At 38.0% G+C, this 144179-nt stretch overlaps 2 protein-coding genes across 5 annotated transcripts; both read left to right on the top strand.

Moving 5' to 3' along the window:
* The first annotated feature begins 30728 nt into the window (after window positions 1–30728).
* shf (Src homology 2 domain containing F) lies at window positions 30729–133837 on the top strand. Of its 4 annotated transcripts, none has more exons than XM_005805541.2 (7): window positions 30729–31514; window positions 48490–48622; window positions 100849–101067; window positions 113266–113409; window positions 122864–123038; window positions 123136–123255; window positions 130779–133837. In XM_005805541.2, the coding sequence occupies exons 1-7, from the start codon at window positions 31080–31082 to the stop codon at window positions 130963–130965; spliced, it is 1413 nt and encodes a 470-aa protein (XP_005805598.1). In that variant the 5' UTR covers window positions 30729–31079; the 3' UTR covers window positions 130966–133837. The 4 variants fall into 4 exon arrangements, with proteins under 4 accessions (XP_005805598.1, XP_005805597.1, XP_023188033.1 ...); XM_005805540.2 differs by having other exon boundaries at window positions 113263–113409; XM_023332265.1 differs by lacking the exon at window positions 113266–113409 and adding an exon at window positions 101842–101943.
* A 5037-nt stretch (window positions 133838–138874) lies between these two features.
* slc25a44 (solute carrier family 25 member 44) lies at window positions 138875–142945 on the top strand. The gene is made up of 4 exons (XM_005805539.3): window positions 138875–139037; window positions 140102–140769; window positions 140945–141072; window positions 141469–142945. The coding sequence occupies exons 2-4, from the start codon at window positions 140142–140144 to the stop codon at window positions 141658–141660; spliced, it is 948 nt and encodes a 315-aa protein (XP_005805596.1). The 5' UTR covers window positions 138875–139037; window positions 140102–140141; the 3' UTR covers window positions 141661–142945.
* The last annotated feature ends 1234 nt before the right edge of the window (window positions 142946–144179 follow it).

The following is a 144179-nucleotide window of genomic DNA, read 5'->3' as shown; positions in this document are numbered from 1 at the left end:
CTGAGCTCTCAGAAACATTGACCTCAATCAAAGCAAGAACTTGATCCACTGGCCAAGCACTCTGTAACCCTCCAGAAGCAGTTTAAATCATTAGTGGGGGGAATTTGTGGCATGTATGGATATCTGAGTGACCACGGATGTTTACTCTACATTTCCATTTCTCCTCCAGTGGTTTTCAGATTGTTACTTTTTACTTTCAGATGCACCAAGGTTATTTATTTTACTCCTTCCCTGAAACGCCGTGTCATCCTTCAAGAGAATGACAAAGTCTGCTGACGCTGGAGTTATTCTCAAATGCTTTCCACCAAAGCGATGATATACAGGAAGGTGATCATCAGTGACATGCTTATCTCGTTCCAGGTTCGATTACGCTCGTAATGTTTCCTATCTCCATTAAGTGTATTTGATTCCCCGCTGAAGGCGAGTTAGCTGGCAGGACGGAGATGCGACAGCCGCACCAGGGCCAAGAGGGCAGCTTGCGCAAGCATCACTCCGGCTGATGTGCCTGGAAACGGATGAAAAGTGGCAACGCTTATACAATTAGAGAGAAGACTTAGTCAGACCTCATTTCTGGAAGAGGTTTGAGCCGCAGCCCTCAGAGAATATTATTAATTCACTACCCTTGCTCGCTCTGCTGAGATATTGGGGTTATATGGCAGTAAATGACAAAATGACATCCTAAGAGGAGGTTGGAAGCACTTGATTAAAAGAATGAAATTTCCCATGGGTCAAAAGGGAGTTATCTGGAAAGTTTAGGTTAATCTTAATTTTTACGCTAAAGCCTTTCTCAGAAGATTCACAACCAGGTGATGGGATGGAGTGATAGAGCCAGCAACCTCAGGTAGCAACTTATCAACAAACTTAGCAATGGTTTCTTGTGATAGTGTTGATGTTTAACACATGTTAATTAATATTGCATGGAATCCCACTTTCAGTTGTCTTTTTTTGCTCAAATCAGCTAAAATTGACTAATTAGCTGTAAGCATTGCACTGCTCTCAGGAGTTCCTCAATTTCTGCAGACTCACTCCAATACGACATCCTCATGTGGAAAATTTAGTTCAACATGCATAGAAAATCTATTAGCCTTTATCTAATTGCCTGAAAATGTGGTTGAAAGGTGAAAAGACATCCACTTAAAGACGTTTATTGATTACTATGAAGGGTGGTTGAGGTTGGTCATGTTGACTTTCAACATCTTTTCTTTGGCTTGAACATTTGGCCTTTTCTAGGTAAAGTGTCCAGTTTTCAGTGTAATTTTATTCCTTAAAATAGGACAGTCTTAAATAGCCATAAAAAGATGAATACCCAAAGAGATCTGTACAGCAGGTACTGTAAGGTAATTATTACAGATAACACTTTCACAAAAAATACTTCAAAGAATCCAAATCATCCCTTAAACTCTGTAGAGCTTTTCCAACCTAGACTGATCAATTCACACTTTAGTAATCAACCATGGCTTCATACTTGAACGTGTTGTTTTTTATTCCATCTTCTACTCCCTTTTAAAGGTCACATCTTGATGAAGCTGTCAGCAGCATATCACCTTCAAAATGGAAGAAATAAAAAATGATTTCAGAAAAAAAAGAAAGTGATCTTTAGGGGCTAAAGGCCAGCTTCCACAGACGTTTACGGATTTCTTCATTTTATGCTGCAGACAACTCAAAGTTATCTCTGCCTCTGCCTTGATAGAATAACAGCAAATATTACTGGCTGCAGTATCAATGGCATCTGGAAGGCTGAGCTGAATATCTGACTTGTTTGTGCCATATTTTTCTTCAATTCAGGTAAAAAGCTAATCATATTATTTGAAAGACATTTATTTAAATTAAGTTGAGATATGGTTTAAAAGAGAAAAAAATATTCCCTTAATATGAATAAATTGTGCTGCAATAATATTTATCATAATTTTATTCAATGCATGTTCTTTTTTTGGAAATAAACAGGAATGCATAATTAGAGAGCAGATCATTACTTTGTTGAATTCTTTTTGATTTGCATAACATATCCAGTTTTCAGCATAGCTAAATGACAGGCAGTCAATAGTTCCTGGTATAACAGATTTAGTTTAGCTACATGCAAGTCAACTTTAGTAAACATCCATCATAGACGTCAGGATCAATGTGGCCTGAGTCCCAAAAATGTAGGAAGTTTTCTGTTATCCATCTTCTGAAATATGATCCTTTTGACTCGTTTAGAATCGATTCTTATACACCTCAAGCAACAAGTTTGTTGCTTGAGGTTTGTTGCTAGTCTCAGTTGATGAATGAGGAGAAAAAGTAAAAAGAAGAAATAGATTTTTTGTCAGATTGAATTAAGCAGTTCCAGAACCTCCAATTAACCATTTTTCACATGTCAATTTACATCACAAAGGCTGTGACGTTTTGGGACGGCGCCTTCAGAAGAAAAACAAGACTGAAAGGGAGAAAAAGAGGAGAAAGAAGACAGGGGTTAAAAAGGAGGATAGGGGAAATGGGTTTGACCTGAAAGAGACATTGGATAAATGTCAGGAAGGAAATGGCATGAAGACAGATACCAACATAAAAAGGGAATTGGGAGGAAAGAGAAGGTCACGGGTGAAATAGATAGGAAAAAGTACAACTGACAAAATGATTGATTCTGGTATTTCTTTAAGTTGTGTTGTCCAAGTTTTTCACAAACAACTTTGGATTCTTCAGCAACTATTCAGTTTGATATATTGGAAATCAATGATAAAACGGCAAAACTTGTGTAACTCTTTAGTAAGTCCAATGACTCCAAACCACTTTACTCTACATTCAGTCATTCACCCAATCATACACACATTCATGCACTGAAGCCACATGTCACAGCTACCCCCAGACTGAGAGAAGAGAGGCAGTGTTTCAATAGGCTCCACCAGACCATCACCAGCAGGTAGGGTGGGGAAGGGCCTGGGGGCCCGGGCCTCTCATTCTTTATTCTTCAGTAATCAACCCTGCATCCCTCACCCTTCATACCTCATCCCCATGTTCCTCACTCACTGTGTTTTTATATGAGCAAACAACCTTTAGAACGTGGATTGAGAGGGGGAGAGGTGCAACTTTTGCTTGGTGCAAATGGAGTTAAAAGAGAGACATTTTGAATGTTTCATGTTGCTGTTGGCTAATAGACTTCCTCTCTTTTGAATTTCAATATTTTGTGAAATACTTTAAATGCAATAACTTATAAATTATTCTGCATTGAGTCTCTCGGAGTATTTGGTCCAAAAATGGTGGTTTAGAGGAATGAATCAGAAGGCTGTATCCTAGCATTAGATATAGTTGAAGAGGCTCTGTGTTTAAAAGTAAAGTTTTCTATATAAGGACAACACATTTTGTGTTTATGTGATTGACTTGAGCAGGATTAATTTTGGCCATTTTTAACCAAATTTAAAAATCATTAAAACAAATTTTTCATTGAAGATGATTTCCACAAAATGCTTTGCAGAATTATTCTTGTGCTTCAATTGTTTTCACATTTTGTGACATTGCGTCCATAAAGATGAATAGTTTTTGATGAGATTTCATGTATAATAACCTTATAAAAACCTTTTTTTAACTCTAATCTAAAAGTATGACAGACTTTTTGTCAGCTGTCTACGTTCTGATACTCCCAAAATAAAATCCATTGGAAAGCATGTTGCAAAACTTGAGACATTTCAAGAAAGGATGGTTAACCTTAACTGACAGAAATGCCAAGAAGACAGCCAGTAGTGTGCACTCCATAAATCTCCATAGGTAACAGTGACAAAAAAAGCTATTGTTGAAAAATTTTTCATCCTTTTCCTTTCATTTCACAATTTTTCACTTTCCCTTGATTTATCACATAATATTGCAGTTAAAAAGTAAAAGTTTGGTTCTAACGTGAAGAAATAACTACGGGTTGAAATAACCGTGTAAATAAATACAATTCTCTGAAGCAACCATGTCCCACCCTGTAATCTGTGAGCTTCCAGAGCGAGGTCTCTTCACTAGGAAAGAAAAAAAGGTAGGAGTTCAGCATGGACTTCTGCAGTGGGACACGCAAGATTAAGTGTAGCCCACTCAGAGGAAATATGGGGAAAGTGTCGCTCTCTCCCTGAACTCAAGCTCAGCTCATATCTTTCACAGCAGCCAGCTCTCCCGCGGTCAGTCTGGTGAAATTGATTGCCCTGCTTGCACTATATGAGCAACAGTCACTTTGGGATTTACTTTGCTGTAAGGAACATCAACCCACTCCACCCTCGATTCCAAATTGATTATAAAACTGCTTTCTGCTGACACTGACACATCTGTGGCTTGGAGCACACATGTATGTGAGAGTGAGTGTGTGTTATCTTTAGAGAGGGTGCAACACAGATTAGAAAGGACTGCAAGATGGTGGCAGGTACACTTGAAATTGCAGTAACATTAACTTTACATGCTAATACATTGTAATGGCATTGAATGGGGAAATTCTATGAAATAATTATCTTTAGTCTTTGTGTTCACAATTTCTTCACTATTGAATGATTTCCACACTGAGAGATGGTCTCTTAGCAACGGTAAATTCACAACCTACTTTGCTACTGCTGAAAATCTAGTCTGCACAGATGGATTCAAGGTACAATAACTTTGGCATTATATAAAAGAAGATACGTTTGTTTGACAAATTATTTAAAAATGTTGCAACCTCTGATTTGCCTTTCAACAACCAACACAATGCATTTAAATCAAGTGGGAGCATTTTGCTTCAACTGCAACAGAGATATACTGTATGTAGGTAGGCAGCACATCCAATAAAATATGGCTGCATACAATTATTATGTATTGATCTATATGATTTTATAGACTTCCATAGTCACATAATGTTACATCATGATATAATTACAAATCCTATAAAAATAATTAGATCAGAAAATTGAAAGAGTGACTCTTTAAAATATGATAACATTTTGGCCAGTATTATATATTTCATTCAGGTATAGAAAATAGAGCTTAAACATGAAGACAATTGTTATTTTTGATTCTTGATTAAAGGGCAATTCAACATGGTAAAAATATCATGTGGAAATGATAATAAAAAAAAATAATAATCTGCTTTATATTAATCAAATCAATGTTCAAGTTCATTTTACCAGGAAATATTTGAGTAACATTAAAATATTTCTGCAAAGGCACAGCAGAAAACCTAAATGTCTACATCTTTGATAATAGTCTAGACAAAAAGCACCAAGAGGAGCTTTTGGGATGAAAGCGCTTCATTATAAATTCAATATGTTTTGTTTCAAGCTCCCAATTATCAAATCCGTGGAAATGCTGACACAGCATGATGGCCAGACACTGAAGTATTAGTTTCATCAGACCACAAGAGATGCCTCCCAAAAATTATCGTCTTTCTCCCTGTGTGGATTTACAAACTACAATATGGCTTGTTCTGCTGCTTTTACAGTAAAGACCTGTTCCTCACTGAGGATTCTTTCAGTTCAGGTTAATACTTTCGCTGGACATTTCAATGGTTCTTATAGATGTAATTGTATGAACAAATGAATGCGATACTTTCAGGCATCTGAAAATCATATTAAACTTGTGGAGGTTTGTAAACGTACTAATTTAACTTCTACCTCTCAGTTTTTTGGCCTTTAGCAAATAGAGTTTTTTGAATGACTTTTACCCAAGATTTCTAAAAATCTGGTTAAATGTGTTTGTATTAAATATTTTTGCACATATTCTGAATAAACCAAAATTATCTCTACATTAAAGAAGAATGCATCATCTATCAGATTCTGGGGAGTTTACAAGATCAAGCACACATAGCAGCGAAGTCCTCTGGCTATTTAGCCGAGTATTATTTGAATAATTTGAAAAACCTCAGCAGCTCTTCACCTCCAGCACATTCCAGGTGGAACAATTCTCCTTCCTGTTTTCCCAGCTCTTCCTTTGCCATCTTGCCTCCAGCTCTATCACCTTTCCCAAGGATTCTGGTTCATGATCCTCCTGACAATGATGCTTTTTGACTTTCATCTGGCTTGCCTCCATAATATAATTTTCAAATAAGATTTTAAAAATCATATTAGTGAAGAAACAGCATGATGAAAGAAAATGTTATTTGCAATTTTCTGTAGCCAAATGTTTGCTTTCTTTCCTGTAAAAACAAATTTCCCCTTACATGAGATTTGTGTTGTGCTGTGTTTACTTCTGTTCATTTTCATGCTCTCCACTTACTTTACCCCAAGAATCTAGTAGGCTTAAACATATTCCAGGCAGCAACAAAACTATCCAAGGGCACAAGTTGGAAAATGTTTCGTATAATGGCAGCTGGAGAATCCAGACGGAGAAAGGAGGAGAGAGGAGGGGTGTCTGTGGAGAAGGTCACACTATAAAAAGATGTCTCCTTGCATTTAGACCCTGTTCTGCCCAGAATATTACAGGCTCAACAATTCAAGTAATTCACAGGGAGCCCTTTATTCACACAGCCTTAGATGAGCAGCACAAAGGAAGTAAGAGCTGAGCTGCACCTCTGTATTGATGGCTCAACTTAGTCGGCCTAAAACCAATTCAGACACAAAGACATTTTCTGAATGTTTTTCAGGTTAAAAAATAGTTGACTTTATTTGCTGTTATTTCTTTATTACTATACTTTCTAAAGCATACAGAATTAAAATGGAAGCTTTTTATTTAAGCTATAATTAAAACTGATATTGGAAGCAGTGGAGGTATAATGGTGGGCAGCAAATTTGAAGGTCCCTAGGAAATGTGTGACTCTTCTTATATGTTTATGTAGATGAATCAGAGTTGCACATGGAACTATTTCATCTTTTCCAAGATTAAAATTGCAGGTGCTCCTCTCTTGTTTATTTATTTAGGCTTCTGAGGCCAGATGGACAAAGCCTACTCACTTCAAGTGTATGCACAAAGACAGAAATCTGTATATTGCTTGCTTTCACCAGATTTATAAGCAGTGCACGTATGATTCCACTTTAAGTCTTAAACATAGTATGCATTCACCTGCTTGAGCTTGTCTTCCACTCCCATATTAAGGCATGGATTGATGCAGACACTCCCTCTGAGGTATTTGCACCATAAAACCCCCTCCTCTCTCTACACCTCAACCTAAAAGTTCAGATAAATAAAATAAACACACAGAAAAAGAGAATATAAACTGATATTGCCCTTGAAGAATTTCTGAAGGGTTCTAGTTTCTGCAGAGCAGCAGCTGTTATAGTCTGTCGTCACACAGGCTTTAGTTATGTGTACCTAAAACAGTCGTCTTGCAATCGGAAGGTTGTTGGTTTGATTCCAGCGTCCTTCTGTCATGTGTTGATGTGGAACTGAGCAAGATACTTAATCCAAAATTGTCTACCAATCGGTGCATAAATGTGTGTTTGTGAAAGCGGCTCTACTGCAAAGTTTTTTGACTGGTCAAAATGACCAAAAAAGTACGGAGCCCCTAAGGGGACATGGAGAGAAAAAAAAAGGAAAGAAATCCCAACTTATTATCTCGAGATCCCGACTTATTATCTCGAGATCCCGACTTATTATCTCGAGATCCCGAGATCCCGACTTATTATCTCGAGATCCCGACTTATTATCTCGAGATCCCGACTTATTATCTCGAGATCCCGACTTATTATCTCGAGATCCCGACTTATTATCCCGACTTATTATCTCGAGATCCCGACTTATTATCTCGAGATCCCGACATTTCTGAAAAATCGCGAGTTACTTTTTTTGGGGGGAAAGGCATGTTTTTATGCGGTAAAGTGGGGGAGTGTGTCTACATTGATTATGGAGGACGACTTATATCATTTTCTGCGGTCCAGAGATGTCCCAGAGGAGGATATCATGCACATGCAATTTAGCGTACATCCATCGGTAACCGTGAAGCTGTCCAGAGGACTGTAGCTGGTTATTAATGAATTCTACCAAAACTGCCAAGTCGGAAAAGGACTTGCGCCGAATGAGTCCCCGCGCTCTGAAAACTCTCTTCAGATGTCTCTCACTAATACTAAATCCATGTCTGCTGTCAAGCGCTGATTTAATGTGTTTATACTCAAGCCCAAGCTCGAAATAAAAATCTATATATCTACCCCCACAGATCTACATAACGACTGTGATTAGGTCGTTATGTACTGATGTCGGGATCTCGAGATAATAAGTCGGGATAATAAGTCGGGATCTCGAGATAATAAGTCGGGATCTCGAGATAATAAGTCGGGATCTCGAGATAATAAGTCGGGATTTCTTTCCTTTTTTTTCTCTCCATGTCCCCTTAGGGGCTCCGTAAAAAAGTGCCATAAAAACTCAATTTACTATTATTCATAGCACCAACAGTTAAAGATGAGGGTTTTATAAAAGATTAAGCTGGAATAATATTCTCTTGCAGCTGCTGTGACATTGTCACTACTTCATTTTATGGTAACAAACATGCAATCCTTTTTCCCATTAAAAAATACTATAGTAAGCTAATAAGACACCAGAATGTTTATATGTGTAGTATAAAGAAATTAATGAACTGCATGCAATCTGACTCCTTATTGTTATCTGAGCTCAGAAAAAAATGTTTGCACAGTGTTTTATGTCTGATCCCTATAAACAATAAAGACTGTAAAGGTATTCAAATTCTATGTTTTATGTTACAATCACAAATAACCAAAACCACAATGTATTTCATTGTGATGTTATATGATAGACCAACACAAAGAAGCACATAATGCTGGAGTAGAAGAAAATCTATATGTTTTTGTGAGTATATAAAAATGACCTTTTCTCTGATAACCGTAAATACAAAATAACACAACTTATTCTCCACCATAAAAAGTAAATAGATTATTAATAAATAATAGTAAATAATGCCATGGTGGTGGCAGCATCATGCTGCAGGGATGTTTTTATTCAGCATGGATGGGAAAGCCAGGCAAAGCTGATGGGAAGATGGATTGAGTTAAATCAGAGCTGAGAGAAAATGTGTTGCATGTTCTTTCTTCAACAGGATAATCATATCAAATATACAGCTAGGGTTACAATAAGAAGGGTAAAATTAAAAGACAGTAATGTGTTAAACTCTCTCAGTTAATGTTCAGTCTTGAATGTGTGGCAAGACTTGAAAACCTTTGTTCACATAAGCTCCTCATCCAATCCTCCCTATGCTGAGATATAATTTAAAGAAGAATGGGAAAAAAACCTCTAGATATCTATAGCTGGAAGAAACCCCAAGAGATATGCAGCTCAAATTGCAGCATATGTATTTTTCAAAGGCTGACAAAAGTGAGTGGGTTCCTTTTAATTTTTTTATAAGAGCACAATAAAATAAAAAATAAGTTTTGGACTGTAAGCTAAAGAGCTTTAAGGAATGAATACTAATGCAAGGCACTCCAAGTGTTTCCATGATGGCAGATAAGAAATCTGCCATCAGCATACAAACTGCTTCTGTAAAAACACAGGATGCAAGAGATTTCTGCCCAGGAAACCCAAACTGTCCTCAGGTTCCTAGGATCAAAAGGAAATGGACATTTAGCTCCAACCACCCATATATGGTTTTTTTATAGAGTTGTTTAACAAGAGGTCACTGTTCTTATGATACATCATGCTGAGCCAACGTTAGCCTTTTCACACCGAGTAACATTTTGTCTTTAAATGCAGGGATGATGAAATGTTAATTCAAATGAGTTGATGGCAATCTTCCATCTGGCTCAATCTTTAGGAGGCACTTCTTGCTTTTACCTTCAATCAGTATCCAAAGCATCCTAGAACAGCTGTACACTATGTAGGTCCTGGGATTAGCATCCTAAAGAAGATTTTTTTATTTACAGGCAGTTGGGCCAAGTCAGTCAGGACAACTCCTGAATGAGGACCAATACAAGCAGTCAGGAGTTGGCAGGTAAAGAATTGTCAGAGGAGATATCTTCCACTGGCTGTAGCAGACCAGATGGTCTAACAATTTAAAATCCTAGAGCACATAATAACAAAGAAAGAGTTGGGAACAGATGACACACAAAAAGGGAATTTTTTGAAAGCATTCCTATTCAGAAATGCTGCCAGTAGAGAAAAACTAAAACTAAAAATGTCTAATTCTCACTCCATGGAGGATTTTTTACATATTCGTAAAGACATTGTTCCAGGTTTACAAGATGTGGCCATCATCAATGCGCTAAAGAGATTGTATACTGTATTTGACATTAAGATATCAGTAGTGAAAAAGGACTATCAAAGTCTTTCACTTACCACATTTTTAATTTTTAATTCAGGATTATGACCTATTTCCTCTTTTCTGTCTAGACGTTTTGCAAATGCCAGCAACTACACTTTCTCTTATTGGCTATACTGCAGACTTTATAGCTGTAAATCTCATTTTGCTGGTCCTATACAGAAAGAAGGGAACATCTGAGAAAATGGGGCTCATGGGGGATCTGTCGAGACCACTTAACTCTCATTCTGTGTCTTGGTAATTACACCTGAAATTGGGGGAGCCAAGAACACCCGCAGCCCTGCAGTATCCAATTTCTCTGCAGGTCCTTCATGTGCATGCACACACACACGCTGACACACCCCTACACAGTACACAGTACAGATGAAATGAACTGACTATTACACACAAACACATGGACACACACCCCCACACACATAAAATCCAGTAGACCTATTTTTTCATTACATCTCGTCTTCTTTCCTGTTTGCCGTCCCTTTCACCGCCAGCTCTTGTTTCCTATTTCTTCTGGCCAGCTTTGTATCTATTAGGTGTGACATTTCATTCGACTTTTTAATCACCTTTCTTTTCTCTGTCCTTCTGGAGCCAAATAACTTCACAGATCACGGTCATAAACACATACATTCCATGTCAAGATCTCCAGATGGAGCCTAAATACAGTTTGATGATGTTCCAGCTCATACAGTGGGGGAAAAAGTACTTAATACATTTTTTTTCTTCTCAGTAAGTTTATTTTTAATGAGCCTGTTGACATAAAGTTCTGCCAATAATTCTACACATACAACAAAAGCAAAACAAATGTTCATGAATTAAGTTTTGTGGAATAAAATGGTGTGATAAACATAAGAAATACTGAATATATTAAAAAAGATGCAACAAGACAAAGACCCCAAAAATAGATGGAGTCTGTCAATATTTAGAAAGGAATCTTCTTCCCTATCAGTGGAAATTAATATATGCGGTTTTACTCTGACATGGTGCTATGAAAAATGTTTCTCATTATCATTATATGAAATGAGAAGCAAAGAGTTCTTTTTAAAGATCTACACAACCTTTTTATTGCAAGTCATCCTGGTGGCAGTGGAAATATTTATGAACTTTAAATGGTCCAGAGAGATCTGGCCGTGATGGGGCCAACTTAAAGAAAATTATAATTTTACCCTAAGCCTGCTATGACTAGGTGTTCCTAGCAATCTATCTTACACAGATATATTTTTTAGAGGTTATTAAACGTCAGAGACTGGTTGTAGAGAGCCTCAGATAGACCTGAAATTAGGAGATACAATTTTTGATATTAAAAAAAATAAACAATAACAGTCAAATGCCATGAACTCTATACATTCTCACTATACCAGAATGGCCCAGTCATTCAACTCTATTCCAACTGAAAATCATAGAATAAAGTTACTTCAATATTTGGAAGCAGATTGTGTAGAAGAAAAGGACAAACTTACATGTGTAAAGTAAGTCTTGAACTTATCATCTACAAATCAAATCATTTTTAACCCTTTGATGCACAACATGGACATGGACAACAGCCTTTCTTTTCTTCTGCACATAGCTCACCATGGTCATGTTGCCATGGAATCCAAATTCCGAGCTATGAAGCTCCCATGATTTGGATGGCTTCATGATAGATGGTATGTCAGGCTTGTTCTGGCTAAGAGTCCCAACGATGGTCAGTTTGTTCTTGAGGAGCTTCTCAGCCAGAGGGACACTGGTGAAAAAGTTGTCCATTGTCCATGTAGAATTACAAAAGCTGTGCTTGTTCATAACTTAAGAAAGAAAAAATAAAAATGATGATTTGTGGTAAACAAAAACAAGATATTTACTGCATATCTGGAAAAGTAAATGATAAAATTAATTTATTTCAAAAGTATATCATAGAAACACTCAACCATACATGAAGTAACCTGGAAAATGAATACGGGTCGTTTTTGACCCATTTTGTGCATTAGAAGGGTAGTGATACAAAAAGGGTTTTTGTTCAAAAAGTAAGGAAGGAAAAAATTAATTAAGGATGTATGATGATCAAAAACAAGTTAATTGAGGAATACCTTGAATACTGAATGATGAAATTAATTTATTGCAAAGATATAGAAGATAAAAACTCAGCCGGGTCACTTTTGACCCATGTTTTGCATCAAAGGGTTAAATATGTTTCAGTAAATGTGTTCAATATTTTTCCCTTGTGTCATTGTTTGTAACTTTATTACGCGTAACGTAACTTAGGGACTTTTTTATTTTGAGTCTGTGAATGTGTGGATTATTTTGGTTGTCATCGACATCTGGTATGAATTTAATAGCCAATATCAACAAAAACTATATGGGTTATGCATTTTTCTACAACCAGTTGAGAATGAGTTCATCTTTCATTTGCTGAGCCGTCACCTCGTAACCTGGGTCACAAATATCTGTATCATGACAGGCGTTTCATCCCATCAAATGCTGCGTTCTTGGAATTTAGCTGCCATGATGGAGAAAAACAAACATGGATGTATTTTTTTTTTCTAGGGAAACACTGCTGGTGATGTGACAGCAAGTCAAATATATGCATTCAAAGTCTCAATCTTACTGTGGCCCCAACCAGGGACACCCACAGGCGCTCATGCGAGCAACTGCCATGTTGTATCGGCTGAAATCACTCTTATCTCACTCTGGAGAATGTCTTTGGCTGTCCTTGGAGAGGAGCAGTCAGGGATGAAGGGAGGCGGTCCGCGAACGGTGGAGAGCGAAGAGAGGAGTTGGAGAGGTTGGACTCCAGGCATTTGTATTCCTCACTGCTAGTCTGTGACGATCCTGGAAAAGTGAGAAAGGCAAGAAGAGCAAAACACAAGCACAGCGGGGATGTTGGCAACGCCATGGCAAAATCAATGCTTAGATGACTTCACTGGCTGGTGCAGATGAACTGAGATGTATTTCTGATTTAAACTTGCATGAAGTAAATATTTTTAGGCTGGAGTTCATACGAATGATTGCATGAGATTAGATTTATGTGTAAATATATAAGTGAAACATAACCATAACTTAAGTGATAAACTCCAGATACAAATACAAACACAAGCAAGAACCAAAACACAAACAGCTCTGAATCATCACAAAATTAATATCTCAATATCAATATTTTCAGTAAGTAAAGTATGAAGTATTTCAAAATGTTCTGAATTCAGAGCACAGTGGTCTAACACCAGCTGAGGACACGGCTCCTAAAAAAATGTGACTAACTGTGGAAACTTCACACTGAACAGAAAGCAGCATAGATTCTCTGTGTCTCTTCTTTCTTCCTCCAGATTTTGGGATCTTGATAATCCACATAATCTTTTTAACATTATTTATTTCCATGTTGCTCACCTTTCTACCACACTTTTCCTTCCACTAAACTTTTCATGTATTTGGATACACCACTCTAAACAGCCAGCTTCTTTCAAAATCCATTTCTGGGATTTACTCTCCTGGATAGTGAAGGCTATAATATAACATTTCTGTATATAAAATGCTAACAATCAATTAGCTGTAAATCATAACTCGCAGAAATAAATCTTTGAAATACATCCTTTAGTGTAAATACATGCTACAAAAACAACCGTTTGAATTGAATTCTCACGTATTGGAGTGCTTTCATTTAAAAAAGTTGAACTGACGTAAAACGGAAATCCTTTTGACATTCAGTTTTGTCTTTTGTGCCAATCACACACAGTTCAGAATGTTTATAAAGTGAATTTGAGCAGTGTGAATAAAATGTTGACGGAACTGCAAACAGACATCACTGGATCTCTTCTCTGGTCAATAAACTCCTCGCAAAATTCAAGCCAGTGTTCGATTTATGTGTCATCGCACTTAGCTGATGATCTCAACCGGAATGACTCAAAAATCTATACGTCAGTAGGCAAAAGCTGTACTTGATTAAGTTCATAAAAATGGTGGCTTGACCCTAGGCAAGTTGGGTTTTTTAGTGGCTTGAAACATAAGCAGGTGCTTGTCAGTAAGTGATGGACAAAATGCGACCCTAAAAATGAGCCGCAGAGGGTGTAAACGATCTCAGGGAAACATTATTGATCCTGCTGCTAAGTGGCTCAAAAAGCATCTCTAATGTCATTTTGTCATTAGAATACATAATGGCTTTTTCTGAGCTTGCGCTTTTTAACCATACAAGTGTGCATAGTTGGACGCAGACACTCTGTGGAGACACACTGGTTGCTTAAATTATTAACTGGGAGTAATGGGAATTTAACTCTCAACTGGGATCAAGTGTGGAACTGTCACTGTGACTGATAGAAGGTATTGATTGGGAAATTAGCTATATCACCATCTAAAATCTAATATTAATCATTTCTATGACTGTTTAAATATTCTTCTAAAATTTTGCTTAAATGTGTTTTTTCTCTTTTGTCTGCTTTGATCTTGCAATTTTAATAGATTAACAAAAGAACATAATCCATCATTTTTTGTTGTAATTTTAACTAGAAGGTGTAGCTGTTTTTTTTTCCTTTGTGTACTTGCAGTGACTTAGAGGTTGTGATTTGATTTTAATTTTATTAATTGTTGTTCTATTCCTGTCTGGATCGAGGGATTTGTAGGAATGCAGCCTCACTATTCCTCAGTGATTTATTTAGTCATGCATTGTGTTTTCCTTATTGAATAACTTGTTGCCAAATTGTTTTGCACAGCCTTCCTGTGGGAGAGGAGCTGGAACACACAACGTTACACTCACTGGTTCTGCTTTGTCATTTGCTGTGATCTTAAAAAACAAAAGGCGGCACAGAAGTTATGGCACTGCAGCATCTGTTTACTTAGGCATTTTAGTTGATTGGCTAATATTTTTGCCAAATTTTTCACTATGTGCTTTGTAAAAGAAGGAATGCATATCACCTTTCGCAAGGGCTGAAAGGTGATCAGTTTTATGTTGAAGTAATGTTTCTCTTACTTGAGTACAAGTTTTGGGTACTTTACCCACCTCTTCATATTTGTGAAGTTCATCAAAAGGTTACCCAGGAAAGCCATACAAATGTGAGATTCACAACATCCAAGTGGGATAAATGTAATGCAAGACCTAGACAGTTTAATGCACAAATTACATAAATATGTAAATATGTACATACATATGTAATTTGTGCATTAAAATAAAATGATGTATCATTTAACCCTAACCCTTCATTTTATTTATATATGTATCAGTGCCCCAAGTTCTGTTTGTGTTTTATGTTTCATTATAATGAAAAATGTTAAATAAAGAGTATAAAATTTTTTTTAAAAAATACACAAATTACATATTTATTCTTTTTTAGTACATCACTCATGTTCAAAATCATAATTTGTTGCAGTTGAACCACATTTTTACATAAATTCATATAAATATACTCACTTTGTGTTCTGCACCTTCTGCACCTTTGTGTGCAGAACACAAAGGTGTCTCTGTTTTCAAGGACAGAGACGTCTTGCAAAAGCTCACCATTAAGCTGATACATAACTAAGAAAAACACTTGAAACATGTGTTATCCTGCTAATTTAATAACGCTGTTGTTTCCTCTGATGCGTCTCCTCACAGCACACCTAACTATAGAGCACCATCTGTGTTGGGTATCTTCACCTGCAGGAAAACCACATTAGCATTAAGTGGACGTAAATTTGATACATCTGCCAAAACCGTATTCATTTGCTTCTTGAACGAGGGTTTGTAGTTGTCAGTCAGCTATACTGTCTCCCACTGGGTGCCAGTGGAAATTGCCCTTCTGAATTTGCATACGCCGGTTTGCATGTGTGCATGTCAATGAAGTCGGCGGATCAGAAGCCCGGCGGCCTGTCTTGCAGATGCCTTGACCTCTGTGATGCTTTGTCAGAGGTCTGATCAGACCAGGGCAGAAAGGTGAGGTCAGGCGTCAAAAGCGGGGTATTAGCATGGAAAGTTGCTCTCGCACATACAGATATCTTCACATATAAAATATTACACATTATCAGAGAGAGCAGAGAGGTTGAGCGTTGTCCAAGTCTCTGCCTCCTGGAACCATTTTATTTAATGAGTCCTCCACCGAAAATGACTCAGCCTGTAAAATAGTTTACGGTTGAGGCCCCTCAATATAAGTCACAGTTTATCCTTTGATATCATTTACTTTAATTAAATATATTGTTACTAGACAGCTCCCTGGAGGTAATATTTTATCTCCTGGTATTAATCATGTTCATTCAGATGGGACATGACTTGTATCTTTATGAAGGGATGATAAATTTAGTCTCTTCAGAGGGGGGAATAATCTTTTGATTGCTTTCATGTTCCATGTTTTATGCTGATTTGCTTAGAGAAACCTAAATAGTCTTTTTTGAAGGTGAGGTACCTATAAAAATGACAAACCCTCTAGAACACAATAAAATTGTCAGAACTTTCCTGCGGCAGATTGCTGTGAACACAAGGATATTTTTAGGAGACAAAGTTCAGTTTCTCTCAGTTTGCCTGGTAACCCGTTACATTGGTCTATAAGGATACTGGCTGTTCTCTCAGGGGAGGGACTGTCACAGTGGGCTTTCTGTCCTGAAAATAAGATAAAATATGAGCCAGACTTCACATAGACCTCAACTTCTATATGGGCAAAATGACTATTTTTGCTCATAATACAGCTGGACAGAATTGAATATCAGTTCATTATAAAGCCTTCTATGATGAGATAAATAGTTTATCACATATGACTGCATGCAAATCACTCCACTCTGTTGGAAGAACATTTAGTTCCACCCCAAAGCCATTTTCTTTTGATTTGGAAGAAAAGGGGGCCGATCACTATTCCTTTTAAACAAGTTAGGATACGTCTATGAGCTATGCAAAAAAAAAAAATTGCACAATCATTCTCAGATGAGATTTAACTTGCTCTCTTTTGAGTATTTTGAGCTTGTTTCAGAATGATCTATTTTAAGGCTCTGTTACTTTTATGCAAATAAGCTGTTGCTGACCGAACCAGAATCGCATTTTATACATGTAAAAATAGCTGGAAACAGATGCAAATTTCTACAACCATACATCTCTGACCAAGAAGCAGAAGATGAGGTGGGAGCTCTGCTTGCATTGCTTGGTAAGGGGCAGTGCACGCACATTGAGATTTTATAATTGGGAGCTTTTTGAAACTGCTCCTTTATTCCCAGAAAGAGTTCAGTGGGATTCGTCCCATTGAATTGTTTTACTCCAGTTGAATTTTAACCTGGCCAATCAGCACATAAGGAAGAGGAGGATTTGTGAGTGATGATGTTTATTTAATACTTTGTTTTAAAATTGTAGTCTGTTGTTTGGGTCTGAAAGCAGATGATTTGAAACTTTGTGATTTGTTCTGAGCACAATCTGCAGTACCTTTGGATACCGCAGATTAAGACTAATTCTAGATTTCTTTTTTTTTTTATAGTGCCATGATTCAGAATGAAAATTTGTTTTTTAAAAGGAGCTTATACAAGGAAAAATGTTATAAATGAACCTCATGAAGATGGCTGCTTCCATATTTTTGAGTTAGTTACATCAGTGCAACTAAATGCATTTTAACGGTTTGTCTCATAGTTCTATTCCACCACTTAAATATATATTTTACAGTTACATTGATTTAAATTCACAGTGACAATAGCTGAGAACTAGCCGAACCGTTTCCAGCACCGAATCAAAATTATGTGAGAAATTCACAGATAGTTTCTGAATTTAAGAACTTGAACATAGAATTCCACACAAGCATTTCATAGCTTTGATGTCAGCTCTAATATGCAAAAACAATCAGTCTTAGAACTGGTTTGATTATGTGAAGTGATATAATTGTGGTTTTAACCTGCATTGATCAGCATTGTGTGCAAAGTGTCACGATTTCAACCTAACAGACTGAGAATTACAGCTACTCGGGGACAAAAGTGAGCAAGAGAATAGGATATAAGACAACCGCCTGCAGCTCTTCAGCTTTCACAGCACATAAAGATACACCCAATAAACTCCTGCTACTTATTACTAGGTGGCTGTTTCCCAGAGAAAACAAGCTGTGGTTTCTATGTGGAAAATGTGTCTTCTGTGCGCTTCATCGTCAGGTTAACAAACACATGGACTTAATCAGCTGACAGTTGTGTAAATAAACTGCTTGTACAAAGTGAATATTTTAATGGATATCTTAGAATCAATCCCTCCTCCCCCAGAAATAAACTTCAATCTTTACAAGCTTTTCTCCAGTTTAACTCACAAACAGTGAAAAAAGATGTTTGGGTTTGCTGCATAGTCTCACATTATTTCCTCCTGAGCTGCAGGTACAAATGCAAAGTGAACGTTTTTAGATTTTTTAAAAATTATTATTACAACCACAAAATTAAATTGTAGCACATAACTGTGAACAATTATTTTTTTCTTTCTCTTTCTTATCTAAGCCGGTGTGTTTCACTTCCAGCTCATCTTATTGTCCAGGTGAAGACCAAAATTTCTGTAGCCAATTCTTAGCAAAACATGCAATTCTGTTTTATTTGAATCCTCATTGTGTCCTTGTAAGTGCGTTAGACTGGTGCATCTTCTGTTTCTCCCACTAACATGCATGCATCGGCAGTGCCACCTCTACAAAAAGCCTCAAATAATGTTTCAAGAACTGTTGTTTTATCATAAAAAAAATGTTTAGAAGAAAAATATGAGAAGGTTTTATAGAAATCTGTTTCTTGTTTGTATTTTCTCCTTATTTGTCTCCCTTCTTTCCTGTGTTGCTGATCTTCTCCAAGGACAGTACTGCCTGTGCTGTTGTTGCTTTGAAGTAACTTACTAGGATATGAATGTGTTTCCATTGTGTGAGTAGAGAAAAATGTTACTGCATTTTCACACAATCTTTACACAAAATAACATACAAAGAAGATAAAGTTGAGTTGTGCAATCATATACACTCCGCCAGTCGAGATAGACAAGCTGATTGGACAGTGATGTCTCTTCAGTTCACTTCTACTAGCTCCACAGAAGATTTCACTCCCACTGAGAACAATGAAATTGAAGTTAACAGACCAATCACATACAGGATTGGGGTAAATATGTGATCTGACTCATAGCTTTCATATTACCTCAGCAATGAGGTCAGCTGACATTGTTTCCAAATTCATTCAGCAATCTGGAATCAAAATCATGTACAGTGATTAAAATGAATATATCAGAGTATTTGCACTTTAAATCTGATATAATTATCCATCAATATTTAAATTAGAATAAAATATTTAATATATCAAATTGCGATATGAGGGTGTGAGATATTGCAATCACAAAAGATTGTTTGGAAACATGCATGCAAACAATGTATTTTGAATATATTAACTTATAGCTGAACTGAAAGCATTGTTTTACCCTTAAGTACTCTCCTTTTTAGCAGTTGGAAGGCCCAGAGACAGAAAGTTTTAAATAGTCTGGTAGTTGTGGTAAATCTATAAGAATAGATCTGATGAATAAATGCCACCACAACAAATTCCAACATCTTTTATGCCATATTAAAAGGCACAACCACATACAACACCTAGCAGATGAATTATTAACACACAGGAAACATGAACATATTTTTATTGTCAGTTGTGTCAAGTGTACTTAAGCAAAAAGTATGCTTCCAGTCATAATCACATGGGCGTTGCCTTTGCATATCTGTGAGCCGGCAAAACTAAGTGTCATATTTTCTCACAAAGCAGATAAATAAATTGTCAATTTAAACTGGAATGGAAAAAAGGAAAGGAGCAAATGATCTAATTTTAGACTTTATTCTGCCTTTTTTGATGCAGGAAACTAGATTGGTTTTTTTTCTTCCCTTTTCCAGCAGCAACATGTTAAACAGTTGGATGTTTTTTGTTGACAGGCTCAGCGCTCAAACTGTCATCTTTATCCACTCACTGAACCGAAGCATCATAGGAAATCTGCTCTGTTTTGTTCGGGTCAATGACTTGACACAGGTCAGTGCAGCTGGATAGCAGGGTTGGATGTCACCTCCTCCCATCCAAAAATAATATGCTAATAAGACATTTGTAAGCTGATGCCAAGGATGAGCAGGAGAGAATTTTCTCAGAAGATTCTCTTTTTTATGAGTGCTGAATATCATTTTGACAGTTCCTAGAAAGATGTTGAACTTTCCTTATTTTTACTCGCACTCCTCAGTAAAAGATTCTACTTCTTTTATGATGTCTTTGTTTACACTTGAAAGTCTTTACAGACTCCCACCCAAAAGAAAGTGATGTGAATATTGCAGCCTAATTGAGCAAGACTGCGGAAATCTCTTCTCTGTTGTTCATTCCACAAGATAAAGAGTTTACCTCATGCCATGTGTGTAATGAGGCTGTGGTAATAGCTGCCAGTGGCAAGTCACCCTCCACAGGACTGCCTGGACATCCTCCTGTCTCCCACACTACTCGTCCTACATCCATCATCTTCAGCGTGTAATCGTCCTTCTGAAAACACAACCACTATAAAGTCCCCAGGATTCACATCAGCAAACTCAGGAGGAAATTATTTATCATTCATAGCTTCATGACTGTCAGATCCAGGCAGTCTCTCACCTGTATTTTTTCAAGGGACGTCTCAGAAGTCTTTTGGCCTCACACTCTCTCTCATTCTATTTTTCCTCCCTCAAAACATAAAACGAGGATGAGAAGCCCATTGTCTCGTGATGATTTCCCTCGGGAGAAGCCCATTGAGTGCTACTCAGCTGTGTCTAATTTGTCTGGGAAGGTGTTGGAGAGGTACTCAACACTGCTGGGTGTTCATGTTTTGTGGCATGTGAAATGTGGCGCCGGATTCCCTTAGCAACACATTGTTTTTGGATATAAAGAGTGAGGAGTTTACATATCTCAGTGCAAGACAAAGGCAGAGCAGTGGTGGTTATAATCACCCTGAAGGATAAGTAAATGCTATTGTACACCTCTAAAGAGAATATTATGACTCCCTGCACCTGTAGGGATTTGGTTTGCCTTCAAGAGAATTCATTGAAGTAAAAAAGGTAAACAGCCACATTGAATCTGTTGAATCAATATGCAATTACAAGACAAACAAGTTATTGATACCCCTGAAGTTTCTGGGGAGCAAATGAACCATAACATTAAAACACAAGGTAGAGATCAATGGATAAAGTCACTTCTGTGTGTTTAAAAATTGTGTCACATGGCCTTAACTTAAATCCAGCAATAAGTAGCATTTTATTCATCTTAAATACTATCTTTATTTTGAGGAGGTATTAATTGGACTAACTTTTGATTTATTGAGAATTTATAGACACTCTGGCTCATTTTTAATTAGAGAAATGTCTGCATGCAGTTTACTGCCCTCACCACACACCCTGAAAAACAGCAGTGCTGCACTCTGTGAATCACTTTGGGATTTAATTATCAAACAGGCCCATCAATGAACACTCTTAGTCTATAACTGCTTCCTGCCAGCTTCCATCCATGTGCTGTGAGAGCAAGGCAGGATGCATTCGCTTGCCTTCGAGCTGTGCATTTTAAATAGGGCAACATCGGGTTTGGAAGATACGAGTCAAGACATGATTGAGGGCACGTCCGTCACTGGATTTGGCTCTGACAAGTCATGGAAGCTTCAATCAGCCAGTTATTGGTTTTGATGCAGCTTTGCCAGTCACTACTGCTGATGCATGTACAATGCTTTCAGTACTGGTGGAACATTTTTCACATCTTACAACCACAAATTTCAGCATATTTAATAGGGATTTTATGTAATAGACTTACACCAAATGATGCATAATTGTGAAGTGGACAGTAATGGATAAGTGGTTGTTAGAATGTTTTACAAAGCAAAATTTATTAATCAGATTAGCAGCAAAAAGACAGATAAAATCTATAAAAGAGCTGCTGAAATCCACAGTTTAGGTTGGAGACTCTGTAGACAGGCGATATATTTATTGTATGCTACACAAATCTGGTCTTCATGGAAGTGTGGCAGTACAAAATCCATTTGAACAAAGCTTACTCATCAGTTGGAATGGTCCGGTGAAAGTCCAGACCTGAATCCAATTGAGAATGTGTTGCAGGATTTGAGTGATGCCACAATCTCTGAACACATGAATAGGGGCTCTGGCATTGATGCAAGATCAAAGTTAGGCACAAATGTTTGTGTGTTACAACCCAAAGGAATTGTCTCTTCACATTTGAACAGAAAATATGCCACGTACTGTCTACAACTATGTCAACCTCTCTGCAGCTAAGCTATTAAGTGAAATTCCTCTGTACACCCAGAGCCTCAGTGCATATCACCATCCATCACAGGGCTTGCCCTAATATTCTGCCATGAGACCAGCTTTTAAGATTGTGAAGTTCTCCTTATCACACACTAGACACAGTTTACCTGCTCTGCTGGAGACTTTCTTTGTCAGTCAGAGAAAACATTCAAAATTAAAATTAAAATGAAAAAGAAAATGAGGGTGTCTGCAGTGGGGGGGTATCCAATCACCATAACCTCCAGCAAGGCAATCAATATGAGTTTAACTGTTGGCAATTCTCACTTTGGTAATTATGCTTTGGAATAATGAAATCGTATTCAAGGAGAGGCATGACTGACATAATAATCACTCTGCTGCGGCTCCAGCCACGAGGAAAATATGTAAAAATACTGCATTTTTAAAATTAAAATGAAAGAGTTCATGTTCTTATTTTAGAGCGACAACAAAACTCAAAATTTTGAGTTTCTGTTATAGGACTTTGACTAACCCTATCGTCAGTACCGCAGTGGGACACAGCAGTAATATTGGGACAAAAAAGGAGAGAAGAGCAGTAAATTTTCATCCGTCAGAGGCCATTGACTGTTTCACACTGACTGAGGAAGCAGACTCGTGAACCATTCCGCTCTGATTCATCACAGTCACACACAATGCACTCACAAGCCTAAACGACCGCTATTATGCAGCGACAATAGTGAGAGTCATCCTCAAGAATATGACTCATAGGCAGCATTTGAAGAATAGTTTTTGCTCTACCACAGATGCAGAGTTTTGTTCATGTAAGTTATGTATTTAGGAGAACAGAAGCTAGAAATATGTTGTTTGGATTTTTCACCCCCTCACTGTCCTTTCATAGTCTTCCTAAACACCATGGATCACTAAGAATAAATTCTAAATGCTCCGTTTCATTTGAAGCAAGGCTTCACAGCATCTTATGCATTCCAAGTACACACTTGGATTCCACTTAATAGGCAGTAAATCCTCATTTTGCATGGTGTGACAGCAAGGGTTCTATCAAACTGGGTGACATACTTAGCAGGGTTCAAAAGGTAACATGTCGACTGGAGTGCTTTTCTTGGCAGCAAATGTGATGCATCCAGTAGAGTGACAGAAGAATCAACAAACCAAGACTGGCAGGATTTTGGGGGGATTTAATCACATATTTTCTAAATAATTCAGAAAGCTGCAACAAATATTTTCAGACAGTATGTAAAAACATGAAAACTACAAGGAGACAGTGTCCACCTCACTCACACCCCTCTAACAGCATTGCATCATGTTTAAATAGTTGTGTTGACCTTTGCTTTAAAAAAAAGAGGAAGAAGAAGAAGCTCATGTATCTTTAAATTCTGCCTTCTTTTGAGGAAGTTTAAGAAATAACTTTTGCAAAGAAGTTTGGAAGTAGAATGGTTTGTGCTATGTGTGGTTTGAACTATTTTTAATTTGGCTTGGTGTTTCTTTTATACGTAGTATCATTAGTACCAAAAACAATGAACAGGACCATCATGGCCCAGTATAGCATTTCTATTTTCTTTTTTTGCTTTGTATAATAAATAAGCAATGGTAGTGGTATGTATCTCATCTCTTATTTGACCTTGTTTTCCTTCAGTCAAGAAATGTTTAAATGTTTTTTTATGCATTTTCCACCTTGTTTTTATTATTTATGTTGAAAATGCCTGCAGATTGATAGCAAAGGGGAAACAAACTCAAATTTCTTAATTGTGTGCACAAACATGGCAAGTAAAGCTGATTCTGACTCTGTCTTGACATTTTATGTTTTTTTTATTATTTATGTGTGGTCAATTGCCAATGCCTAAAGTCAGGCTTCATTTGTTCTTTTAACGTACATATAATTCAAAATAATACTGACCTTATTTTTGTATATGCCCCATATAAATATACATTTTATTTTGTTATAAATTAGATTAGATCTTCTATGTTTCCAAGCTGATCCAAACTTTTACCTGAGCACTGTAGTATTGTATCTCCTGCAGATAAAGTGACTTTCATATTTTATTGAAGCATTACATCAGTCATTTATATTCTATATAAAACATTCAGGACCAAGTAAGGAGTATTGGAAATGATTTACATGGCACTGCAATAAAGTCCTTATTGATACTGCTATACAGCTTTATTAACCTAACATTGTGGTAATGCAACTTTTATATAGATATATTAGCTGTAGATTTATAAAAGCTACTGAGCAGTGTTTTTCTAACACTGGTTATTTTTCATTATTTGGGAATCTACACATCTACATATTCAGCATAAAACACAAACTTTTAGCCATCAAAACAAAAACTGTTGCTGTGGTGCAGCCATTTGTGTCTTTCTTTGCATATTATTGACCTGAGTTATTTCAAAGTAAATTCTTCAAACAGTTTCTCTGTGCTGATTTAGAGTTGTTGCTCAAATAATATTTGGTGTCAATTATGGTACTTCTGTCAGGATCTGTAACCATGACAACAGGAAAGCTGTTTCAAAAAGACTTTTGCAAAGTCGACGTTATGCCCGAAATATGACCCCAAACCGGAACCAACTGCAAAAGAGATATGCTGGATGTAGAGCAGGAGTCCAAATCGAAATTTAGGAAAGGACATAAAAAAAATCCTCTCCTTGATGTAACTGGGGTATGTTGGATCATTGGTATGTAAAGTGAGAATTGTACCTTTTGTATACCAGTCAGGAATGCAGCGTTCTGTCATTATTATGTTTTTTAGAAAAACAGGGAGACAAGAACAGATAACAAAAACAGCTGTGTGAACCTGGAGAGTTTATGAAGACTTGATGTCTCAGCACCACATACAATCAGCTGCTTATGTATCTGCAAGGAGTTTAGCAGTCTTTTGTTTTGATGCTGCGTGAGAGTTTGCTATCAGTTGCTACTACCCATCTTTGGAAATTTCAGGGCTTTCTCTCTCTCCTTACAACACCTCCCCCCTTCAAACAGAATGTATGTCATTACCTGGTACAAGAATTTTAAAACATTTGGTGATCCTAATAAAGTTTTTATTCATTACACCACTCAGCGGACACAGTATAGTATTTAATTCAGGCTACTGCAGTTCACTCCTGGGGTGAGTAGCCTATTTAAAACAACCAGAGGTGACATCCATTCTATTTCAAGATGAGATACGGAATGAAGTGGCCTCCAGCCTGCACTTTGAGTGACATATATTGGAAAGTAAGCAAATTTGCATAGTCAGACAGAATACATGGGACGTATTGTCACTCATACACGCATGAACAGCTTTCCCCAAAGAAATATTACACACTGCTCCAAAGCATCCTGTGTGCTTTGTTTATCTATTTTCTGCAGTGTCAAACCCTTTGAAGCTTTCACATTTTGTCACATTACAACCACAAACGTCACTGTTGGGTTAGTCATATTAACAACATCACATGGCACAGGCAGGAAATGGGTTGTGGCTTTAAACAAATAAAACTGGAAAAGTGTGGTATGCATATCTATTCAACCCCCTTCACTTCTTCACTCCTAAATGAGTCCACTTCAAAAACTGCTTTCAAACGGCACCTAATAAGTAAACAAAGTGTAATTTAATTGACATAAAAATAGCTGTTCCGTGAATCCTTAAGTAGTGCCTTACAGAACATTAATGAATAAACAGCATCGTAAAAATCCAGAAACAGATGACTATTCAATCCACTTTGACTGCTAAGTGTCTAGGAACCATTATCACATGTAAACATCCAATGAGACTCTGCTGCAGGACTTTAAAATGTTAATTCACTAACGTGTCCCATCCAACCTGACTGTGGCGTTGAAAAATGGGCACAAATCTTAGTTTGACTAATGGAGCTGAATACCAATGCCTCCCAGACGTTTCAGATTTATCTCTAAAGACACTTTTAAAAAACTTTTTTTTTTCTTTTAAATATGCACTTCCTTGTCTTAATCTATCACATTAGTATCCCATTAAAATAAATAGAAAGTTATGGCTAGAATAAGACAAAATGTGGAAAAGTTTGAGAGGTATGATTCCTATAAGATAAAGCACATGCATTTCCTCTCTTTGCTTCAGTGATGATCTTGAACTTATTTTGTCTTTTGCGTCAGCAGAGTTGGGCAGTTTTGTATTAATCCACATCAGTCCTGCTAAGTATCTTTGGATATTTTACTGCATTAATAGACCAGATGAGAAAGGCTAGAAAATAATGATTATCCATGACTTAAGTGAACTGTTAGTTTTTAATTTCGGGATTGTGTCTGCAGTATCTAATTAGTTGACTTGACTCATGTTCTTATTGTGTTCACTTGTAGGGAGCTTCACTTCAGTTCAAGAGTTCTCTGCTGTCTAGTTGAGCAATTAAATATTGATTCCTTTGGAAGAAGATCTTTGTGATTCAGCCGTTGACAGATAGGAGGCTGTTACATTGTCAACCAAATGCTTCCTCAGCCTGGGGAATCAAACCATAAATTTAGCTGCATGAGTGACAGTGATGGGAAAAAAAATCTCAGAATTAAAGTTCATTTTTCAGGCTTTTACTTTGGCAGGAAGACAGCTGTTTAAATCACATGGACACATTTCCATGTTAAATAAATTATGATATCTAGAGTCCACAAAGTCAGATTTACAGCATATTTTTTCACTGCAATGCGGGTGGAAATTGTTGTGATGTCAAGTTGTATTTATCTGCATTCATTAATCTATTAAAATATTATCAAATCAACACATTTCTCACATGCTTGAGCAAACATTAGTATAGCAATCAGCATGCTTACATAATCAATGTCTTGCAAGAGAGGTCCTACGAAAAAGTTTTAATTTAAATGTCTAGTTATAGTGATATTTCAGTTTGGCATACAAAATTGGTATTATAGGTGTTTTAATTTTTTTTTTCCATTTTTAAGGTCTTATTTAATATGTTAGACTGTTTTTAATCCACCTGAGGTAACTATTTTTTAGCTGTTAATTAAGCTGTTGGTATTTTTTTAACACAAGAATTTTGTAAATACAGACATTCTGAGACGAACTGTCATGCCAAAAATGTTACAAAGACAGGATGTTGTAATTGTGAAGTCACATCTTAACTTGTTGTAAAATACAAATAAAAATATATCTATAATGCCTTATGATATGGATCATAGATAAATTCAAACACATTTGTCTTGTTCTATTCTCGCTTACTCTGACAGTATCACGAGCTACAGAGGAATCATTCTTCCACTCAACTATCTTGAAGGGGAAAATTTACTTGTCAAATGTCTTGAACGGGCTTGACAGTTGTTTGAGTTGTAAGCAGAAGCTGCTGAATGCATTTATATTTACTTACAGTCAAAATAAACCATCATCCAGGCACAGCTAAGTTGTTCTATTGTTGTAAATAGAAAGTTAGATCTTGTCGTGTTACAAAAACTAACTTCAAAATATTGAATTAGTTTGACCAACACAAAGTAAAACATTAACGGAAAGGAAAATGATACATAATTAAAAAAATGTTCCAGCTCAATAACTGAAAAGGTGTGCTCATCCTTATCATTGTTTTCGCTGTAACTGCAGCTGCAATTATTTTTTATATCTTTACCAGATTTTCATTTCTACAAATCAACAGGGCACTTCTTATTACAGTAACTGCTTAATTTTTTTTAAAACTTTTTAATGAATTTTTAGATTGTTTTGTAAAGAAACCCTGTACTTACACTGAAATTAAATCACTCACAGGAAGCTTCTGTTGGCAATTTAGGTGACTTCTGAAGACAGTTGTATTTCAACTGAATTTTATTTAGATATAGAAGAATAACGGTGGGCTAGCCCAAACTTATGCCAGTCTTTTTTAGTTTTATTCACAAAGAATATTTAAAACGATGCATCCTTTCCTTTCTATACCACAGTTGTGTACTTCTTTTGTTGTCAATTTCTGCAAGGTACAGTATTAGCTGCTACTTAGTGTTCATAGTGTACTCTGCAGCTGGCAGCATACAAAGGAAAGAGAATGCAGATAGTTTTCTGTTCACAATAGAAGAAAGAAAATAAAAAACTGTGGGTGTTTAATGAAACACACCTATTGTATATGATGATCATGATTCAGCTCCTGCATGCCTACAGACATTTTTCAACTAGCTCAGGGTGTTTGAGTTGATAGACTGCTAACACCTCTGGTGCATTTTAGGTGTGACAAGTTCAGGAGAATCCCTACGCAGAAATTTCTCCCAACTAACAAATGCTTGCTGCGTGGGTTTTGAAAGGCTGCACTTGTTGCCTATAAGGTGCTAGATTAAAGGATTTGCATTTTAAAGGGTATCAGCCATGGCAGCTAGAGGGAACAGGTGAACACAATTGTGGCAGCTCAACAAAAGATAGGGAATTTGTGTCATGCGAAGTGACATACATGACACACTTGCTTCACCCAACCAGAGATCCTCTACAGTGTGAGACTCATTTATAGCACATCAAATAAGGGTGAAAGCACATTGGGATGAGGAACATGAAAGGCAATTTTTTGTTTCTATCAACTGCTTTATTTCTGAGATACTGGTGAATAAAATATGTTGTTGTGCTTAAAAAATAAAAGTACATCGGTAAAGTTTTTGTTTCAACCCAAAGTGCAGCAGTTTAATACACCACTGAAATAAATAAATAAATAAATAATAGATTTTGTGTTGATCTTCAGAGCATGGAGTTGTTTCTCTCCAGGGCCAGCCATGACTAAACTCTGATCTGTGTACTGTGACTTGCTCAAGGCTGTCTGTGGTGATATTAAAAAGAAGTATTGCTTCATAAAACCCTGCTGAGCTACAACCGTGACTCCTGTTAAAGCAGACTGTTGCTCCAGTTTGTCTCTGGGAGAAGAGGTGTGATTTTTTTTTCATTCATTGCCCATTGTTAAGACAATTAGTGTCAAGCAAATGAACCAATGGTCATATCCACTAAAAGTATTGAAAGACACCTTGGAGAACAATGTTTACTGAAGCTGGTGTTTTAAACAATTTGCCTCATCTATTTGCATAATGGCCTTTGTGAGGACTGCACCCAATGTTAATACAGACTTCAGCATCCTCTCCACTCATCATTTGCAATGCAATTTGCAATTAAAACATGCTGCTGTGGCCATCTGGACATAAGAGCACTGAGAATAAGCAAAGGACACTTTACCCTTGAGTCCTATTGAAGGTAAACGTATGAGGAGGTGAGGAAAGAGGCATTTAAATACTTGCTGGCATTACCTGTGTGAATATAAAAGGTAGACTATATTTCTAGAAAAAATTGCCTTTTTACCTTTTATCTCAAACTAGGCTGAAGCCCATTTCAAAGTGCCTTCTCCATCCCATAGATTTAACTTTTGGCTCAAAGCTTATCTTTTCAGCACTCCCAGACAAAGCCCTTAAAAGAACTACCCCAGCCATTTACTCTTTGCTTTGCATTTAATATCAAAATTACTTCACGATCAGAGCATCTGTGCTTTCTATGTTTCTATCTTCTCAAACCTCACAGTTGAAGGCCATTCAGACTGAGTAGTCTGGGGTTGCTTTCCAGTATAAAGGGATCTTGCTTTTCACTGGGAATGGTGAAAAGTTAATGACTTGTTATGATCGGTTGGGTTTTACTTGTGAATTTTTTTTTTTACCAGTACACATAATGAAATAAATCTGACAACTCTGGTTTATAACTAGGCTCAAACTGGAATGTATGAAATTTACTTCAAATATTTCTGTATAATCAGACTGAAATTACTACATATTTATGTGTATAAATAGGATTTTGTTTTGCAAAGTGCCTTGAGACAATGTTTATTGTGAATCTGCACGATGTAAATAAACTGAATTGAACTGAATATTTGAGCTATATTTATTGTGTCCAAATGCAATATACTGAAATACTTGAACTTTTCTGTGGTTTTAAACTAATGAAATATTGAGATTTGCAAGTACAGCTTTTTTTCCTCATTTGTTACATTTTTAAGAGCTAGAAAGTCAATTCACTTTGTCCCTTTCCAATTTTCAGAAAAAAACCATTTGCACACCAAAACAAAGTAGGATAGAGGAATGCATATCATTGGATATTGTGCCATTATTTATATTTTTGAATAAAAAACAGCTCCTTATTCAATGCAATTTAATTCAAATTCTGAAATATTTTATTGATCCCAAATGGATATTAAATTATCTTTCATTCCAAGTGTCTCTGAAAAAAATATTTACTGTTAAAGACTAGAAAGTTGTACCTCCTTGGTTTTCTCTCACTTCAGAAAAGCATTCGGGACGCCCAACTCTTTCAGAAGGTATTGTTAAGGGAGCAAGTGGTAAAATGAGATTTCAACTGATAAATCTGAGCATGCTGCTGTGACTGTGTTTAATGTCCACAGCGAGCAAGCGCAGTTTCCAAAGTCCGGTAGGTGGCAGTGAGTGTTCTCAGGTATGGAGGAGAGGAGGACAGGTTGTGTGAGACGTGTGTTCCTCTTGCACAAGCGCCCCCGTGTTGCGTAGTCTGGGAAAACTGACGTGGTTCGGAGCCGAGCGGTCAGGGCGACAGCTGCGTGTGTGTGCGAGTGTGACAGTGACAGAGTTGCGGCGGGGCAGATCAGAAAAGTCCCCGTGGCTGCTCTCCGCCGGCGCCCGCGCACTCTTTCCTCGGTCCGCCACAAGACTGGCGACACGCTCTGAACCTGGTCGGCTGGCCGCGCGTGACCCGAGGACCCCCTACTTTATCCGGGCTGCGCTGGCGGAAACGGTGAAGCTGAAACTACATTCATTGACTTCAGAGCGATGAACTGGCAGTATGGCCAAGTGGTTCAAGGAGCACCTAGGATTCAAAACTACCAAAGCACCCCCTCCGGCGCCACCAAAACCGGACTACAGACACTGTCACACCGGTGTGCCCGGAGCGCCTGGCTTCCAGCAAACTGGCACCGGGGCTACTTTTCAGAGTCCAGCTCAGCCGGACATCCTCGCTGCTTACAAACTACAAAAGGAGTTGGACTTCGAGGACCCGTACACTACGGGTGGAAATATTTCTTTCGGTTCGAGCTTGAACACTGTGGTCCCGTCGGATAACAAATTTGTGTCGCCGAAGCACCGACTTATTAAGGTGGAAACTATCGAAAAGAGCAGCCCAGCTCCGGGCGGGGGCGTCACAGTCACCCAAGCCGTAGCTGTGGGGAGCGTTAAGTCTCCTACTTCTTCACCTCCTTTGGAACAAGACAACAAGGAAAAGGTGGGGGAAGTTTGGTTGCAGCAACTTTTTATTAATAATATTTTACCTTTTTTGTCGATATAGTTAGAAGAAAAAAACAAGCCTTATTTTCTCTGTCCAAAGTAGGCTATTATTTTCATAAAACGGGTGCCTGTCTCTTTATTAAAAAGAAAACGTGGTGTGTTTTAGAGGCACTTGCCCAACTCCTGTTAGAAATTACAACTGGCAGAACTTGTTATCACAGCCACACAGCAGCATGAGTTGCGCCATCAGCCCCGGTCTAATATCCAACCTGCCCTGCAGGGAGTGCTGTCATATATTACACAACTCTACAGCTATACATTTGATGCAAGAAAAAAAAGCTGAATTTCTCTACGTTTTGAAACCGAATAATCTGAAAACATCACAACTGCATCTAAATCCCCCAAATTTCAGTCCGGGTTCATCAGTCAATTTGGGTCCACCAAGATGATCTCTTGTGCTTTGAGAAGAGTTTGTAAATGTTAGGTTATATGACTTTAATTTGATCCTCTTTATGTGCACAGTGCTTTGAAGCATCTCAAATCCTTCACCAAACCCCTCACTAACTATTCAAACTTGCCCACAGCAAGGTGGAAACAGGGAGAAGGTATGCAAGCTATGCCTTGGAGCACAGCTGTCATCTCTGGATTCTCAGGAATCCATGTTCTAGGTTCAAGTCTTGAAGGCTGCAGAGATGTTTGGCGTCAGCGAGCTTCATGATTTGCTGAATTACTGATAGTAATCCATCTGAGGAATGCTTTTCTGTGTTTGTATTGCTTATCAGCAGAGATAAAAGCACATCCCTGTGAATATACACACCCGGCAGCCCTCAGATCATGCTTCAGTCACGACTGAGTGCTGAAATGTTTTGTGGTCCCCCTCGCTTTCACCTTCACGTTACTTCCTCCTCTGTGTTTGTTTTGCTTTTGCACTTGTCTTGTGACATGTGGCAACTTTACAGTTGGTTTTCGTTCAGTGCTTTTATTTATATTTCACAATGTCTGCAGGCTGTTGTAAGGATGTTGTATTAAGGAAGACTGAGATTTTCACTTCCCCAACAGTGGTTTGATGACACATTGAGATAAAAGCGAGGAATTATAGGTTGCAAACCTATAATGCAAATGAAAGCCTAAAGGAATCATTCAAACAAAACAAGGGTTTTGTTTTCACACACTGCCACCCACATAGTTTTACTTTTCAATTTCAACATGCACATGTTTAATTTTAACATAGTCAAACGTTATCAAAACATACTTTTATTTTTCACTTAAACTGCTCAGGCCGATGAACGAGATGATGGTTGTCTCATGTTAACTAGCGCTTTCTGAAGTCAGGGATTCTGATGTGTTGGCACTTCGAATGTGTCTCATCATGAGCGCATATGGCTGACACTGACAGGCAGTTGATGAAATAGTATGGGCTTGATGTCATGATGTTATGGCCAAGCTAAACCAGTACTGACAGCTGGTGGGGTTTGGGTATGTATGGGGAGAAGGAAGGTTGGATAAATATGGTGCCCTTGCAGATAAATATACCTTATTACAAAACTATAGGCAAAATATATAAACCACCCCTTTAAGTTATCAAATTCAGGTACCTACTGTTACCAACAACTTTAACTCTAAGATTTGTGAATTTGTGTGTGTTGTTGTAATCATATGCTGATTCAGTAGCTCCAGATCTCTAAACCTTGTTTGGTCTTTAGATTTCCTCATGAATCATGTGTAGAAGTCTTTATAGAATGAATCGCCTTACATTGCCTAATGCAAAGCAGAGTGTCAGATGCAGCTGGATGCTGTCATTGGACTCTAAAGCAATGATAATATGATGTAGTGATAATCAAATAGATGAGTCGGGTTCAACCGTATTTGTTTGATTGCATTTTGTCATGTTTAAAGTTTGGTGGAGGAGACACTGTGTGCTATGTTTTCACACAGTTCCAGTGAAAAATTGGCATTGGTTTGTTTAGACTGTTGTGATAAAGCTGCATATGGACCAAAAAACTGGACTTTGTCTGCTGTGAGAACATAAACTAAAAGCAAAGCCTGAGATGATAAGACAGATTTTGTCTTATCATCGGTGACTGACCTCAAACATGCTTTCCTATAGAAACTGTCAAATATTTATTTAAAATTGGGGACAACTTTCACAGATGTATTGAGCTTAAAAAGGGTGGGATAGTTGCATAAAGTCTATGTATCAAGACAGGCTGTCATATCATTTCAAATGTGTCTCTGAGTATGTGTGTAAGTACTTTGGTGGAATAGTGCATGTTTATTTTTCATGGTCCAGGGTGGAAACTCAGGTGAAACACATATACTAGATAAATCTGTGTTCCTTCATAGCTGCACAACCTTAACTTTTTTATGGATTACGTTGTGTGGGAGCTGACTGTTTTCTCTCCCACTCTGCTAGTGAAGGTAATTGTTTGTAAATCTATTCTAGAGAAACTCTTTAGCTGAGAATAAATTAAAAACATGAGAATAAAGAATCATACTCCTTCCTTTACACATGTTCCAACAATCTATGTAGGAGGAGGAGGTGTTTGCCGTGTTTTATTTCCTGTTCTCTAATTCTTCAGATTGGTGTTAAAGGGCTGAAAATATTTAGTGTTCCCATTCTGCCTAATGTTAAATTACTTTTCACGGTGCCTTTTACAGCTATTGTTAATTTTAGGGATGCACTGATTAGTTGTCTCTTGACCAATATTGATGTCTTTTTTTCTCCAAGGTCTGAGCTGCAAATTCAGCTTTATTGTTATTGGAGGTTGAAGACATAAATAAAAAAAAATGAGGAATTTTCTAGTTTTAAACCTATGCATTAAGTAATGAAAAAAAATGTGATCTTTATGTTTTCACATCAGTGAACTTTGGCTTTTAGTTTGGTGCATCTCTGGTTATTTCTAGATGGATTCTGGCACAACTTCTCACAAATAGCCATGCGTGCCTGCTCATAAATGTACCTGTCCATCTTCTGACTGAAAAGGCTTAACACTGACTTCTGACTGAGCAGAGAGCACATGAGTGTCTTAACAGCACTGCTCGGCTGCATTGATGTTTTAATTACTTGACTCATGAATGCTAATTATATCACTGCTTACCTAATGCCTGAAGTGCCAATCGCAGCATCAAGGGAATTTTCTGAGTCCATTTCTATTCAGCAGACTCCAGAAGAAAGAAAAGCTAGATAAAGAACTAAAATCAAACACTAAAGCTCTGATTATTTTCTTTTTTTTTTTTTTTAGATTTTTATGAGTCCAGTTCTCGCTTTCCTTTCTCTGTAAAACTTTGATGCACATTGCCTTCACTCACAGTTTAGAGTTTACAGGAAAGTGTGATTTGTTTTGTTTTTAATTATGCCGAGCCCTTCATGGTAGAGTTAGCTGAAAGAGATGATCAATTATCATCCTGCCTGGAAACTAATTAAAGGCCTCATCTCCCAGCTCATCGCTCCACTCAGCGCTAAACTAACTCCTCTCAAGGACGCCCCAAAGTGATGATGGGCTCTGTTCGACAAATGTGTAAACATGCAGTTGGGTGAAGCTGACTGACAGGCTGCTGCTTCCCCGTGAAACACCTCACGCTATCGTTGCTATCTGTTTGTTCACCTGGGAAAGTTGTGTTTGGCAACCTCCAATGCTCACAGCTCTACCAGCTTGTAGATTTATCTATGTGGAAACGTGTTGGACCGGACTCTTTGAGGGTCGATTATGATGATTACAACGCATCAGATAGTACTGCCTGTTAAAAACTTGTCTACAAGGCAAAAAGTAAGTCTTGGGTCAAACTATAACTAATTATATTGTGTTGCATTTATCACTACAGAGGCAAAAACAAAACTTCTATTCTCAATTGGATTAAGTTTTTGAAAATGTGTAATATATATACTGTATATATTTCATGCTTATTGCGTGCTCAGAAAATCAATTCTGCAGCCCAATCAATATGAATGCATATTAATATGTCTGAAGAGAAGCTCTTCAATTAGAAAGGTTTAAACATTGTTGTTACTCAGTTGCAAAATATACAGATGTCTTTGATGGATGCTTTTCCTCAACATAAAAATGTACATTAAAATATTACTCAAATTATTTGTAGTTTTATGTTTCTATAAAAGATTTTTTTCAGATGAATAAGCAAATATAAAAAGTATTGATCACTTTGAGTGCACCAGAATGTGAAGTAGTTTACTACTAAATGTACCATCCACCAACTTCCAATTACCAGGAGCAGACTGAGCATGCTTGACAGATTCCACTGCCTTCTGAGCTTGGCTAAACTGCTCAGCATCATTTCCTCTCATCCCGAATGCTTTACTCTGCTTTTCAGCCTTGTTATGTGAGACATCAGTGGATTTTTATGAGTGTATCCCACCGGCACTTATCTTTTTCACAGATAGGAGACACATCCAGCACAAACGTCAATATTACCTGGCTCTGTGAAAGCCCTTCTCTTTCACTGTCCTTCTTTTTCTGTTGTCTTAACACAACAGCTCAAAATATCAGTCTCTTTGAGATTCATTCACCTAGATACAGCATTCAAACCATTGAACTTTTTCATGTTTTGTCATGTTGCAACCACAAACTTCAATGTGTTTTATTTGGAATTTATATGATGGGCCAATGCAAAGCAGCGCATAATAGTAGAGTGGAAGGAAATTGGATATAATAGCCTGGAAAGTATGACGTGCACATTCAGCACCCCTGGAGTCAAGAAGTCGTTGTAACCACCTTCCCCTGCAAATACAGATGTAAGGTTTTTGCAGTATGTCTCCACAAGCTTTTTGCATCTACACACATTACTTCAGGTTCAGCAGGAGTAGATTGAGAGCCAGTGAAGATATGTTTTAAGTTTTGTCACAGGTTGTCATTTGGATTCAGGTCTAGACATTGACTGCACCATTCTAACTCTGGGATGTTTCTCTCTAACCATTGTTGCTCTGGCTATATGTTTGGGCCATTGCTCTGGTGGAAGGTAAACCTCTAGCAGTTCAGCAGATGATCCATCATGAATTTTGTGTTTTTCTATCAATTAAAATATTAATAAAATCTCTTTAAGTTTTAGATTGTAACTTGAAAAAAATGTAGAAAAGTTCAGGGGCTGAAAATGCATTTTTGCAAGTCACAAAACCTTTATTTGACTGGACAGGCTGAATTGTGTCACAGCCCATCACAACCCTCCTTCATTTTCCCAAACAGTTTTAACAACAATCAAAGCATGTTGAATTAGGCAAAACCGATTAAGTAAAACCCTGTGGAAATGTATAGCAGCAGCTGAAGTGGAAAAATAATGTTTTTAAGCAATTTCCAATGCTTTGACAGCTTTAAGCCAAGGTTCAAGTAATCAACAGATTTGTGTGAAAGCTGTGTTGTGCATGTTTTTGGACCTTGCAGCTGTTGTTTTTCATAATCAGCATTAGACTCACATCTTTAAGCAAGAAAGTAATTATTTGATTAATTATCACTTGTGAGAGTAACTGTGGGTTGCTATGGCTACCATACCTCAGTATTTTCCCATTTAGACAGTGTTATTGTCATGAAATGAAGTATTAATTACATCTTGACTCTTGAGACATTAAAGAATGCAGAGTATTTTCTGAAGTATCCTGATTCTAAGACGTTCTTTAAAATTAATCTTGATTAATTTTCATGACAAGCATATCATATGTTAAAGTTCTTCTTTTTCCTTGCTTTTATTGATAGAAGAGCATTTCTATGCATTACTTACTTGAACACGAAGGGGATTTTGAAGTCAAGGAAATGATAAAGCTCAACCATGCAGCTTCTTGCTTACAGATTTTATATCTGTCAATGGAAAATATATACGGCAGAACTTTTTCTTTTTACTAAGATGTCATTTTGGTATCCTATTACATTAGCATCTTGGCAGTGTAATCCTATGCAGTAAATGAGGATAATAACCAGTTATGGTTTAGATTTTACTACCAACCACCTCAAGTGGAGCAAAGTTACAGCGCTGGGAAAAGATGGCCTTTAGCCATTGTTTGCTTATTTTCTTTCCTCTCTCCATCTGCAAGCCTTCTTTCCAGTTTAAAGAGTCCCAGTGGAGTCTGCTTGTGTTTGTGTTGCTCAATTTTCTTTTTCTAACTTTGGGCCTGAACATCAGTCACATGACTCCACCAGGTCACAATTAGCCCTCAGACTGGTGCTGCAGCTCTGGCCGCTGGGGAGTTGTAGACACATGGCTCTGTTTTGTTTAATGACAGTGTGTGCAGCTGAGTGTAGAGCGAGGGAGCCCTGGTCTGCAGGCAGGTCGTCTCCCACAGATTAAAGAGAAATGCATATGCTTTCCTGCCATATGAGACCCAAGGAACAGATATGCAAGAAGTCTAAAGCTTCTTTTTGCAAAAAAAAAAGAAAAAAACTAAACTCACTGAGTTGTAAATGAATGGTTCTGTTTACATCAGAAGACGCTGTGACGTTGAGGTCATGCAGATAGTGGGTGGTTTGCTATTCGCCTTCTGATTAACTACAGGTCGTTGTTTTTGTGACACACTGTAGGAGGCGGTCAGACTTCTGTGTTCTGGCCTGTGGTCTGAATGCCCACAGAGAAGTCAACCACCTCCTGGGCTTCACAGCAGGACTGGGATTAACTGGATATGAGTGGATGTGAATAACAAGTTATTAATCCCCTCCCTGTGCTTTTTTCCCACACATCATAATTCTTTTATTTTAGATTTTATTGTTTTATGTTATCAGAAGATGCTGATATTTTAGTATGGGAAGAGCCTGCAAACCACTGTCTTGTTGTTTGGTATTATTTGGTATCTCTAGGATTAAGGAAGTGCTCCTTTCCTGACAGGAAGTGTTTACAGCTTGGTGACATTCCCTTCTTTAGCTTGACAAGTCTGTGCTTGCCCCTTTGTGTAGGCCGGATTTTCAGGTTGATGCTTGAATGCTGAAATAAAAGCAAAGTTAATTCTCCCTGCTGTTTTGACTTGACATGTCCGGCTATAAGAGACAGTTGCAGTTGGCGACACTCTGAGAACTTGTCCATCATAATGCTTTCTGTATCTTCACTTAACTTTTGTTATTCTGTCCAGAGAGGTGAGAGGTCAGCCACGTAGCAATGGCAGCCCTGTGGGGCTCCACCCTGTTCTTGCACATTTGCGGCGATCCCACTGGATCGTTGGCAGAGAGGTTATCCAAGGCTTCAGAGTCACAGCCGTCCTCTCATAGCATCACAAAACCTCCAGCTTTGGTTACGGACAAACTGTGGCTTCTTTTCCTCCGTCCTCTGTGAAGAGAGACCAAAATCAAAGCTTTGCTCCCAGGAGACCTCACCACATTGTTTCATGCAGTTCTGCTGTCCTAATCTTGTCAGTTTTTATGTTATGGAAGATAAACGGTTGTGTTGTTTGTGGTGGTACACTGTTATGTAAGAATGAAATGGGAGTGAATTGCACGTCAACAGTCCATACTTGGAGTCAAAAATATTTATCCCTTTCTAAAGATGGTAAGGATTTATCAATGAAAGCTTTTTTTTCAAATAGCAAGAGGCTTTGGATTCCTTTCTCATGAGTTGAGTGAAGGATAAAATCAACTCTGAAAATGCATAACGTAGTATTTGTTTACAACACTAAGTATTGTTTAGCCTGGCCATTGCTTTCCTATGCAATTCTGCTCGATTGTCACCTCCCTTCACTGCTACATCTGGGCTTTCTCCCATTGAAGTGGAGTTCTGCATGAGAATTTCAACCGGGCCAGTCAGCGAACAGAAGGAGAAGGTCTGAATAATGATGTCAATGTTCTGGGCCGTCTTATCATTGCAGTCTGCCTGTAGTTTTAGCAGTTTCAGTGGTGGAAATGAAGGAAGCCATTGACACTGTGTTTACCACGCTTCCAAATATTGAATTAACATTAACGGTCATCTCGTTTGGCTCGGCACTTCTCTCTTCGTAGTGGAGGATGATTCTCTACAGTACACACAATTTCTGGTAAGCTTCATAGCGTTGAATTGGTGCATTACAAATGTTAGCGATTGGGTAAAATGTAAAACTTTTACCCAATCAGAGTAGCATTTGAGAAACAAATGCTACTCAAGGAAGCATTTGTTTCTCAATAGCCGGAGGTCCAGACCCTCTGTACAAAGCAAAGCATAAAACAAGAAGCTGGTTTGTACCAGGCTAGATATTGTTAAGATATACACAGTTATTACTTTCTAGTTTTCTGACATCTCTTATGGCCTAAAGTAAAATTTAATGAAACTTTTGGGGAGTCAATAATAATGTTTAATTTTTCTTCAGTTGTGATTCATAGACTCTCAATGGTCATTTTACTAGTTACACTTGTAACACAAAGAGCGAACAATCAGGCAATTAATTCACAGCAACCAGTGAGTGCCTTCAGCTGTCTAGATGTAGTAAAGATGAATTGTTGAACCTCACAACCCAGAATCAGAATGAGGAAGAAAGGAAACTTAAGTGACTTTGAACATGGTTGTTGGTACCAGACAGGCTGATTTATGCATGGAAACTGATGATCTGCCAGGGATTTCACACACAATCAGCTCTTGGGTTTCTATAGAATAGACTGAAAAAGAAAAGTTGTCCAGTGAGCTGCAGTTGTGTAGATGAAAATACCTTGTTAATATCAGAGAAAAATGGGTAGGTTGTTTTCAGAGTGATTTAAAAAAAGTAATTAAATTAAACTCAAAATGCAGAATGGCATTTTTGAATGCACAAATATCAAATGTTGAAACAAATGGACTTCAGAAAAAGAACATCACACCTGGTGTCACTCCTCTCAGCTAAGAACAGGACACAGCACCTATAATTTGGCACTGGCTCAGTAAATTTGGACAGAGTTGAACTGGGAAATTGTTGCCTGGTTGAATGAGTCTTGATTTCAGATGGTAGGGTCAGAATCTGGCACAAAGAATTTAAAAACATTGTCCCATCATGGCAATGTCTTTTTAAGTTAGTGATGGGTGTGAATATTTTTGATTGATGTATGTTATCATGCAGTTTTGTTTTATATATATATATATATATAACATCTTTTTATCATGACTTTGACCAAAATGAAGACTGAAATTGGTGCAGTAACACTAAGAACAAATCACTCGTGTACACGTAAAGAGGATTACTATATTTTATAAAATTCCAACATTCCACCGTGACACCTGAATTATTTTCAACTCTTGAGCCGCACCACTAACTGTATGTAGAAAACACTGCCAATAAATCTATCACACCAGGACGGGGACAGAGAAAGGAAATTGGATTTTGCCAAGCATGTCGTCAAGTACTTAATCTTGAATATCTGTCGCATATTAAGAGGACCTTCATAGTGTGCAACCCATGGGCTCCTCTTTTCTCTCCACTGGAGGTCTTAAGTGGCAATGCGGATTTCGTTTCTATGAATGAGGTCCGCTGGGACAAGTTGAGGTGCTTTTTGTGCTTCGCTGCCTTGGGTGCTTTAACAAAAGATGCATTCGTTCTTCAGGAGACATGAGCAGGCAGAATAGGAATTTATCAAGAGGGAGGGTGCACATTTAGCATTTTTAAAAGTGTAAAAGTCAAAGTTGCATATTGCATATTTTTGCTAGAAGTAAAGGAGAGGGGAGTGTAGCTTAGCTAACTGTTTGTTTGAGGCACTCTAATTTGGACATTTTCTGACTTTGCTCAAGTACCCTGGGTATAGTTTTATTTGTGGTGTGACTATTTTTTCTGTATTTCAGGTTAAAACAAGAAAAGAATTTGTCAGGAATTTCCTAGCTGACATTGATTTCATATTTCTTTTTAGATTATTTCTACAAGATCACAAGTATGTGTATACGGTAATTCGATTGCACTGTCTAATTGAACTTACAATGCAATGAATAAATAACCTGCTGCATTTTTTTTGTTCCAGTCATTAGGAAAAATACTCTGATTCTATCAAAATTGTATATCAGAGAATCAGACTTTGAAGAAAAGCATAACTCTGCGTTTGAATGGAAACGCCTAATTGGTGATCTCAATATTTGTTTTGTTGGGTGTAATTAATAGTGCAGTGCAATGATTGCATCTTGTGAGACTGTGACATCCAACGATTCTCCTGGAGAAATTGTGGGATAGACAGACTTTTCTTCAGGCTTTTGAAATGATGAGACAATGAAATGGCATTTACTGATTTAATGATGAGACAATGAAATGGCATTTACTGATTTAAAGTGAATTTGTACAGAGATTAGTTGGTAGCAGTTTTCTAACAAAAAATTGTGAAACCATTAGTAGATGGGGAACTCTGGTCAATGCTGAACTGCTTTTTAACTTAGCCTGTTTGACTAAGTTGATTTTAGTAAGAACATGTAATGGATTGTGTGCTACATATACACCAGTTTACCTGGGAAAATGTGCAGCAGAATGATTTCATTAATAAGAACAGAAGAGGGAAGACAGCTGTCATGCTAACAATAGAAAATGACAGCCAATTGCTATTTTTAACCTTCTGAAAGCCTCCCTTAACTTCCTGAGTTTCTGGAAGGTTTCAGCGGCGTGTGGGTTCACGAGTCTTAATTCGAACTGATTGAAACACTGAGTACTCACAACTAACACAAGCCATTTTATTCTGTCAATAATTACATTTACATGTTTTTAGAAGTGTATATTGACTCAGCAGCCCCACATGAAACTAAAGGCTCCTTAATTGCTTTAAATTGCACAGTGGTTGTACTTATAGTAGTGTAGCATGCTTCAACTCCTTTATTTCACACTAGACTAATTTCTGCATACACACACACAGACAGGCTACAGTGTGGGGATTTGTATCAGTAGTTATCACAGCATCTTGAAGTATTCCCGTGCCAACTGCGATCAACATGAGCCTAAACACTCTAAAGAACCTGGTTCACCCTGGTGGCTTGTGAATGCTGCTTCATCTGGAAAAGGGTAGAGATTAGAAGAACCAACATTTTATGTGGTGTGAGTCTGAAAAGGAGACGGGGATGCAGTAAATAAGGTGATACCCGCAGTGCAGATGTCTCAGAGAGGGACATGTGCAAAACTGATGGTAGAGCACATTGATGTGTGAAAAGAAGTTTTCAGTGTTACTTAAATTACATACACTTAAGGTGTGGAGAAGCCTTTAGTTTGGTTCATATAAAATTCTTGTTTTTTGTTTATTCAGTGTTGAGTCAACAGAGAAACAGAGTTGCACCATACTGTTTTCATCTCCACATGATGGACTGAATGGTGACTTCTGAAATATTAAAAGCTCAGATTATGGTATAACATAACCTTGTTAAATTTCTTATAAAATTTATCCCTAACCTGTCTGCTGCTGTTGTTGCCTTTTTGTTTGCAATGAGGTTTGTTCATTAATGTTCTCTAATAAACTTCTCAGGCTTTCACAGAACATCTGGATCAAATTACATGTAGAGGTTGACTCTATTTAGTTATTATAGGACTTATAAGGGTGGCTGGTTGCACTGGATTTCATTTAAGTGTATCAGATTAAAGCTGCTAAATACAAAAACATTCCAGTCTTCACATTTTTATAAAAAAAATTGTTTGAAATGTTTTGTCATTTTCATTGTACTTAATTATGTGCTACTTTTTGCTGGTTTATAACTTAATATAACTTAAATTATAAACTGAATTAGTTCACTGAAGTTGTGATTTCAAATGTAAAAAGTGGAAGGGGAATGGATACTTTTGCAGAGGACTGTAGACAGAATATTGGCCTATTCTTGCAGTGGTCCTCACCAGAGGCTTTCAATTCACTGCAAAGCAACGCCTCTACAGCAAATATATTAATTTGATTAGTTACCTCTCTAGACTCCTAAGTAGGCCTTTACAGGAGCCACATCACTCTTTGTGTCTCCCAGAGAGCCCGGAATGCTCTCGTGGCAACTGTGTTTCTCAGGAAAACATTTCAATAAAGTTTCATTAATGTCAAAGCTGTATTGTGGGAAATGCACTCCTGCATTGCCTCTCCCCAAGAGGCAAAGCCAGTTTTCCATCTGCCTAATCTGTGTGGGAGATGCAGAAGCCAGCAGGGCTCAGTCCTCACAAGGGGTCCTGAATGAATTGTAACCAGATTTGTGCTTGCTTCTTACAAACATGAAGCCATCTTAGTTTTGGAAACAGTGTTATGTCTACATAGAAGCTTTGAGCATTCTCATCTTAAATAAAGGGCCTTGAGGGTGTGTTTCTTGCCAGTATGTTCTTTTAAGAAAATGGCAAAGTTATCTCAGCATGACTGCACACACTGCATTCATCCTGTACATCCTGACAAGCAGAGAATAGAGGAGCCATCAATGAGGCACATTGGACTTTTGTCCCTCAACCCAACAGGCGTAAACATACTTCATACATGTCAGTCTGTTCTGCGACTGTGTTCTGCTGAAAAAAATAGCATCTCCTCACCCATTGTCTCCTCTCCCCTCTCTTCCTATCTCCTCTGCAATAGCTGTCTTTCCTCACAATGGAGGCATGCTTTCCTTTTGTGTCACACTGAAGAACAAAAGAGCAACAGCAACAACAAAAGAGCAATAGCAACAACAAAAAAAGCTTTTGAAATGCCATAATGCAATTGAGCTGCTAAGCACTGAGGTGTATTAGGTTATCAGTGACTAAAATCCCTTGTGGCGTGAGGCATAAATCACACACGTCAGTCCTTTTTCTTTCCCTCCCTTCTCTTTCTACAGCCTGCTGACTTTTCGCTCAGTCTCAAAGGGTTTTCAACCTTGACTAGACCCTGATGCAGCCAATTCTTACAGGACTAGTCATGACATTGAGACCATGATCTGATTGTATTTATCTATCAAAAGAAAAGCTCTATACTTTTAATTTTCCCTGTTGTTTAGAAGAGTTTGGGTTTGCTGGGTTTGGAGTAAAATCATAAGCATACTTTCTATTTTAATAGTTTTTTATTGATTATTGTGGTTAATTTGACCACACTGGATATGTTAGTCAAGAAGCAGCAGACCACTTTCTGTTTAAAATCCACAAAAAAAAAATCAATCTCTGTACTCAAATTTCATCTAATGTGGTTTATGAAATTTTTCTTCTTTTTGTCCTTGATTATCTGATGAGCTCTCTGAACCCATTATGCATTAAGGGTGCAGCAGGAGAACTGGTGCTCACATTTTCACCGCTTCTAATGGAGGACCTGCACTGAATAAAAGTGTAATCCTAGAAGCTCTTGTGTCATATGAACAGTGAGCTAAAGTGGCAGGTGCCTGCCACAGTCTCCCTCCTTTGTTAATGCTCTTCCCTCTGTTCCCACCGATTTGAGGTCAGGGAACCGCAGTGCTTTTCAAGAAGTCTTTCTTTTTTTTTTTCACCACTTGCTTTGTGATCCGCCTGAGCCACGGCAGGTATAAGTCAAAGTCAGCCAGGATCTGAGCTACCAAATCCAGTAATTAAGTGGGCCCTTTCTCTCTTCATCTTGCGGACTAGCGAAGGACCCAGCTGCCACAGGGATATGCCCTAAGCCTGTCAGGTGTCTTTATGAGATTCATGTGGACTTACATCACAGCTTAGCAAAGTTCTGATATATGGAGGCAGCACAGTGCTGACAGGGAGAATTTTACTTTCATGACAAGTGTGGCTTGGCTGCAGTCCTGACACACCCTGGCATGCCACAAGGCAGATGGTGTTCCCCCAGGCACTGCTGGCATTCTCTAACACCCCTCTCCTCACAAGCCAATACTTCTCCTTCTGTTGAGGAGTCATCACTGTGGTGGGACAGGAAGGAGTCATTGGAACAATTTAGAAATATTAAGCGCCTCCTTTACGTACAGGGCTGCAGGCGATAGTTGTGCTTAAGTAGAGTTGTACCTAAAATCTTCAGGATTTAAAACCAGGACTAACAGAGACCAATGTTAATTTTGTGTAGTACTTTTGTCTTCGACTGCATTGAATCTGTTGGTGTATCGCTATCAGGAGTTTTCATCACTCGCCCTGGATGTTTCCTAGATTATGTCAACAGGAAAGGCAAAACGGTGATGTCATCCTTTTGGAGTGCATAACTCAATAAGTTATTTCCATTATTTCCTGAAGCATGTCCAAACATACACTGGTCCGTGGCAAAGGTGCAGTAAGGTGGTTGAGTTCAAGGAATGAGTGCTGTTAAAAATTAATATGGGAAAATATTCAGCTAGATCTGATGATATAATTTACACACAGGGAAATCTGCCAGTGTAAATTAATAAAAGCAAGACTTTTTTTAGGTCATAATTGTGTAAAATGGACTTGAGCTACTTTATTTGAGGGCTGTGAACTATGTTAAGCTTTAAAAGGCAATTTCTTTCAATTAGCGGTTTGTGTGTACTGGTTCTAGTTTCTTGTTTTAGTATTCTTCACAGAAATTTGTGATTTTTGTCTTGATAGGCATTGTATAAATAAATGCTTAATTACTTAATTATTCCAATGTGTACACTCCAAAGATTCATCAAATATAATTTTTTGGACTTCTGTAAAACTTTGAGTTTGGGCACAAATCCATATTGGCAATCTGATGTCTTTAAGAGTCATAATACAAGAAGATATAACAATTGCATTCAAAATATATTTTTCTAGCCCCCCTGCTGTCTGGAAGTAAATAGTCATTATTTACCTTTATCAGAAGCAGAGTGGTTGCTTGTTTGAGAGAACAGTCACTGTAGTAGTAGTAGGCTTTTGATAGTCTGAAAAAATAGTGTATTCACATTTTCATATGTCTTTACCATCCAGTCTTATTCCTGGCATCAAAATTATGACTGGGAATGTCAGACATTTTGAGTTTATTATCCCATATGGCTTTCCTTATAAAATATACTGAAAGTTGCAAGTGTGAACCACTATCAAACCAGCAGCACATAGTTCTGCCCAACCTCTGCATCTAAACCTGATTGTTTATTGTTTGCTTCTTGGAAATAGCTCTACAATGTTAGGATATCCCAGTTGTACAATGACTTGCAATTTGAACGCACTCAACTCATACGTGATGTCATTCCTAGATTCATGCTCCCTCTTCAGAGAGAAATTGTATGCACCTCAAAAAGTGTCTGGAGATTATAATTTCTAACCTCAACTGTGTTGCTATTCCTGCAATTTCTATGACAGATGGAAGCTGAGAGCTCAAATGGATAAAGAAAATAACTTTGCTGTACTGTTTTAGCCTTCCTGCTATCTGCTGAAACTCTGATTCTATCTCAACCTGAATAAACTGCAGACATGTATAAACAAAGATATCAGACATTCGAGTTTCTGACTAATCCATCGGTCAGCAATCCTTGCTGATCAAGCTAAAATGCTATTATTTTAGTTAGCAGCTAAATTGTTAGTTCACTTCTGTTATAATGGATAGTTTTATGGTAAAGCACTGTGTAGGGGATATAAGAATCAAGATCCGACAGCTAGTGTCCATTTCTCTTTATCTTTGAAATAATTACTGCCATATTTGATTAGATATAACAGGATATGATTATTATTGGTTGAGGTTTCTTGCAATAAGCTGCCGGATCATAGTGACAAGTGTACCAGAAATGCATAATTACTCGGTTTTCTTGGGCTGTGAAGATTTTTCTTATCTGACCGACTGGATTTAATCAAACGTGAGTAAAATATGTTTATTTTATGCAGATCAAAACAAATGCGGAAAATGTTTGATTTTCCCTGCGCTTGAATAAGAAGTAAAACATTCTAGACACCCGTAATTATGCTGTGGCAGAAAAGTGATTTTTATTTTCCCCTCTGAACTGATGGAGAGGGAAACAGATTTAACACACAGTTGCTGCTAAGAACACATCCACTGTACCGACCTCCTCTGTTATTGCTTAATCCGTGTATAGTTGAGATGATCAGTGCAGAAACATACCTGCCAGGACTACTTTGTCACTAAGCGGCTTATAGAATATCCCCCAGTGAACTTTCTGACATTTAACTCTTGGAAATTTTTCAACATGTGTCTTTAGCTAAGAGTCATTACAAAGTCTGTAATTTGGAATGACTTTCTCAGTTACAACTTTATTGACATGGTTTAGTTGGGTGGCCTCCATATGCAGGCTGGTGGTTGGCTGTTTGGGAGTGTGTTTTTTATTTCGCAACTTTGGATATAGGCTCGAAGGAAATCTGGCTTTGTGGAGGAGCTGCTTGGTGGGCACAACGCTCGGCCCTCTTTCTGTCCTCCCTTCTCTGCCTCATCCAACAGATGACTGAGGAGCTTGTTTGTAATGAAACCAAATCCCTTCCTGTTATGCATGAGTCATTGGGTGTAGTGCCAGTCATTTTTATTGTCTCACACTTGTTTTGTCATTTTCTTATTTTGTGCAGTGGTTTTAACCCTTAGAATGTTTTTACATGCTTTCAAACTGAATAAAATTTTTGGCATTTTAAATTTTTCCATGTTTGGTCTTGATTGGAACTGAGAGAACATTCTTTTCTCTATAAGACGTCCAAACTGCTGCTAGCCCTCATTAAAACCAGTGGCTAAGACCACAAAAGGTACAGCTATGACTTTGAAATGGCATATTGTTCCTCTCAAATGAAACTAACATTTCAAGAAAACAAATGTCCCCCTAAGGCACCATTGTCATGGACCTACTCCATTCCCCAAAGCTTTGACTTGTATTTCTGGGTCTCAGGACGTCCACTTAATTGCTATCCATTGCACAAAAAACTCAGCAAAAGAGCAGGACTGCAATTAGCTGTGGCTCACTGCAAGCTTGGCATAAATCTGCCATAATGTTTCTCTTATGAAAGTTGAGCAGTTGTGGTCTTCTGTCTTCCACGTATAAAATGTAGTCCTGTCACTGGGATATTGTATAATTAGGCAGACCAGCAGTAGCGGAGAGCGTGATTTGAGGCTATAAGCTGAGGCATTGTGGCTTTGTGCTGAGGCATACAGAGGTTCACTATTATTTATGCATTTCTCCCTTTATTTTCTGGCTCGTCTCAGTGGATGTCACCAGTTTCCGTCTTGAGCCAGAGCTGTCCCTCTCTGACGCTTGTCCTAATCTTACTTTTCTTTCTTTGTCTCACACAGCTGATTATCCTCGAAGACTACGCTGACCCTTTCGATGCAGAGCAGGCCGGTGGTGCTCAGACCACAACTGAAAAAGTTGCAACTGAAAACGATGGTTACATGGAGCCATATGAGGCTCAGAAGATGATGGCAGGTGAAGATCGACTTTGATCATTTCCATTTCAAGCTCTGTGGTCTCTCAGCTCTGTGTCACTTAAGTACAGTTTTTTTATGCTGTGCCTTCATATTGTGCCATGTAGTGAAAAAGATGTGTCCCCCTTCAAATGTCTTCTTTTTTTGATTTTTTGTCACATTTGCATTTCAGATCATCAAACAATTTAAAAAACAATCTATTCAAACCACCTTATGTAAAATATTTAGAAAGATCACTTGCAGTGGGTGGTTTTTGAGTATTAAAAAGTGGCACACCATTTCAAACTTTATTCAAGCCACTCAAAAGCCTTAATTTTTGCTTTAAATGTTGTTCTGGCTTATTTTGTGATCACGTTTGAGTCCAAGATGCACTCTTGGAGTAATATTGGTGGACTGACCTCTCTTTGAAGGTTCACTACTGTTCCATGTTTTGTCCATTTGTGGGTAGTGGTTCTCACTGTGATTTGCTAGAGTCTCAAAATTTTTGGTGGCATTGAAAGAGATTCCAGACTGATAAATATCAGAGAGTTATACTTTTTTGCAGCACTATTTGTGTAAAACTGATTATTATTCACTGTGAATTGGTTATGTGAATTAATGCAAAAGCTCAGATGGCTCCATGTCATTTTACATGACAGGTGTAGCAGTGCAGGAAGGAGTTGTGTGTCACAAGCCATGTTGGAACATTTTCAAAGGCAGGAACTTTAAGAGTTTAACTTATGCATCCTGTTTTAATCTGATCAGAGGAATGTGTGCACTTGCTGAGATTTCCAGGAAGTCTCTCTTTCTTCGATAACAATAGCTTTATACTAACATAAGAATTTAGCTAAACCACATTCCCCACTGTGGATGAGTGTGACACTGACAAAGAACAAGAAAATGCAGAAAGAGAAGAAAAATGTGCAGCAAATCAAAAATGGACCTGATGTTTTCCTCTCATAAGCAATAAGCAGTCAGGAATGTTACAAAAGATCCTGGCATGAATGTCAGACGTTAGGTTGGTCGCAATTTACCACAAGATATCAAATATATCAAAGTTTGTGTGTTTACTGACATAGTCATAACATATAACAGTAACCTTTTACCATAGCACTGATCTTGCTGCAAACAGAAACCTTTTGGCGATCCTCAGCAATTTTCTTTTTAATGGGCCTACAGACAATCTAATGTTTTCATCTGTCTCAGTGGTTTGACCTCTGGCCGAATCACTGCCTCAGCACAAGTACAAAAACAGGATTTATTGCTGCTCTTAGAATGAGGAAGCTGTAAAGAAGTAGTCTGAACAAGGCTTTTGTGGTATCCATCAACTCTTAAGCTCACTCCAAGGTTTTTGTAGCTTTATAAATTGGACTTGGAATGTTTTGATGAGTTGAGAAAACTTCTTATCTGGCAGTTGCTCACTGTTTGATCTGATTAAGTCATCAGTTGAAGACTACAGTCTCTTCTGTCTTAAAAAACCTCAAGTAGACTTATTTTCTTTCGCTAAGTGCATGTTTTTAGTAGGACGTTGTTTTCTGTAAAGCTGGTATTGTATTGTTCAGTCTAAAAAAGAGCTTCTATGAACAAATAAGTAAAGGCTAAATGAAATTGGAAATTAATGGTATAGTTGGAAATATGAGGGCAGTTTATCATCGTCACCTACAAAGAAATTATCCAGTGAATAACAAACTCACAGGTGTGCAATTGATGACCATTAGCTAGACTTTTATCCATCTGAATTATAGCTCTAGTAATTCCTGTACTACACTGCTTAATAGAAAACTTTAATATATGCTCTTTTAGTGCTACCTTCCTGGCTTTTATGAAGTGGACATAAACACTCACAGCAAAAGTTCTCCACAAAACTCTCCCACCAATGCCGTTTCCCCTGTTTAGCCCCGCTGATAAATTTATGGGTTAAATGTCTTGCCTGAGGGTTTCTGACCAATATAATGAGGGTCAGTCACTTTCACTTTCTCCATTGTGCAAGGTCGGGTGCCTCTAGCAATGCATCAGCATACTGACTATGGGCATATAAGGTAATTGCTGCATCTCACTGACAATGTACCAGTCCAGCCAAGAAGAGAGAATAACTGAACTGTAGTTCGAAGGAGGACCTTGCATTTCTAACTGTGAAATTCTATTACTTTTGTTCTGATTCATTTCATTTCTCGTCATCTCAACTGCAGTAGTATTTTGATTTACTTACAACAACCTATAAATTTACCAATAACTACATTTTCTTCCATGCTTGCAGCCTTACTCTTTTCTCAGTTCTGTCATGCACAGATGGGTTCAGATGGAACCAAACCGACAGCATGTCAGCCCAACAGAAATGTCTTTATTTACAGCTGCAAAAGCAAGTTTTGAATAATTTAGCTACTGACACATTGATTTACGCCACCTATTAGACATAAACATGCATTTTGGCTCATAAAACAGACTCCTAATTTTCTCAAATCCTAAAACTCAGAGGTATGCTACCTATAAAAACATGTTCCCAGTTAATCATAGACAGGACTTGAATAAGGCTGATTTCACAGACTGCCATTAGGTTTCATATTTAGGTGCGACAAAATCAAATGCATTGCTTAGAGGCACATACATGCATATATCTAGGATATATTCACAATATGGTTGAAGATCTATATGTTGGTTTCGGTGTATGTTCACCAACACTGACTGTTAAGTGAGTTATTCTTTGTGCTATGTTCATATTTTCTATTTTATGACTTCCGGATATCCAACCCCATGTTTTAATGTTCCACACATTCAAGAAGAGGCTGCAGATATAACAGGTCCAGATGGGAAGCCAAGACATCCCTCTCCACAATGACTCTGCTGCTCATTTTGAGAGATGCCAAAACATTCACAGCCAAGAGGGGCCATATACTCCCACTAATGAATTTTTTATCCTCTCTTAGTGGGAAAAGCTAGAAAAAAACCCAAGCACTTCAAATAATTGAACCACTTCTCTGTTTCTCACCTCTTTCAATGCAGAGGAGCAGTGACTCTACTCCATCCTTTTCCTCCCAGTATTGCCATTTAGCTGCTGTTCAAAGAATGCTTAAAAGAGACACAATTTTCAAAGATCACCTCTGCTGAAGCCCTAGTATTTAGCTTTTTAAAATGGCATTAGCCGAGGTTTTAAAAAGTTATAGTTTCAAACCCACTGTAATGTTCTATTCTGTAACTAGTTTCTTATAAACTGGTAATCTGGAATGGAAGAAACCTGTAACACGTTCCCCTCCATTACCAGATAGACAAATCTTTTGCCTCCTTTCATTAAAAAAAATCAGGACAATTTTCTGTTTGCTATGTACAGTCATGCTTTGGGAATAGGATGCCAACCCCTTGTCTTTAATAGCTTTTATTAAAGCTAAGTTTGGCAAAGAACGTGCAGCATGTCTGTCTGCACCCTGGCTACCTTAGCAGATAGCCTGACTAATAAACCAGCTAACATTAAAAAAGTATATTTTTAAATTCTGATCAAGAAACAAGTTTTCTTGAAAACTTATACTATATTTGGCATCCTCTTATTCTATAAAGTCTCAAAATAAAAATAATACTAAATAGCTGTTTATTTTAACATTATCATAACTAATGATAAATGTAAAAATATTTTTGCAACTTTAGGATGAATATCTGGTTTTCATTTTTACATAAAAATTACTCTGATTTTTTTATTTTGCTAGGATCATGAAGTATTTTATTTTTAGTTAATACTGTTAAAATCTGCCCATCCTTAATTGATGTTTATTTCTAGGTAGATGTATATTGAGTTATATTCTGTCTGTAAACTTTTCATGTATTACAGAATTACTATATTGTGGTATCTGCAATGACCATATGTCCTTGATCCTATAGAAAGAATATATCATATAGATATACAGTATCAAGACATGATTCCTTCCCCTAACAGTGTCTCCCACATACTTTGGCACACAGTTTGTGTGGCTCACAGAATACGAACCGTATACACCTGAGTATGTGGAAGCCTTAATTCTGTATTTCATCCTGCTTGCTCCTTTAGCACTCTTGTTTCATCTTAAAAAGTAATGTTTTTTTTTAATCTACCAATAATAAACCTAATGGATGATGTCTTTAAAAGTTTTTCTGTAGAGATTCTGTGAAAACTGAAGGTGTCTCTTTGAGCCTATAAAATAATTTTCTGATTATAGGGGCATTCACACCTTAAACACACAAAGACAAACACTACTACATAGTGGAAGGTGTGGCATGTAAGGCCTGAGGCACGGAGTGCCAAAGCCGTTTACATAACAGAATGAGTATTCCCGCTGTCTGTGTGTTTGTGTTTGTTGGCACAAATTACTGGGAATTTGTTGGTGACTGTGTGTGTATGAAATAGCTGAATTGACCATTGCTGATGCCTGTGTGTTTCTGTGCTGTATTCTCGATGTCTCTTTTGAGGCTACTGATTAATGGGTCTGTTGGAGGGGCATGTCACAACTCCCTTAACCTGAAAAATCCAGCCGCACCTCATCTACACCCCCACATAGGAGCTGGAAGATACACACACACACGCACGCCTACACACGCACACCGGCTGCTGGCCAGTGCTCAACACACCACCTCCAGTTATGTGAAGACATGTGCTCAGCTGCCCTGTCGTAACAATGTTCCCAGCGTGTGTGTTTCCAGAGTGCCTCGAATGTTTGGCATGTCTACACGTGCCAGCTATTACAATGGCTATCTCTTTGTCAATGTGAATGAGTTTGTTTCTTACTTCCTGGTGCATTGGCATGTGTTTTAATGCCTTTTCTGCTTGTGTCTTGTATGGGTTTTGTTTAAATTTGAACATAGGTCAATAATGTAACGTACAACATTCACACGCCAGCCATGTTTAGCCCGCTTTAATTGAACTGTAGTTCATTTGTCCAGAAAGTCTAGTTCATATGTGGAAGTGTAAATGTGCAATCGAACTCTGATGCAGACCAAAAAAGCTAACTCTAGTTTGCCTAAAAAGATAGGTCTTGATTTGGTTGAAGTGAACTCTGGCGCAGTTCAAATGCGTATATGAATGCAAGTGGACTGGAGACAGATCCAAAACCTGGAAGTGAACCATAGCAGGCAGTTCATTCTGGGTCAACAGAGCCAAATTAAATTCATGAGTCTAGCACTACAGTGAGAAATTATTTCTGGTATTTTACCAGAGACAAAAGAGAAATCCTACACCTGCTAAAATCATTTTTGTTTACATTTTGTGAAAAAAAGAAGCTGTGTTGGTCTTCTTCTGAGGTTTTTGTGTTGTTTCCTTCAGAAGTTCTTGGTGCTCCGCCACCACAGGCGAGGAGGTGAACAGTAGTTTGAACCGTGTGACAGTGCAGTGTGAAAGTGAACCGCTCCTGCTGGAAATGTCGCAAATGTTGCAATTGTGGTCCTCAATTGAACTGAGTCTACCAGACTATCAAGTGTGAAAACACGCTTGACTTTGCTTCAATTCAGAAGTTTATATACTACATGTTTCCTTAATGCTTGATAGATTTCCCTTTAAGCAGTATGAATTTTTGTCACATGTTTTTAGTATCCTTCCACAAGCGTCATAACATTGAAGGTTATAAATAAAAAAAAAATACTTTAATTATTCTGACATTTAAGAAATTCTAACAATTTTGACAACAATTTTGGTAATCTTAAATGAACTAAAACAGGAAAATATTAGTCTTGCCTATTGTCAGACAGTGGAAAAATGATTATGTTTTAAACAATGCATGTGAATATCTGGTTTTAGCTGTATCATCTGCTAAAATCAAGACCAATCCCAAGAAGCAGTAGTATCCAATCACAGGATGAGCTTTTGAAGGAAATTCTTGAACTAATTCCTGGGGTATTCTTTTGTTCTTTGTCAGTCGACACAGTTCCGTCACAATTTGTTGTAGCTGTTCAGACTTGTACCAACAAGAAAAAGAGGCTGGACTAGTTCTGAAGCACAGACTACGTCAAGCCATTTCTCAATGAATGCATACTCATCCTCTTACTCCTTGCCGAGCCAAGCAGGTGAGAAGGCAGGTGGTCATGTAAGAGTTTTCCCACGCTGCAATGCAGGCCTGTTGAGCAAACTGCTTGCGTGATAGAAACAAACAAACTCTGGTGCGCGCACTAAGCTATGGCTTAGTGAATGTACCGGAAGTTTTGATTGAAGATGCATATGTATGGAAAGAGATTAATGGAATATGTAAATATTAACAACCAAATATTACATTTGTTACTCAAATTTGTAATTTGGGTTTACCCTCATCAAGTCATTTGCAGCAAGAGTGTTTGGCATTTTGCTCAAAGGGAAAAACCTTGATGTTTTCCATAATGGTTGACTCATGTTAGATGGGTTTTTTGCTTTTTTCCTTTTTTATGAATGTGCTGGGAAATGCCTCCCAGCACTGGCACCACCTGCACCTCACTCCCAGTGATGCGAAGACATGCATTTGGTGCCAACAAAATGAATCATTTGCTGCAAACTTGATTTTCTTTTTTTTTGTCTAGCTTCACGGCTAAATCCCTGTTGAACGTTATCCGTCTTGGCACAGGCCTGAATAGTTGTGAGAACACGCTTGGAGAAAGTGAAAGTAAAGGGAAGGAAATGCAAAAACTGTAAAGAAACGGGCCAAGACTGACAGAAAAGTGAAAAGAGAGAGAGGGCTTGAGGCAGAACCAGTGGGAAGAACTTTGTATTACAGCACGTGTGGGTTAGTTTATGGGAACTCTTTAAGATAAAAAAAAATGGTGGGATGGCATGCCAAATGGTTTCCATCTCCTCCTCACTCACTCACAAGGGAGAAAACTCACCCCAGGCAATGGCAGATACATGTGACAGCACATTTCTTATCCTGTAAGCCTGCTTTTATTGCCCCAAGCTGTGACTTAAGGAATATCCGGAGCATGCATCGGCTATTGCTTTTTTTATGCTACCTTTTGTTCTGATTTTGAAAATTGCATCATTATTGTTTAATTGCAGTAGTGGTTTCTTATAACATTATAACAGCTTAGCAAGTATCTTCTTATCTCTAGAGGTAGTTCTTTAATGGGTCATTCAAGAACTACCTCATCACACATATGCATTTATCATCACCCTGGCTGATTATAGTTAACTATACATAAGAATGGACCACTAGGAAAGGGGCCAGGAACTGGACAAGGAAGGGAATATTAACACCTTAAAATAGCTGCTTAAAGTTATTTGACAGTCAACCCATTGATGTTCTGGTTAGTGGTTTAAATGTTTTAAGGCATTTATTTTACAAAATCATTTTTGTCAAATAGCAAAGTAAAACAAAGCATCTGGAAACGACTTAGCCTTGACTTCAACTATGGCTGACATTTTCTAATGAAGCTTTAGGGCCAACAAGTTATGACAGATTTCAAATGAGTGCAGATTGTGGGTTAAGTTTCCATGCAACAGCCTTGTTCCTAAACAGGAAAAGTGAGTTAAAGAGCTCTCTGGTCACTCTCAGTCTTTGAATAGAACTGTCAAATAATGCACGACAGCATACAAAAGTTCAAAGCAATAATAGGTTGTGAACACAATTTTAGGCAAGTTGTTTTTTTAGGATTGTTTTTGTTTTTGAACAACTACATTTTCCCACTTTGTTTATGTCGGTGAGTCAGAAGGGTAAACACACAATTACAAAGTTGCAAATGAGCATTTTATTGTCTTATAAAAAGAATTGGTGACCAATATGGCAACCTTATTTTTCCATTTATGGAGTATTTTGGTATATCTTGATCTTTTCACAATCAACTCTTCTAGTAGCTTCCACAAAGACCCTAACACTGTTCAGAAAAGCAGTTTTCATTCACCTCAAATCTACTGTTTAAGATGGAACCACAATTTCTCTTTTTGGTTTAGTTCAGTTGAGGACCGGCGCCATTAAACTATCATCTTCAGGTTATTTACTGGCTAAACACACACTGCAGAATTTCCTAGTACCTCACCTTCGCCTTGGTGTAGTCTGTGAATCTCTAGGAACTGCCTAATATTTACATTTACCTCATCATAAGATATTGATCTCCTTACACCACACCTTCCCTTAATGCACAAACACACATCACCTTTCATAAATAAAGCGTACATCCTGGTGTTAAAATCAGGACCATGAAACATGTCACACTGAAAATACCCACTTTCTGAACAATAGTGCTAACTGTTCAAAAGTGGAAGTTTTGTGTTATGTTTTTTGACATGTTTTTGCAGGAGTAACATGGAGCTGGGGATTATATTGACACATCTTTGAGATGAAATTTCAAATTAATCTAGATGTTTTTGGTTGCAAAGTGGACTAGGTCACAGCAGGAGCAGTAAAAGCTGCTGCTGCTGTTACTGCAGCTAGTAAGTCCAGGGTTTAAATCGGGGCCATGACCGGTCTTGTATCTTCCTGCTGTTTATGCGTGGGTTCTCTCTGGGGACTCTGGATTCCTCACTGTCCAAAAATATGCATGTTGGGATAATTGGACACTAAGTTACATTTTAGTGCGTGTGTGTGCATGATTGCTTGACCGGTGTCTCAGTCTTGCCCTGTGATAGACTGGCAATCTTCCAAGGGTGTGAATCCTGCATAGAAACATTGTACAGGTACAAGTAGTGTATTTTGTGTGATGTTCAGTTGTCTGTCTGAGAAAGATGGGGTTCTGCTGAACTTTGTCACTGTATGTGCACTGCAATGCATTTCTTTTATTGAAAAAATGTTGAAAAAAAGTTTTGTGTTCTTCTGTTTCTCTGACAGTGACATACTGCCTTTGAGTGTGTGTTTTGGGGTTCCTGGATTATGGCCAGCACTCTGTGGTGTGGAGGGTCATTTGGCAAAGCTGAAGGGTGGTGGGTGGAGGGTGTGTAAGAGGTGGGTGGAGAGGGGGAGAGCAGGAAGACTGACGACTTATTGATGAAAAGAGAAATCTCTAGCAGAGCCTGATAACCTCCCTCCCCCTCACTTAGTGATAAATGCCATCCAGCGCTGGAGCTCAAGCTCTCACATGGCTTTGCACACTGCGGCAGTGCTGCGCCACTGTCAATATCTTTGACACCTTTCACACGACACAGTTCTGTGACACATGTCCTGCATGATCAGTTTTTAAGATGAATTGTTTATGTTTTATAAAATAGAATAACATAAAGTAGCAGATTGGAAGATGCTATCTAAGTTCCCTATAAGAAACAAATCTGCAGCCTTATAAGACAGAGTAAGATATTTTACATTGAAGCACACCACCAAGGCTTTTCACAGATGGTTTCAGCAATATACATAAAACTAATATTATTAGCATGACTTCCATAAAGGATAAAAATCACACTCAAAACAAATGTTAAGCCAGAACTGTTAAAAAAAATTATATGTATGTATATATATATATATATATATATATATATATATATATATATATATATATATATATATATATATATATATATATATAGTATATAAACATTTTGCATTTAAGATTTAAAAAAGCCTTTGTATGTAAATATATATTTGCATCTTTTGAAAAAATGTAAATAAAAAAGATTCTTTTAAAATGTATTTTTAATATTGTATAAAAATGCTTGAGTGGTTGAATCAAAAATCTGCAGAATATGCCAATTTTTGTAACGTGTGTAAACCATCTTTAACGTATGCAATGCCTAAAATGCCAAAGACAAGACACGTTTCTGAAAAGAAAAACAAAACTGTCTCACCCGCAGTAGATAACTCACTTAATGTTTTCACTTTGAATGATTGGTTCATAGAATAATTGATTTGTAGGTTTCATGGCTTCAGCAGCAGGAGAAAAGCATATTTCTATCATCTCAAAAATATAATGTCTTGAAATCTCAAGTTTTTAAGATTTCAGGGTTTTTTTGTCTGATTTTAAAAAAGCTAAAAGAAAAACCTCAAAAATATTAATCCAACAGTCCAGAGTCCATGGTTTGTAGAGCCAATCAATTTGGTTATGTGAAATTAGGAATATGTTTCTACAGTGACAGTTTTGCTAGGATGCTTTCCCTATAGGAGGTTCTTAAGGACTTTATGAGAAACAGCCATTGCAGAGCCATGCATTAAGAGTCCACGTTGTAATTTTGTATGCAAGCAGCAGGTCAGAGAAGGAGCAGTGTGTGCTGGCAACAGTTCCTACTGGCCTCTGACATCCTGTTGCGCCTGACTGAGCCAAGCCAAGGATGGATAGGTAGACTGATCCAGTACCCATCAGTTACAGCTGAGTAAGTTAGGAGGGGGGTGGAGCAAAGGAATATGGGACTGGGCAGACACAGTGGCGCTGCTTAGAGGTGCTGAAATCATTCATTTTTAAGGTGTGATTGATGACATCATTAATCCATTTCTGGCCTGCTACAGAAGAGGACAGGGGGAAATTCATACCTGCTGCTGGCTACCTGGGGCCTGCAGCACCTGTGTATGTGCTCTATCAATAAATGTACACTCGCAGATTGAGACATGCATTTGCTGTAGACACATGCACTCTTTTTTTGTGAGCTATTTGATGTGTCAGTTCTTCATTTACCCTGTAGATAAAGAACCGTGTGTCTTTGTTGTGAGCAGTTAATTGATGGAGTTTTTTAGTCATATTTACCTGCTAGTATGAAAATATACAGTGATGTGGCAATGTTGCAATTTGTTTTGATATTTGCATCACATTTTCTTTGTTTTCTCTGCCTTTGTTAACTTAGTGACACTCCTGTTATTGCAAAGAAAGAAACTGACATAATGAATTAGTAGCTGACAGAAAAATGGTGCCAAGCTGTGAATCACTGTTGTTTCACAGATTTAGGTTAAGTTGGCAGCAGTATGTTGTTTTTCAGCTATCTAATGAAGCTCAAGGCTCCTCTCACTTTCTGAGGAGACCTAGTGTGTAACCTTCCATTCTTGAGCTGATGTCTTAATGCGCCAAGATCAATGTGATGTACTTTTTAGTCACTGTCCTGTAGTTATATTTTCTTTCACTTTAGGGCTTACCCATGAGAACAAAATGGAAGAAAAGAATACAAATTGAAAAATGCACTTCTCAGGAGAGACAGAAGTAGAACTATATGCTGGCCTTTCATTTTATCCAAATCTGAGTATGAGTTCTCATTTGAAAATATTGAAAAGCATCAAAATCTTGCAGGTATAAAACATTAAAAAAATATCTTTCCATAATTTTTTTCTGATTTCATAATTATTTTCTGACGCAAAAACAGCCTTCTGAGCCTTTTAAAACAGGAAGGCATTACCTGATAAGGAAGTTGATTTAGCAGATGGAATTGCACAATTTTGAAGTCTGTTAAACTGGTATGCGAAGAACAGATTGTTCTCTTGTTGGGAAATACCTTTCTAGTAGAGCCACAAAATATATGAAATCACAGTTGTTATCATCATTTCAGTGTGTGCAATATCACATTTGAAAGGACTGCTTGGATGCAATATGTTATTGGTTATATTATCTTAGATGACCAAGGTGCTGACCTCAGAGTATTGGAGACATTGTGGTGATGAAAATAGGGGAAGAGTAAGACAAATGTGGGTTATTCATAATCAATATTGTCATTGGAATCTTCCACTATAATGGGGAAATTTTGTTTTCCCAATATTGCACAATCCCATTTCTAATACAAGTATGATGTATAATAAAGAACTGTATCTTTATTTTTCTATATTTCTGACCCAAATAATTAAAATGAAGGAGAGAGCATATGACTGTGTATCTTCAGCTTCCTGTTTAGATACTGCATGTGTAGCATTAGCATAAAATGACCTTTTAGAGTCAAATTACATGTTGTGAAACTATCTACAGATGGACCTATATAGTTTGAGCTGCATGACAGACTGTGCTCTAGTAATAACATTTTTACAGCAACATTAGTGGAGTGTAATGAAATCCTCATGTAAAACAAAGACTGAATATGTGGCGAAAACTTGGAAACAATGCTCCCTAATGTACAGTATTCTGGTGACACAGGTGGGTTAATGGGAGTGATGATCCCTGAGTGCATGTGAGCAAGAATGCAAGTCAGAACCGGAGCAGAAATTATGTTTACCTGATAGGTGCCATAAATTAGGTTTTGTGAATTGCAATTTTTAAATTATTTTAAACTGACTGTTCTTAAAGTTGGTTGTAGTCAACAAAAACTCAACACAAGTGATAGAAAAGTTTCAAAAAAATCTGTCATTTAATACACAATAAAAAAAAAATAATTTGTCAAACTGAATTTGTGGCATGTTGAATATTTTTTTTTTTTGATTTACTGTTCTAGTGTTTGCAGACAAAACTGCTCATTTTTCTGTCTCAGTGGAGACGGGCCTATTTCAGTGTGAGTAATGCAGCTGGATAGACTTGTTGACAAAGGGCTTCAAGTCAGAGAGAAAAGCCAGGGCACTGTGATGAAGCCATCACCTAAACCAGAACGAGATATCTCCTCAGGACTCATCTGTGTATATTTTTCTCCTTTCATTGCAGCCATTTAACATATCCATGGGTCTCTTGTTCCCTGATGTGCCCTGGTTCTCCTAGGCCTCAACTCTGTTTTATCTTAATTTCCCCTGTTTTGTTTCTTTCAATCCATCTACCTCTTCCCATCCCCATCTGTCTTCTTTACATTAAATCCATTTCTCCTCAGGCCTTCTGTGTCTCATTTTCTGCTTCTCTCGTTCCCCTCATGATGTTCTCAGTCCTCTCTATCAGTCTAGCCAGGAGGCAGTAGTCTGGGACATTCCTGTTTTCACTGTGATAGACTATGGACTAAGCTCTTTTATAGAAGCCTTGTTGTCTTGTAAAATAACAGAGGGGCCTTTTCTCCCTCAGGAACCCGGTTTACTGGTGACATTTATTCAGGAATGACCTTCTCTAGGTTTGTCTTCCAGAGACGCCCACTGTTATCTCCTCGTACTGCATATACCAAGCAGCCATTATAGTAGCTTGAATATTCCCATTTTTTAAAAAATGTATACATCTCTGTGCAGAACAAAGACCACATATGTACTTTATTAGTCATTTTCCAGTTTTTGCATCTGTTTTGTTTTTCATAAATGTTCCCTCCCCTTTCACAGTTAAGAGGCAAGACAGTGCTTAAGCTCGAGACAGCTAATTAACTAAAATAGGGAAGTAGCACCATAAAGGCACGAGGGAGATTATAACCTTATCAGAGCATGTCAAGAGTGTGTTTCAATATTCTGCTTCCAATTAGTCAGATGGATTGTTACGGAATAACACATATTCCCATCCGACGTTGTCTTTTAAGAATGATGATGAAAGACCAGAATTATAAATAGTTATCAATTTGTAGCAGGCCTCTACATATCCCTTTATTCAGGTCTTAAGAGTCTGTGGAGTTTTCCATTTTACCGGTTTGTAACTTTTTTACTTGTTTGATCTCATATTATAAGGAATAAATAAAATAAATGTTACTATTTAGAAACAAAGTACACTATTTAGTTCAATTTGCTCCTATTTCTTCTTCCCCACTGCTTTTGTTTGCCTCCCATCTTATCAATCACGCAAGATGATTGCTAGTGTGGTGAGGTGAGGCGCTGGGTCTGCCTGCGGCCCAGCTGCTGGGGTTGAGTAGTAATAGTTTGGCGCTGCTTGTTAATTTGATGCGGTATGTGGCTGAGGAGCCTCATTAGAGGCAGCAGCACTCAGAGAGAAGATGTGACTCTGCATCTGCAGCGGGATGTCTCTGTCAAAAGAGAAATGGTTTGGAGGTAAAGATGGAAAGTAGACTTTTGGTTTGTCTGTAGCAGTGCAGCATGGGTCAGTGGTGGAGACGATAAAGATGTAGAAAGGGAAACCAACAGGGATAGTGACAGGTTTGTTGTGAAACCCTGCACAAGCAGTTATTTTTAAGTAGAAACATTTATCTGCATTATAATATCTTTGTCAGAAGAACTCAAGCAAAAAAGTATCTTGCTTAAGAATTCATATTGCTTTATCTTTTAAATTTAGAGAGGAGTTTTATTTGATAAACATAAAACGCATACTTTTGAAAGTGTATTTCTATTTATCATTTTTACACTGGAACCCCTAAATAACAGCTTAGTAGTGTGAATCTGATGAAAGGACAACTGATTTTAAAAATCCCTTAAGAGGTCCTGCTTGCAGTTTGCCACTGGCAGCATGGGGAAGTTTGGTCAAGTGAGACTGAAATTGAACCTTTTGGTTAAAAATACAAACACTGCAACCTGAACAGAGCATTCATGCGGGCAAATATATTATTTTGATAGCTATGCTTCTTTTTCCCTCTATGTCAAAAATACCATTTTGTGTTGGTTCATTCCTTTAAAAGACAATGAAGTTTGTGATTGTAAAATGAAAAAGATTAAAAAGTTCATAAGGTATAAATATTTATGCACCAATGCTGCCAGTTATCTGATGTTTTTATTTTAAGCAGGACCTCCATGCGTACAGACAGCATGAGGGACTACAAATTTCTGAAACTCCCCAGTCAACCAGAGTGGGTAAGAAGGCGAGAGCGGCAAGTAACAATGAAAACACAAACAGGACATCAGAAAAGGCAAGGATGCAGAGATTGAGGTTGTTAAGGCGGAAGAGCTTCATTTCCATTTAAACATTGCGTTTTCTCACCTCCAATGTGTGCCAGCGTGGTCTCAGAGTCTGAGGAAGATGAGATGCACCCACGGGCAGAGTGAATTATTAATATAAAGATCCCTTTCTTTGCCAAATCCAATAACATACCTGTGATTTGACTGTCAGAAGGATTGGTGAGGCTGGATAAGGGATTCTCCTGGATTATGTGCCACCTTGAATTCTCCTTCCAGGGTAATTTACTTGTGCAGGCTATTGGCTTTTGGGTCATGGTGATTAAGAGAAGCAGAGCTAGAACACACATGCTCTGAGTAGGGAAGCTTCTCCTTGGCAACCTTTTTTTTTGACACCAGGGTTAATTCTCTACTCGGTACTCTGAAACACAATGACATTGTTGATGTTCAACAAACTTCTAGGTTCTAGGTTTTGATAACAAAATCTAGATTTCCTGGTTTCATTATATACAGACACACATTAGTTTATAGAAATTCTGCCTTCTATGTGCGTTATCTTGTTGTTTTGAACTGGCTTGTGCAAGAATTGCGTGACATGGATGCCTCCTCCTTTTGTTTTTTGAATCTCTGTCTGCTTCTCTCTTTCTTAAGTCAGCTAGCTACTGCCAGTCCAACCGTATCAGAGTTGAATCATGACTAGAATGACATGCTTGATGCCATGAACTTAAAGCTCAAAGGAGGTGGTGGAGGGTAACAGATAAAACGCACAAACAAAATAAATAAATCGGTAAGTGAGGAACAGTGTAACAAAAGGAGAGATGTGTGCTTTCCAGTGGAGTGTGAAGTTTGCTGAGAGAAATCCACTAGGAAGGTGACCTATGCAAGTGGGACTTCAGGGGGTCATCATTGGGATGATGCACAGGTTGGCTGATCTGCGGTTAGAGCTCCTCTGGCTGACAGGCTTTTTAACTGCACTGGTTTGTGTCTTCAGAATACAGAATAACAATTGATTTTTACAGGAAACCAAGGAGAACACAGTTCTTTCTTAAATGTTTTATGTTTTGTCTATGTAATCACCTGATGCTAGATCATTTAAAAAAAAGTTGATCACCAACCCCATTTTTTTAGTTTACTAATAGTTGGCCTGACAACAGTTACCCTACCTGAGTTGTGAATTTCTGCTGCTCCTCAAGAATCACCACTGTCCTGTTGGCTGCTGCTCTGATTTATGTTGTCTTTGTCCAACCTCTTAGATTGGCTTCAATACCTTGATAAATGTGCCATAGTCTTTTAATTTTGAAGGACTGCTCAAGGACTTCATCTGTGAAATACTAAAACCTTACAATGTTGTAAAACCTTACAACAGTGTAAAATAATATCTTATTTCTGCCTTAAATCTCTTCTCTAATGTTACTCCTCATCTGTCTGGAATTTTTATTGTCTTTATGGTTCATTCCCTAAACAGTTATATTTGTACTGGGATAAAAACACACAGATGGACTGTGTTGAAGTATCTGGTGCTTCTGAAGGCAATGAGTTGCTTTGGATGTTATTCAGGTTTATTAGTGAAAATTGGGCACTTTTTGGTTTTTAATCTATGAGAAAATTAGAAAACCATGCATCTTTTTCCTTAAACTTCACATTTGTATACTACTTTGGAACAGTTTCAGGGGTATGGATACTTTCTCCACACATAATATTTGCTTTTTATTGTAAAAATAAAATTTCTACTATTTTATTATTATTTTTCTTGCAAACCTTGCCGTAATCTAGTTGAATCTATGAACATCAATATGTAAATGGCTATGAACCTCGCGCACAGAAACTTATTTCTTTCTCGCTAAAAAATGTCATTTTTGTTCTTCATGTATACTGTAATGGGTTTCTCGTTACCTAAACCTTTTTCCACTTACAACAAGTTAGTATCTCAAACGTGTAGAAAATTCTGCAGACTGTAAGACCAACCTGCCATTCAATGTGCTGCAAACTCTTAACCTTGCTTTTACTTTAGGCTCTACTGTCTGATCTGTACATGGGTCACTTATTCTTATCAAAATGTACTTATAAATTCTCGGTCAAACTGTTTTAAGTCATTTTAATGAGATGCCAGAGGAAATTTCTGAATTTTTGTGACATTCGCCCATCACCTCTTGTTGCTGGGCACTTCCAGTCAGCTGGCTGGAAGACATTTTCTAAAGTTTTCACTGGTGTCAAAGAAGACAAATGTGGCTCTTTAGAAATCTGTGAGAAAACAGAAATGGTTTTGGCAGTGAAAACAAGTGAGCACCTCACTGAGGTACACAGCTTGTCAGTGAGACAGTTATAGTAGGTGGCAATAAAATATTTCCTAAACAGCTTTCAAGAAGCTTCTCTTTTACTAGTTTTTTTTTATACAGACGCAGCAATTTTTTGTTTGAGTGCAAACAGAGCCTACCTGCTTCCTATACACTTTGTATTTTATCACTTAAGGACTTCAACAGTGGTATTAAAAATAATTTGAAAAATAACAAAATTGATATTTTGACATTTTTTTTCACTGATGAACTGTTAGCTAGGATATTTCTTCTCTTATGTTTTAGATTTTATGGTCAAATGCTAAATGCGCATGTTAAATACCATGCTTAGTATATGAAATAGGAATAAATCTGATGGGATTAAGGGATGAAATGGATATCACAAAAATGTCAAGCACAAAAACATTACAGGCCTTAGAACAGGTTAAGGTCTCTCAACCTGCATCAGATTTGCTTTTGTGTATCGCTCACATAAAGCCTGCAGTGATCAGCACCTTTAAGTCTGACTCATCTAGTAACATTTCAGTTTTTAAGGTCTCACTGGCAGCAGGAAATCCTCCATCCTGTTAAAAATGGCTTTATGTTGGATGGGTCACTTTTGGATTCAGCTTTGGTCAGTTGGATGAATGAAGCATAGAAAGAAAAAGAATATTGGTGCAACGTAGAGTACCAGCTTCAGCTTGAATTATATGCACATCTTTGTGCTGAAAACATGAATGACATCACTTAATCTCCATGCACGTTCTGTTTATTTTATTTTTTTGTTTCTAAGTTTTTGCATGTAGGCAAATGAGTTCAGCAATCTCAGTGATGAGTACTGACAGCGTATGAATGTCTGTTTTCGGGTGGTCCCTTGATGCTCGCAAAGGCAAGAAACCTCATTGCTGCGCTGTTCTCTGCAGGCACTAATTTCATTATCAGACCTCAGAGCTCATTAAGTCCAAGCAGATGTGGCACAGAGAGATGTGTTGCTTACACAGGGCAGCAGGTGAAACGCAGAGGAAACTTTTTATCTTGCATGTCTTGTAGCATCTCTCATTATGATGGTAAATGAAGTAAGCCGCGTTTGTGTTGCGCTGTCTGTTTATAGCTGTGTGTCTACTTTAATATGCGTCTGCTTGCTTTAATGTATTTGCACAAGATGTATGGAACTGTCACATGCACACACACTCACATACATTACATGTCCATTCGCACTACATTGCATGATCTTCAGTGTCATTTTTTCTTAACATGTTTTGCCTGAATGCATTGCTGAGATTTAACAGATGACGACAGGGAGCAGGTGGACACTACTTCTGTTTTATGTTCCGTCAGTTCACTAGAAAATATCATTGTGCAGAGACTTTGAAGTCTGAATAGGGTAGGCAAAGTACAATTTTTCAAAGACTTGACAATTTTGCTGTCCGCAGGCAAAGTGTTGCTGTTATGAATACACACTTTGCATGTTAATTAGATGAGAGAGCTGCCAAGGAGGACAGTGCCCAAGATGTTAAAGGTCTCAGAGAGGACATTAACTGATTCACTCCTACATCCAGGTTGTGCATTTATGAAAACCTTCCATGCATTTAAATTAAGGCATTTTCTTTGTCATCCATCCATCCATCCATCCATCCATCCATCCATTTTCTGTACACCCTACAGTACACCCTGTAGTGTGGTTGGGAGGGGTCATTTTTGTCATTGTTGCTAAAATTATTATCAATTATGGAATTACACAAATTGCACATTTAAAAACGTTGAATTTCACTTCATGCTGAATAATATTGGTTCTGATTTCTGTTTGGATTAGTTAACTCTAAAACATGATAAGTTATTGTTTGTAATCAGACTAAAATAGCTTTACGTAACCTCTTACTGGTGGTTACTAATTACTTTGCTCCAAAAACCACATTTCATCAGACAATTTTTAAGATGGAGAAAATAAACGTTAATCTTTGGTTTACACAGAAGGTCGAAAATATTTATAATATATAATTGTCTTCTGGGAAAATTATTGGCACACTGTAGATTTACTCACATATTCACAAATTGAATGTTTATGGGACATGTAATAATACAACTATGCTTATAAAATACCATGACTGGCTGGTCGTTTGTTACTGATGAGAAATGAATTGTACCTCAGATTTAATTTAGAATTTAAACAGCAATTACGTCTTGACAACCAGGGATTATTTGCTTTTTAAATACAATCAGTCACTTTGTTTACTCAGAGCAGATGCAGCATTTTTTCTATCTGCTGCTCTTAATGAAGATTTTAGGCTGTGTTGTTACTCATCATGAAGTAACAGAGCAAGTTTGTAATCTGAGCATGTAAGCTTTTTATTACAGAACGTTTTCAGTGAGATAAGCTCCACAGGTTAATTTAGAGGCCATTAAGCTTCCCATCAGAGACTCCACAGGTGATGCATCGGTTTGAACTTTTAAAACATTTCTTCATGCTGCCAGAGTGGATTTACTCCCTGCAGAGAGAAAGGATTCAAGGTCTCCCACTCAAAGAAATTGAAAAGTCAAGTTGTAGAAGTCGACGATTAATTGGCTCTCCTTATTCGGTCCATTATGCCCTTATGCTCTGCTTGTATGTGCACTTTCTGACAAACAAATTGGAATCGTCTATTATTTTCCAACCAACTCAGGATTGACCCTTACTGAGTTGCTGCATTGTGCTCCTCTCAGCCCCGACTCAGTGCGCCGTCAGCAGGTCCACATGTCACTGTCAGCAGGCAGCAAGGCAGGCCGTCCAGTCTTGGGCTCCAGGCACATCAACACCTCCCTGGGGGTGCTGGGACCCCCCACAGTCTAGCCGTGCCAGGTCAGTTTCGACCAGTCTTTGGGTAGAGTGAAGGTGCACTGTCTCCTAAGGAGCCACAAAAAAGCAACAGAAGCTCCATCCTGCTTGGAGCATATGGCCTCCCCAGTTATCCTAAGGCCTGTTGGTAACCCTTGAATAGAAGTCCTCGTAAAAGCATGCTTTGTCAGTCTGCGCATCGCAGTGAGGCTGCGCCTGTCCTTCATTTTGGCAGACCCTGGCCACTCAGTGGGCACTGGGACACTAGAAAGAGCAGGGAACAGCTGGTCCATTCAAAGCAGACTGCTGCCCTACAGGAAACCCTGTCTATGTCCTCTTAGCCTGGTTCATCAGCATCCACAAACACATAAAAAACACTTCGCTCAGGGTCTCTCCCCCATTTACTCTTATTTTTTATTGAATTTGTTTTTAGTCTTGTGTCCTTTGGCTGCCTTCTTGGTTTAGAGTTCGTGAACAGAATTAAAGAGGCAGATAAAGTAGACTGAAGAATAACTTTAGTCAAACTGTTTCTGTTTTCAACATTCGAAAGAAGTGGTGCATGCCAATTTGTATTCAAGCGCTAATCCCAAACTTATTTGTGATTGTGACAGATTTTTACCTGTGAGCGGCATCCTGGCACCGTAACGCTTCCTTAGACAATCCCTCAATCTTTGAGGTGTTGACAATGCTCTTTGTATGTCATGAAATTCATTATTCAGTTTGTTAGGTTGGACTATTTGCTCACAGTTCTGAGGGATGAAGCTGGCTCATAAGATTATAGTGATCAAACTTGAAAAGTTATAATATTTCCCCCTTATTATTCTTAGAATAATAAATCATTTTGTCAAGGAATGGCGACCTCTTTCCCTCAAGCTGGGCTTGCCAAGGTACACATGTAAGTGGGAACTGTAAACACAGAATAATGTGTTTGATTAATCTAATACTAAATTATGTTTAGTTTTTCATCATATACTATTCAAACCATTTTTTTTTAACTTGACTTGCAAACTTTTATGATCCTCTGACGTATAATATTGGCAAATTACCTTGGGAGGAAACATTTCAAAGCTCCTCTGGGGTTTCTCTCTTCAGCCTCAGCTCAGGTGCCAGAGCTCCTTTTATAAGAGGCAGAATTCAGCACAACAAAACACTTGAGCAGTAAAGCTACTAGACTTGGATTGCACCAGGTGGGTCATTTCCTGGCCATGCAGAGGCCCAGTGTGGAGACTTAAAGACAATCAGAATGACAATAGGCACCTCTCATCCTGTACTTTTCTTCCACCAGAGTAGACTGCAAATGAGGACAAACACTAAAGGGCATCAAAAATCAGAGTAGTGCTGGGCAAAATCTCTGAGAAGAAATAAAAACCCCAAGAGTAGGACAGGAACAAGATATCTTGATATTGAAGGTTGATGATATTCCTCGTTTAGAGGGAATCTTGTCTCATAGAGCAGCTTTCCAGTTGAAGCTTGAATTACTGCGTTTGGCTATATTAGTACAGGAGATGCCCCTATTATTTTAAAGTAGCGTGATGCCAAAATTTAGCTACAAATAAAAACGATGACTAGACGTAGTCCAATTACTGATATCAGTGTACAATCTTGTGGTTTCAGAAATGACCAGTTTGTTTGGTTTGACTGGAGCATAAAATAGCACTGCACGTTTCTTTCTCTTACACCTACTGGTTCACACTGTTGGTTAGCTGGCTTATTAAAGGCTGCTACATGTTTTGCTCACTTAAAAGAAATGCAGCAATTTACCTAACAGGAACCATTTTATGTTGTGAAAAAGTTAAAAAATTAAAATTTCAAAACTAATGGCCACCGATCATCCTCATTTAGGTAATTCTGATTTAAAACTAAATATGGGAAACTATGAGATCTATATTTGCTAAGCAGATGGCTGCAGGAAAGGTGCCCAAGGTGTATATATAAATGTAGGAATTAACAATTGTTATATATCTGTAAGAATTTAAGCACCTGTATTTTGTTTTGTCATATTATTCCAGTTGCTGTAGGAAAAAAAAATTGTGTTTCACTTGTAAAGAAAATGTTATATTCTGCAGTTTGACTTGAAACTTAATTGAAATACATGTAATTTAGTTAGCTGAAAAAAGCTTTATTTCAAACATACATTAGTTATTTTATAGCTTACACACATACCATACAAAATATTCAACAACAAAGTACATATACAGTATATCCAAACAATGGTATTTTGTATTTATTTTCAAGTTCGTAATACTGATTTTCCTACCAGCCAGTCAACAATCAGGAACAAGAAAACTACCAATAATTTTTTTATGGCCTCATAGGAGTTGAACTTTACCTGATTTGCCTTCAAGTCTCAAACTAAACTGAGTAACATCTACTGTCTAGCTTGTTTTATTTTAGATAAGCCTTGTATTTTTTCCTAAGGCTGTGTATTTTAGTATGCCTGGCCTGTTATGTATTTAGTTTCGTATTTCTTAGCCACAGAGCTTTTCCACTCTGTGTGCACATAACCTGAAGCAAAATACAGCAGCCTGCCTCCTTATTACTTGAAAGATGCATTGAATTTTTAGAGGCCTCTCTTCCTTGGAGCAACTTCTCCTCTTTAACTTGGAAGTCCAGTGGGATTGTTGGCTTTGAGTGTTACATTTATGCATGCAGGTAGTGAATATTCAAACCATTGCAGGCAATCCATAAGGCATGTGAGAGGAGTTATTAAACTGTGTTATAATTTTTTAAAGACATGTAACTCCACACCTGTCATCACTTCAGAGTTACTGTACCACTGGTCAATATACAATATAATATAAAGTACAATATAATTTAGTGTAATTGTTGTAGAGGTTCAATGCCGACTATCCCAGCGTAAGCAGCCTGCAGCTTTTCGTAAACGAGTCTGACCTACTATTTCCAGCTGAAGATGGGGACGAGTGGGGGGAGTTTGGAGGACAGGAGGGGGTTCATGTGCAGCCACCGCAGCACTTTTCCAAAACCTTGTGGCTTGCCTTTGTTCTCCATTCCTCATTCTAGCTTCTCTTCCCCAGGGGGTTTGGTTATCAACTCCCCCCTCACATATTTATCAAAGTTTCTCGACTGTTCCAGCTTGGCCACAGTTTCTTTACAGTCCCACCATCCCTGCAGCCCTCTCAACGCAAACTACAACTTCAGAATAAGGCGGCTGAGGTGTAGGAGTCAGTAGGAGACAGGGGTCCAAGAAATCTGGTGGGCTGTCCGTTTGTTTACCTGCAGCCTCGAATTATTACAAGAATTGCACAGATAGATGCAGAAACAGTGGTTGCTTCTGTTAAACAATAAAGACAGGATGACCTTGCGTCCCTTCACAATCACACTCCTCATATCCGCACAAAAGAAAGCCACACAGTGGGTCAGACAGTGACGGACACTTTCTTTCATTTCTGTCTGTCTTCCTTCTTTTCACTCTCTGTCTCTTTCTTCCCCCTGCCCCTCAGCTTGACTGTTGGAAGGAATATTGCATAAGAGCTGGACATCCTTTCCTCCTGGAAAAGAGAAGGATTTTAATTGAAAAGGAGATCCGGTATGAAAACTCCCATTCCTTTTCAGGCCTCTGTTCTGTGAAAGCACGGAAATGTACCAAGGGAAAGAAGCCTGAGTGTACAGGGGGAGTCAATGAAAGAAATAGGTCATGTTCTTAAAACAAACTGAAAGAAAGGGAGTTTGACATCCTGCTCGTCTCTTCACTTTCTGTAATGATCCTTGAGTCTTTTCTTTTTCTTAGCTCTGAGGAAGTGATCGCACAGTTTTCTGTTCTGAGTGAAGGGAGGACGTTTCGACAATAAAGAATTTAGTCTCTAGTGCTTAGAATAATAAGAAAGACTTACAGTGGTATATGTTATTATAATGAATAGATCCCGACAGAAGCCATGCGGGATGTAGAATCAAAACTGTGTGTTTGTGTTTTGCATCCTGTAGATATTATGACAGAGATGGAAGCCTTTTTCCAAGGTGTGATTCAGCTTGGACTTATTTTTTAGCTTTCTCCAAAACCTTTTCTCTATTCACCTTTGGAAAAATTCCATTTTGGTTTGAGTTGGATGAATTTGCCCCTCTAAAATTGAATGCAACCTTGGTAAATATTGAATGCAAACTGCTCCAGTAGATATGGAAGTGTAAATATATTTGAATATAAAATAAGTTTATGCTGTCAGAGGTCATACATACTTTCTTGCAGAAATAAAATACTGACTTGTTGTTCAAGGATTTTTACTCCGAACATCACACACTTTATTGTTCCGGGCTGTTGCCTTGATACCTCTGTCTGCCGACTGAAGATGTATACTGATTGAATGGGTTTGCTGACTGAGATGGGACAGGATCAAATGATGTTATCTCTTCTTCCCAGGTATCGACTGCCAAGGCTGCAGATGTACTAAATCTTGCAGATTTACCCAAGAGACCTGAGTAAGACTGAAACGATGGGTGTGCATCGCCACCCACACAGCAGACCTTTTAATCTATTAACAAAACTTTGCAAACATGGGACAGCTTTGGCTGATAAGTTATTCAACACAGCTAAAGACTTTGCAAGGTTAAGAGCCAGGGAGTGAAAAGGCTGCTCGTTTAATTGGCTTTGATCCATGGATGATGCATTATTAAAATTATCTAAACGACATAAGGCAAGCCCTGGAAAGTGTTGAATCAGGAGATGAGGCCACAAGGAGGAGAATGGGTGCCTTGCTTATTTATGAGTGGAAGAATGTTGGAGAAAGTCCTGTTATGTCATTATTAGTTTTTTCTTGCTGAAAGTGCTGTGTTGTTGTATCCCACACCCATCGGAAACAGCTGCAACCAGATCTGTGCTGCTGGATCAGTTGCTCTCCTTTAGACTTGATTCATATTTATGAGCTTGTTGCTGCATTGCCCTAAACACAAGCAGTTTGCTTAACTTCCCCTTTGATCAACTCGGTTAAGAAACAACTCCACACACATGGATGTGAATAAAGACGTGGTCTGAGTATTTAAGGTAAGACTTTCATAAGTGATTGCTTGCAGAATTTCTACTTATGTTCTATTGTCAAATTGTCTTCTCATGGAAAATACTTAGCCTGCTGATGATTCAGTACCATAAACAGATACAGCAGTTTAAGTTCTGCAGCGCTAAGGCTATGAATTTTATTAAGCACAGCTTGCTTGTCATGATAGTTGACGAGGTCAGCTGCTAAAGAAGCTGTTATGCTAAGCTTTTACAGCATTCATTTTCACTGAGTTGATATATTTCTTCTTTAAAGAAAGAAGAATGTTGGAGACAAGAAATGTTTCCTTTCTGAATTTAAACTTTTTGCTCAACTTTGATGTATCAACCACACTTACTGATTTTTGACAGATACACAGATGGTTCATCGCTCATCCAATAACCTGCCAGGCCTTTTTTTTAAGTAGCTGTCCTTTTCTGCACACTTCACATGGAAGGCTTCCCAGTTCTATGTAACTAACCATCTGGCGTGTCAGGTTAGAAATATCTCCCATCGTTTATCTGTTTTTCTTGTTCAAGTCATGTTTGCCAGACTTCTTCTTTGTGTAATTAATATTAAACCAAGACCACACTACATCTTTAGTTTTACATTCATGGATGGATGAGTTAATTGTTTAATATGTGTTTGTATCCTGAGAAGACAAATGAATCCTGAGGGTTTCAGTCATTAGCTCTCACATTTGTGGAACATGGTGTCTTTGTCGGACTGGTTTTATAAATATAGAAGATGGAACATAGATTTGCTCTTTGATTATATATATTTTTTTGAGATAAAAACATCCCCTTTTCATTTTCTATTAGCTTTCAGTTGGTAACCAAATGGAGGCGAGTTTGTGTTTGAGACCTCTGGATATTGTGACCATTTTCAGTTGGAATGGGCTTTTGCAACCATCTCAGCCACAAATTTCTGTGTTTTTTGGAGATTTTATGAGCTGTACTATCACAAAATTATGCATAATTTAGAGGCAGAAGAAACATGTTGCTTTCATATTCTTTTAGAATTAAAAAACAATCTGAATATTGTGCCAAGCATTATTTGCCCTTGTTACTCTCACAGGTTGTTAAAGGATTCAGGTTCAACCAAGTTCAGATGTCATTATGTTAATTGATAGAGTCCAGATCTATGCGATTTAATTTCAGTATAAATACAAATTTTCTTTGAATGTTTCACGGGTTTATTAGAGAGCATGAATGAACAGACAGACCAGGTCAGGGATAAATTTGATTATGGCTGCTTCTTTTGTCTTAAAACAATACCCCAAGCTTTTAATATTAAACATTACTCAATTCATCGTCTGCAAATGCAAAGACTATGTCGCAGCTCCAAGCCTACCAAGACATCAGAAAACTGACAGGACAAGCAGTAATCAGAGAAATGGCAAAAACTGCAACAAGTTACATACCCCAAAAGATTAGCTGCTCTAGGTGCATTAAAATGTGTCCACATTTTTCAGATTTTCTTTTGTAAATTTGTTAAAGACATATATTCTTATTTTTTGCAGCGTTGTGTTGGTCTGTCTCATAAAATCCCAATAAAATGGTTTGAAGTTTCTGGCTGAGACTTGACAAAATGTACTTGCAAACCACTCTATTTTTTGGCTCAGGCTCAGTTAAGTGGTCACCTTCCATATGCTCACACAGCCTACAGATAAGAAGGTAAAATAAATATTCATATTTCTATTTCTTCTACTAGCAATCTTCTAGTCACCTTACCATTGCATTTATTCAGTCAAGACATATTTGATTAAAATGTCTTTGGTATTCAACGGATGTGCCAGCATATTTTAAACACCTACTATATGCTCTACATGATTCTGAACAATAGAATAATGTTCTGCTCTCTGGAACTTCAGAACATGCATGATCAGCTGATTGCCTGTGACATCTAACGACAAATTTAAGGCATCAACATTGCCTGGATGAGAGCAGGTGTAATAGAGACGCTGCACATGGACAGCAAACTAACCGAAAGCTTTGTGCAAATAGCTTTAAATTGAATGATTCTGTTGCAGAATTAGTTCGGTTAGTGCTCATTGTGTTGTTCAGAATGACAGTTTATATTTGAGAGGGATGCATAATGCATTTTACCCACCTGGTTCCATCTATTAGAAAAGCTATTAAGAAGAATATTTAGTGTTGCAGAACAGAAAGACAAACACTGCAGGTGCAAAACACATGAACTGATTTTGCAGGTGTTCACTAGTCTTCTGCGTTTGGAGCATGCCCATATTTTACAAACCAGTTCTAATAATGTCATATGATTTACCTTCTTTTTGAATTCTGGATAACAACTGATTTTGTGTTTAACTGTGTTTAACTTTTAGAACATTTCTAAAGTTGTTAAAGAGGAGGAAAAATCCTCCCTAAGAATTTAGCACAGTTGTCAAGAATTTTCTCTACAACACATAAATAAGTATCAGAGCTCAGTGCTAAGCTGCAGGTGCTGGTTAGTCTGCTGTCAGGCCTCTGTCAATGTCACAAGAATAACTGCAGAATGAGAACAGCTTTCCTAGCCTAATACTGCTGTCCACATTGCAGCGAATGCACAGGGTTGTCCTCCACGCTAGCACACATATCATTCTTCAATACATTTGGCTGCCCGGCTTTTGTTCTAATGGAAGAACTGGCTCCGCTTTTAAAAGCGGTCAATTAGGCTCTATTGAGGGAAGGATGGATATCTGTGTGTTACTTAATGAATGTCAGGAGACAAGTAATTATGTCGTCTGGAGAATGTGATCAAGGCATGAAAATGAGCCGATCCAGACTGACACATTAGTGAGGATAGGGATCAGGGTTTCCCTCAGTATATTATTAGCCTGGCGGCCCGCCATGCTTTACTAGCACCTCCCCAGGCTAAGCATTGCTTGTTTATGATTTAAACAAAAAAACAAATAATAATCTTTTTTTTTTTTTTTTTTTTTTTTTTTTAAAGCCAGATTGCAAGCGTCTCTCTAACTCTGAGCATTTCACTAGCGGAGCAGATTTATTACTAAAAGATAAGTTTATAGTAGATAGGTTTATAGTTGGTGCATTTAAAGCCGGCAGCGCGCTGACCAATCACACAACTGGCGCCTCTGCTCGTTGCCTCGTGCGCTGCTGCTGCTTGATGAAGTTTACCTCAGCGCGGATTGCGCGCGTCTCCTTTCACTCAAACTGGACACAGGCTCACCTGTATGGAAATTTACATGAGCTTCCTGTGAGGAGTTATGTTTCTTTAGAGAACTCAAGGTACGAGTTTAAAACCCACCGCGTTAGCTCTGGTTGCTCAGCTTGTAGTCAATTCAGAGGTGCGTGTTGAGGGAACTGTGAAAATGATTTATATTTTTGAACGAACAATGTTGTGCGGCTTTAACATCTCAACACGCTACCCCACGTGTGGCTCTGTCTTCCCTGTAAAGATTATGTATTTGTTCCCGGTTGGCCGGAACAAGTGGTTAACGAACCAGGGCTAACCTCATCATGCAGGTTCAGCCCGATGAGGAGCTTTCGCGCTCTCCTCGTAGTCGCGCTTCATATATAATACTATATTATTTTTAGTATTATTTTTCTGGTTACACGATGCATCAAACCGTATCAAATGCGTCATTTAGTCAGACAGAGTTAATGCGCGCACCCTCTGAAAATTTCGTCCCATTAGCTCCAGCAACCACAACAGTTTCTGTGGCTCTTATTAATAACTCAACATTCACAAAATGGAAGAGCTACTAAAGCCACGTTAGCAGCACTGAATTAAATCTACCCTTTGTTGCGCATCTCTGTGCGCAGTGCAGCAAATTTAACTCATCATGAAGAGCCAGTCCAAGGTTGTATGAGGGCTTGAGCAGGATTTGACTTAGGGGCCCCTCTTGCTGCTATGTGTTAGATTTAGTGAAACCTGGGAGAGGGTGAGTAGTTTTATTGGAAACCTAAAAGCAATTAGTTATAATTGCAGTTTACTACTTTGTATTTGTGAACAGAGCTCAAAGTCAAAGATTAAACTCACAGCATCAGATTGTTGCTATAGTAACAAAACAATCTAACTATGAGTATAGTTCTTTGAACTTTTACAAAGTAAACTTACCAGCAATTTAAAATCTTTTAATTTATGTATGATGAAACCATTAAATCAAATTTAGCAGCATTGATAATCTCAATAAACAAATGTTACATTTATACATGTTAAAATATTAGCATTTATGGGGCCCCTGAAGCCATGTGGAGCCTGATGGAGCCGCTGTCTTAATTTGGATTAAACAGAAGTGCAAATAATTTATATTCATTTTAATTGTATTTTTTGATTTGTTGTTTTTAAGACTAGTTGTGGGTTTAAACAGCGTTTCACTGGCGTTTTCCCGTAATATATAATTACCCAGTAATATTTTTACATTTCCTGTCTACTTAACATCTTTTAATACAAAAACACGGTGGACCGCCAGTGGAACGCCTCGGCGCCCTAACCACTGGGCTTAGCAAGATTTCTGGGGGAAACCCTGGGGATGTACTCATCTGTAGCGTGTACCTATCTATGGAGCGTGACATGAATAAAAGTAAAGTAATTTATAGCCTTTGTTGCAGCAGAAAGAGATGGTAATTAATGTCTCCTCATAAGCAGGAGGTCACTTTAACTCCAGAATCACAGGAACTTACAATGATTGTTACATCCTCAGAAATTAGCATCTAAGTTATAATGGTTTAATGTGTTAATCCTTTGTGGCACTGTATTTCTTCTTTTCTTGACTCAAAAACATTTTAGATCAAGTCAAGAGCCTTGACCCTTCTTTAGATTTATTGGGATTTCAATAAATCTAAAGAAGACAAACACAAAGTAGCGCATAATTGTAAAGTGGCAGGAAAATTATGATTATTATTTTTACAAGTAATAACTCCCAGAATTCAAATCCAGTGCATCTCATTCCCTTAAGAGGTCCTCTAATATGCAAATAAAATCTGCCTGTAGAGAGTCTGGTTTAAAGGAAGAAAGTTATTGTTAACTAAGTCAGTCGAAGTCCCAGTTACCATTTGCCACAAGCCATGTAACTTAAAAGAAAGCAAAACACTGTATGTGGCAGAAAACTAACACTGCACAGCGGTTTGAGCACCATTCCCACAGTAAGATGTGATGGCTGCATGATGCTGTAATGATGGATATCTTTAGCATGTACAGTAAAGCTGATTAGAATTAATGGGAAATTGATAAAGTTAAATACAAGGCCAACAAAAGGAAAAGATGGCAAAGGATTTAAGAATGGGGTGGAAATTATTCATCTTCCAGAAGGACAATTTCGCTGCAAAAGAATGGTTTAAATAAATTGTGTTAAAATGGCCCAGTCAAAGCCCACACTGAAATCCAATTAAAAAATATAATATCTAGAGAAGCTGTTCATCCTATATTACTGAGCTGGACATATTTTGCAAAGAATATGCAAAAAGAAGTTTCTAGGTGGGAGTAGATGCAGTCCCTTATACTGTATATTTGCTACTGACGCTGTGTCTATAAAGTATTGACTAAATGAATTTATATCATTATAATAGGTGAAACATTTGAAGCGTTTTCAGAGCTTCTCTAGTCTTTAACTATTGACTTCAAAATTATTTGGTAGAGCTAAAGACAGGTACATTTTCTGATATCACATAATGTTTTGCTTAAAGATTATGGAGATTTTCATCAAATCAGGAAGGCATTTCTGTCCCTCTGCCAACCCCCAGTGTTGTAAAAACAGCCTCTCTTTTCATCAAAGTACTTCCACAGATGGCTCAATGAAATACTCTCCCTTGTTGTTCCTGTTTATTCAGCAATGCTCATCCCCATAATGAAATAGCTTCATTACAGCAATTTGCACTCGTTCAGCATTTTGGGAAAACATGCAGATGCTCAGGTTGCAGCAGTAAGTGTTGAGAAAATGAACTTGTCCGCCTTTTTCTATAAACAACTGTTGTTCAAATGACTTAGAAATGTCTATAATGTCCTTGACAAATAACACTTTGAGGCAACAGATGGTCATCTTTTGCACACATCTACAGGTGAAGATGTGGTCCAAATTGACTGTAATAGACTTAAAAGAAAAAAAAGAAAAGCTCCAGAGATGATTGAAAGCCTCATTTTCACTACTGTATCCAACAGAGAAATAAAAATGTTGTAGATGAAAGAAAATTGCACCTTGTTCAGTTTTGATCTCATCCATATTAGTCAATCTAATACCATGCAGGGCCTAAAAACACAAATGTCTTATACCACTTTACAATCACATTCAGTTAATACGATTTTATCAAAACCAAAACAGTGTGAAATTAAATCTCTAATCTTTTAGTCTTGGCAGAATATCTGAAAATATGCTCTTTTAGGAGATGGAGGCAAATTGTGCTCAGTTATGTTTAAATCTACTTTACCCCAGCTCATAAATATCTCATTAAGTCTCAAAATGAACAAATACAAGATGGCCACTGACTTAAAGTGAAGTAGGAAGCTAAAGAAAACATATTACTGGTCATAACTAAAATTCCAACCTATGTTGGGAATTGAAGGTTAAATTTGTTTTAGAAATTATTTACAACGAAGTTTGTTAAACTCTGTATTTAAAACATATTTACTATTAACTGTGCTATCCCTTTTGGTAGTAGATCAACATTACTATCTCAAGTTTTAAATATTTGCACACATAAACTCATCTTAAACCATGAGCTCAAGTGTTCCAGAAGGCATTGAAAGTTTCCTGCACATCTAAATGCATTGGATACCATTTACATGAATATTTCTCATAGTGCATCTCTCTTCCTGTCACTGTTCCAGTTTGTTTTTAAACTGTTCTGAATCACAGTAATTTACAATCTTCTGACCCTAATTAAAGTATTACTTTTCAACAGATTGTGTTTACAAATTTGGAAGCCATGCCGAATTGCTTTTTTTCCTTATCTGACTGCCAAATTTGGAAAGCAATCTTTTTTTTTTTTACCTAAGATAATTTGAGAAAGGATTTATGCTTTGCGTTTCTCTTTCTACTTCTACTTTCACCATCAACTTCTAAAAATAAAAGTTGAATAGGATGTTCCTTGTCAAAGATGGATGTTACTGTGTTTTACTTGTGACAATGTGGGTGGCGGGTATTTGTTTTACTCTTGGCTTTTGAACGTGATCCATTTGTTCTCAAGTGTCCTCCAACTCTCACCAGAAATGGAGGAGCGCTGAGGGTGTTATCAGGAGGTGGTTTGATCCAGGCGGTGCAGTTAAGAGGGCCCCTGTCTGTTAATTGTTCACAGTTGGAGAAACTGGTGGATACAGTGATAGAATCTAGAGCAGTAATGGAAAAGATGCAAGGCCAAAGATAGTTACAGCACATCACAAAGCTGGCCGCTGTGTCTAAGATTTGGAAGTTGGAGCCCTGCTGATAATGGACACTTGTGGCTCAAACTGATAATATTTAAAGCCACAGTAGGCAAAGTTTATAAAACTAGATTTTGTTGAAACTTTCTCTATATCCTGACAGTAGAATATAAGACAGCGATTTGCAGAAATACACCACTCCAGACAGAAATAACCAATCAGAGCAGTGTCAATTATGCTTATTTATGTGTTGTCGTTCACGCTCATTATTGTCAGTTATTGAGTACTGTTTCTCAATAACAGTACAGTATTATCTGTGCAGTACAGTATTATCTGTACTGTTATTGCCAGTACAGATGGTTCTCTGTACTAATGGCAGAAAACCATCTTAACATTAGTGGAAAACTCACTTTTGTGAGTTCTTAGCAGGCTCCACTGTAGGGGAGGAGCTACTGCTGACCTGCAGTAAGGTGTGCTTCTTCAAACTTTCAGGCTAAGTCCATAGTTTTCTCAAAGCTCCTTGCAGCAACTTTAAACACATTTTGTATTGTATCAGCTTTATCTGGCATCTTCTTGGGGTCTTTTGCTTTTGTTCTACTCCTTCCTGAATGGTATGTTAGCTGAACCATCTTATGGTTGTACTTTCATATTTGTGTTTGTTTGAAGTTGTATCTAAAAATGGATCAGGATTGTGTCGGTTCATGGTTAACCCTTCTGTTATCATCTTTACTGATGTCAAGATGATAGAAATATAGTAATAGAATATGGCTATTTTTATTGTCCGAAGTGTTTAAATTTTGACACTTTTTTGTAGTTTTCCCTCTTCTCCAGTCTAGGGTTATTTTTGCATTGTTTGTCTCTGCAGATACTCTATTTGGATTTTGCTTGCTGTCATATGTTTAGCATTTGTGTCTATCACAAAGGCTTGTGGATGGGCCTGGGGCCTTTTGCAGTGTGGCAGATGGTGGATTATCCAAACAAGTGGACAAATTACCTTGGATTCCCCCTGTGCCTGGGCACTATTGAGAGGAGCAGAGAACCCAGCAGGCCGACCTGGCAGCAGTGGATCAGCTCGTTCTGAGGGCTGACCACACACTGCTCTGCTACACTTCTTGGTTTCTCTTTTTCTATTTCCCCATTTATTTAGAGTCGGCTTTCACTTGTTTTCTTCTATTTGGCTCAAACAAATCTTTTGTTAGCACAAAAGATTTTTGTTTTGTAGACATTTCTGATAATTCAAAGTGAACTGCACTGCAGAAGAGCTTCTTTTGATTGATTTGCTGCTTACTAAGTAAAGCAGGAGAGGACCAACTAATGGTGGCTCAGTCAGAATTTATTGCAGCTAGAACAATGTAAAGATAATTCATTGAAAGGAACAAGCATAACTGTGTCATTAATTCTGCTGGACTTCACTTTCAGCAGAAAAGCTAATCTCATTTACCTCGAACAGCTCTAAGAAGCCATGTGTCACCTTACAGAAAACATTCAGGACGTCTAATCTATCCAAGCCATACAGTAGGCCCTGATGCTGATAAATTGCACTTTTAGGTTGTGAATCCTAAGTCGTAATGGTGATCAAATGCCCCTTTCCTAATTGAATTGTCCTGCAGGCATTACACGCTCCCTGTTAGCATATCAGGACTAAAGCCGGGGGGAGGCTGGAGATTCTCCTCAGCGGATAATGAATGTTATTAATGAAGCTTTCTAATGGAAGCCGACTGCCAATCAGAAGTAACCGTTTCAGGGAGGCAAAACCACCAGAATAGAACAATATCTATGATATGCAACAGATATGAATCTGCCTCATCATCTGTTGCATCCAATTTTTTTTTTTTTTTTTGAGCTCTTGAAGTGTTCTGTATTTTTCACCCTAATTTGCAGCTCCTCAATCAGGACTCGATCCCTCTTTCACAAGCTGCCAATGGAAAGGTCATTCAGCCAGCAGAGAATGCATTTGCTGATGCCACATCATCCACCGTGTGTCCAGAAGAATTTACACAACAGCAGTGGAAAATGTCAGTGCACAGGGAGAATAGTGATAAGACACTCTCAGTGTTATTCTTGTGTAGCTCCCTGTGATTTAGGCACAACTTGTTGTAAATGAGCATAGTGGGCGATGAATCATGCCGTTTTCCCTGCTTAATGATTGCACAGTGTATCAAAACATGCAATAATGTTTCACAATAAAACACTTGTTTTCATTAGTTGGCACATGTAAAGGAAAGAATGACCAGCTTAGGAGAATCTGAGCCAGAAGAAACTGGGCCCTCCTTTTCCTGACAGGATTCTGGTAGCTTCCTATGTCTCAGCAGGAAGTGCAAGAAGTCAGACTTCTTAGTCTTTCATCTCCACACCCACTAGACCAGAGCCTCTGTCTCCTCTGTACTGTTTGGTCGGTTCTGTCGTTTTCTTCATACCTCACTCTCTCTGACTGGATCTATCTCGCATTTTACACTTTCAAAGCACATATAGATTTCTGTGAAAAGTATGTTCCGCCTTTGAGATTTATTCTGTTTTTGCTTTTATGTTAAACGTTTCAGGTCATAAAATAAGCATTCAAGCTTAAACAAAAATTATGTTTTAAAACAATTTAATTTCACAATGAAAAATGTTATCTTAACTAACCTGGATCGTTGTGAAAAATGTAACTGTTACGAATTACCCTAAAAACTGATTGTCCCACACTTGGCAGCAACAACTGTCATCAAATGTATGTGTTAGCTTTCATTGAGTTTTTACATCAATAAGGAGGATGTATGGTCCCCTTTTCATAGCTTTATCAGCTTAATTTAAGCTTTTTTGCGGACGAGTGGCCTATTTAAGGTTACGTACAACATCTCAATCAGATTTAGATGCAGTCTTTGAAAAATCTTTATTTTCCTTTTTTTTCTTTTTAGCCATTTTCTCTATCTGGTAGAAATAAGAATCATGATTATACAAATACCATTAAGTCATCAAGTTTCAAAAAAAGAAAAGCACTCCCAAACCAACAAACTGCCAGAATCATGTTTGGCTGTTTATATGATGTTTTGAGGGGATTTTTAACATTCTGCAGTGCTACTTTACACTTGATGTAACAAGTTGCAAAAGTTATACCTCCTTCTCATTGGTAAAAGAGATATTTTCAAATATTTTCAAATAAAGTAATTTTTGCCAAACTTTTCAATCTATGCCATTGTTGCCCAGTCTCTTTCTTATTACTGTATACTAAACACTGATATCACCTGTGGCACTTGAGGTTGGTAATGCTTGAAATGTTGTTTTGAGTTGTGTTGTGATCTCCTGGTGAGTCATCATTGTGCTCCTGGAGTAAATCTGGTAAGCCGATCACTCCTGCGAAGCTCAATCACTGTTTCATGTTGACTCAGTTTGTGGAGATTGGCTCTTGCTCTTGCTGTAGTTTTCTGAAGTCCCATAGCTTTGATGCCAAAAGCCAATGACTTTGTAATCTTTTCCATACTGACAAATGTAAAGTAGTTTTAGTTTTCTCTTCTGTTCCTGTGGTAACTTTTTTTAGATTGGGCCATTCTGTGTTGCTTTTCGAGATATTTTTTGTGGATGATTTCTTGATTCTACAGGTCAGACTGCAATCAAGCATGGCTTGGTTTGTGAAGTGAATTATATCCTTCTGTAGAATTTGATTAATCACAGTAATTTGCTAGGACATATGGCCAGGTAGGGTCCGATATATTTTAACTTGATAAAATGATTATTTCAGAACTCCATTTTGCATTCATTCAGGTTCAAATTTATTTCATCTGAAAAATTTGAATGTCACAAAACAAAAACCAGTGAGTAGGCAAATACTTATTCAGAGCACATTGTCCACATAAACAGCACAATAGACACTGAAGATGTGATCCAAACTCATAAATCATAAATCTCTCACCATGTCCTACGATGTTGGAAATTTGCTCCCACCACTTCTTCATCTGCCTAATTCTCTCTCTCCCCCTCAGAGACTTACTCAACATGTTTTATTCATCAGAGGAAAACAGAGAGCTTGAGTTAGAATTACATTTGTCAGAGGTTAAGAGCACAACTGTGCATAGCGGAGAGATTATGACTGTTCGACATTCAGCCACCTCACAAGTGTGGAATCTGGTGTGTGTGTGCTCCCCGAAGAAAACTGATGAGCCGCAGTCAGGAGGGAGGCAGCAGGTGCAAGAATGTGTTAGCGGCTCTAAGCGGGATGGGGTTTGTCAGCCCACACTTGGCACACTGTAGGAAGGCAGAGGGGCGGGTGTATCGCTGCCCTGGTTTGACGTCTCTATGGGCGTGCATGTGGTTGTCAGTTCTCGGTATGCTCCTTGTGTGCTTCTATACATGTCCTTCAATGCCTATGTGTAACTACAGGTCTCATATTTGTGTGTAGGCCAGCTGACCTTTCTTTAATATGGACTTATGTAGGATGGTAGTCGCCCACACAGCTGGAGGAGGGGAAGAATCCAGAAGCTCCATGCCTGCTGGTTCTCTCAGCAGCTGAAAGCAAATATGCAACCTCATGAGGCCCTGACGTGGTATTAAGACCTCGGTAATAGACGGTTATAGCCTCCGTGGTGAAGATTTTAGTGTTTGTGTGTGCCCAAGTGGTTGAGTTTATAAATAATTATTGTGGAAAAACAGGCGGTGTGGTATTTCTTTTATATACTGTGACGTAGAAAAGGAGATGGCCTAAACGAACTTTGGCATTTCTTTATAAAACATGCTGTACAGCTGTTTACAACCTTATGATCAGTCGCCCCCTTCTCTTGTCGCAGAAAGCGCCTCACTCTGCTTAACGGTCAGGCTCTTTTTGTTTTGCTTGCATCCTCATTTTGGCGAGGGGATTTTGGCGATGCAGCACACATTCCTGCTGAGGCTGGAGGATGCAGCCAAACCACAGGGAAGATGATTACACTCCTGAGGGAACCAGTAGATGAAGTAGCTGCATGTTCTCTTCCTAAAAAGGCATCCTTACCCCTTTTAAAGCCTTGTTTTAAAAATACTCTAAAAATTGGAATTGCCTTTACTTTCATCTCTATCTATAGCATAGCAAAGTTAATACAATTTAGACAAGGAGTCCTTTATGTTTCTTTTCTCTGCCAGTAGCATGAAGCACAGCTTGGCACTCTTGTCAACCTTTTTCCACAATGGCAGTTGTTCCTTATTGGATCCGGGAAGCAGATGAGGCATAAATTACTCACTCAGCATCATCCGGTTTTATTTGGATGAGTGTTTCTGTTTTTTTTACAGGATCAGGATGTTTTTTGGGTGGAATTGGACTATAAAACTCAGCTGCTGGCTGATGGACATTTGACAGAGATTCCTGGGCAACTAGTGGGGCTTCTGTTGTTGCTGGCAAAATTGATGAGGAAGCTCCTGTCACATGCTACAACCACATATCTGGGGTTCAGCCAGGTATCGTAAACTCAAGCATGTGGCTTGGCACAACAGACACGGACTATCATTATAGAACTGGTTATAAAGGTGGATGAGGCAATTAATGGTTTCCTTTTTATGACACTTTTATAGTCTGTTTAGATATCTATACCTTAATTACAATATTTTTTACTTTACTGTAGTTTTCATACACTGATCAGTCATAACATTATGACCATCTCATATTTTTTTGCCAGTACATCCCTGACCCAACCAGCTACAATAGTTTTATCTGTTGGATCCAACCACATGGGCCAACCCTCACTCTGTAACTGCACAAGTGAACCTTGGTCACCGATGTTCAGAACTCTTTTTTTTCTTACACCACTTGTCATAGATGCTGACTAGGACCACATGATATTTGAACATGCTATTATCACATTACTGACAGGCTATTGTAATATTATTGTTGAATCTGCAGTGCTTTAAGAAATAAAAACAATCTTGCTTTTAATCATTTACATTTTTGTAATCATAAAGTCTTAAATATGTCCATATTTTTTGTGCTAGGTGTTAGTCATACACCTGATACTACATTTTTGACAAATGTGCTGCCAATGATCATTCTGTGTGTTGTATGTGTGACTATGAAATTACAATGTTGCTGTGCAGTATATTATTCTAATGCATTGCCACCTATTAATTCTTTATAACAAATTCACCTGTTTAGTCTGCTTGTGAAAGTGGCCTATTATTCTTTTTTTTACTAATTTAGTTACAAACATGAATGTATAGTTATTTCTTAATCATGTAGATCTTAAATTCAAATCATAATAGTTTTGAGTAGTGTTAAAACATGGAGAAATTATGTAATACATTCCACCCTCAGTGATTCACTTCTCTTGTTCTGGTCATAATTTCATAACTAAAATTTATAAACAGAAGCCGAAAGGACTGTGTATCCAACATATATGAGTGAGACTACTTTAATTTATTTGTGCTCGCTTTTGCAAATTGGTGTAAGACTATAAAACAAATTTGAGTTGTAACAAAGGAAGTTTAAAGGTGCTGCAGTGTAAAAAGTCTGTTATCCCAAACAAAAGAGACCCCTGAGATGTCTGAGCACAAAGCAGTTGTACAGACAAATAGCTAACACAACGCTGAAATGAGATTTTGTTTCAGTTGCACCACATTCCCTGTAGGTATCTCGCCAATGCAGCCATCAAAATTAGACATGCGAATTTCAGTGTCTTTTTTTTGCTGTGCTGCAGAACAGCAGCACTTCTCCAGCCTAATGTCAGAGGAGTAATCCGGAAATCTGTTAACTTACACCTACACAATGTTACTCAAGGGCCTATAAACCGGTCCCACTCCAGCAGTTTATGAACTACAGTGTATATGAGTGGCAGTCATTGCTCATTAGTGGGAGAACTAGCTTAGTCAAGATTTACATTACAACTTTTGTCTTTACAAGCTCTCATTTTCTACCATGTGCCCTTAGGGCTAATTTGCGTTCAGTGTTATCAGGAATTTCTTTTGTTTCTTTAATTCATTATGAACATAAGCTTGATTTCTTAAGGGAAGGATTAAGTAAGTGTAAACAAAACAAATCTGAGTAAAATATGAATATGATGTTGCTTAGATTGATGCTTAGCTGATGTCTGAGTTTTGTTTTGCACTTTGGTTGTACTTATCTTTTGACTTTCCTTCACAAACTTGATCTCAAGTGGCCACACAACATAAATTGACAATATTATAAAAATGAATTCTTGTCATTTCAGTGGAAATAACATCCTCTGAGTTCCTTGTTTCTCTTCCTTTTTATTAGTTAGCTGTCGTATTGTCTTGTTTACTCCTCAGGGGCAGGTGCTCAGCACTATTGATGTGCAAGCTCGCCCCATGAATTTTAAAGCCCTTTGATTAACAGTAAGCCACGTGGGAGCTAATGAAATTTTAAAAAATGCATCCCTCAAAAAGATTATGCATCATTCCACACAGCTTCGTCAAATATTGACCCAAAAACCAGTGTGGGATTTAGAATTTTGATTTCAATGTGGCGTGACATGAACAGCAAATAAGTTATGAAAGAAATAACATTTCAAGTCTTAAAGAATGACATAACATAATATCACTGACAAAAATGTTTAATAAAAAATGTAATTCACATCAGATCCATCATCTCTGCTTCAGTGATCATGACAGGTTTTTTACAGCTAATGAACAAATCAGTTAGAAAGCATTTCTATTAGTGTCCAAATGAAACTCATAAGATTTCTTACAGTGCTTTATTTATTAAGAAAATAACTTTACTTGACAGGAAGCATTAGATTGCATTAGATGTAGTGTTCTTGGATTAATTCAATTTAGTCTTTGTAACTTACCTTGTAGTCCGCCAGGACAACCTCACCGTTTACCATCTTCATGTATCTCAGAGGTGAAGAATTTCCAGCTTCTTTTATGTTCTTTATCTCGTATGTCCCCTCAGAGCCTTAGTGGTTTGGTAGAAAATAATGCAAACAAGCCTCTGCTTGTGCTGCTTGTGCTGCAGTATTATGTTCATTCCTGTTATCTGTGGTGCATAAAGATGGACCATACCCTAACTATGTTTAGACATACAAAAAGTTTAAATGACAACATATGGACTTACATAAATCCATTCCATTGTGAACAGATAAAATATATCTGTTCACATAATTCAAATTATTCAATAATAATTTGAATTATTGTGACTTACGGCTAGTAAAAACCAACAATTTAGTTGCTCAAAAATGTTTATAACACCAGATCAATAAAAGAAAAGATTTTCATATTTAAAAAAAGTACACCCATGTTTTGTACAACATACAATCTCAATACTTGGTTGCAGCTCCTTATTTATTACGTTACATCAGTGTTTCCCAACCCTGGCCCTCAAAGCACACTGTCCTACATGTTTTAGAAAGGTTTCCCTGCTTTAATGTGCCTGATTCAACTGATTGCAGTCCAACAAATGCCTGTTAATCAGTCATCAATTGAAATCAGCTGGACTGAAGCAAGGAACTACCTAAAACATGCAGGGCAGTGTGCCTGCCCTGCATGTTTTAGTGTGTCCAAATATGTGCTTTACATATTTGGAATGTGGCATGCTTAAAAGACAATCAGTCCACAATTGCTAATAAGCTTTGCCTCAATATCCTCTAAAAGTTAGATTTGGGCAACTTTTTCACACAGTTTTTCCTCCCATTGAATTTTCCGTTAAAATATTTGAATACAGAAATCGGTGAAGAGCCAGTATTTTAGCAAGGCTCCATTGCAACGTACAAGTTTCCTGGACAATTTCACAATTGAAATTGGCTCTAAAGTCAGGATTGAAACATACAATTTATGTATTAAAAATCTTTTTTAAATATTTAAAGCAGCAGAATTTATAGTTTTCATTAGCTATAAGCCACATTAATATAAAAGAAAAAAAAACTTTAAATGTACCACTGTGTGTAATGAATCTACATAGTATATGGGTATTACTTTTTTTTTTAAGTTATTTTAATTTATTGAGATACATCTGCATATCTGTTCTAACTTTTCAGTTTCAGCTACATTAATTTTCACTGCACATGCAAACTGAGATCCAAGCCTTCTTCTTTATAAAGAACTGCCCATTTCATTCATGCAAAGTAAAATGGCTAGAATCCTTTTTTGGTGTGCAGCATTACAGCCACATTATATTTTCTGTGCCTGCAGTCCATCTGCCCCGTCACTCTGAATCAGGCTGGCCTGAGCTGAAAGGTCTGACTGGAGTTTATCAGAAGTTTCTCTCTGGGCTATCTGACAGCTGATGTAATAGAAACTGAAGAGAGCAGAAAACAACATGGCAACACACACCAGTTGGGTTTGGGGGATTCCTGTGCAGCTCACTTTGTACAGGTGCACACAGACAGGGATCAGAGACGGCAGACTTTGTTTAGACAGAGGTCGTTGGGTGAAGTGTATCATTTTAATCCTTCTTTAACCAAGACTTTCATGTTGAACTTCTGGTTCGAATAAAGCATATGTAGCCATTTCTATCACCACATTTGAAGACTACACTAGCAAAGGTACTTAAAAAGCCCCCCAAATAAATTTTGTATTATTGAAGTAGCACAATCTCAAACTAAAAGCAATATAGAAAACTAACTTTTAATTTGAGTATATGTTTTTTGTCGGTAAGAAAGAACGTCCCAAAACCACCAGTGGAAAATTTATTGTTGCTTCCAACAATTTCTTTATAATAAATTTAACCGAAACATTTTTCAAGTCGTGCCAATTTTTTAGGTTTCTTAGAGTTCTAGAAACTTTTAACTAGTAACCAGTGACTTTCAGTTTCCCTTGCAAAAAAATGACTGAGGCTTTGCTTTAACCTTGTGAATGTTATAGGAGAACACAAAGTGCTTCTCCCTCTGGAAAGGGGTTTTGAACAAATCATTAATAGTAATTGCACCACCTGTAATTTTATGTAAAACACTATGTATTAACATTGGATTTTTCCCAACTGAATAAATGTCAGACATTTGGAGTTTCCCCAACTTGTTCAGTGTGAGATTAATATATTCACTAGTGATGCCAGCAAATGTAGCTCAGCACTGTATTTTAATTAATCTATGGTTGATTGCCATATCTCACAATTGTGTTAATCTATTTTGCGTTTTGCTAACATGGGAGTGACTTTAGGAAACATTAGGCATGAAAATCTAATAAAACCATCCCAGAAAATGGATTTGGAGCCACTTGTCTGGCTGTTTTTACCACGCTTTTTGTTGAGGCTCACAAATAATAGAATTATGTATGAAATCACAATCTGTATTAAGGTGAAGTTTGTTTTCCTGATTGTAGATCATTTGGCTAAATGGATATGAACCAGTCTATTCAGGTTATTTAGCATCAATTTCATAAAATTCTGGCAGTTGTGAATTTTAACTCCGAAGTTCTGATGAAGCTCATAAAATCTGTGAATGGTTGCAATGTAATGCCTTTTGCAAGCTTTCCTCCTCTCTGATCTCTCTTCAAGCTTCTTTTTGTTTAATTTTCTGGTTGTTGATGTTGTGTTTTATGTGTTTAAAAGCAGGGTGACCGGGATCAGATCACACTCAGTCATGTAAACACTGTTAGCAGCTTACTGGCGTAATCCAGCTCGATGTTATTTACTCTCTCTATGTGTAATCATGCAGGGAGCGCTGACCAGGAGAAAGGATTCCTCTGAAGGTCAAAGCAACACACACAAGCAAAAGAACATGGTCATCGCTTGTGTAACTGTTTGCATTGCCAAAGCTTTACTGATGCACACTTCCCTGAGGACATGCCTGTTCTCTAGACTGGATGGGATGGTAATCAGGTCCCAGCGGTGCTTCAGCAAAAGTAGCCATCCAGGATAAAGGGAACAAATCAATATCAAGCATTCCCCCATTCTCCCCCCCTTTCAGCCTCAAGCTCCAAAGCATTTCTCTTTTTTTGACATTGAGAAGATTAAAGTTTCAGTATTTAACCAATTATAATTGTTTAACTACTTTTGCTGCATCTTTATTACAATGTCTGGTTGATATGACTCCTAATGAGCCTCAGCCTTGATGTTGTAACAATATGCTTTGTTTTTTTAAGTGATATTGGTATGTATTTGTAGTTCAGTCTTGCCTGACTATCAGTTAAAAATTAGGTCGTGCAGAGTTCAGTTTGTTCAATGCTAGCACAAGACACGATGAATGCTATCGACCTTTGTTTCGAACCCAGTTTGTGTGTAAAATATGTGTGTTGTGTCCCAGCGTGCATCAGTCTGTGCTAATGAGAGACAGCTCAGCAAGACTAAAGTGACTGTCAGTTACGCTCAGCTCGCAAGTGGCACAACTTCATTTCCTTGATTTATTCAGTTGCAGTTTCTTTTCGTTTTGGTCTGGCAAGAGATTAGCGGATTACCACATAAAAGAAAAAATAAAGCATAAAGGGACTTAAGAGCTCATATTCTTTCTAGGAGATTTCTCTTCCACTTAAAGTATTAGAATTAGCATTACAATCAAGATATCCCAGTTTTAAACAAACATGCTACATAACAGCAGTGGTAATGTAATGCATACAAAAAATTAACTGGGGAAAAAAAAACTGGGGGACGCTCGCTACAAAACATAAACAGTCCAATAATTTTCAGTCCAATGCAATGTAGTTTGATGCATATTTTGAGTTTAGTTTTGAGGTGTGAAATATACTGAATTGCAATACTAATGTGTCCAAAGCAAGAGAAATGAAAAAGATGATTTAGGAAGATGTGGGGTTGCAGTTGATGATGTTATTGCAATACTAAGCAACAATGTTATCCTCTCCTGTCATCATGCAGCCCTAGACTGAATAATGCCAAATGCAGTTTGAAGATGCATAATAGGACATCTGGGTTTGTATGACAATAAGTGACTGTGTGATCAGCATAGAGAGGGGTGTATTGTATTACAAACATTCAGACCTAGATTACTAGCTAGTAATCAAGGTCTATTCTTAATAGAGAGCCTTGAAGAGTACTTATTCATCATTCATGTCAAGGCCACTAAATTATGCACTGCTTACATCCAGAAAGATAATTTAAAAACAACCCAAACTCAGCTTGAAAGGCCTGGTTCTGAAAGCCTCTGGCACGAGATGGCATGTTATTCTGATTCAGATATGCGACTCTTGTTGACATCTTTGGCAATTGCAGTTTGTTGTAAGGATTGTATATCAAAGTCCTATAAAGATGTCACACTTGGCCTATACTAGATGTTGACATGGTTACTTCCCACCAGCTGCTCCTGGCAAAATCCAGTCAAAAATAAAAACAGACTGTCTGTAACTCAGTAACTTGAGGTGAAATATGAATAAATGCAACCACTTCATCTACATCACCCTTGTTCAGCCCATGTCTTTATTTGAACACACTTGGCTTCCACTTTTCTTTGTTTCCTCATCTCATCCCAGCAGAGAAGAGTGGAGTGAGCAGTCTTGACATCCCCTGGGGGAATGTGAGCTGGTTGAAGGTTGAGGCAGGAAGAGGTGCAAGCGGGTCTTTGCTGACTGTTGCTGGAGGCCTATCACCATTAATGGGCTATTGACCCCCATTGGTGCCGAGGCATAAAGTGGCTATTCATCATAGGCATGTCCACGTGTCATCAGCCTCCTCTGCGACCACCCAACCAGATTAGGCATCATGACAACAGGCGCCCACTGAATCCAATGCTTTGCCTTTTTCTTTTGCGCTCTGCCCGTTTCCTTTCTTCGTCTCTTGCACCCTGCTTATCTCCTCTCTTCTTCGCCTCTGCCTTCCGAAACCAATCACGTTGTAGGGTTCTCTTTACACTAGCTATACACAACCTGAACTCTGGGTGCACTCTCCTCTAATCCGCCGCCAGTCTTATCTCGGCACTGGAACAATAGCGACAGAACGAGCGTGGCTCAGATTCGCAGCCTGCAGGAAAATCGCTCGGCTCTTGGAAGGCTCTGAGGCACTCCGAATCCAACAGCATCATTCAAGCAGCCTGTCACTGCCTCACATTGAGACATTCTCTGTGTGTGTCAAGCAAAGATGCCAGTTTCTTTGTGCCTGACTGTCATCCAAATGGAATTTTTACTGCTGCAGTGCAATTGAAGGGAACAACAAATAATTCATCGTATGTGTTGATGCTGGTATAATGCTCGATATTGGTTTGTTCGTTGCAGAGCTGCAATAGCTTGCTGTGAGGGCGATTCCTGTGATTCATGTAGGGAGATGGGCATCTTTCCAATTCGCTGTACCAATTCATCTCCTATTAATGAGCTTTAACCTCAGTCCTAAGGAGGCGTAATTGCAGTTACGCTTTGCAAAGTATCAATGCCACCATCCATGCATCCACCCTGCAGTGAGAACGCATTTGCATAGTTGAGGCATTGCTAATGTCACACAATGAGGCAGGATCAAATCCGAGAGAGTCGCTTTATAGTGTTGCACCATCTCTTTTTGTAAACAGTAAATCCAGTTAATCCCTCATTACTGCCAGACGTTTTCAATTAGTAATCTTTTAAGAATTGCAGGGAAATTAAGTCTTTTGTTTCTTTGTTTGTCTTTTATTTCTTGACCTCTTGCTGTCTCTCTTCAGCTTATTCTTTTATGTCTTGATGCAAGCACCATGATTCTCTGGCAGGATCTGTCTGCCATAATCAATTCAACGCCTTGGTCCAATCTTAAATATTTCCATTGCTGATGGGATGATTCCTGATGTTTATTCACTGATTTGTGTGGTGCCTTAATTTTTGACGGGTAAAGTATCTTGCAAATGTCTTCATACCTTTCAACATTTTTGGTCATTTTGTCACGTTACAACCACAAAGTTAAAAGATATTTGTGCTAGACCAACACAATATAGTGTATAAGGATTTAGTTTTCAATATTTTTAAATACACATTTAATAAGTGTGCAAAAGAGTTCCTACACTTGTATTCATTTCCCTTAAGTCAGTTGTTTGTTTTCCAGCTTTGCAGACTTAAGGAGACTCCGATTTGTATGCCCATTCTTCTTGGTAAAAAAGTTTAACCTCAGGCAGACTGGATAACAAGCAAATCTAAACTTTTTTTTTTTTGTCTTGCCACAGATTCCTAATAATAACTTTGGACTGTGACTTAAAGCATTCTGAATATACGTTGATGTGTACCATTACATTGCAGCTTTGGCTGCATGCATGGGGTCATTGACCAGTATCAGCTCTTTTACAGCTTGATGTTTTCTTCTGAAATTCCCCTGCATCTTTAAATGAGCTGTAACAAGCTTCCCTGTTTTTGAGCATTCATGACTGTGTAACACCACAACCGTGATGATGTGCTTAGGATGATTTGCTGTGTTAGTTTTCTGTTGCACATTGTATTCTGTTCATAGGATAAAAAGTAACTTATTGATTTTATCTCACAAGAGTGCAGTCATCTACAAAGCTTGGAGCAAACTGCAAACATGACTCTGGTATTTCTTTAATGATGGCTTTCTTCTTGGTACACTTTTATGTGGAGTGTATGACGAAGCTATCCTGTTGATAGTCTCCCTCCTGACTGGTTGATTTCTTTTGTCTTTATTTTTAAGTAATCTATGTTGATTAGAATTCCTCATCTGTTTTCCATCAATCCCGCCAACTTCCTGTATTAGCCTCCTTGTTTATTTTTTCCTCTGTGGCAAGCTGATAACACCTGCCTGTTTCTTCTTCTCAAAATTTCTCCTCCCTTACTTTATGCACTCTGTCCTGGTTTCTTTTTTGATACGTCTCTGCCATCTCCCAAAGCTCTCTGCCTTCTCTCTCTGTTTGTTTGTCTGGTTGACTTCCGTCATCACCCGCCTCTGTCTTGTTTTCTGCTTTCATTGTGTTGTCTCTTTAGGGTTGTGCTCTGAATCTATGTATGTGTCACTGTGTTGGTGAAGACAGTGTTCAGATTCTATTCCCTTCGGCCGTCTACTGAAGCAAAATAGAAATCTAATACACATCAGTGCAGGCATTAAAATACTGTTTAGTCATATCTCTTAGTTGATAAAGGTGCCCTGACTCTGTAGATCCTGCTGCAAGTTGTGTCACTCTGTATCATCAGCCCAGATGGCAGCACAGCCTACAGGAGAAACAGAAGGACATTTCTAGGAAGGCTTGAACCCAAAATAATGCAGGACCAAAAATATGTTTGTTTGTTTTTTCCTGGGCAAAACATAAAGAGAATTGGTTTGACTCTTTGCTTACAGGCTTCCTATAAGGTACCTATGTACATATACTTACACACATGTGACAAACAGATGCTTCAGTGTGCAGCCACCGCAGGCTTGGCATGCTGAGTCAAGACAAAGGAAGAGACGCTTTATTGCTGTTTTTGTTTGGACCACAGGAGGCTGACAAAGACATAGCAACCCACAAAAACACATCCTCCTTTAAAGATGGATAAATGAGCTGTGTTTACAGAAAAAACCAACAGACTGGCTGCAGTATTTTAATGACATAAATTATATCTAAATAAGCAAGTATTGATGTTAATTAATTCTTTTAAACTATGAGAGCAACATTTGAATGCAAACACTGGGACTTTATTGTATGAAAAGCTTGAGACTTTTTTGAGAGCATCTTTCAGCTTTATTCACCAAGCTGAATGACACTTTGCGGTAAGGCCGCCACGGGTCAAGAAGCAAGCACCTTTGCTTGTCAGCCCACTCTCTGACACTCAGTATTTGTGGACAACCGCTGATCAAGCAGAAAAAAAGAAAAAAAAGTCCCTGCTTCCATCTCAAGATCAACTCTGTTCACTCAAAACTCCAGGAAAATCTCAATGCCATGTCGCTGCTGTTTCTTCACGGGCAGACTTTTTCACATAAATCCACATTCTAAGACTTATTTCTTTCACATTGACCATATTGTTTTAGCAGCAGACTTACAACAGTTATGGATTTGAAGGCGATTGAATGACTACAACAGAAACAGAAGGAGAGTGAATGAAGTCTAGCTTTTCTCTGTTTTTCCGTTAACCTCATTAATGTTTTACCTTCCTGAAAAGATAACATTTTCTAAAGAAAAACTCAGTGGGTGAAGCAGGAGGGAAAGTCCTTCAAAGTCTAAGTGATTTTTGCCCATTGTATTCCAGGTGTGTGAAGTCAATTACATTTAATCCTTTACCGCACGCAAGAGATGCCCTCAATCAAACCCAGATATTCCCCACGCCTCTGGAAGCCGGTTCTTTCCATTTCAGCGGGTGCAGATGGGCAGTAGTGAAGTCCAACAGCAGATAAACACATTTCTCTTCACATGTCAGAAGCGTCGGACGTACAATCAAAGAGCATTTATCCAGTTGTTTTCCACTTTCTTGCAAATGCAATCAGTTTGTTAGAAAACAAGGACAATCGAGATTAGAGTGGTCTGGTCGATGAGGACCCCGAGGTCTGGTCAGCTCTTTGTGTGCAGCAGGATGCTGCTGCCAGGTTGGTTGCTGGTAATGTTGCTTGATTTAATCCAGACCTCCCTGCCTGTCCATGCTCTGCAGTTATAATAAACTCTGATCCCTCTTTCCTAAAAGGTAGAATGCCAGCTTCATCTAAAATATTATGAACTAAATCAGGATAACTACAGAAAAAATATAAACTGTATCTAAAGTTTAATTGCTTCTTAAAATACTTTAAGCAACAACCTGTTATTTTAAATAATGATTGACCCTGGTGTTTCTTATGCTCTCATAAGTGCATGTCATATATACAGTGCATCAGTGACAATAAGGAAATAAATCAGACTTGTCGTGCTGCTGTAAGCTATGAATAGAGGAGATGTGAAAGGTTATAAAAAGAGGGGAAATGCAGCATCTGGAAAGGAACTTCAGGACATCCGGGGAGAGGAAAGGTAGGAGGAGCAGCAAGGGAGAGGGCGTGGCTGCCTGACCTCTGATCCCCAACAGAGGATAGAAACCTAAGACAGAAGACAGACTGCAGCTGTGTTCCAACATGTAACCCCACAGTCATGTCAATCACCATAATTTCCCTGGACAGATGCGTCCCCGCCCAGGAGATAGACAGAAAATGACAGGAGGAGGGAAGGACTGGATGTAGAAGGGAAACGGGGTCAAGAGGGCGGCTATCTCCAAACAAAAACTTCTTGATTAGAGCCAGTTCTCTGCAGCAGTTCATCAAATCGTACATGACTACGGAGAAAGACTCGCTCAAGCAGTAATCACTCATCATATCAGTAGTAAAACTTTTCTTTTTTTCTGTTTGCTTCTTTTACTCTCTTCTAGAGATATCAGTTTTCTTGCAAGCGAAATAAAATCTAAAAATGATATAAGCAATATTTACTTTAGCCATTCAATTCAAAAACTGAAACTCAGTTATCGTATATGGATTCACTACACACATGCTTACTTTCATTTTCCTTTAAATATATAAATGTTCTGTTGTTGTTATTCTCCGTGGGAGTGTAAGCTGTAATTGTGTTTTGCACTTGCAGGTGGCTATTATGAGGATCTGTATCAAAGCTTACTAAAGAAAACTTGAGTGGAAGGAAAGATATTGTTGGGAATTATTATATCATTTAGAGAAATGTGAAGCAAACTCCATTTAATAGTTTTAGGTAGATTTTCAAAGAAATGAGCAACACCAGACTGTATTTCAAGACCTTCTACACTTTAGGAAACAGTAAAGAGGCACACAATTTAAGTTGTTTAAGGTACAGTGAGAGGCTTCCACAGTCAGTAAAAATTTTTGGAGCCATGTCATTTCCTGATCCAAATTGTTTTATAAAGTTCAAAATCAGTACAGGTTTCTACCAGAGCACTTCATGTTCCGCTTTGCGGACGAGCCCTATGGAGATCCTGGTTTTAATTTTCTGCAGGATTTGGCTCCTGACCACACATCCAAAAGTACCAATAGCTGATTTAATAATCCTAAATAAGTATTTTGCACAGCACATGGACATACTTTTCAGTAAGTGGATATTTCTACATTGGAAAATAAATTTTCTGGGTGTAATGGAACACTTAAATTTTCTCAGGAACTCAGCTTTGTTATCTCATTATTCATGATCGTCACAATTAGCGGAAATTAACACTTATTTCTTCACTCTGTAAAATGTCTGTGTTTCACCTTTTTAATTAAATTATGAAAATTACTTTTTCTCCCAATTTTTTATAGCTGTATTGTTACTGTTTACATCAAGGACTGCAGGTTTGTTTGGCTTACATTGTGCAACGAGCCTTGCCTCGTTCTGCCTCACCGCAGCCACCACCATCACCAGTAGCGGCTAGCTCCATTAGGCCCAACGCATTGCTCATTTTTCCGCAAGAGCTCCCTTGGGCTAAAAGGCAATTATGCAGTAGTGTGGCATAATATTTCATTCTTTTCACATTGCCTTGCGCTATGATTGTGCTGGTCTCTAACAGCTTCATGTGGCCTTGGAGGAAGGGTGCCGCCTCCTAACAACTTTATGTGAGTAGAGGAAGACTGGAGAGGGAAGCGGGGGGGCTCTCAAGGGCATGAGGCTTCATTAGCAGTCAGGTCTTTTTTACCTGCTTGCATGGAGAAGGAAAGGGGGTGGGCATGCATCTTAGTTTTAGTTTGATGTGGTTAAGTAGATTTACAACGTGAATAAAAAAGGAAAGTATAGACTCAAGGTTGAATCATGATCTTGCTATTACTTTCATTATTTACACGAAAAAAGTTATTTTTAGGTGTTTTTGAAAAGCAGCTTTCCGTCTTTGAGGTGTCTGAGATAAGCACATCTGCTGCATGAAAGTAAATATCTCAGACAGTTCAGCAGCCCACACATCCTTTCAGGGAACTGTATCTTTTTGATAATTTTACACATTTGCAGATTAAAAAACGGGCATTACAAGAGGGATAACTACAGAAAAGACGGAGAACTGGAAACTGATTCATGTTTTGAAAATCTAGGTTTAAAACATTATTGTCTGAAGATTACAAAAAAAACGAAAAAGCTGTTATGAGCACGTTTTCGCACAACCCTCATGGTAGATAAAAATCTCCTCATGTTGACATAGCAGCTATTTTTGTGTCTATTTTTTCTCTTGCCCTCAAATTTCAGCCTCTCTCTAAATCTCTGATTTGGCACAAATTGATCCCTCAGAGAGGTTGCTCTGGAAAGTGCTGGGCCAAAATTAAAAATGTTTTTCATTTTCCAGTGGAGAGGTGGAATTATTATGAGAGACTTTTTGGCATTTTTTTTTCTTTTGCTTGTACATAGCATGTTGCAGAGATTATTTTGCCTTAAACATTTTCACAGTTTTTCTCATAAAACCACAAACTTCAATTGTTGGGTTTTTACATTTAAACACAGCAGTGTGCCATGCATTTGCATTTTAAACCAAATTAAATTACCTACGTTGAAATATTGCCCTCACAGTATTTTTATTCTGTTCTTTTTTTATGTTTTATGTTCTATCTGTGTGGGTCTTGAACATACATTTTTAAATCTTCCCTCAAATTCTTGTTTTAAACCTTGGATTATGATTGTATCTAAATGTTCCCCCTCCAGTTCATAGTGAACATTTAGTATTGTAGTCCTCCTAGAAGGCGAACTTTGTCTGCAGCTTCAAATCTTGTGAAGCCTCTACCACGTTTTCTTTTATGATTACCCTATATTTTGCTCCGTATTTGCATTCCTACTTTCTTTTCAAAAAGCACCCCACAGCATGATGCTGCCAACATAATGTTTCAACAAGGGTAATAGTCAAATGTTTTACTTTTTTCATCTGACCAGATAACCTTCTTCTAAATATTTATTATTATAATTATTATAATTATTCAGATCTTATCATTTTGTTTCAGAACCCAAACTTGCTTCAAACTTCTCCATGCATATCTTCTTAAAGCAGCTGGTTTCACTGGAGTTTATTTAGGTATTTGCTGACAGAGATAGGATAAAATGTTTAAAGTTTACTGTTTGAGAATTGCAGTAAAGAGTGGCATAATTTATTTCAAGACTTTCATAAACATCTCTACGTGGGGGTGGTAATAAAACTGGAGGGAGCTGTATGTTTAGAGTATATTTAAGTGCACCTGAGAGTATTAGAACCTCCTGCAATAGATATTGCAATAACTGGAAAAGCTATGTTATGTTTTGACTGTAGTTTGACTAACAAGAAGGTATTGTCACATTGAGTTATTTTAGCATAATTATTTATTTAACTTTTTTTATGTCTCATTTTTAACCATTCTATAGCAAGTAAAAAAAAACAGCTGAAAAGCAATAAACAAAACCAAATTTAAAAAGAAAAAAGAACATTAGATGAACAATTTTTAGATACCTGTCAATGGCAAGAACACCAAGTGTTGACTGAAAAAAAGTGCAAGTGAAACCATAAGCTTATTTTACTGTCACTTTTTTATAGATACAGCATATTTTTGTTTGGTTCTGAAGCAGCTTGCTCATTGTCACTTTGTCCTCTTCCGTCCATTCATCTTTTCTTATTTGGAGTTATAGTATATGCATTGAAACTTGCTACCTTTATCTTGAAACTTTTTTAAAGGAAACTTCTCAGTAATTATGGATCTTTTCTTCTGACTGCAGAGATCAGATCTGGCAGTCGAGGCTCTAAGGATGGATCTGTCAGGCAGCTGCCCCTTTATGACACGCCATATGAGCCAACGGAAAACGGCGGCGACTCCGACCCCGAGCGCTTACGCTGCCCCAGGGAGAGCCGACTCCCCCAGGATGACGAGCGACCCCCGGAAGAGTACGACCAACCGTGGGAGTGGAAGAAGGAGAGGATTTCCAAAGCCTTTGCAGGTATAAGCCTGAACTTTACTGTTCCCAGTCATGGTGAATATTAAACAGTAGGTGCAGTTGAAACTGGCTGTGGTGTACTTCTGTGAATAGAGGGATGCATGTGCTCCTCTGGTTCTAACTTAAACTTCAGCTCAGTTCCAAATTCTGTTCTGTTTCTTGAGCAATGTTGCATTTCCTTTCTGAGCTTTAGACTGTACCTCGTACAGTTAATCTCTGTTTAGTTTTGCAGACTTTTCTTTATAGATATGTCAAATGTATGACTCATTAATTCTCTTTTGCTTTACTAACTTGACTTTTGCTTTTCTAGCTCCAACCAATTTTGTGATGGGCTTCTGCCAGGTTTTGATGGTTCTGATGGTGCTGCTGCTGCTTTAGCCTTTTAGTTTATACTTCTTTTATGTTTTTTTTCTTTCCTGCTAGATTCATTTTGCAGGTGTCCGGGCTAATGTTTGCTGTTTTGATCCATCGCCTTCCATTTCAAAATGAGTTGATACCTAAGCTGCTCAGGGAGGGGGCTGGTCGGTTTGCAGATGCATGTAGGTGCAGGTAGTGACTGTAGCCTGAGAGCTTGAGCATGGCTAACACAGCCATAACATCAAACAGGGCTGTTCCTTTAAAGACTGTGCCTTTGGAAGACATATATATATATATACTTCAAATTACAAAAAACTATTGAACTCGAGTTAGAGAAAAAAATCTGCTACCTTGAATATTTTTCTATCACCCATTTTCTCTTTATACGTATTTTTTTTCTTTTTTTTTATTCTTGAACAGCTCTGCTTTGTTATGACTGCATTAGCTACGAGGGCTCTGTAAGTGGAACTGGATCAGATCCCCCTGGAAGAAAGGACTCCACTTCTTCTAAATCCCTCACAGGTACCACTGGAAATGGACTGAGAAGTGTCTTTCTTTCTGTTTATAAAGTATGATCTTTTTAGACACTAATGCCTTGGGGATCCTTAAGGTCTTACTAGGATTGCTGTTAAGTCTGCCCATCAAAAGCCTTCTTTGTAGAAGGTTAATTAGTCGAGTTTTCATCCCTATTTGGGTCTAAAGTGCCATTTTATCAAAATCGACCCACAATAATCAATGATGTAAAATGTGGCCTAATTCGAATGACATTATCAGGATGCTGCATGGGGTTTGAAGTGGACTCAAAAAGGCAAATGATTGGAAAAAATCCTTCAAATTAGCCCTTTATAGACACAAGTGTAGCGAGTGCAATTAACATTTGCTGGTGCTCAGAAGAAGAGGTGGTGGGGTGATGGGTGTTCAGGCTGAAACTCTTCTGCAGCTACAAGAGCGCAGCTGAAAGAAAACAATAAACACTGCATTAGAGAAACACTGACATGCTCTACGGCACTTTAACTGTAGCGCTGCAGGTACAGAAAACGCGGCATATTGTTTCCTTTCTACAGTTGACTGGCTGCACAAGCTCATAATGATAATTCAGAATACACAGAAACAACATGTATCCATTCTGGCTGTTATGTTTAAAGATACCACAAAAAACACACTTTTAACATCTTTTAAAGTGTAATTTACAAATAGAAAAAAACTATTCTAATTTGTTAAATTGTTGTGTCAAGCAGTTTAGTTTAAAAATATCTGGATTTTCTCTATGTAATGCGAAAATTATTCGTTAAATTTATATTTCAGACTTGGAAGTGTTTGAAGACACTGACGTGACTTAATCATTAATCAAGAAATACTTTATTTTGACAACTACTAATTACTTAAACACTCTCTTCAAGAATATGCAAATTAGCTGTAGTGTTTTTGTAATTTTCCATCATTGTGCTCAAGTCATTCACTGCTTGAAAGATTGGGTGACATACTTACCATGCATCACAACAAACCATATTTATTATTAAAACCAAATCCTTCAGACATTCTCACTTGCACCTGGTCAGGGTGGCTCAATGAGCCTGCATGTGTCATCAGTATTTCCATATTTGCAACATAATTCTGAAATAATTTCTCATCATCATGTTTAACCTCATGTTTTAAAGGTTAATTAGACCAGGAAGAAGTTATAAAAGCCTTTCTGGAGTAGTGTACTTTTCTTTCTCATCCCCTAATGATCAGGAAAACATGTACGGAAATTCTATGGACAATATGTTTTTGTCCGTAGAAGAAAACATAAAAAACATACTGTCACTATGTCATAATATGTTTGAATTCTACTTAAGTTTGATAAACAAGCTAGAATGAAATGGTCAAAATAAGACAGGTTGAAGATTAGGAGAAACAAGTGTTTAAAATACAAACTTGTTTTTCAAAAAATGTCTCCACTTTGAGGTTTCACCTATTGTTGGACATTTGCTTAGTTGGGAACACTTATTGTCATATTTGTGGTTTCAGGTATATGTCAGACTTCAAAAATGATATGTTTAAAATTGGAAAATTTATAGGACGTGCAACTTTGTTAGACATTCAGACCCTAACACCAGATTTTGTTATATATTTGGTTTTGTATATTTTGCAGTACAGAAAAACGATGTTTAAATTTGGCATGGCCACATCATTTCATGGAGAATTAATCAAGAATACTGATAATAATTTTGATTGTGAAATAGTGATTAAGCAATAATAAAAATTTGCATCAGATTATTGGTACATGTATGACTATTTAGTTTCAAAGAAGCCGGTAACAATAGCAATAAACTTTCCTTTGGCTCTTCCAGCTTGGACCCCTAAATAGAGATGTTACCTCTGATAACTGTCTAAAATCACTGAGATAGTTCACTGACAATTTACTTGGTAACCATAAGACCAATAGAAGGGTTGTGTTTTAATAGGCATCTACTTTTAGTGTGTGTAGTCTCATGTGACAATAGGGAGCTTGCAAAGTTATGAATCTCATTTGAAGAGGAAGAAGAATAGGCTGAGGGGAGTGTTTAGCACATGATGAGAGTACCAGTCTGTAACAGCTACATTACATAAAGATCTTATCACTTGTGAACCGTCTCAGCCCGAAAACACAGCAAAACATCATAATATTTTGAAAAATCTTAGTTGGTTTGAAGATTTTAGAAAACAGATGACAAAAGATTTTCTTATTTTCCTGTAAGTAGTTCTGACCTGAAAAAATTGCCATGTAACCATCTATTCATTTGTCATACTTCAAAGTTTTCCTTAACTTTTGTTTGCTTCTTTGATGTCCTCACATTGCTCTGTTTCTGCCTGAGATTAAAAGTTAATCCCTTACCTTCTCCCCCTCAATATTTTTCTGTCAAGCGGTACTCAGACGAGATTGTTTAGGGTTCTGTTCACCAACACATTCCTGTTTCAGCTGTCCGCTTAGAAACAGTACCCCCTGTTTGGATGATGATTTATTTAGTTCCTCTGGAATTTCAGATGGTTGGCTTGGAATGAAAGACATTGGTAGTTAAGTTGTGTCTTTAAAGAGGAATGCAGGTCTGCTTTGATCATTGCACTGGTTCATACAGAGGTCCTGCAGTCAGACAAAAAAGAAAATGAGTTTGAAAAACAGGCAGGTAACTTAGACACAAGCTTTGCCAAACAAACTTGTTTGCTTTCTCAGGTGTCAGCATAGACCAGCCTTGGATCTAGACATCAAGAGGCTTACCCAAACGCTCCTAACTTTTGAGGTGTAAGCTGGTGTGTGTCTGATCTCTGCAACCTTCCTAACTCTTAACATCATAGTCTTCTGACACTTGCATTTTCATTTCAGGGATCTGAAATAATACAGGTATAGAAATTTCTAAGCTGCACCATTCTTTCAACTGGTTTCTGTTAGTAGAAGTGCACATAAACCCTTCAAATTTTACATACATATGCTGTAATCTAGTTTAGATGTACTATATTAAAATGACAGGTCCTATGGCAGAAATATCAGTGCATCAAAAGTCAGGAAGAATTTTCAAAAAAATTCCAGAGAAATTCTTTCCATTAACAACTTTGCTTTGCTCTTTAGAGGAAAGCATTGAAGTATTTAACCCACATTTGCTTAATTTGCAGAAAGCCACATACTATTGCTCTTACAACTCTATAATTGTTAGGTACTTGCACTTACTTGCCTCAACATTGGGACTTAATCAATGCCAAAAAAAATATTGGATCAAAGAAAAGTATGGCAGTCTTCAACATGGTTTTTTTCATGATTTTTATGCATTTTTTCTCTCCAATTTGGCTGCAAAAAAGTTATATTTTTTAGGTTGATATGCAGAGAATACTTGAACTGTGACAGATCTCAGATTCATCAGTGCATCAATCACTTTATAACTGTGTGGGAGCTTGATTGTAGTTGGGTAGTGTAATGCCCATTATCATTTCTTGAGTAGGATGGCCACTGCCGCTGTGATTAGACGTCCTCCAGATCACTAGAGCCATCTTCCATTGATTTTTATCTGGTTTCTGGCGACCCTTTTTTCTTGATTTCCTGGTCTTTTGGTTTTCATAGAAATATTTTAATATTTTGTGTATACTATTAGACATTTTTGGAGGGGCTTTTGTAACTAGAAGTTTTCAACAATGATTAAAACAATAACATCCTGACTATACTTTATGCTAAAGGTTCACCAATGAGTATTTGGTGGTCAGTACCCAATCTCAAAATTAAATCAATTATTATTATTTTAGAGTAAAGACAAAATAATTAGTGTCTTAGTTATTAGTAATATTAGCTAGTATTATAAAAACAGCAGTACCCATGGTTATTTTTAATATTTCCAAATCCAGCATAGTCCATGATAAAGATTTAAAACTCACTCAAGACCACCTGAATGGTCTAGAGGCACATCTCGACTCGACCTTAAAAATAACTTCTTTTTAAACAACTACTTATATCGTATTTTATTTTAAACCTTTACTGAGTGGTAGCAAACTTTAAATCTTCTTTGCAAAGTAGTAGGCTCCACATCAACAGTGTGGTTGTCAGTGTGACTTTGCAATCCTTTTAGAAGAAAAAAGAAGGTATTGCTTTATTGCTGAGGTTAATAGATTTGATTTGTTTACATGCTTTATAATCGGCAACTCTTGTTCTGCTCCCCACTTATCTCCACTACAGTGAAGTTGCAGTGTCTGCAGCAGTTGGGTGAAAACATTATCGGGTTGCAGTATAGTGTCTAATTCAAGCATTTCTGTTGGCAGATGGCCTGTTTCAAGTCGAGTCTAACTATAGCTTTATGTAATTTTATGGAGCTGGAAGGGAAACTTTCTTTAGTAATATGTCTGTTGTTGGTGAAGCCCTTCATGACTTTACTCTGTCAGTGATTAATGTTCAGCCCTCTTGTTTCAGACGCGTGCGAACATTTACAGTTTATATGTTAATAAATTTGATGAAAACAAAAGCTTCTTTGAAAAAATAGTGGTGATTAATCAACATTTGCAGCCTTAAAATCACTTTTGAAGTTGGGTGTGAAACAACAAACCCCTACCTACAGGCTGCCTCTATGGTATAACACAGTAGCACAATCACTTTCAGAGACTATTTATCTTTATCAGCAGTAGAAGAAGAGAAGCAGAGTAATGCACCATGCGGCAGCCCTTCTTTCGCACCTTTCACTCGCATACTCGCCTCTTCACGACACTTGGTCTGCTGTTATTATTCACTACTGGACTATCTCCTGACAGGTATGCAATGGAATGTAAATTTCCTGCCTTGTTAGGGTGTTGGGAGGTGTGTACTTGGAGTTTGGTTAATCACTCATCCTCACTCTTCTGCCTCTGAAAACACGCACTCGCCACAACCCCTTCCTGCCTTCCTCCTGGCAGCTCCGAGGGTGATGGATGAGTCTGGAGGTGAAGTGTATGGATACCCAGCAGAATTTCACCATCTACACTAATGCTCCAAACTTTGGTATCACAATATAATCCCAGAAGAAAACTAATATATGTTATTTAAAAAAAACAATCCATTTTACAGTCAACAAAAATTTATTTATTAACCTTTTCAATGGAATAAATTGCAAAAATAGGATAAAATCTCATTCAATTCCTCAGAGAGCTTCACAAATTGGCTCTAGTGAGGAGTGGGAGGTTCTGATGTCCATCTGTCTAAGAGGACAAATATCTGAAAGTGTGTAAACAATGACTCAGTGGTCCTCAACTGGCAGCTGCACTAAATTTGATCTGCCAAACTGGGGTTGCACTGATACATTTTTTTCACATCCAAAACCGAAATAGATATTTGAGGTTTAGAAATGACCGATTCGATAGGAAAAAAATAGTGATGAATTAACTTTAGTGTTTCTTTTTTAAACACAGAAATAAATGTAAGGAATTATAAATTTATTTAATAACGCTGCACCAGTACAGTACACTTAAATACAACAGTAGCTTCACAATCTTGGTCAAACATGTAAAATCAACATAATTTTAATTTATCCATTTAATGCAATTAGGATCATAACAGCTAATGCAAAATAAATAATAAAGAAATTGAAACTGACAAACGTAATAGGTTGGCTACCTTGGTCAAACATGTAAAATACAAACTGCAAGAAATCTTCTTTCAAATGGCTCAGAAAGCGCAATTAGGAATTATAAATATAAGGTAAATTAAATATCAAAGCATAACATTGCTCAGTGCACAAAACATAGAATTATACTGAATAGATCTGCCCTCATAGATCAGGCACATTGTCACCCAACCTATAATTCTTTTCAATATCAGGAAAGATACAGATAATACACTTAAATCAGGACACCTCTAACAAAACTATTAAGAAGAAGATTCATATCAGGCTGGACAGGAGAAAGGAAAGAGTAAGATGGGCAGAAAAGCTCAGATATTGGATGATGGAAGAATGGAAAATGGGCCCAGTCCCAGTACGAGTTCTTTGTATGCAACAGAAGAACATATGTTAGAGTCAAAACAAATGCAAGGACTCTAAAAACAGGGGATTTGACTTTATAGGATTATTTGAAACAATGTCTTAACTTCTTAACTTAAAATTTCTTCTGATTACTGATGAACACGTTCATCCTTTACATTAAAATCTATTCTGTTAATTCACAATCTTTTAGTGTATTTTTCGTGTAAATCAAGTTGTTTAAAAAGAAATGGGCAAGTCAGACAAAGAAAGGGTCTCCTTGTATCTCTTGGCTTGTGTGTTTTAGCCGTAGCTATGTAGTGTCAGCCACCCACAGATGTGGACACAGTGCCTTGGGAAATCTGACCCTCAAAATAACAGAAGTAGGACTGAACACTGATACCTCATCTGGCTGTCCAGGGTCCTTTACATTTTCCTGCAGGAGATCACAGGTCTTGGAAAAATAATTTTTACTGTTTTTTAGTGAACCTTTACGAGATTAACGACCCAGAATTCTGAAACCTTGAGTTTAATGTTCTAAAATAAATAATTGATTCAGTTACAATTCTGCTTCAAATCATTTCAGCAGAGGTGCAGCCAGCTGTTATAGTGGCTGCTGTGGATCTGTTTCTGTTTGCCTGCTCCGACAGCGGTGTCTGTCAAAGCGCAGCCCTGGCTTCTCCTTGCGGCTTGTGCTGCAACACCCTGCTGATAACCTTGCTGACAGCCCTCTTTCATGAGCCTCAAATGTGTCCTGCCGTCTTCAGACCGCTGCCACTGGTCTTATCTTCACTCACACACATTGGCCACACACAACAAAACTGCAACCATCCCTCATGGAGCACAGAAGCAGGCAAGGCTTCGCCAGCTTGACCCACATGGAGGCTCTGGCTGGCCAGCTGTCAGTAACCCATCTTTTGTCTTCTCTATACGGAAGATTGGGGGGTAAAAGCTTTGCTGTCCATTCATCTCTATCACCTATTTGCCTGTGCCTTTTTCTTTTTAATACAAACACACCATCTTTCAAAATAGATCTACTCTGTGAAAAAGAGTGGGACCGTATAATGTGACGGATGTGGTGTGCAGAGAATTATGAGGTGGCATTTCAGTTTCCCCGGAGCATTACACTGTTGTTATCTGTAATAATTTAGGTGCAGATGGGAAAAACACGTTTTCAGGAGAGCCGGGTTTTGTTTGCAGAGCTACCCTGCTCATAGTGTGCGGCATAAACATTACCATCTTCCAGCTTGTTGTGAATATGCATGTAATTAGCCAACTAAATTAAGCAGAACTAGATTGAATGACATTGGTGGAAACAAGCAGAGTAGATGATTTATGGTGCTGAACTATTTAGACTGATGGAGTGCCATGAACTAATGAAAGGCTCTGGTAAACAAATACTTAGCATTAAAAATAGCTTGTCTTCTGAAAGAAAAAGAGAGAAAGTAGCAAATATTAAAAATCATAATTTTAACTATGCTGAACATTATAAATAAACAAGCGAGACACATACAGCGTCCCATAGATTTCACGAGGCGAATATTTAATGTGCTGCCAATTTTGTGCTTTCAGTTTGAATGACAGGTGCTTTGTTGATTCAGAATCAATAATCTGCTTTGGCCCTTTTGTCTATAGAAAGAGTTATTTACTAATGTGGATCAGGGATTATGTAGATGAGAACGAGGCATATCGATCACAATGCAACCAGATTAGATGGCGAGGTAGACACAAAGCTTTTATGCCACTTTTGGAGGCACTCATTTTAATTTTTATTATTTATTCGTATTTCACAGAGGAAAACTGACGGTAAAAACCCTCCAAACTCCATAAGGGTAGCTCTAAAGATGTGCCCAGACAGCATTAATGGGTTGTGCTACCCAAGCAGTATCTAAAGTTCCTCACAAAGAGAAAACTATTTATGACTCTTGTGTTTTGTTGCATTGTGTCGTATTATACCCACATGCTGAAGACTGTTTTGGGGGGTATTTTATGTTATAGACAAACTCAATGTGGAATTGTGACGTGGAAAGTAATGCATGTTTGTTTTGTTTTTCTTACGAATAAAAACCTGAAAAGTGTGCCTTGGATACTTCACTACAAATCTTTGCCTTCAGAAATTACCCAATTACTAGAGTCAGTGTTTGTGTGAGGTTTCCCAAGGAACATATATCCAATAGTTCAATTCAGTCCATTATCTAAAAATAAAAGAGAGTATGGAACATATTAAATTTGCCAAGGAGAGCATTAAGCAGCCAAGAGGTCAGGAGCTGCAGAGATCCACAGCTCAGGTGTGAAAATTTGTTGACAAGGCATTTATTTGTGTTGCACACCACAATTCTGTCCATGATCGAAGAGCAGGAAGAAAGCAATTATGTCCTTGTGAACGCTGCAGTAATACATGTACAACAAGTGAAGGCCTTGAGACTTTCAATACTACATAATATATAAAAGGTGAGTTGATCTGATTTTTATTTAAATGGAAAAAATTGCATTAAATCAATTTCATTAATTCTCATAGTACCAAATGCAATTATTCAGCTGTGCAAACAATCGAGTCTTGGCTACTTTCGCCCACAGCATCTCCTCATCCCCACAGTGAGGCTGCAGAGTTCAGGCAGCCTTCGGCTCCCCAAACAATTACACGCTAATCTGCAATGTGAAATGAGAATTGGGCTTTTAATCTCATAGCAAGAGAGTCCCCTACTTCACCACAAAATAGAGAAAGTCTTATTAGGTCTGGAGTTTCTGACCTTCTACTGCCATTGCACCACCACCCCATACATTTCCCACCAGTATAGACAGCAAAAGATCTTTTCCTCCAGCAACCTATTGGTAGATTTTCCCCACGACACCACCAGCATATCTATTTAATTGCTTGTCAGATTGAATATTCTCCAGTTTTCCCCCTCCCCTGCAATATCAGCTTGTAGATATTGCTTTTCATTATAATACTCAGGATAACAACACTGGGGTATTTTCTTGCAGAGGAGAAAGCACACAAATCTATAACATCATGTTTGTGCTTGTACTGAAAACCAACCAGTGTACCAAATCATATTAAATGTTCAGGTAGACAATAAGGTCTACTTGAACACAAGTGATGTACAGTAAATCTGTCACATTGATCTTTCACATTGTTTTTGCACCAGGGGTTCTCTATTTTATTTTTTTTTTAGAAACACCACCTTTGTAGATACCAGGTACCTATATCTTGTCATTTTAAAGCCAAAGTACTTGGAACTTATTTAGTTTGATGTTATTTGATGGAAAAAATAAAAAGGAGCAAAAATACTAACCAATACAGTATTGGTTAAAGAATGAAATCTTTCACACAAAAACACACTCGGTACTATATCACATTTTTGTAAATATGTCTAAAAGCAGAGTTGTAGTAATAGTTTTTATTTCTAATAGTTGTTAGCCTGGTCATTGAGCATATCAGTTAACAAATCACACTGGTTTTACAACTTGAAACTGGAACATTTTGTGTTGGATCTGCTGTCAATGCTCAGTCATCGATGTAACATCAAACGTAAACTGAAGGCAGAAAAAGCAGCAACCATCCTTCTTGGCTCTCTCTTCATTACTTCAGTTTTTACTAAGAGTTTTTTACTGCACTTCTTCAAGAAGAATTATTATTACCTCTACATCTCAGTTAATTTGTTCTTGTTTACTTTGCTAATTTATTTTGAACACTAATGACAGACCAGCAGTATTGGAACAATGGGATTAGACCTCTAGCCAGGGTGCCATCTCACACCTTCCTAATTTATTGAAAATACTTTAATTATTTTACATTTGACTCTGGGAGATGGTCCAAAGGAGGGATGGTTGGATGAATGGTGTAATGTGGGAGTTGCTTAATAGACTTTGTTTTTATGGCGTAACATATACAGCTTTAGCTCACCCTCCAGCATCACCTTCCTTCACATTTAACACTAACAGAATACACAATTTGAACCCTTAGTAAGAAAGATTACAATGTAGTTTTGGATACGCTAAAGATTTTCACTACTTGAGTGTTGCAACTTTTAGACCACAGATAAAATGCCCAGTGCTCCACTGCTACACAATTAGTGCTACTCAAATGGCAACAATTGGCCTAATAACATTTCTGCATCATGAGCTGTTGGACTGACAAAAGTGTGAACTAGTTTGTGATTAATTCAACTTTTAAATATTTGATTAGTGGCACTGATTACTAAATGTGTCCCATATTGTGAGTTTCTTTAAATATATACATAAAAAAGTGACACAGTTAAAATTAACTTTTTCTCTGTACTGCGCAACACTGATATTTACACCCCACCCTTTATTTTGATAAACTCATGCTTCCAAAATGGAGTATCAATGGCAATATTTGATCTTTTATAAAATATACTTTATCTTCTCATGTTGAGAGCCACCAAAAATACATGTTAAGAGAGGCAACCGTGTAATAGATTAAATAACCTAACCAGGAGCAAAGAATTTGCTACTGGAATATGTGTGTATTTATTAGTCTTACCTTCTGACACAGACATCCTTTGATGAAAGAAAACAAAAATCTTCTCCAGCATCTCATTTATTCCTTATTTTCAGCCATTTAACAAGTGGCCTTACGTTGGAAACAGATGGGCTACCATGAGAGTGCTCGATTTATCCTGCTAATGCTTTGTCCAGACATGAGGCATACATTATCTTGGGGGCAAAAGCCTGTGTAGTGCCCAGTGCATGGATGGATTAGTGTGTGGTGCCGGACAGTGATAGATATTATCTACACTGCTCTTTATCTTAATAGGGAGGCCTAAATTCAGAATAATAACACAATGTCTGCTGCTATCATCCATGTCTTGCACTTTTAACCCAAATTCATTGTATTGCATGTTCTCTAGAATATTGAGCTGCCTTTTATCCTACATTATAAAATAGACCTTGAAGACTATCTTTAACTCACGCTAAAATGGTATTCGTAATGGCTCTCATGGATTATCTTTTAAAAAACAGGAGATTTAGAGAATGAAGAGTGGGCGTTATATACCAACCTTTCAGTAGTAAGTTGGCTCTAGCATAAAGTCAGTTTAGTTATTTCTCTGAGTTGGGATGTAACAGAAGGACACCAAGATCCATTTTTGTGTCTTCAAGCTGAGTAACAATATCATTCGTTCTTACCTAGATCTAATCTTACTTTCTTTCCGGTCCTGCTGCATTCTTACCTTTTCTAGTCCACAGGTGCTGCTGATTCTTTAATCATACTTTAGACCTGTTCTCTTCCACACGCCTCCACCTTCTGCTCGTCTGCAGTATTTCTAACTTACTTCTTGTATCTTTTTTCTTTTTCCTCACTTTTCTTCTGTCATTACTTCCCTTTCTTTACCTTTTGTTGCTGTTCTCTTTTTCCCCCCTCCATCTCTCTCTCCTGTGGCGACACTTGCAGTAGAGATTAAAGTGATCAAGGACCTACCATGGCCGCCTCCTGTTGGCCAACTCAACACCAGCCCTCCCCTGGCGGAGGAGCTCGAGTCTCCTTCCCAGACAGCTCAGCCGTCGCCCGGACCGACGAGCTGTGACCAGCACCACCATGGTGGGTGTTGGTGTCCAGCACATTTCCCATTAATTGCCATCAGCCTTCTGTGTATCCATTATTCCATTCATCTGTACACTCATTTATTTAGTTTAGGAAGTAATTAGGTGGCACATAATATATTTTTCATTTGTTTTTTTATTTGTTTGTTTTTTTTTTTACTCAGGCTGCTGACAGATCACACTGTGTTGTTTTTTTGTTTTTTTAATCAAATATCAAATTTGATTTCTCTCAGCCATAGCGGTAACTCAGAACGACATCATTGCATCACTATAAATGTGTCAGTAAAACACCTCTGTTTCATCCTCAATATGAGTGAGGACCCACTATTTAACTTCACAAATTGCACTCTTTTAACAAAATTCAATCATCTTAATTTAATTACACTGAGCAATTAGCAGTGTTTAAAAGGCAGTTGTTTCTTTCCACTTTTGTCACTTGTTTGGTCATGATGAGGGATTGCTGCAAAATTTAACATTCATTATTTGGGTCGTCTTCCTCAGACTGATACTTTTTTTGAATAAATGCAATTGAATTTGATTCTCTTTTTTTATTTTGTATTAGATTGTGTTTTGGATATCAATTAGACTTTTTCACTCGTAAAGTTCCTTTATATTGCATTTATGTGAATTGGTGCTTTGTAAGTAGACCAAACTGGAACCTGGATTAAATTCAAATCCCAATAATTTATTTATTCTACCTGATAATACCAAGACAGTGATGAAATTTCAAACTTTGGGATAGGTTGTATCAAAATAAATAGTGAAAAGGAACAGTGATCAGATTTTGTTACACTGCTAATTCAAAATTTTTGTTAATGTTGAACTCAGTTGTTTCCTACTTTTTATTGTGTTGAAATTTGCAGGCCAATGGAAAACCAACTTTAAAAGTGGTTCTCACATTTTGATTTGTAGTCTTCATGAGTTCCAGGCAAAAGCGATTCTTTCCTCTGGCCCAGTTCCTAGTTGGTCCTGAGAAAGCACAATTTTTTTTTATTATTTTTTTTTTTTTTTTACTGCTCCAGGGGGTCGAGAAAGCACAATTTTTATGTTGCTGCTGCAAGAGCTTGGCTATGGAATACACCAAAGAACTGGTACTAAACAAGCATTACCATTAGAACCAGTTTGTTAGGAATGCCTCCCCACGAACAACTTTAATCTTCTATTTAATTTCTGAACTATGGGGAGAAATGACAAAAATTGTCAAGCATGTGTAACTTAAAAAAAAAGGTTGTTAATGAGGGAGAGTAACATTTCCCTGCTAATGGTGACTTACTGAAAGAGTTTCAGATGCACTGAATAATTTGGCTTTAGGTATTAGCGCTGTAATGATTGCACTTTTCCATCTGGATTACATGTGGCAGAAAATCACTAACTGCTGGGCAGGTTTTAAGATGAAGTCTCATTAGTTTTAATTGTGCTGAACTGCCGTCTCCATGCGTAATTGGCTTTCGTTGTGACCCCCATTTCCTCTTGTCAACATACTCATAACCGTCCCAGATGTCCCCCTGACCTGCTGTTCTATACAAGTGGATGACTAAAGGTAAAAAATAAAAACAGACTCCTCCACGGCAATTTTACTTGTTGACTTATTCATCATCATAATGGACACAGTTGACAAGTACGTCACCTATTTTTAAGAGACAGGCAGTAGTTGATATTGGGAGCCCCTGCACAGGGGCTTTAACTGCTTTAATTATCCAGGGGAAAGAAGGATATGTTTTTGAACTAATGCCAGGAATGGGATTTTCCCCAAGCAGAGTGGGAAAGCTCAGAGTGGGGCCATGAAAAAGGACACCACTGTGTGCTATAGGCGAGGACAGGGCGAGGAGCTGATTTATGCCCACAGATCCATGGGAAACGCTCCAGTTCCCCGAGTGATGTGAGGGAGTTTTAGAATCCTGTCCTGTAAAGTGATCCCCTCTCCATCCCAGAAAGTGTGGCCCCACTCTACATCTTTCAGGTCAAAGGTCCATGTGTCAGAAACACAGGGGATTGAAAGCTTCAACTGCTGTAGTGAATATATTTACAATGGGCTCCATTGACCTTAGATTGCTGGTAGATCTTAATTTCCACACCAGAACATTAGACATCCATTAAACATAGAGTTGCTTAAATTCTATGGACAGGCTTAAGTAACGTGAAGATTCTCTGTGTGTTCACAATTGTAGGACATGTCTATTCATAAGGATCTTTACCCAATTCTAAGGTGCTTTACACACAACAAAAGATGGAAGCCAAAACCAATTAGGCATTTTTGAAAGAAGTGTTTTGATATTTTAATGCAAAGTTCCTAGTTCTCTGTCTCAGTCTCAGTCAGGAAGTGAACAATTTGTTTTCCTATTATCTGAGCTTGTCCCTGAATGTAGGGCTAGGATGTCCTCACTTGAGGGTATGGAGTCTCAGAACCAGGGACAGGGTGGAGCATTAAGGATGTTGTGTAAATCAAGAGCATCATCAGTTGATGAGCATCAATTACCTCTTTTAACACATGTAGGAGACATAATGCCAACAGAGCAGAATTTTGTCAGAAGCATCAAATGTCGTGTATTTATTGACTCATTTTTTTAAAAAGCTTTGGTTATTGAAGGCTTTAAAGGTTAGCAGGAGAATTTTAATTTACATTAATTAAGGAATGGAAAGCCAGTAAATATACTATTTGATATATTAACTTAGGCAGGATTGGATAGGAAAATGTGGTGAGTTATGTTTGTAGCAGAGTTTATTAAGGAGATTGATGGGCAAAACATGGAAAGTACTGTTCTAGTGATTGGGTCAGGAAGTGATAAATGCATGGATCAATGTGTTCGTAAAAGAAAATAAGCATAAAAGGTGGAGGAAAAGTGGTGAGGTGAAAGCAGGTGCTTTTGGAGATGTAGCCCATGAGGTAGCTACTGAAGATGACTTCAAGGTTGTAGTTATGTGAGAAATGGGTTAGCATAGACTTCAAGTGAATAAGGCAGAAGTTGAGATCACGTTTAGTTGCAGATTTTCACAAATTTGTTAATGTCAAAATTTTTGTAGTTTAACCAGAGTATGTTCGTATGTCCGCTTCGTATGTCTTTGAAGCAGTCAGTGAAAAAAAGACTTGCCTGTGAAGGTCATGGATTTAAATGAGATGCAGATCAATGGAAGCAGAGTTTAAGATGTGAGCAATAGGGACATATGGCATTATCAAAAAGAGAGGACCAAACAAAAAACGTTGGGGAACACCGTTAAACAGAGATGTCATGGACTATAGTCTATTAGACAGACATAATCTGAACTGGGAAAGAGCCGAGCCGGTGATGCAAGTGGTACGTTTGTTAGTTTCAAAGGTTGTCGTAGGGACAACGAGAACGAGGATGCTGAGGAATTCAGTAAGAAAAAGGAAGTTGATGATTTGGTGATTTTTAGCAAGTGCTGTTATCTCTGGGTTTTAGATGGTAAAAGAAGATTGAAGATAAGCTAAAGACAATGGAGGCAAGGTTATTTGAGGACAGGGTTGACGACAATGGTTTGAGTCAGTCAGTGACAGACACATTACTGAATGAGGAGTAAAATGCTTTCAAAATTTATAAATGCCATTTTATAATCACTTTGTTCTAACTGAGATAAGCAGAAGAACAATGTATTACAAGTCAGCATTGTCAGTTCAGCCTCATTATCTAGACTGAAATGCAGATTGCCACAGCAGATATTAAATCTACATATAAATTAGGACATACAGTATTTGTTTGAGTATAAAAAGGAGCTAGTCTACTTTGTTTTTGATGAAATAATTATCCACACTTTGAAGAGTTTCTCTTTCTTTGCTTCTTTTGTCTTAGATGTCTTTTTAAAAGTATTTGAAGGATACACAGGTTTTGTTTAAAATGTATAAACTAGCTTGACATTTAGAGACTCGTTCTTTTGTCTGGGAAAACTTAATTAGAGCTTTCTTTTGAAACCTTCAGGAAAGAAGAACAGATTTTTTTTTACCACAGATTTAACATATCGATCAGAGCTCTTGAACTGTATTATTACATTTTATCAAATTAGTCAGTTTTTTCAGCACCTACTACCTTATTATTATAAAATTAAACAGTGGTTATTTTCACATTCTTTCTTGCTAAATGAAAAAAATTTGGATAATCTTTTTTTGCGTCTGGAAAATTCCGATGAGTTGGAGACCTGTGAATTAAATTCCACACATCCAGTCTATAAAACGTAATTTTCACCTTTCAATGAAGCCATAGGTGATACATGTCGTCCCTCAGAGTAGTCATCCTTTTTGATAGGAGTATCATTAGCAAATGAGAATTAATTAGCTGGCTTAATTAAATAAATTTGCTCGGCAGTGTGTGCAGCTGGGGATGAGGTGTCATTGCTTGGAATCAGCTCTAATCAGTGTTACTTTATCTTTCATTTGGCTATCAAACAAAATGATCAATTCCTTGTTTCATGTAACAGTGCTATGCAAAAGTATCTATTACTAGATTTTTTTCTACATTTTGCCATTAATTTCAAAGTATTTTATTGTGTTTTTATGTGACAGACCTTGACAGCATGGTACATAATTATAAGTTGTAAACAAAACAACTGTCAACAGATTTCAGAGCCTCCATTTGCTGATCTTATTTAAATCTGATAGGCTATTTCTCTTTAGGATTTGCATGTTCTAAAGCTGAGTAGCACAATGCCTAGAAAATTCATAAAACTGTTATGGAGATATGGCTTGTAACGACTGTGCATTTTTCAGATTTTTAATTCTTCAACAAATGCCTGATATTTGGAATATATAATGAAATGAAATATTGCATCCAATAAGTAAGTCCTTTCTGATTGTGACACAATTGCAGTTACTGTGATGTTTATATCATATTGTGCATCTCTAATATAGAGAAGTTTTTGCCCTTATTTCTTTTCAGAACTCTTGCAGCCTGTTGCAAGAGTTTTTCTTCCAGGATTGCCATCTGTGTTGTTCCATCAATTTTTCCAGCAACTCTGACCAACTTTCCTGGCTTGCTGATGAAAGAATCTCCACAGCATCATGTGGTTTAAAGTGTTATATTTTGGTCTGATCTAATTAGAACATATCCTTCTTCGTGTTTAATGTGTCGCTTATATATGCCTTGTGGGAAACTGCCTACAAGATTATTAATAGCTTTCTTTCTACAGCGACTTTCTTTTTGCTTCACTCTTCCACGGAACTCACGTTCTTGGAGACTAGTAGTTGTTCTCTCAACAGAGTTTCTCACATGAGCTGTTGACCTTTGTAATTTCTCTAGTTACAAAGGTAACTTTAGAGATTTTTTTTTTTTTTTTTAGAAAACCATGTTTCATTTTTTGTTCTCAAAATTCTGCACCATTTCATGTGGGCTTATGACATAAAATACCAATTTTGTTGGAAAGTAAAATGTAGAACGGTTCAAGAAGTTTGACTCCTTTTGCAAGGCTCTTCACTTATGTATCTAGTCTGTTTTAGCTGGGGAGTCCTGCTGTGGGACACATTCTCATTGTTCTTGTGGAAAAAATTCTATTATGCTGAGCTTTGCTTTGCTCTGTTGGGTAATATTGCTGTGCAGATTCCATCACTGAAATAGTCTTTTGACATTTATGTTTGTGTCCAAATAAATCAATTTGTTGCTGCTCACCAATCCCCTCTGCATTGTGTATATGTGTTTTTGTGTGTTTGGGTTTGTGTTTCTTTGTGGGATTCTCTGAAGGGAGATGCGTGTTTGAAGGGGACAGGCCTTCCAGCCATCAGTCACCATCTAACTGACAGCTCAATCTGATACACAGATTCCATTTGCTGCACTTTACAAGCAGCAGGTCTGATAACAATCCCAGATACCCTAACACATTTCACTATATGTCTTAGTGTGTTTATGGGATGATGCGTGTGCATGCGAGCCGGGGTGTGCATGTCTTCATGCACCCCCGCTGCCCCGCTCTTAAGGCTGCCTCCGAGGGCTTTTGTTCACCGGTGAGCCAATCCCCCTGTCAGTCTCCTGTCGGTCATGTCTCGGACGTTGCTCTCCAGAGAAAGAAAAGGGAGTTGGTCTCCCTCGCTCCTGCTTGTATTCGACCTCAAAACATAATTCTTCAATCGTCTGAAGCTGCCCTAGGTGAGATGGCTGGCAAAAGAAGCAGACACGAGTCCATTCACACTTGAGCAAATATAATGATCGCTTTTGTTTCGTTTAGAGTCCCTTCAGAATAATGCTTTCTTCTGGAAGTATGTAGGCTCATACTTCCAGAGGGGATTCAGTGCTGACATGTAAGGTTGATTGGACAAATTCCATAGAGATCAGGCACTCAGCCTTTAATACAACTGGAGTAAAAGACCAAAGTTTAACCAAGGTCAAAAGGAAACTGTTTGTTACAATTTGGTAAGAAGTAGCATAGTGTTTGTAGAACAGAGGAAATGTGAAGAATTGAGGTTAATTAGAGTTGCAATGCAGAGATGGACTATGTCATAATACCGAGATAACCATATTCTTCTTCACTGAGCTAGTAAAGTTCAATGAACTTTACTAGTTCAGTGAACTTTACTAGCCTATAATGGTTTTCATTTCCTCTCTTTAGACCAACACTCTGAAGATAAAAGAGTAAGAGCTCCTTTTTTACAGTCCATTTTCCTCTTTCTGTCACAAGCAAGTGTTAGGAGCAAACAGGGCAAGAGTTTCTGAGTGTTTGCCAGAGGGTGTTAGATGCAGAGATCAAAAGGGAGGGTGACGGGAAGCAGCAGAGGAAGAGGTAGTACCGGACATATGCAAACAGGAAGAACAAAATTGAAAGCGAAGGAGTGAGAGCAATTGGCTGCATCTTCATGTTGCGATCTGTCAGCACTGACAGGGGCTGAGTGGAGCAAACATGCATCTCCTGTGTCCCCTCGGTCAGTTTCCATGGAAACGCTATTTCTCACCCGAACACATAAACTGCATTCTCATCTAACTTTCTTTATGTTTTCAAGCAGTCAGCCCGGGCTGTATGATGGAAGGGGATAACTCTTTTCGTATTTACTTAGATGCAACAGGGGCCATCATTTGACTGCCTGCAGTTGAAGCATCAGACTGGAGAAAATTGGAGCTGCAGCTCATACTCCTCCATGGGTCCGAGGTTAGACCCACAATTTACCCAGCTGTCATGCAGCGGTACAATTTGGCTCTTGTTGTAAGACTCAGATGTAGCCCTGTAACGAACAGAAGTGCAGAGGCCAAGATAACAATCAGTCATTTGGAATAATCATTTCCATGAGTTTATGTTTGGGGAGATGCATCAGTGAGCTTAAGGCCAACGAGTTCAGTCTGGGGTTTAGTGCTGAGGTCAAGGGGGGCCCCTGGTGGTTGAACGTGAGGTAACAGCTGTCTTCCTCAGCAGCCTGACAAGACAGTGGTGATATTCATGTGATAGTGTAAATAACAGCAATAATAAAGAAAATGTATCTTTATGTCAACTTGTTCATAACCTATTTAAAACAGAATTAAATAGATGTGTAAATTCTGAATAACCCTGAAAACTGCTTTTAAGTGTCTAATTTTCACTTTTTTTTTACATGTGTCACTTTTTAACCCTAATCCTGACCAACTCAGTTGTTCTCCTAGGCTTGCTAAAAATGATACAATGTCTGATTATTAAATTTATTTTATTGCCATCCCTTTAGGTCAGTGTAGACCTTAGAGTTGGACCGATCCGCAAACTGCCATGCAAGCCAATCCTCTCTAAGTGGACTGTAGAGTCTAGACTGATGTAGGGCTGTCTCCATCGATGTGCTGTTAAGATCTCACTGCTTGTCTGTCTGAACGTCAGCGCTATGTTCCGACAGGATAATGAAAACACAAAATGCAAGACTGACCATGAGTGACTAAGAGCAACAAAATCAGACATTGTCAAGTTTTCACTACATTAACCATCTCCATCCAAACCTGAGTGCCTTCAGCCTCAGCCTGAATGCCTTGTGCCAACAGTCCCCACCTGACGCCGGTTGTGTGTCTGACGCTAGCAGCCTCCTTTCTCTTATTGCTTGGGAAGCGTGTCAGTGGCTGCAAACAGTTTAGTTTCCCCAAACCTTGGGGTGTTTTGACATCAATTATAGTGATGGATGACCGGGGAAAAGCAGCTGAATCCCTCCCACACACAGACACAGCTTGACCACCTCTCATGATCACCACTCCAGCCTTTGGTGCCCAGTGTTTCAGGGAACCTTCAGCCGTATCTTCTTTTTTTTTCTATCTGTAAATGTTATTTTTTCTTCCGTCCGCTTCAGTGAACAAACCTGCATGCCTTTCTCTCTTCCATGAGTTGATTTGGCTGAGAAAACACCCGGTATATACTCTGGCAGTGATGTAATGAGAGCAGGTCACCTCAAGCCCCCATCTGCCATCAAACAGTTCCCTGTGGCCTAGCCAGGGGAGCGCTTCATGCCTGGAGCTGACCGTGGGAGTTTGATAAGCCAGTTTAATATTTAACTTGTGGAACTTGCATGTGTGTATTGCTGTTTACTCATATGAACTCTTCAGATTTGCTTGTTTGCACATTTACATCTACTAAAGCAGCAACTGCTCACAAATACTGTATTAGGTGTAGAGGTATTCATGGACACATGGAGTTGTTTAAATGTTTTGAAGGAAGTTTGTATGTGTTTTTTCTCTCTCTCTCTCAGTGGAATGTGTGCGCAGACTGATTTATGTGTCTTCCATAGTGTGTACATGTCCTTCTGTTGGATGACTTACACAACGTGGGTGTGTGGGTGTGTGTTTGCGATAGCACAACCATGGTTTTTGTTCTCACACATTTACACTGGTGTAGTTTGACAAATACATGATGTCGTAAGCCTCACAAATACCTACTGCACATAAATGACCTTAACTTGACTTCTAGCTGGAGTAGAGGCAGCGGGCATGGGCCAGTATGAGACATTCATGGTATGATAACCTTGAGTAAATATGAAGTGGTTTACTCAAACGCTTTAAGCAAAAATTTAAAACACACTTTTATTTAAAACAGAAAAGCAACTGAAAAAGATATTTCAGATGCTACTACAAAACATGACATATGGATAAGTACAGCTTTAATTTTGTTATTTTCTGTTATTGCTATGTTTACATTATGATATTGATGTAGAAATATGGAGTTAAACACTCAAAATGAATTTATTGTTTTTAAAAGCTTATTGCATAGAATGTTGTACCCTGTTTACTGTTATACTGTATATTAAGACCAGTTAAACAAGCTAATTTTAGATGCTCAATGTGTTGTGCTATCTGTTTAGGTTACAAGCCTGCAGTTGGCTTCTCAAAAAGCACACTACTTGTAGCTTCTTTAATGAATTTCAGCAACAATATAAGAGAAAATTTCATTCCCTAGCATTTTAAAACTTTGTTAGGTCTTTGTACCAATCTTTGGCCCATGTCTCCTATACATTTTTTTAATTTTTATTATATATATAAGCTACATAACCCTTTTCTTAAAAAATACTTTTTTCATTGTAGTTCAGTTTGATGGAGTGGAAAAGTCTCGAATGTCACCCACCAAGGATGGGAAAACTCGCCCGCTGCAGCGACATTCCAGTGGCTGTTTGGTCAACACCAAAATGACTTCACTGGACCACAGCAGCTCCTCTCTCGGGGAACGTATTGACCCCACGATGCCTCTGGAAAGCCAGTTGTGAGTGTGATTTTTGTTTGTTTGTTTTTGTCTTTATTGCAGCTTTTTTAACCTTGCCATATTTTTGCTCATCCTTCTTCCCTGCTGTTGGATGCAGTTGGTACCACGGAGCCATCAGCCGAACGGATGCAGAGTCTCTGCTCAGGATGTGCAAGGAGGCCAGCTACCTGGTTAGAAACAGCGAGACCAGCAAAAACGACTACTCCCTCTCCCTTAAGTAAGAACAACACATTTCTCCACCAAATAGCAAACTCTAAACAGTACTTCCAGTTTAAAGATCAGTCTAGCTTGTGATTTGTAAACTGAAGACATTCAAATAAATCTGATACCAGTAACATGTACTTACTAGACTACACATTCAGTCAATGCACTTTAGAAGAAAAACATGTCCAATTGATTTCCAATTAGAAAATAACACACACAAACACACACATACCGTATATATATATATATATATATATATATATATATATATATATATATATATATATATATATATATATATAACAATCTATTTGGTTGTGTTTGTGCAATTAATATTTTGTTCATGTATAATTAAAGATTTCCTGTTGTCCACTGCTATTCAGAACATCTATAGAGCCAGATGCCCATGTCTTTTAAAGAAATGTTGTGGTTTCAAATATATATAGTCTAGTGGTTTTATAAGGATGGAACATTATATCTACATTAATTTAATTTATGGCATCTATTACAACCTACAATCTCTTAAGAGTTTCATTTCATACTAAGAGTAAGTATGAAATGACAGTGGAAAGTAGAGCAATACCTAATAGTGAACCATTTTACATTCACAAAGGGATGCTTTATTTGAACAGCTGCATTAATTCAGGTGCAACATATTGAATATTTGGCCACTGGGATGCCCTTTGTGCCTAGGTCTGATATAGACCTTAGTGGCTAAGGTCAGTGGTAGCATTGGAGTGATCAAAGAGTTTTAAAAGGCAAACTTAGGTTACTAAAAAACACAATCCTAATTGCAACATTGAGCAATAGTATAGCAACTCCATGTTTTTCCAATATCGCGTGTCCCAAGAATGCCTCCTTTTGAAAGGAAGCAACCTCCAGCAGGACCTGGCTCATTGTGAACAACCATCTGTTAAAAACAGCTGGTGGCTGAGAGGACATCACAAACAAGTTGTATACCTGTGGTCTGTTGTGTTGATGATTCTTACTTTTTGGATGGAAATAATTTCACCCTTCAAACCTCTTTCTTCCACCTGCTGTACCTCCTGGTCCTATTCTGTCCTCCACATCACCTTTGTTTCCTTCATTTCACAGCATCTTCTCCCTAATTTGCTGACTTGCCCAGTGCCCACAGCTTGGTTACCGGTTACCCTATCATTGGTGACCCCCTACTCTTTGATGCATCCTGCTGGGGGTTAAAAGGAGCCTCTTTAATTAGCTTAGACACAAATGTTTTCTTGGGGAGAGGTTATTTCTGTGTCAAAGCCCCGCAGAGCAGTCACTTTTGGTTTCTCTCTATAAGCTAATAAGGACAAACAGGCATGGAAACATATCCTGAAACTTTTACCCTCCTCCAAAGCTTTCAAAAATAAACATAAACAGCATCGATGCTTATGTAGTTTTTTTTACATGCCACTGTTGCTATCTGGGTTACTTTCTGTTGCACTGAATGATCATCTGCTTTTGCTTCAGTGGCTGTTTGTTTTCCTTCTATAACTACTGATAAAAAGATGAACAGACTCCTAAAACACAGATTTGCTGCCTTTCTGAGCATGTCTAGCTGGAGAACAAGCTGAAAGATCCAAACATATGTAATGGTACATACAATTAGGCGTTGTAGGGAGAAATGGATCTTCCTTTAATCCCTCTTCTTCTGTCTTTTTTTTTTATCTTGGCTCCATTTATAAAGCCTGACCGGAGGAAAACTCTCAGCAGGAAATTAGGTGAACTTGTATTTCTATTTCAGAAATGTACAAAGAAAGGAATGAGATCTTTGAATATTTGAGCTTGGAAAAGTGTGGCTGTGTTACTTTATAAAATGTAGATGAACCCTGTCATTCAGCAGGCTTAAAGAACTGAATACTTATGGGAAAATATATATGGAAAAACAGGTAAAATAAGGATTTTGACCTTTTTATTTTCCAAGAAAATAAATATTCACAGTTTTGGAATTACATTCAGATTGTAATGTTCTCAATATTCTTAGGGTTGATGTGTTTCTGCACACTCAGAAAATTACTTTGCATCACTCCTTAATATCCTGTCCTGTTGGAAACCATGCATTGCCATAACACTGCCTCAACATGTTTTACAAAAGGATTTGTGTTCTTTATAACTTAAACGCTGACATACATCTTGTTTCATTCCCCTAAAGTATATTGATATTTTTACAAAGTTTTAATTTTCTCATGGACTTAGTGTGTTTGAGACTAAGTCCAAGTACTGTTCTCACTGTCTCCAAAATCTCGATGGACAGTAACACTCTGAGTTTGCCCCTTACATTTTATCCATGTATTAATACAGAACTGCTAATGGTAGGATCTAGACTTACTGATTGTCTTACCTAAAGATTGGGGTTTAAAGTCTGCTAATAATATGGGTATAAATCCATATAAATCCACTAAAGCTAAGACACAGAAAGAACAGACATTCATTCAGTTTCGATAAAACTTTTTCTTTTAGTAATAATTATGAAGCTACCAAGAATCCATTCTCCCCTTTGCACCATAAGAATGAAATACAGATGAGCTAATGCTCTGGGTTTTACAGCCGCAAATGCAATATCAGATTGCAAGATTATAGGATTTACTGACAAATATGTGGCAATTTGTGGTTGTTGTTTTCCCCAGACCAATTACAACCAGGCAGTAAGAAAAGCTTACTTCAGTTCAGTAAGTTGTAAAAAGTATTCACATCCTATGACATTTTCTTACATTTGGTCAGGTAAAATCAACAAACTTCAATGTTTTTTTTATTGGAAATTTATGTGATGGACCAAAACAATAAAGTACATGATTGTGACATAAAAATGAAATGACACGTTTTTTGTTTATCTGTGTGGCATGAACTTCTATTCATGCCACATCAGCTGTAAGGCTTTCTCACAGCCTTACAGCTGATTCTCTGGTCTTTGTCCTGTAATTATACAGGTGAATTGCTTAAACCAGGAGAGTGTGTTGGTACTAGCAGTGCTTGTAATATTGTTTTTTCAACACACCCTATTTATACTTCACCGCCTTTTTATCACAGACTTGTTTGATGTATTTTGTTTTCTCTATTAACATATTTGTTCACTAATATTCTCTAGCAAACTTTTGAGGTCTTCATAGAGCTGCTGAATATATATTGAGAATAACGTTCACACTGTTTGATTCTGTTAACTAGTCTTCTGAAAGCAATTGGCTGCACCATAGTTTCTTTAGGCATATGAGAGGGAAAGTAGATGAATATAAAGATACACCACACTTTTTCAAATTTTATATTTATTCTGCTTCACCCATGTTGTACTGTGTGTGTTTGGTTTACACATAAAATCCAGTGAAAGCACATTAAAGTTTGTGCTTGTAATGTGACAAAATGTGGAAAAGTTCAGTGTGACTACTGTGTGACTTTATACTGTACTGTACAGTATCTGAGCTCCTGGGTTTCACAGGGAAGCTTGTTGTGACCTTGACTTCAATCATGTGAAACCCAGAGACAGATCTGACTCGATGGAGTGACAGGTGCCACCACCCTTACAGGCAGAAGTGGCTCCAGGTTCAGCCTCCTCACACATGCTCCTGCTGCCACAGAAAATGAGCGGAAACCCAAGGTGAAGAGCCTCCATGTCTGAGGTCACTGAAAAATGTATGAGGCCATGGGGTGGCACAAATGTGCGTTGCATTATTGATAAGGACAGGCGTCGCCAAGACCTCTTGCCTATTCAGCTATTTGGTCTAAACAGAAATCTTTTTTCTCTTTTTTTAAAAGTACTCTACCCTTTTTTCTGCTCACCTTCCCTATACCATTTCCCCATTTTTTCTTCCTTTGGCATGTTTGAAACATTTTTAAACCCCTCACAGGTTTTCAGAGCGCACCATTGTCCCATTTTTCACATCATAAAACAGATTTGTGCAGCTTGTCTCAGCTGTCTAAGTGGAGAAGTTGTTAGAGAATCAAATGTTTCCAGTTGATTCTGTTTGATGTCAGCTTACAGACATAGAAAAGCTAAATTCAGCTGGTAACAAAAAACTTGCATATGTGTATGTAGGCCAAATTCTCAGAAAATTTTAATATTACATAAGACCAATAAAAAGGGATTTTAATATTTAATTATGTCAGTATTCTCTTTGCCACATTAGTCCAACAATCACTGACACCGTCCATAAGGACTGTTAGGCACAAAATGTCACTGATACAAAAACTGTGTTCAGAGTGCTGTATCCAAATATATTAATGGAAAGTTGAGTGGTAAGAAAAAGTTCATCCATACATTTTCATTAGGACCTTTAGGGAATTAGAGAGACCATTTAACCTAAACTCCATCCAGTAAATACCAGTCTCTTAGTGCTGTGCCAAGTATAATGGAAGAAAAATATGTTAGAAAAATATGCACAAACAAGAGGGAGAACTGTACTCTTGACGGCAAACTTTTTTTAAATTAACAGCTTAAAGGAGATACTGATTTCATTTTCTAGCAGCACGTGCCTCCAATGCCAAAAGTACCAGTACTTTGGTATCTTTGTACATGGGTGACCACCAAACTCGCCTGACCAAAACCTAAAAGACAATTTAAGAGGAAAAAAAGCATCAGATGCAGCAATGCAGACAAACTGAAGGTCACTATTAAAGCAATTTGGCCTTTCTTAACACATCAACAGTGAAACTGACTAGTCGCCTCCATTCCATGCCATATTGTTGCAAAATTTTATTAAAAAGGAGACCTGAATAGGTTTTGAGTGCATATACAGTATGCCACATAGACATAATTTTTAGTACACTGGCATTTCTGCATTATGCAATGTTCTAATTTTCTGAAAATCTGGGTTGACTGTTTTTTTTCATTGGATGTAAGCCATAATGTTTAAAATGAATAGATCAGCACTTTGTCACTTTGTGTATAATGAAACTAAATAATGAGTTTTACTTGTTAAATTTAATGTCATTTGTTGAGATACCTGTAATGAAAACATCCGGTGCTAAGTTGTTATTAAATAATATTAGTGACTAATAGCTTGGCATGGATCATCCCAGTTATTTTATGATTTGTCCACATTTGAAATAATAGGCAGACAATATCTGATGCCTGAATAAAAGTCACACGGGGTCATCATCATTTTGGCTGATGACTTCTCAGTTTCAGCTGCTGTGGATTCATAATGCAGAGAGCATCATTCACAAAGCAATCCAATATGCTGGAGGTGGAGATAAGCTGTCAGGCTGTTCCTGCTATGAGTGCCGCTCGGTTCAAATCAAAGTCATAAACCTCAATAAACACGACAGCAGACCTCCCTGGTGAGATTCATCCTGATTACACAAATAGAGGTTCCACAAACACAGGAATATGATAACGCTACAAAGGCCTGTCAGCTCTAAAAACAGCCCCACATTCATTTTATCAACAACACTGCTGTGTCCTGGTTTCTGTCTCTGCTGGACCGTAACGTGATAAGGAGCTCTGAACTCCAATTGGGAAACCAGCTGGGAATCTAAAAATGCTGCTATTGATGTGTTTGCCTTTTTAAGTGTGGTTCTGAGTAACCTAACACCCTCCTACCAGCGCAGTGTTCATGCTGAAGATTCATCAAACGCATTTTACAGAGCAATTTTTTTTTCTTAAATAAGTGTTTGCAGAATCATGAAACTGGAAAGAAATGCATTAGGGGAAGCATTTGTCCCATTCTCTTCAAACTGCGATGAACTTAATGATTGTGCTCTGAAATGGGAGCCAGAGGGGCAGTAATGGAGCAGTCTCATAGTTTTGTTTACTTCAGTTTGTAGCTTAGCAATCTTGCATTTCTGACTTGCTTTGAAATGCTTTGTAGATTTGAAATATACCCCCCATTCAGTCTCCATGAAAAGAAACTTGAATCTTGATGTATTCTCTGTAATCTCTTTACAGCAAGCAAATTCCTAAAACTAGAACTGCGCTTATTCATTTAAATCTGTATTTATATATTCTTCTTTATTCATTCTTAATGGTTGTCCTTTAATTGAACTCTGTATATTTTTTCCCTGGTTTGTTTATTAGCATGTAGGAAGGGAGAACTACCGCCAGCTCTATCATGCAATTACATGATTTGTAAAGTACAGACTTGCATACAAGGTGCCTAAAGCCTTTTCTGTGCTCCTGTTTGTCACAGATAACACTATGTGAATACGTATGTAAATATAGCAGGATATATGGGTGAGTGGTTACAAGTAAGAATGTTGTGTCTTGATTAAATAAAAAAAGGAAAGTGGTTATAAATCTTATCACCAGGCTTGACAGCTGCGTTTTGTATTTATAAACCCAAAAACAGAAATATGTGCCTGTTTGATGCTCGTATAAATCAATCACCCATTCCTTTTTTCTTCATAAATACACCATATATCTACTATTATAAGGCATGTTTAAGGCACCTTAAGCATGCCTGGTCTGTAATCTTACAGTAAAACAGTGACATTCCAAAAGTTTGATATCCTTCAATAAAAATATATCAAATTCACAATAAATAAATTTTAAATGGTCTGTTTAGCAAAATTTAAAACATGCATAACAAATTGTGTTTCTTTTGTTTAAAAACCTACAAGTAGAAAAAAGGTTGTTGGAGAATTAATTTAAAAGTTGAAAACGTATGACACGACTGAAGCATTTTCTAAGTCTACATAAGCATGGAAAAATAAAAAATCTGCCAATCCTTGCATCTATAGTTTGCTTATTTGATTGCTTTATGAATTATCATAGCTCTTATTCCTTTTTCTGTCATTTATTTCCCCTAATACAATTGCTGTATTTTTCTCCCATTGTTTTGTTAAAATCCAGAGCTTACATTTCCAATAAGAAGAAAAAACATGGAGTAGATCAGGCGGAAGTTAAGTATGGTGATGAAACCCCCATTTCAGATCATGTTAAACAAATGTCATTATGTGCTACAATATGTTTGAGCTTAATTTGTTAGAAGCATCCGATGATTGAAAGAGATTTTATGCAGAAGTGTTGTGCAAGGACAAATTCTCCTAATGCATATTTTTGCTGCATATAGGAAACATTTCTGTATTTTACTTCACTAAAGCCTAGTGTTGCATTACTTAACACCTCCCACGCTGCTCAAAAAACTTTCTATTTTTAGGGAGCAGATTACTGGCACACTGTAAAATGTATTGATCCAAAGCTCCTGGCACACTGAGGACTTTTAATTTGCTGTGCTTTTATTGCTGTAGCTTAAGTGATTTATCCAGGGGGTTCATCAGCCCAATCTTTATGTGCTGCTTGAATTCTAGGGACCTTAAGCAACCTTCCCTTTTAGTCTGCGCCCCAGGTGGCCTTGACCTTATCAGAGGTAATCCGGCTTTTAGAGCATTGTTATGTTTTGGATATAAAAACAGAAGCAGGTGCCAATCAGGAAGAGATGTTCCACAGAGAGCTCTATTCTTTCCATCCTTATCTCATTAATGTTTTAAGCCATGAATGTATGTGATTTATTTCTAATCTCAGTGCTGGGCAGTCTAAAAGATGTTCTGTTGTGTACTTGCTAACGGTATGTGTGTGTTTTTTGTTCCCTTGTCTGTGTCCAGGAGCAGCCAGGGCTTCATGCACATGAAACTGTCACGGACCAAGGAGAACAAGTACATCCTGGGCCAGAACAGTGGCCCCTTCGACAGCGTACCTGAGATCATACACTTCTACTCAAGCCGCAAGCTGCCCATTAAGGGGGCTGAACACATGTCCCTGCTGTACCCCGTAGGCATCAGGACACTATAGTGCTGTGGGGCATGTGGCAGGCGTCCAATCCAACGCAGGACTCACTGGGCCCGTCCTCATGCCTCTGCGCTTCCCTTCCGTCTGGGCTGAAATTACGGGATTATGAACATCAGCATTCGAAACTGCTGATTCTGACTCACCTCACTGGCTGACGGATTCCAAACGGGTTTCGAAGGCCACTTTCATACTATCTCATACAAACAGACTCAATATTCCAGATGTTTTTATTACTTTGTTGTGTTTTATTTATGCGGACGTACTCATATCGCATTGGAGACTGATTATCTGATGAGCGTCATTTCAGTAATTGTTGAGCTGAGAGCTCGTAGCACTTAACACTCAAAGAAAAGAGAGGTACAACACATCATTGGTCACTAGGGTCAGTCTTTTCTCCTAAACTATTGTACCTGTTCCAGCTGTTTGAGCATCTCATTTGGATAGGCACTGTTGTTGCTTTAGTTTTATTTCAAAGGGGACTTGAAGAGAAAACAAGGGTGACAACATTTATGATGCCTGTTGCACAATATTTTCACGCAGACCTTGCGCAACAACCCAGATATTGAATAACGTGACCGGGTATGAATCCCCAGCTGCGGGTAAACAACAGGCCTGTGAGCTGAGCAGACTGATATCTCTATGTTGTCGTAGTGCATGTTGTCTGCTATCCATCACTGAGTGGGTGTATCACGCCAGTGACAATGTAAGTACCACGATGGTGAGACAGGCAGGAAAAGCATGATGGATGGGTCAACTAAACTGACACAGTAAAATTGGCCAAGGCTGGAGACTGGAGCCTGTCCAAATGGACCAAATTATCCCCCCTACCCCTGCGTGGAATGGCTTTGCATGGGGGAGAATGAAATATGCCTGCATTGTCTACCTCAAAAAATCAATTTCATTCCCCCATCTGCAGATCAATAGGTACAACAGGATTGTAGACATCGATCTGCTCTCCCTGTGACATTCCCAATCACCTTAAAACTGTGTCATTGGTTTTAGGAACATATTTTTTTTTTCTTTATAAAAATGATCAGAATTATAAGAACAAGCCTTTTTGTTTCAGATCAGGAACTGTATGTATCGTCACTGTTATAAATACTATGTGATGTTAGTAACAAATGTTTGCTTAATGCCTTATAATGCATGGGGTCAAATAAGTCAGCTTAGATCAGCTAATTTCCCAATCCTGCTTTCAGCGATTGTTCTGTGACTGTTATTTATTCTGGGTAATTATTACCGATGTTTTTTCTGCTTCAACCTGCTCACCCTCCTTGTTCTGACGAAATCTTGGGGTTTTTAGGAACTTTGCTTTTTTTGTTGTTGTCTTGTTCAGCTAAGTACACGCTTGCCTCTGAGACACATGTCCAACAAGGTTGTCAAGCACTCACCCACCCACCCAGCCGACACATCAATCACAGCCCTGCCTGTCCGAACCATTTGAACACCTTCCTTCAGCCGATCATGCTACCACTTTGCATTAAAACCTTCAGATGTCCATCTGCACACTGTTTGAATGCTTAAGAGAATGTGTTCACATTCAGTCTAGCCCTGCTGAGACCTTATTACTGCTTGTGCTCAAACTTTTCTGGATGTTAGCTCTTTGTTTCACCTCTAAATTCTAAAAAGAAGCATTTAAGGTGATTTTTTTTTTTTTTTTTTTACTTTTGTTCTGTATCTTTTTAGCACCACAAAGCAGCACTGTTAGGATTTTGGTTCAATCTTTCTACGTTGTCCCAAACCAATAATCATTCTTATGACTGATGAAATGGATTTAAATCCATTTGATCTGTTAAAGCGTGACATCATAAATGCAGTCTAATACTCATGTTTCAAATACTGTACAGTGCTTTAATGAGTACGTAACAGCAAAATGGTTTAGGCTGGAAATGACACAAGATATCTGAAACTATTTATTTTAAAAGTGAAATACATTTTGGCTTTCACCATTACTCCTGCTGTGTGCTATGCAACTGTAAACTGCAGTAATTAAAAGGGGAAACTGGGTGGAGTTTGTGCCTCAGTGAAAAGCTTATGATGGTACAATAGGTCCGGCAGGAGGAGGAGGAGACGTAATCGGAAGAGTGACCCGGTTAGAGGCGTAGGAAGTGGGCAGACAGACATTGCATTCTGAGGGTGTCTCTTTGTGCTTTAATGAGGAATAGTATGTTGTCATTGTGGACCTGTGTTCTCTTGAGAGAAGATATCTGATAGAAAGCTAATTTTAAAATAAACTATGTATCGTGTCTTTTTTGTCGCGAATGTTCAGGGGTTAGCAGATATGATTATGATAGAAGTGGCTCTTTATTAAGTTCCTGCTGCTGATGAGTACTACTCTACTAAAGGAAAGAGCCCATGTATGATGGCAGCACTGCCTGCTGAGAGGCCTTAGCTTTGGGAAAAAGGAAACTAGACTTGTAGTGGAAGAGTGCAAGGGAGTCGGAGGGAAGGGAGTTGTGACGAGGGGAAAGAATGTGCTGCAGTCAGCAGAGACATTCTTAACATCCTTGTATTTCTATTATGGAAACCTTAAAGAGCCCCTCTCTCCATCGGAAGTGTCTTAAAGGTTATGTGTGTGTGTGTTGAAAAGCTGTTGTGCATGCATAAAGCCATGAACTGGGTGTGTGAATGCGCGTGTGTGGCTGCATACATCAGCCATTGACTCGCCCCGGGTCTTCTCTTGTGTTATTGCTTTATCGTGGTAACGTGGCATGTCTGAGTTTTCCTTGTGTACATTTTCGTGCCACGTATGTATGCACTAGTGTAACGCATCTCTGTAAAGTCCCTCATGGCCAAATGTATATACTGAATGTATTAAATGGGGACGTAGAGGCATCATGGTGCAAAATAAATAAAGTTGGGTTTATGAGTTTAACGTGTGCTATAATATTGTGTTTTTCCTGTCTGCACCCTCACACACCAACATCAGAAGAAAACATCATTATTTTGTGAGGAAAAAGCCTCCTCCAGTATCCCGACCAGCACTGGTTACCATGGTGAAGCCTCTCAATATTTAGGGAAGATGAACTACTGTTTGATTCAAGGACAGACTCCAGCACCAGTATTCAACCACTTGTTGTTTATTGATCCTTGTTGCTGCCAGGTTTTGCAATATATCCAGTGCTTTGCAAATGTTTGTTCCTGTTGTGATCTGTTTCACAAATTGTCACATTTCAAACAAGTCTTCTATTTGGTTTTAATGTGTTAGACTAAGGCAAAATAGTGTGTAACTGAGAGGAAAGAAAATGTTTTTTTCACAGTACCCCAAACTTATAAATGCCTTCAGAAGTCTTCCAATTGGTCAATAGATTGTGTGTTATTTATTCTTCTTATGAATCCTCTTCAAGGAAGCATAATAGATTCCGGTAAAAAAAAAAATACATTCACTAACTGAGTAGTGTCAAATGCTGAGATGCTGAGTAGTAGTGAGACAAGGCTTTTAAGTTTTGCTTATGAATTTCCCAGTCTACAACAATGCTAAAACAAAATATCCAGTTTACTTTAGCAATGCAGCAGCAGTATTTTCAATACATTCATTTGTCACCAAACATAGCCCCACTGTTCACCTAAAGGCTGGCAGTTTAGCACTCATTACAGCTGAAGGCAGCTTAAACAGTTAAATCCCTTGCCTTCTTCTCTGTGATTGCTTTTGGAACCGCTGCATTGTGACGGTAAAGCAGTTTTTGCCAACACATTTTGGCCAGAACGCAGCTGGCTGACATGCGGAAGGAGCACACGCAGGGGGCTGATGAAAGCATCTCGAGTTCTGTGATTGTTGGCAGAAACCTGTGCTGCACAAACCTCAAAGTTGGCTCTCACAATAACCCCAGAATTTTTTTGTTAATTTGACTGTGTACACTATAAAACTTTAATTTTCTGTCTGTTTAAGCAAAGCAAAACTTAAAAATGGTAAAAAAAAATAAAAAATATAAAAAAAGAAGAGCAAACTTCAAAACTCAATGGAAGTAGAAACTGTAATTTTAGGTTTTGCCACGAATTTCACAATACTAAATTAAATCATCAACTTCAGTTAAAACAAAATCTATAGATGATATTTCAGACTTAACTCGCCTACTTTGAAGTACAATCTTTGCTCTCCATTCTGCTGCAGCTTCTTTCTCTTCCAGAGAAACTCCATCAAAGGGTTAAAGTACCTGGGATGAAATGCATCAAAGAAGCTTTGTGGACAAAGTAAGTGTTGAAAAAGAGGCAGAAAGAATAAGAAGCATGGCTTGAAAGCAATGAGTGGGCGATGAGGGTACAAAACAGCCTTGTATCTAACGGAACCGCATTTCATATTCTGTTCAGTCATACCCAGTGGAAATCAATCTCAGGTAACAGACCTTACATCACGTGAGTTGCCTTCTTTCAGAGAGACAAAAGCGTACAGAGGCCATTATGCTAACCCGAGCCTTTCCTCCTGCTTTGAGATGTTTTCAGGATTTCATCTGCATAGAAGAGTGTCTGTATTGTTCTGCATGTCTGTGGAGGCTTGATTAAACAAGCTTCCTCACAATTTCAACACGCCTGGCGCTGATTATTTCCTCTGGCCCGATATATTGCCAGTAATGACAGAGTGCAGGACCCTTGCTCATAATCTAAAAATCCCAGGTGCCATGGGAGTAATTGGGCAGAATTGGGCCTAGTTCAAAACACTGGGATTGATTCATAAGGGATGCTTCTTGTTTATGCTGTTTTCTGCCTCTGCCCACAAGTGGTCTTTCAAAATTACGCATCTATCATTCTTACAATATCCTAGAACTGACAAGAACATGATGGACAATTCTAACTCTCAATTATTGTCTCCTCAGAATTATTGAAAACTTCTATAATCAAAAGTCGGTGCAGAGGAAAGGCAAAACACATTTTAAAGATGCTGTTCAATGTAAAAGTGTGACAAAACTCTATACAAGTCCTCTATATTTATGTGTGAATTTAGCCTTACAAAATTATTAACATTTGAATGTTAACATATTTCATCCTATTGCAACTGTGTAAAACTGCCACACTAAGACATTTTCTTTGTGCACCAGTTTAGTTGAACACACTAATTAAATGTTTTTGGAATTAGTCAAGATGTTCATATTCAGATGATTAGCAAAAGAAGCAAGTGAAAAGAGCCTCTGTGATGTTGATCCGTATCTATAAGATTACACACAATCAGCTGCAGTCTTTCAGTCAGAAACAAAATGGACTTTGATGCGGTGTATCAAAGCATCTTAACAATCACATCCATGACAGTGTTCGGTGCACCATTTACGGATCTCCAAGACAACTTTGCAATGTAATTTGGCTCAGAAAATTGTCCACATTGTGAAGGCTCTGCTTAGAAAGAGTCAGCCAGTGTACTGAAAAGCATGTAAGTGATATACTACCCTGGATATACATTGGATTTAATGATGCATCTGCTTTCAAAGCTTAACAGCCACTGAAGTGTTAGAAAGCAGGTCTATATTGTATCTGCTTAGTTTAAATGCCAGTGTCTCACAGAGAAACCACATCTGTCTCCTTTTTAATTTGCTTGAAAGCTGGCGTTCCTTTTATTCTCTAATACCTTTATTGAAGCAGTGACACTTTTTACTTCAGCACAATAGAAATATCTTGTTTTTTTAAAACACCCTTGAAGGCAGTTTGAGGTGGAAATTGCCCGCAGGTGCCTACTATAAAATGGTAACAAGGACAGACGGACACAAAGCGCTGTTTGGGTGCCGTGTTCATGAAAGGCCAATCCACTGATTGAGCTGTCACATTCACAGATGCAGCAATAAAACTAAGCAGGGCAATTACTGTAGATGGAGGATGGTGGGCTGTGGAAAGTCATGAGAGTGGGGGGCAGACGTAGTGTGTCTTCCCCTAAAATACCCTAATGGGAGACAACGAGACAAAGCAAATGTATCTGTCTGTAATAAGGCTGGGAGGGGGTTTGAAAAAAAAGAGGGTTCAGCTAATGGTTACAGTGTTCTAACAATGAGAGTTACATCTCAGCGGATGGTAATAAAGCTATCAGTATATCTGTGCAGCTTTTATGTCCCAAGCTGGCTAATCACGATGTCCTCTTTGAAATATGAGGAACAAAGCTATGATTAAAAAAATTCATCACCAAACGCTTCAGCAGAGGGTACGTCAAGAACGCAAATTTAAATCTGGGACAGAAAAAACAAGAAAGAGATAATACTGTCATGTTTGTTTTGGTGAACAACTACATTGCCATCTAGTGTACATATTGGGGGATTACATTGCCTTCATCTTTTCTTATAACTTGTCACATTAATAATTATAATCACTGAAAACAACAAAATCTGTTTCTAAGACCTGAGGAGCTTTGTTTTAACTGTTCTGCTCATTAATTAAAATTGAATGGTGCCCTGGTGCAACAACCACATGGTGTAAATTGTAATTTCCTCATTATTTGTTGGCATTTAGACATCTTCACCATGCAATTCTGCTCTTGCCTGTACTGTGGGTTGTGTCAGTAGGGTATGTGTTTTGAGCCTGGAGACCTCCAGCAAATATGAGCCTGAGGGCAGCCTGGATACTGCCATCTGTTGCCTCCAGTGCCCTCAGCAGCAGCTCCTGTACCTCCATGTCCCTGAGCCATTGATGCTGGGACTGCCAATGGCCCTGGTGAAACAAACCCAACAATATTTTTTTTTTTTTAGACATAACCTGGGGAACTCTTATCATCATTATCTCCTCAATAAAATGAACAAAATGGGGAGTTATAGTTGCTTTCTTCACCTATGGAGCTGACTGTAGAGTACATCACAACTGACTAGTGTGCCAACTGAAATCAAGGCTGTGTCACTGGAGGGATCCATGGTATCACAAAAAGCTAAAAAAAAAAAGGAAGAAATCAAAACGTAGTGTAGCCAGGTTTTGCAGGTAGGAATTCTGATCAGTGTTGAATTCTTACTAAATTATATATGGTAAACTCAGGGCTGACTGGAGCAATAAAAAAAAATACAAATCACTTTGTTACAGAGAGGCTTGGACTCCACTTTTTATACATTTTCAAAGAGAAATGATTGAAAGTCCATTTAAATGATCTGTGATGCAGAAAAAAACAAACAGAAAACATTCTGCCAATAAACAGATATAAACAAAGTTGCTGCATCCATTTTTCCCCATCATTCATTGTTCTTCAATGAATTCTGCTGACTTTTAGCGAGCTGTATCCCATACGTTATGCATTTGTTTTCCAAAAGAGAGGTAAAATACAAGGTGAGAGAAAATAAAAATGGTTTATCTCCTCTGCCAGAGATGTCATAACTGGGCTGGTTTCAAGATTTTTTTCAACTTAAGGTTTAGCTATTGTGGACGTATTTTGTCTCAGACTGCTGTTGTTTATCACACATTTTAGAGGAAGGAATTGATAATGGAAGTCTCTAAAAACAGAGTTTACACAAACAGGAAAGAAAAGTGAATAGATGCCATTTTTTGTATTAAAAATGTTCCCAAGCAGGTGCTGTAACCTTTCAGTGCAACATTTAAAGGTTTAGCAGGTATAGATAAAAAAAAATTAGATCTACACACACAAAAATAATAAATAAATAAATAACATTCTATTTGAGTGACAATGCTAAAAGACTAAAGCCCAAATGTAGTTGGGCAGGTGACTGCAGGTCAAAATCAGGTCTATAAATACAAACAGTAAAGGTTTTTATTGTGTTAAAATAACACATTTAAAATTCTTAAATGTGTTATTGAATCTAGTAATATAATATCAAGAAAAATTACAAAAAACCCAGAATATGTTTTCAGATAAATCATCCGTTATAAGAGGACAATAGGACATGAGAACATGTAAGTAAAACCAGACGGCGGAGGTAGTGCGTAAAAAAAAAACAAAAAACCTACGTAACAGTGGAATACCAACGAAGAAGAAGCTTGGACGTGATTGGTTGATTGGGTAGCATGGCGTTTGAATGAAAGCAGGAAGAGCTGTAACAGCAGAGGAAAGAGGTTAACTCTATTTAGCGACTTTAGTGAGTTCTGTTACCCTCTAAACCTGTAATTTCTAGTCTTATTTATTGTCAGAGTATGTCTTAAAAGTCAAAGAAGGTCTGTCCGGTGAGGTAAGTATTTCCTAGTGTTTATTTTCAGTGATGCTAACAGTTTGTACCTCAGAGTTAGCTTAGTTTCAGCGAACACACACGGACACATCTGTCGGGTAAAAAGCTGCAATTTGTAAGAAGAGTCGTTGATTCCTGGTTGTTGAACTCCCTTTAACTATATGTAACTATTGTCACTGGATAAAAACCAGTCGGGTCCGTTCCCGGTTTGAGAACGCTGTGTCCTTTGGAGTCCGGGGTCAGCCCGAATCCCAGATGGTCATATTTACTGTGGACTTCTCAGAACAGGCTTTTATTGAAACAGTGTTATAAAAATAGCGCGACTCTGTGTGTTGTTGGCCAGAGCCGTTTGTTTCATTACCTTTACAAAGTTTGCTTTAGCCAGTCTTGACCTTTGGTACTGTGTCATAGATAAGTGATGCATTTGTTTCCAAATGAAGCCACAGATAACTGCGTTTCATGCTTATTAGATTATTTTAGCAGGCCATTGTTTCATGCTGGATGAAACATAAATGTTAGGCTGTGAGTACTACAACCCACTGCTCTTTACTAAAGTATTCATACTTACTGAAGTCTTTTAATTGTTGTGCATTTCAACCCACAATTTTCAGTGTATTTTATTAAACTGGTCAATGGAATATTATCAAGGTAAACAATGCCTAGATTTTGTCTTTATTTACAAATAATAAGCTAAATATTGTGGCATGCATATGTATGCAGCCCCTTGAATGCTTTTTTTGAAGAATGTTAAAGTGGACAAAGAATAGAATTTCCCCACTTACAGGACAATAAAGGCTATTTTTATTTCAATATTTCTTTAGAAATATTTATAGCTTGCAAATATTTTTTAAGTGTAAAATTATTCCCCAATCTGCTTTAAAAAATATCTCCAGCTCAATCAGATTTGATGGGGAAAATGTTGGGCCACAGAATCTCATCTGGCTTTTGGACATCATACTTGTCTGCTACATCTTTAAACAACTGTTAAATCCTTATTGAATTGTAGTTGGGTGGTATATTTAAATAGATTCTGACCCACTCTTGTTTTTTGTTTTCCCTGCTGTCAGGCAGCTACAGTCTAATGAGGGGGGAACCACAGCTGGCAGGATGCAGCAGAAAGGGAACATCCAAATCATCGAGTGGGAGGACCTCGATAAAAGGAAATTCTACTCTTTTGGGATATTTATGACAATGGCCATTCGGGTCACTGTCTACCCGGCTACACTGATCCGCACCCGATTGCAGGTGCAGAAGGGAAAATCTCTCTACAGCGGGACCTTCGATGCCTTCTTCAAGATCCTTCGGGCGGAGGGCGTCCGAGGCCTGTACCGCGGCTTTATGGTGAACACCTTCACAATCGTCTCAGGCCAGGCGTACATAACTACCTACGAACTGGTGAGGAAGTACGTCTCCCAGTACTCTGAGGCCAATACCGTCAAGTCGGTGGTGGCCGGGGGCTCTGCCTCCCTGGTCGCTCAAAGCATCACTGTGCCCATAGATGTTGTGTCCCAGCAGCTGATGATGCAGGGCCAGGGGGAGCACCTCACACGTTTCCGGCTCAGTTCCAACTCGGAGAACAAGAAGCCAGCCAGGTTTTTCAGGCAAACCAGGAACATTGTGTCTCAGATTTTTGCTGCGGATGGGTGCAGGGGCTTCTACAGGGGATATGTGGCTTCGTTACTCACTTACATCCCAAACAGTGCCGTCTGGTGGCCTTTCTATCACTTTTATGCCGGTAAGCATTTATACTTTCTAGATATTTTTGCTGATCAGGGCTTTTCAGAAACCTCTAAAGAGATGTTCAACTTTATGCTGTCTCCATTGTCAGGGCTTCAGAAGAGTGGTAGCTATGTCTAATAGCTTTGGGTCAGTTTTTATTTGATAAACTGTCTATTTGCAATGTTCAACAGAGCAACTCTCCATACTGGCTCCCAGTGACTGCCCCCACCTGGTCCTTCAGGCCATTGCTGGACCTTTAGCTGCTGCAACTGCCTCGACTGTCACCAACCCGATGGATGTGGTCAGAGCCAGAGTACAGGTAGCTGTTACTGATCATTTGTCTGTCTTCATCTATTTTGTCGTTCTTGTGTGGACAGTGGCTGGAATTGCAGACGCAGCAATTTCAGTTTCAATTATGAAAGCATGTTCTATAACTTATAAAATAACATAGTTTGTCCCTGTAAAAACTTTGGTTGGTAACTGAAGTAAAAACCAGACGTATATGTTTTGTATTGTGATGTAAAGGAAACCTTGATTTAGGGAAAACGGGAATACTGTGATTTTGGTTTCACACAGTGGTTCATTCAGCCACACAGATACAGTTGCATTGAAAAAATATTGACGCAAGTAAACCAGCAGCTCTTCCATCACAAAAATGAAAAATGAAAGCAATTCCCTCATAAAAAGCATTTCCTGATTGATCGTGTGTGTTCAGGTGGAAGGGAGGACCTCAGTCATTCAAACGTTCAGGGAGCTGATCAGAGAAGAGGGCTGCTGGGGACTGACCAAAGGACTGTCAGCCCGCATCATTTCATCAGCACCCACTGCCATCGTCATTGTGGTTGGCTATGAGACACTTAAAAAACTGAGCCTGCGACCAGAGCTGGTAGATTCGAGACACTGGTAAAAAGAAAATATTTGGACCATGTGCCATTTTTTAACCCTTATGTTGACTTCCTGAATTTATTTTAAGTACAAAACAATGTCGGAACATCATAGCATTAATAAAGTTATGAGTTAGTTACCTGTAAAGACAAAGGGTTCAGTTTGTGATACAGCTGAACAAGTTTGTTTCTGTTCGACTCAGTAAGCTCTGAAGTGACATCAACACCATGACAGCAGCAGAAAAACTTATTTTTGTTATGTTCAGCCTTCATCAACAAAAGGAAATCATCTTTGTGTGACTATTCTCGTGTTTGTGTTGTCCTCCTGAAGCAAAGAGCTGATTTTCACTTAAGTTCAGCTCAGAAAGTCAAACTACCATCTGCAGCAACTAACTTTGTCTTTGTTTTTTGCCAAACTGTTTTTAAATGCCTTTTTCTAAAGGCAATTAAAATCTGGACAATCTTTGTGTTTATTTTATCTTTGTTGCATATACAAGTACACTGTTTTATGAGTATTTTTCAGAAATATTATCCTGGTGTTGGTGATCATTCTGGGTTTATAATTTCTGTCTTTATTGTACAGGAAGGTTTGTGTCATTGAAATCTTTTGCTTGTTAAAACTGTCCAAGCAACTCTGAGTGAAAACTATTACCCTTTTGTGAAATATTTGAGTGCAATAACGTTTTGTCCTTTTCAGTACAAAATGTGTGGGTTGACATATCTTAAAGGAACTCATTTTACCTAATTTATTTTTCATTTTAGGATGATAACCACAGAGCTTTAGATGTCGATGTCTTTTTGCTGTATTTTGCTTCTGATTTTGTGAAACTATTGTGGTTCAATGCTGTTTATGCAGTTTGCTGCTGCTGTATGAATGTCCTCATTGAGGAAAAATTAGTTGCAGTTTAGGAGAGAGATATATTTGAAATGGTCCACTTAATTTATAGAAATTATCCTGTTTTTAAGCGCAACATAAATTAGATGCTGTTGAAAAGGAGCAAAAGTAAGAGCAGGTTTTAGTGTGATTGGCGGACGGTTGCAGAAACCTTTTTAATTGAAGCCAGAACTGCACATGCTTTATTTCTTTATAGTCAGACTTGTTGAGATTCTGTGAACTACTGAGATGATAGAACTGCAACTTGCCAATCTCCAGTCAAAAGATACTAACTTTCAATTTTGAGTTTTTTGTTTTGTTTTGTTTTTGCACAGCTCCGAGTATCACTAAAAGTGTTTTTCATTTTTTGTGATTGACCAGTGCAACTGTTGTTGATGCCTCTCTGCTCTAAAATACATGTGGTTTGAACAACATTTCTGGTCTCTTATTACCATCTGATTAGTAAATATGTTTTTAGCTGGATGTTGCTGCTGAACTCTCTGCAGAATGCAAAAGCAGATCTCGGTAAACTTTTAACTAAAGTCTGTAAATTATTAAATCTAGTTTTGAAATATTTTTAATAAACATGATCAATGACTAAAACTAGCAAAAGATTAAAAAAATGCTTGTCTGCATGACAAGTTGTAGATTATTTTGAGGCCTTTCTCAGTATCTGTAGTGGAAAATATATTAGCAAATATTGATATGTTTCTTAATTTGGTATTTAACTGAAACAAGGGAAACTTTGATAAGTGTTTTATAAAATTGACCAATTTAAAATGGGATCAGAAAAACTAATGGGGACTTCCCCATTAGTTTTTCTGATCCCCTGAGCAACGGCTTGCTTTTCTGAGCAACTTAAACCCAAAATGTGTAAAGTTAAGACGGATTTTCTTTTAACTCGCAACCAATCTGTAAAACAAATTTAAAAAATGAAAGAAACTGCATGATGTCAGATGATTAAACAGCTGTCCCTGTCCATTTTGCCCTTTTTATATTCTGTTCAGCCAGTCAGCTCTGACAGGCAATTTAAAGCCAAACTCATTCATGCATTTGGTTCAAGTTTTGTCAATTTAGTTTGTTGCTGTGGTGTGGCATGGATCGCAGTGAGATTCTCACCAACGCTAAAGTAGTACAGTTATGCCACCTCTAACATTTTTAGGTGAATTTCATAAAGACCTTTAGACTTAAAATATTGAAAAAACTGGCTAAGATTAAAAGTTTTCTGCTCCTACCTGAGTTTGACAAGCTATTAACAATTCAATTCAGAAGCTCACCTGTACAATACAAGCAGTAACACATTTGTACACATTGCATGTTATAGAACACGCCTTCACAGACAAAAAAGTTCATAACCAAGGCCCTCTTGCTTTTTTTTTTTTGTTAGTGGATCAAACTGGCTAAGAGATGTGATCTCATCTGTAAGGTGTGATGGTGTTTCTCAAACTTTGACCAAGAAAAATCTTAGAGCAAAAACAAAGTGTGAAATCTAAAAAATATTTTAAAGTTGAAATTACTACCTCATAAATTTTTACTTTTCTTTAAATAGCTTATCTGACTGGATCAATGAGTGAAATTAAGGTTGTTTTACAAGATAATTGGTCCTGCTAAGCTCAGGATCTCATACTTTTTTTAAATTAGGTTTTTCTTTAAATTCTGAACTTGTTG

Source organism: Xiphophorus maculatus, chromosome 4, assembly GCF_002775205.1.
Source record: "Xiphophorus maculatus strain JP 163 A chromosome 4, X_maculatus-5.0-male, whole genome shotgun sequence".
Lineage (NCBI taxonomy): Eukaryota > Metazoa > Chordata > Actinopteri > Cyprinodontiformes > Poeciliidae > Xiphophorus > Xiphophorus maculatus.
This window is presented reverse-complemented; position numbering and strand designations above follow the sequence as displayed.

Coding starts and splice junctions, on each gene's coding strand:
- shf (XM_005805540.2), top strand. CDS start 31,080: ATGGCCAAGTGGTTCAAGGAGCACCTAGGATTCAAAACTACCAAAGCA. Junction 31,515..48,489: donor AACAAGACAACAAGGAAAAG/GTGGGGGAAGTT, acceptor TGTCTCACACAG/CTGATTATCCTCGAAGACTA. Junction 123,039..123,135: donor ATGCCTCTGGAAAGCCAGTT/GTGAGTGTGATT, acceptor TGTTGGATGCAG/TTGGTACCACGGAGCCATCA.
- slc25a44 (XM_005805539.3), top strand. CDS start 140,142: ATGCAGCAGAAAGGGAACATCCAAATCATCGAGTGGGAGGACCTCGAT. Junction 140,770..140,944: donor TTTCTATCACTTTTATGCCG/GTAAGCATTTAT, acceptor AATGTTCAACAG/AGCAACTCTCCATACTGGCT. Junction 141,073..141,468: donor TGGTCAGAGCCAGAGTACAG/GTAGCTGTTACT, acceptor GTGTGTGTTCAG/GTGGAAGGGAGGACCTCAGT.